At 47.7% G+C, this 121,896-nt stretch overlaps 2 protein-coding genes and 1 long non-coding RNA gene across 8 annotated transcripts; 1 reads left to right on the forward strand and 2 right to left on the reverse strand.

Moving 5' to 3' along the window:
• Positions 1–29,464: 29,464 nt before the first annotated feature.
• Positions 29,465–51,567, reverse strand: LOC134949419 (uncharacterized). Its single transcript, XR_010183157.1, has 3 exons — positions 51,376–51,567; positions 50,229–50,418; positions 29,465–29,660 (listed from the first exon to the last, which is right to left on the reverse strand). It is a non-coding gene; the product is annotated as an uncharacterized LOC134949419 (long non-coding RNA).
• On the forward strand, positions 46,148–121,262 carry ALKBH6 (alkB homolog 6). 6 transcript variants are annotated; one of them, XM_063937967.1, is made up of 8 exons: positions 82,718–82,779; positions 83,101–83,153; positions 85,880–85,987; positions 88,695–88,763; positions 90,998–91,058; positions 118,582–118,733; positions 119,935–120,051; positions 120,278–121,262. In XM_063937967.1, exons 3-8 carry the CDS (start codon positions 85,937–85,939, stop codon positions 120,542–120,544), a joined length of 717 nt encoding a protein of 238 aa, XP_063794037.1. In that variant the 5' UTR covers positions 82,718–82,779; positions 83,101–83,153; positions 85,880–85,936; the 3' UTR covers positions 120,545–121,262. The 6 variants fall into 6 exon arrangements, with proteins under 6 accessions (XP_063794042.1, XP_063794040.1, XP_063794037.1 ...); XM_063937972.1 differs by lacking the exons at positions 82,718–82,779; positions 83,101–83,153 and adding an exon at positions 46,148–46,163; XM_063937970.1 differs by lacking the exons at positions 82,718–82,779; positions 83,101–83,153 and adding an exon at positions 46,173–46,190.
• Positions 62,461–76,498, reverse strand: LOC134949414 (interferon lambda-3-like). Its single transcript, XM_063937973.1, has 7 exons — positions 76,399–76,498; positions 74,401–74,607; positions 70,319–70,508; positions 66,105–66,182; positions 64,454–64,597; positions 63,962–64,042; positions 62,461–62,935 (listed from the first exon to the last, which is right to left on the reverse strand). Exons 3-7 carry the CDS (start codon positions 70,457–70,459, stop codon positions 62,816–62,818), a joined length of 564 nt encoding a protein of 187 aa, XP_063794043.1. The 5' UTR covers positions 70,460–70,508; positions 74,401–74,607; positions 76,399–76,498; the 3' UTR covers positions 62,461–62,815.
• Positions 121,263–121,896: the final 634 nt, after the last annotated feature.

A 121,896-nucleotide genomic window follows, 5' to 3' on the forward strand; every position in this document is an offset into this window, starting at 1 on the left:
CAACCAAGATATGCGGTCAAACGCTTTTTCAGCGTCCAGCCCCATCGCCAGGGAGGGGATCTTAGAGGAGTCAGCAAAGTGCAGGGTATCGATCGCCCGCCTAATGTTGTCAAAGGCCTGTCTGCCAGGGATAAATCCGACCTGGTCCGGGTGGACCAGGGAAGAGATCATCCCCGCAAGACGGTTTGCAAGTATTTTCGCAAATAATTTCAGATCTGAATTTAGCAGCGATATTGGGCGATAGCTGCCACAGTCCGTGAGGTCGCGGCCAGGTTTAGGTATGACAACTATTTCAGCTCTAGTAGTGGAACCATCGAAGGGTGTACCTGCTAGAATCGCATTGAACAACACTGTCAGGGCCGGGGTCAGAGTTCCACTAAACTTCTTATAATATAGAGCCGGTAGACCATCTGGACCCGGAGCTGAGGCATTCCTCAATGATTTAATTGTAAGATCAATTTCCTCCGCAGTGATCTCTGCATTGAGCAAATCTATCTGTTGTTTAGAAAGTACCGGGAGGGGGCAGGAAGAAAGGAAGTTGTCTATGCGCTCCTGCAGACTAACAAAGTCGTCTGGAGTAGGCAGGTTATACAGGGATTGGTAATAGTCTTTGAAACAGTGGGCTATTTTCTGAGGGTCATAAGTCAGCTTGTGATGTTGGTCTTTTAGCGAGAGGATCCTGTTCCTCTGTTTGCGAGCGCGTAAGCGGGAGGCTAGAAGGGAGTCAGCTTTGTCCCCCTTAGAGTAGAACTTATGTTGTAACCATCGCATGGTCTTAGCGGCTTTAGCAGATAAGATTTGGTATAATTGGCCTTTGAGAGCCAGGAGTTTGCTATATAAAGAGCGTCTGGGCGTCTGTTGATGTTGGATCGTTAGCTCTTTGATTTGGTGCTCAAGATCCGCAACCGCCCGGCGATCCTTCAGTTTTTGGGCTTTAGCTAGAGAAATAAAGTGACCCCGAATGGAAGCCTTATGTGCCTCCCATACTATTGCGGGAGATATATCGTCCGTGGAATTCAAGGAGAAGAATTCCTCCAGGACTCCAGCAGTCTGGATGAGATATTCCTTTTTCAGAAGGAGAGTAGAGTTCAATCTCCAACGGAATGTCGTGGGAGGTGAAGGGGAGGAATCAACGGTCAATGATACCGCTAAATGACCTGACCACACCACAGGGGAGACCTAGGCCTTAATCAGGCCTTGTACAGTGGAAGAGTCTACTAGAAAAAGGTCAAGTCTGGAGTGAAGGTCATGTGGAATAGAGTAATGAGTGTACGTACGTTCACACGGGTACAATACCCTCCAAGCGTCGTAATATCCCGAGGACGTTATGTAGTCAGCTAATCGTCTGGATTCCCTAACTGTCGAAGGACTGGGGATACGAGATTGGGTACGGTCCCACACTAAATCTGGCACGGCATTGAAGTCCCCACCAATTATTACCTGTCCCTTTGTTAGTTTATCAAGTTGGGTGCGGAAATCGCTGTGGAAGGCACCCTGCTCCATATTAGGGGAGTAAATCGAGGCGACAGTCAGAAAGGAGTTCCCAAGCTGTAAGACAACAATATTGAAGCGACCCTTGGGATCTGAAAAAGAGTTCTCAATAGCGTAATGAAGTGAGGCATGAAGCAGGATAGCAGTACCCTTACGTTTTTGGGGGGTTGTAGAGTAGAAGGCCTGAGGGTAGGCTCTCGAGGCCAAGGAGGGATGTACAGTTTTAAAATGTGTTTCCTGCAAAAGAATTATGTCAGCTTTCTGTTTTTTAAAAAATTGGATGGCCATGGTTCGCTTTTGGGGGGAGTTGAGTCCGTTGACATTCAACGATACAATATTAAGAGTCATGGGGGGTTCCAGTGCAAGATTCGGCTCGAGGGAGGTCTGACCACCCAGAGTGTAGTGCAAAGCCGAGTAGGGGGGGTAGAAGTAGGACAGGGGAAGTTAGGGAAAAAAAATGAGGGGAACGGAGGCCGTATGGCCAACCGAGTATCTGGAAAAGGTCGCAGTCCAAAGGACACGACATACAACACCATCATAGGACCACATCCGTACAGGAGGAGATCCGGGTGTTGTGGGGGTGAGGCCGAGAGGAGAACAGAGGTGTGCCAGCTGTAAACCAGCCAAAATAACAATAAAACGTGGGGCATTAACATGGGCATGGGGGACGGAGGTCTGCAAGGCAAAGGGGGGGAACCCCAATAACTTGTGGATAGGGTCTGGACGAGCTCTAACTAGGGAGGGCCTATTCCAATAACGGGTAACCCCAGCAAAGGGACGAAAAATACCTTAGTGTGTCAGGATAAACTATCACAGTATAATATATGAACATAAAAGGACAAAAACATGTAGCAGTTAATAGAGATGGACAATTATCATCAACAAAGTCAACCGTAGTATCGCCGGACAGCGGCATGGGGCGACCCCGGGCCGCTCATATGATAGCATCACAAGGCCAGTGGAACAATGAGCTCGGGGAGGCAGGCCATGAAGGTGTAAAAGGGGAACCCCATGCCGCTGCTCAGGATGAAGGGGCAAAAGGCACAGATACCGTATAAACAAGAAAACAAACATCATCTCTGTAATATTAAGGCAGAAAAAGATATTCTACAAGTCCTTGTAACAAAAACCTGAAAGTCTTGAGAGCGTGTAGTGTAATCAGCGGGCGGTCGACCATTCGGCACGTGGGGGCGATCTCGACTTCGGGCCCTCAGGGGAATCTGAGGATGATGCAGGAGGAGAAGTCGAGAAGAGCCCCAATCGTCTGAGAGCCGACAAGCCATCTTCAGGGTTCTTCACATAATGATTCCGACCGTTGAAGGTGAACTGCAGGGCAAACGGAAATCCCCATCTGTATAGAATCTGGCGGTTGCGTAAGGCCTTAGTGACGGGTAACATTACCCTCCGTTTTTTGAGTGTGGAGGGGGCCAGATCTTGGAAAATGAGGAGGTGTGATCCTTTATATGGGATAGCAGGGGTGCCCCGGCAAGCATTGAGCACTTTTGTTTTGACGTGGAAGAAGTGCATGCGGAGGACAATGTCTCTCGGGGGTTGGTCCGGGGGTGGTTTTGCACGGAGAGCTCTATGCGCTCTATCCAGCAGAAACTGGTCCTCCGAGAGGTCCGGGAGTAGTTGCTGAAATAGGCCCAGGAGATACTCAGACAGCGCAGTTGTATCTATCGACTCTGGTACGTTGCGTATTCGCAAATTGTTTCTGCGCGAGCGATTCTCCAGGTCCTCAACTTGTTCGCGCATGATGTCAACTTCCGACCGCAATTCCGAGACTTCCTGAGTAACCACATCCTGATAATTGCAGATATCATCAGTCTTACGTTCTAAAGCGTCAGTACGAGAGCCCAGGGAGGATATCTCCGTTTTAAGTTCCTGGATGGCCGCACGTAGTTCAACTCTGAATGTGGTCGCAATCCTCTGTACTAGAGAGTCATAGGGATCCGCGTCAACAGTGAGAGCCGAGTCAGATCTGGACGGGGAGGACCCCGCATCCTGCAGAGTCCCAGGTGAGGCCGGGTGCTGATTCACATTTTTGCCCCGTTTAGGGCCAAAGAAAGATGAGGAGTCTCCAGGGGGAGCTTTACGGTTTCTGTTAGACATGACCACTATATTTCAGAGCGGCAATGTATAGATGTATAGAAAAAACTGTGAAGAAGATGGGGTAAGCCCAATGCCTTGCAGAGAAATAAAGGTGTTTCACATGGACATCACTGAGGAGCTACACAGGGAGAACTAGAGACCCGGCCAGCGGTGACTCCCATTCCCCAAAAGCCCAGGGATAATCGAAGCCCAGTAATCCCACGATGTGTGGAGGTATTGAAATAGGACAATCCACTGTATCCAGAGGGTCGTGAGGCCAAGCACTAAGCCAGCATTCTTGGAAATGCACTGGGCGGAATATGGTCATGAGGAGCCAGGCAGAGTGTTATTAGTCCCCACTACAGGCTTCCGTGATAAACAACAGGGTGCCTTCCCATATATTGGTTTTCAAGATGGCCGCCGCAAACAGGGAAATCAAGGCAGCTCACCTTATAGAAATCTCCGGGCCGCCGCAGCACTGGAAACCGGGCGCAGAGGGGTCCCTTTTCCTGATGGGAGCAGCCACAGGTGAGTTGCTGGGTCGGATGGGGCCTTTCGGGCTGTGCTACGTCTGTGATCGGTGCCGCGGGAGGGACGTGCCGGATGCCGTGGAAATCGAGTCCCCGGCTCTGGAGGGGGGGCTAGGCCTCAGCCCGTGGGAGCGCCCAAGCCGTCCCGCAGCTCAGGGACAGCGGTCTGCAGTGGAGTCTCAGGTGCGTGGAGGCACAGTACAAGTGCAGGAGCCACCGGGGGCCGGAGATTGAGCGGGGCAGAGTGTTTAAAGTGCGCCCGGCCGGAAGCTCACGGCGCGCACCGCAGAGAGAGATACTCCCTCTACCCACTGTTCCAGGCACAGGAGGGGAGCTGCAGGTACCTGAGGGTCTGGGGAGGGGTCTCCGCTGGTCAGAAGTCGTGTGGGGTGCCGGTAGGAGGTCCGCCGGGTCCCGTCGCGGCCGCGAACGGGTCCCGGAGCTCGTCGCCGGGATGCTTTCAAACTCGAGGCCCCGGCTTCTGGAAGTCCAGCAGGCCGCAATCTCGCAGCGGCGGAAATGACCTTTCAGCGCCGCGGGTCTCCTCTGCAGGTAGCCCACCGCTGTCAGCAGCACACCAGGTCACAGTAGGGGCTGATGGAAGTAATATTGGGCACTTTTCTCAGCGTTTAGGAGTCCTTGATTGCAGGAGCTCCAGCCCAAGATGTCTGAGCAGGACAACGTCCAAGCCACGCCCCCTAAATAAAACCTTTTTACTGCATTGCCTCTGGTACTAAGGCTGTTTATCTGAATGAAAGATAATTTTCTGTACAGAAAAACCAAAGTGTATTTGAGTGAACGAACGTGAGTGAGCAAACACAATAAAGGTTTTGTGGACCCAGGGAATTCAGGATCCCGTCGAGTGGTACATCAAGTGAGTGGAGACTTGGTGGCGTGAGGCAGCTGACTCACGTTAATATGGATTGAAGTACAAAGGAGCAAGGTAGCAGAGTACCGCAGCCCAGGAGGTTAGCGAGGTTTAGAGTACCGCAGCCCAGGGGGTTAGCGAAGGTTTACCCATTTAGTTTTTTTTTATACGCTCCGGCTGAGGTTTCGCAGCCTAAAAATCGATTCCAGTGGTCGTACGGCGGATAAATTAACAAGTACCTATACGCTGTGCGATTGGACCGCGCGTTCGTGGATGCAATATTTTGCGCAACGTGATACCCTTTTTACGAGCTTTGCGTAAAATCGCTGTATCATTAGCGCTGTATATAGCATACACAAGCGTGATTTGTGTATAATAAAGGTTTAGGGAGTTGTCACTGGTCTCTCTCAGGAAATCTCCAACAACTTATATTTACTGGAAAGGGTAAGTTATTCCCAGAAACTTCCAGTAAATAGAGGTTACATAGGGCCCTAAGTTGGGTACATTGCCTTCGCTATCGACAGTGTATGTTAGTACTGGCCAACGTGGGCGGTGAGCGGGTGAAGAGCGCTCAGAGAACTTTCACCGTTGCCTTATATTGAGTATTTTGTTTTTTTTTTGTGGGATTAGCCGAAAGGACAATACCTGCAAAAATATGGGGGCCAGTTGCTCAAGTAAGGGACGTTCAACCAGGGTTCAGGTTGACATACCGCGGCCCAGGGGGTCAGCGAGGTTCAAAATGTGTGAGAAGTATGGACCACACACAGAAGTTTTGTGCAATGAATGGGAACGTATGACTGCGGAAGATAGGGAACCATTCCCTAAGGTAGGCAGTTTTGAACCAGAGGTATTGCAGAATTTAAAGATTAGGATATGTCTGATAAAATCCCGAAAACAAAGGGTCAGACACACAAATTGTTTAAACTTATGGCAGGAAGAGGGCGATATGCAAAGAGAATTAGCTCACGCAGCAGGTACCAAACCTAGCAGGAAAATGATGGCAACCGCACTACCACCACCGTATATATTGTAGGGGAGAAAGTGGCTACAGACAATGGCATATTGGTATCCAATAAGAGTATAGTTGATAAATGTACTAACGCTAACCCTTACCAGTTGTATCCCATTTTAAATTTTCCCCAGGACTGCGAGCAAGAAGATGAGCCCAGCACAATATCGGCACTCTCTCTAGCAGTCACCATACAGAATACTCAGGTGGGCACTGCCCAACCAGTAAGATCAGTAGTAAGGCCCCCTAGCGGAGGGATAAGTGAGGTCGTGTCCACAGGTAAGTACGGTACCATACATTATGCAGAGACAATAGCACCTCAGATTGTGGAGTCAACTCAGAATGACGTAATTGAATTAAATCCTGTCAGGGTGATCGCAGTCCCCAATGGGAATACTGACGCTCAGGGAGTCACTCCCATCAGGAACACTGCTATGCATTGTCCCTGGTCCCGGACAGAATTGAGGACAATTATGTCTGAATTTCCCGATCCCAGAAAGGATCTAGTCGCATGCCAGGGGTTCATTAAAGAATTAGGTAACGCCACCGAACCCACAAACAAAGATTGGCGAACAGTGCTACGAGTATGTTTACCTTCCAATATTGACCCCGCAAAATTCATTACTGATTGTAAATTAGACGCAGAAGTACCTCTCACTGATGAGTACACTCAGGAGAATGTACGACAAATCAATCTGCAATTAGGAGTATATTTCCCTACTGTTGTCAAATGGAATAAAATCTTTTCCATAAGACAAAAAGAAGGTGAAATGGCATCTGAATATTTCCACCGAGCACTGCAGGAAATGGCTAGATACACTGGGATCGAGGACATTAAGGACAATGTACATCACAGGGAGGTAGCTGCGTCGGTATTAATGAACGGTTTAAAAGAGACATTAAGAACAAGGGTACAAACCACTCTACCTAACTGGAGAGGTATCTCGGTGGCTGCATTAAGAGAGTCCACTATCGAGCACCATCGGAACGTCATTAAGCACAGAGAGTCACAGGGGATAAGCTGATGACAGTAAGTATAAATGCTCTTACAACCAAACCGCATCAGCCAAAACCCCAGACCCCTGATGGTAAGTCACGTGTAGTAGTATGCTATAACTGTCAGAAGGAAGGACATTTTGCACGTAATTGTAGGTATACAAACACACATAAGGTATACCGACCCCCTAGACCAGGATATGAACCACACTATAATACACATAATAGGGATCAGGGATCGCATAGGAGAAGTTATGAGCCACATGCAGGGGAAACAAGGAGGTATCCACCTAGGAGGGACTGGCAGGCCTCCGAAAATTCTCAGTAACCCCCCTCACATATTGTAGCTGCCAGTGCGCTGCGGGAGGGTCACAATATACAATAGGGGTTGGGCCACACCTGTAGTCTGCAGCCAGTAAAGTTGATTGCTAGCCTTGGTAGTGAACCTGAGGTCACAGTTGATGTAGCTGGTAGATCATTACCTTTTCTTGTAGATACAGGGGCGGCCAGGTCAGTGTTAAATTCGACGGTAGGTATGAAAACCATGGGTAAAACAATTTCGTCAATGGGAGTAACAGGAGTAGTGCAACACTACCCTTTGAGTAGACCTGCGGAGATTACGATAGGGCCTTTGCAGACCAAGCATTCCTTTTTGTTAGCTGCATCGGCTCCGACTAATCTACTTGGGAGAGATCTATTGTGTAAAATGGGGTGTGTCATATATTGTACTCCTGAGGGTGTCTTCTTGGATATACCCGAGAATCACGTTCAGGAAGTGCAGGATATGTTAGACACCCCACAAAGGCTAATGTCACACTCTGCTGTTATAGACAGGTGTCCATCAAAGGTAGAGGAAATGATCTCATGAATAACGGGATCCCTCTGGACCAAAGATGGACAAGACACTGGATTGATGGCGAATGTAGCTCTCGTAGTAGTGCAAATAAAAGATGGTAGGATAGCTCCAAAAATCCCTCAGTATCCTCTGAAGCCAGAGGTGGAATTAGGAGTGTACCCAGTCATAGAGCGCTTGCTACAACAGGGCATCCTAGTCAGGACGTCCAGCACTGCCAATAGTCCCATCTTCCCTGTGAAAAAGAGTGGGGGGAGGGGTTACAGGCTAGTACAGGATCTAAGGGGGATAAACAAGATAGTTGAGAGCCAATTCCATGTAGTGCCAAATCCAGCTGTCATCCTCATGCAAATTCCCCCTACTGCAAAATTTTTCACTGTCATTGACCTCTTTTCTGCTTTCTTTTCTGTCCCTCTGCACCCTGACAGCCAATACCTGTTTGCATTAACATTCAGGGGAGTACAGACACCTGGACTCGCCTACCCCAAGGTTTCATTGACAGCCCAAGTATTTTCTCCCAGGCTTTGTATGACTGTTTACAATCCTTTCAACCTGAGAGCGGATCAGTATTAATACAGTATGTAGATGACTTACTGCTGTGTTCTGATTCACTCGAATCGTCCTTGAAAGACACGAAACAGCTTCTGTTTCACCTTTCTAATACGGGACACAAGGTTTCAAAGGATAAGTTGCAGCTGTGCCAGACCAGGGTAAAATATTTGGGACATTGCTTGACGCAAGGACTTAGACACCTCACCGCTGATAGAATACAGGCGATTCGCGACATGACTCTGCCACAAACCCAGCAACAGATCCGCACTTTTCTTGGAATGTGTGGGTACTGCCGAAACTGGATCCCAGGGTTCTCCGTACTGGCTTTACCTTTGCAAGAGATGGTCTCTTCGAACAAACCAGATCGGATCTCGCACACAGATGAGTCCGAACTAGCATTTGAGAGACTCAAACAGTGCCTATCACAGGCACCTGCATTAGGCATGCCAGAATATGGGAAACCCTTTGAATTGTACGGTACAGAGAGTGCTGGGTGTGCGGCAGGTGTTTTAACCCAGAGACATGGTGATGCCAGCAGGCCGGTAGCTTACTACAGTGCACAGTTGGACACCGTAGCGCGGTCTCTCCCCACATGCTTGCGAAGTGTTGCAGCGATAGCTTTGCTAGTAAGTAAAAGCGAAGATGTAGTGTTAGGACACAACCTGACAATCCATACACCTCATGCAGTGTCAGCCTTACTGAACTCCGCCCAAACCAGACATGTCTCATCGGCACGGTTTACAAAGTGGAATTTAGCACTAATGGCCCCTGTAAACATCACCATAAAGAGATGCAGCGCACTAAATCCTGCAACTTATCTGCCGGGTGTGCCTGGACAGGCACAAAGGGTGGAGGATGAGAATGATGGTGAAGGAGGATTTAGTGCAGACACTGACATGCATGATTGCATGGAATACCTGAACCAGACTTTCACTGCAAGACCCGACATTAGTGACAACCCACTGGAAGGCGTAGATGACGTCGGGAGACTTGTGTACTGGATACGCAGTCGTAGATGACCAAGGTTCCATAGAAGCAGAACCGCTAGGCCCACCTCACTCAGCACAAGTTGCTGAACTGGTTGCCCTAACCAGAGCATGTGAATTGGCTAAGGGTAAGTCAGCCAATATATACACAGATTCTAGGTATGCCTTTGGAGTAGTGCATGATTTCGGGGCCCTATGGCACCTCAGAAATTTCATGACGGAAGCTGGCACACCTGTAGCGCATGCATCCCACATAAAAAGGCTTCTAACAGCGATACAAGGACCAGACAGAGTGGCTGTTATCAAGTGCAAAGCACACACTTACAACCAAGATCCAATCTCACTTGGTAACAGCCGGGCAGACGAAGCTGCTAAATCAGCAGGCAGCACCCCCATACAAACAGATATCACATCACTGATGACATTCAACACAATCAACACACAAAAATTAATTGAAATGCAAAATGTGTGTTCTCCACGGGAAAAGGCGGTCTGGAGGTCAAAGGGGTATGGCCAGGAGTCTTCAGGACTCTGGACAGGTGGACAGGGTAAGCCAGTGGCCCCCAGAGCATATCTTCCAAGCTTAGCTGAGGCGGAACACGGTCTGACTCATCTGGATAAAGAGGGTATGTGTAAGCTCGTGAGAGCCTACTGGTGTGCGCCAGGATTCTCTTCTCATGCGGGTAAGAGAGCAATGACATGTCTTACTTGCTTGAGGAAGAATATTGGAAAGTCAATACCAACAGAACCATCCCATATCCCTCCGACAGACGGCCCTTTTCAGGTAATACAAATTGATTTCATACAGTTACCACCCTGTAGGAATTTAAAATATGTGTTAGTCTGTATTGATGTATTTTCCAATTGGGTAGAAGCGTTCCCTGCTGCCACAAATACTGCTACGTTCACTGCAAAGATAATTGTGCAGGAATTTGTGTGTAGATATGGTATCCCCAGGATAATTGAAAGCGATAGGGGTACCCATTTTACAGGTGAAGTCTTTCAGGTTATGTTCAAACTGATGGGAATTAATAGCAAGCTGCATACTCCGTACCGCCCACAGGCGAGTGCGAAGGTGGAGAGAGTGAACAGCACTATTAAGAACAAGCTGAGCAAAGCGATGGCTGAAACTGGATTGTTGTGGCCAGAAGCTTTGCCACTAGTATTGTACATCATCAGAACCACTCCCAGGTCCCCCCTTAACCTATCACCCTTTGAGATTCTTTTTGGCCGACAACCCCATGTAATGATAGACCCCCAGGATGATTTGAAATGCAATAACGAAGTGACTGTAAAATATTTGGTTAAGATGAGCCAGCAGCTGAGGAATCAAAACAGAAATCTAAAGCTGGTGATTCCTGACCTACCGAACAGTAATTGTCATGACATTGAACCTGGGGATTATGTAATGATTCAAAATTTTCTACGCTCAGGTTGCCTCATTGACAGGTGGGAAGGACCGTACCAAGTCTTACTATCCAGCACGACAGCATTAAAGGTTGCCGAAAGAGAGACTTGGGTCCACTTGTCCCACTGTAAGAAGGTCGCTGACCCAGAGAGAACCCGTGACAAAGAGCAGAGTGTAGAGAACATCGTATCACTGGAGTGTCTGTTCCGGGAAGGTTGAGAGGCAGGACTGTTGTCACGGCACCTGAGCGCGGAGAACAACAAGACCAGAAGCGGTTGTCGCACCAGTTTTTCTTTTTTTTATTATTTTCTCCATCTCCCACTACCCTCCTTCTCTCCTTCCCTTTCTCCCCCTTCTTGTTTCCCTTCTCTTCCTTTAACAAGATGGACTTACCCCAAGAGACTGCGTTCTGGGTTTTCCTGTTAATCCTGTTGTTGGCCAGGACAGTCTGTTTCGATTAGGGTCCCAGAGAGGTCGAGAAAGGATCTGGAATGGGTTCTGATGGCGAGGATGGATTTGTAGAATCTCAAGAGCAAAACATCACTCGAGCAAAGGCGAGTATCAGAAAACGATCTGGTAGTCAGGGAGCTCAGAGGCACTGTGAAGGGTTACTGTCTGAGGAAAATTGCATTTGTAGGAATTGTGAGAACATAGTCGAGGATGGGTGCATCCAGAGATGTCAGTCCAGCCTTAATATCAACATGGACCGTCATCCATTGAGTGATTACCACTCGCTAGTGGGTAAGGTCTTAAACCAGACAGAATGCTGGGTGTGCTCACAAGTACCTCAAGGTCAGAGCAAGTCAGGATTAGTACCGTACCCTTTAGCAATAGATGAGGTGCTCGAATTACGGGGTGGGAGACCGGTGGACAAGAAATGTAATCTTTCTAGGCCCCCTAGTTTGAAGCTCCACCAGTATCATGTAGATAGATCCTTAGTGTGTTTCAACATTTCCAATTACCGAAAACCAGGAAATTGGGAGGTGACATGGAATAACCAGACCATGGCCTTTTCGCACAGAGCTTATAGGATACCCATAGACTCTGAACTTGTACACCAAATAGCCAACAGTGGAAGGTATTTCCGGTATAGGTATACTCAAGGAAGCAAGACCATGAGGGTTGGAGAAGAATCACCAGGGTACTGTGCTCATATCATCCAGCCTGATACTTGTACTGAGCAGATGGGAGAACTAGGGATTGGGTTTTTCACTTGGAAAGGTTGTAATATGGTAATGTCATATTCTGTCCCATATGTTCTCCCCGATGATGCCTATTTCATATGTGGGAGGAAGGCGTATAAGTGGCTTGCCCCGAACTCAGAGGGATTGTGTTATGTTGGAAGAGTGTTGCCAGAGGTCATGACCATAACCCATGATAAGATGAAAGATGTTCACCGCAGTGCTCAGGCTCCTTATACTCATACTCACTATGAACACATCGTCAAGAGACACCTCATAGATAGGACAGAGTACGTAGCCTCTGATTTGATCCACGAATCCACCGGGATTCAATTCCTTCTCGCATTAGACATCACCCGTACTGCCAGAGGAATTATAAATTATAGGTATATCCATGCGCTAGCGAACTTGATAGATAATATCACTGAGATGTATGACGACACCTTCAGGTATACGGGTAGGGAGTTGCAAGCTTACAAGACAGAACTGATCCAGCACAGGATGGTCCTCATTTACATCACAGCCGTGACAGGTGGGTACTGTGTCACTTTGGCAACTCAATATGGTGTGAAGTGCTGCACGTATATTACAAACAGCACTGACGACCCCATAGAGATTATCGATCAAAAGATGGATGATATATTGCAGTTGAAGTGGGAGTTCCGGAGGAGACACAACCTTACCCTGACCGCTGTGGGTAATGAACTGACCGGCTGGGTCTCATGGTTGAACCCATGAAATTGGTTCTCAGGATTAGGAGAGTGGGCTCAAAATGTTATTATGAGTGTAGGAAAGTTTCTCCTTTGTATCATGGGAGTCGTCATAATTATTGGCTTGATATTTAGGTGTGTTCGAATTCTAACGCGGCGCAAGCACAGCACAAATTTGATGAGTTTAAGGAGCGGGGGCATTGTTACAGCAGCAGATTTAATTTACGACCCATCCATAGAGACAGTGTTATGATAAGGATTGCAAATTAATTCCATGGCCTGTTTCTTTCACCCGTTTTTCATTTGTCTCCCCCTCTGCCCAGATACACCGATCCGGAAAAGACATCGACTACACCCAAGAATGATTACGAAAATGTTATGTGAATGTATTTTAGATATGTGTCTTATCTTCATCTCTACAACCTTCAGTTAATGACACACATAGTCCACAGGTGATATCCACATATACTAGCACTCACATATGTTCCCCCTCCATGTATCATCAACTAAATGTGCACCCCATTTGTTGGAACAAGAAGCTGAAAAGAGCTCGGTAGTGTTTGTTGGCCCACTTACAGACCCTTAATACGGGATAAGAAGGATTTAATGTATACTTCGCAATACCTCGAAGCTTATCTAGAACATATACGGCACGATGATACATGCCCCTCAGACATGGATTCATACATACATGCTTTTTACTATCATACTAGGTCATACATTTCCCGCCTACAACTCTCCTCCTACCATCCAATCATCTGTAGATATTGTATTGATATTTTTCTGTTTAGTGTTTAGATAGTGGCAGTTATTGTTGACTGCCAAAGAGTGGACTGTCAAACTCGAAAAATATTACAGAACACACAGCACGTATAAAATACACACACATGCCCACTGCGCGTGCACTTGTTCCGTCGTGCGTGCACATATCCGCAATTTGCGTATGGTCGCTCCCGCAGTCCTGCGCATGGTATGGGTATTTACGGCGGAGTTTGTGAACGCATGGAGGGCTATCAAAACATTACATATTTAATCCAAATAGTGCACATTGTACACATAGTCCCCCTGCACCACATCAGCAAGTATCAACAGTCTAAATGATTCCAGAACAAAGGGATTCACCTTTGCATGATATGAGGGGACAGACTAAGGTTATAAGGTGGTGTCTGGTATCCAGCTGTAGGGTATTTTAAGGGTAACATTCCGGTGTTGGTTTGCGGAAGATCGCATGTTCCTGTGGATAGTTATGTGCAGAAGCAGAATATAGATATAAACTGTATTTGCTGTATATTATGTATGCGGCGGGAATCCAGAGGAGACCACCCACAAGAGCAGTTGAGAAAGACATCGCCCACCTTTTCAAATCAACCTATGACCTCTCCTGTACTGTAAAGATGCATCCCTGTGTCCAATGGACAAAGGGATTACAGTATCCATTGTATTGCTTTTGGAAGTATTGTATAAAAAGCCTGTTGCTGCCTGGCCGGTCAGAAGACTCTCAACGCTATCTACCTGATTAGCGGAGGACTGGACCAGGAAGGGCATGCGAATATTCTCACGTATGTACATTGACTGTAGCCATTTACTCTGTTGTATTGTACTTAGTACCCCCAGCGCAGCGTTTGTACGCAGAGTCCGTACACGGTACGGGACTCGTTACGCAAATAGCGTAAAAGGTACATAGAGTGCATATTAAGTTTAGCGGCCGTAGCGGCTCCATGGTAAAGGTGTGTTTAAAGGTATAGCTTTATGGTTTAAGATAATATCGACGTTATCAGGCCTCATGTTCTAGGTCTCACCGGACAGATTTCTTACAGCCCAACAGCTCACATCTTCTACCCTTAGTGAGATGAGGCCGAGTAACACAGCGTCCTGGACACATGCTGGAGATGCCTATATAGAAGGATAAAGCTATTAGTAAATACAGTAACCAGAATGCACATAACATTGTCTAATTGCTTTATTACTTATTATATGGTGTCATGTGTACAAATCCTGCTTCTAAGGCCACTTCTTCTTCACTTTTGTAATATGTCTGATCATTCCAGTTCTGTACTGGTGCCCATGCCTCATCCATCCCTAAGTACATCCTTCCTTATGGTACTGTATCTGACATTCAGTGTATCTCCTTTCAGACTGGTGTCACACAGGAATTATTCTCCCCTAACACTGTTCTATGGATGCCGTCCTATTTACATGAATAGTATGTTCCTGGAGAGTGTCATGCTACAGAGCTTCTTCCCATAACTGTTCTCCTGCAGAGAGGAGGCTCTGGTGTCACATCGTTCCTATGGTGCTTTGTCCATCCCTACTGTGACCCCTCCACCCTTCCTGTGCTTCCTTCAGTCCTCAGTCATTGCCCCTGGCTATTCTCCATCACTCTACAGTTTCCATTGTACTCTGCTCTTTTCTCACCTCATGTTCAGTCCCTTCTAATATAGTCACCAATGAGTACAATCAGGACCGCCATCAGGGGGGTGCTGGGGGCACAACTGTCCCAGACCCGGTCGCTCTGACAAAGTGGAGGGCCCCTGCTGCATGCTGCCTGCAGTCCTCTGCCGCCCGGCGATGCTCGCAACTAAGAGGGCCCCTCCTTCAAGTATTGAAAATGTCCCTCCCGATGGACTTCCGGTGGGCGGAGCATCGCGATGGCCGCATTTTAATCTCAGCTCCGTCTCCCCTTTACAAAATCTAAACCCATCTTCCATTAAAACTGCCTATAAACAGGTAATAATCATATTGATTTATAAAGGAAGACCAGCCCTACACATCAAGCTGAATATTGGGGACGACGAGGCGGTATTTCCACCGGAATCCAGCTTGCAAAATTTGAGGCCTGTGGTGTGAGAAGCCGCCATTGCTGGCCTTGAACATACCCCAGCACTGACTCTAATTCCCGAGGGACCTCGGAAGTACTGTCGGAGACATAAGGGACCCATCAGGTTTACCTCCCAACACCCAATTAGGTGTGAACCTGCCGCTGGGAGAGCGGAGATTGAAACCCCGCTAACTTACTGCGGGTGTCGGATGGATCTGGGGTAAGCTGTGCTCTGACCCGGCCCTCTGGGAACTATCGATTACCCGCCGGCGGTCTTCGGGGATCTGGACGGAGAGGGAGCTGCGACCTTACCTGCCGCTGTCGAGGACTTCGGAGGCGGCCCCGGATGATACACGGCTCGTTGGTGTGAATTGCCGCTGGGTTCTGCCGCGCTGCCCTCCTGGGAACACTCCTGCTTTTCTTGTTGGCGCCTCGTTCCACACGGCTCTCGTTGGGGTCGGTGCTACTTACCCGGTACGTCAGGCGGGGAGGGACGCCGGTGTAGACACTGGGACACTGTGAAGTGCGGAGCTCGCTGCCGGGACCAAGACTTACTCCTGCAGTGATGAGTACATTCACCAGGAACTGTGGAGCTGGGAGCTGAACATCCTGAACGGCTGTGACCCTGAGGATGAGGGATTGGTGCTGCCGGAGCAGATATCGGGACGTTGCTGCAGAACTTGATTTCTTACCTGCCTTCATTCTCTCTGAGAGACTTATGCTGTGACCCACGGGGTTTTTTTTCGGACAGTGTTCCTGACGGCTTGTGGATCGGCTTGGGTTGGAGAGACTCTATGTGAAACACGCTGCTTTCCCTTCTTGGTAACCATGTCTTGTCATTCTCCCTGCTAATAACCCTTCCCTTCCCACCTCGTGTTCTCCCTCCTTTTCTTTACCACTTTCCCCTCTCCTGATACCTTATCTGCTCTGCCCTTTCTTGTTGGGGGGAGGACAGTATCCCCTTGGAGAAACAGAATCTTCTCGGTGTATACGCTAATCAGGCAAGAGCCTTTCATACAGCCTGACTCTGACTTAATAACTTGTTATTTGCTGTGACTGTGGGGTTATTGAGGGTGCTTGCCTTCCTGCGGCAGGTAATGAGGAGAGAGTAGATTCAGCTCCTTTTATGTCGTCTAGTTAATTTCTCATAATTCACTGTTTTACAATTGTTATCACTTCAGGTGGTCCTGTATTAGCAGGCAAACAGTGCCATCTTGTGGCATCTGATTGTAGGGACCAGGAGTTTTCCATGCAACCTACCTTAAGTAAAAAAAGCCTGCTAATACCAGTGACGGTAGAGGTACTGTTTGTTACTGCTTTTTACTATTGCCCATATACTTCTGCATTTAATATAAAATTCATATACAGAATGTAATAGCCGGGGAAGACGAATCCTAGTCAAATCCTACAATATAGGTTTATGCTGTAAGATTCCTTTACTATTGCCTATATATTTCTGTATTTAATGAAAAAATCATATACAAGGTGCAACAGCCAAAGTAGGTGAATCCTGGTCAAATTTCACGCTTTGTATAACATCCTTCACAGGGTTACTTCACTATTGCCTATATACTCCTGTATTTAGTGTGAGATTCACATACAAAGTGTGATAGCTAAGGTAGGAGACTCCTAATCAAATCCTACATCTCAATAAGCATAACTTACTTTTTACAGACCAGTGGTTGAACCCAACCTTTATCCTTTGGAACCACCCCCCCCCCCCCCCTTTTTTTTCCTTTTCCTTCTTCTCTCTTCTTTAGCTATGTAGTTGTCTCAAAGACTCCTATCCATAGGTGGTACAGAATCTCTAGCTAAACTGGTCATTGCCCCATAGTATGGATAAATTTGTGGATAAATATCCAACTGATACCATGGTCAGAAACGGGAAACCTCAGTCTAAAAATCCCTCTAATAGGGAAAAGGTGAATACACCCCAGCCCAGTCGCTCACTCCCCTCTACATCTCAAGATCTTTCTTCCTCCCCTGTGATACCTTCCCTTTCCGTGGAAGGCTAATTGCCTTTAAACCCAACCATGGAAAAAAAGCTGGATGCAATCCAAACGACTATAAATACGGTCCTGTCCCATTTAGAATCACATACCAAACGGTTAGTGGAGGTAGAACAACGTGTTAGTACGGCGGAAGATGCTATTGTATCTCTGCAAAATTCTGATGACTCCCACTTTCAACAAATAGCCTTCTTGACCTCAAAGATTGATGACCTTGAAAATAGAGATATGCGGAGCAATCTTAGATTTATAGGCATCCCAGAATCAATATCAGGTTCGGATCTTTTTGATTTATTAAGTGTTGACATAATTCAAATCCTCAATGTTCCTAGTACCTCGGGAACAGTGCTGATCGAAAGGGCGCATCGTATTGGCCCTGATAGAGGTCCCCCCTCATCCCAAATACGCCCTCGCCCTGTGATTGCCAAATTTCTTAATTTTAGAGATAAAGAAAACATACTCATGGCATACAGGAAAAGGCGCACTCTTGAAGTGCGGAACTTTAAAGTGCTGATATTTCAGGACTTTTCGGCCTCTGTGGCTCAAAGGAGGAAAGAATTCACCCCAATTTGCAAACATTTATTCACTGAGAATGTTAAATTTGCCCTTCTGTACCCAGCTAAACTGCGGGTCTTCACTGATGGGAGAACCCTTAATTTTGACACTCCTGACCAAGCTAGAGATCACCTAAAGATTCCGTTGCAAGGTTCCTCTAAAAATCCACCTCCAAATGGATGAGTTGATGGTTTACCATCTTGAATATTTACACTTTATCCTAATTTCCTAAGGGAAAAAAGGGAAAAAGAGAGAAATAGTAGCTTCCTACCTCTCTTGTGACGGAGGGGTTGACCTCCCATAGATAGACTGTTGGAATTATCATAATAATTACATGCTTACTATTGTTGTGATGTGTTACAATTTGTTTACGTATCATTTTTGGTACTCTTTCTTCTTGACTTCTTTTTCTTTTCTTCTTCTTCTTTCTTCTTTTCTCCTGGATCGCCTGTGGCCCCTCTCCACTCTCCCCTTGCAGTTATTATTCCTTATTGATATTCGGAACGCCGGTCTCACTCGCTGGGATGTGACGGGCACTCTAATCAAAGATACCCTATCTACAATCTCCATTGGTAAGTGTGGAATTGGATGACAACCCATACTGACTCTTCTACTTTAGCCCCCCAACTGACGTCGAACGCTCTCCGAATTTTGTCATGGAACGTAGCTGGGTTGAATTCCGCATGCAAGCGAAGAAGGGTATTGTCTCATCTCAAACGATTAGCCCCTGATATTATTTTATTGCAGGAGACGCACTGGTTGCATGGTCCCCATGCGACCCTTAAAGCAACATGGATTCAGGAATGTGTCTCAGCCTCCCTTGATAAAAAGAAACGCGGTGTGGCAATTTTACTTAGTAAACATCTTCAATATACCATTGATAATGTAGTAGCTGATAGGGAGGGGCGGTTTTTGTTGGTACATCTTACAGTCCACGGTGAGAAATTCACTATTTTAAATATCTATGCTCCTAACACACCTAGTTTGGCCTTTTATAAAAAACTATCAAATCTTCTTATGAAGCATGATACCCCTAATCTGATAATTGGCGGGGACTTTAATTGTTTACATAATCCTCTATTGGATCACTCAGCCTCTACCTCTCCTACCTCTTCAAACCGTGTGAACGGGGTTGACTTTCTCTGTTCCAACCATGATGTGGTTGATCAATGGAGACTACATAACCCTTCTTGCAAGGATTTCACGTTTCATTCTAAGGTCCATGATGTGTTTACCAGAATAGATTACATTTTGGTAGCGGATACGTTATTCCAACGAGTCTGCAATACCATAATAGACCCTATCATTATATCGGATCATGCCCCTATACTTTTCGACTTAACTAGGTCTACTCCCTGGCATTCCTCACGCCTTTGGCGCTTCCCTTCCTTCCTTTCCCAGAATGATGATTTTCAATTATATTTGAAAACTAAATGGAGGGAATATGTAGACGATAACTTAGAACATTGGAATGACCCTGTTCTATTTTGGGAGGCCTCAAAGGCAGTGATGAGAGGGCATGTGATTTCTTACATAGCTAAGCGCAACCGGACTCACAGGAAGACATTGCATTCTTTAAAAAACAGACTGAAAGAAGCATACAGCCATTATTTATGATTTGCCACAGCGGATAATAAATCTAATTATCTACATCAAAAACAAATTATGGAATCTTTCCTTATGAAAGAGGCTCAAACCAAATTAGATTACTCTAAAATACTTATTACCGCTGGGGTGGCAAGTCGGGGAAAGTTTTAGCTTACATGGCAAGTCGACAACGGAAGAAAAAATTTATTATGAAAATTTTAGATCCAAACCTTAATGTAATGGCTGCCAAACCTGCTGACATTAACAACATATTCCATTCATATTTTACTTCTCTTTACGAGGAATCTTCAGTTGACCCCCTCTTATCAGACTCCTTTCTTAAAGAAGCCAATTTACCATACCTAACAGCTCAAGAGAAAGAGGTCCTCTCTAGTGATATAACCGAGGAGGAGATTGGGTTTGCCATTGATAGCCTACATCTTAACAAATCACCGGGTCCTGACGGATGTAATGGAAACTACTATAAGATGCTAAGAGACGATATAATCCCCTCCCTGATTCATGTTTACAAACAGATTCAAGAGGGAAATCTTAAATATCCTACATTTAATGATTCTTATACTATACTATTATTGAAACCCAATAAAAATCCTGATTTAGTAGCCTCGTATAGACCCATTACTCTCCTGAATCAGGATTACAAAATTCTTTCCAAGATTCTGGCTACTCGCTTGCAAACAATCCTTCCTTCTCTCCTGACATCTCACCAAGCTGGTTTCACTCATGGCAGGAACATGGTTCGCAACGTTCGCTTGGCGGTGGCGGCTTTATATTCTTCAACAACTCAGGACCGTTCCAATAATATTTTGTTAAGTTTGGATGCCGAAAAGGCATTCGATAAAGTTTTATGGCCCCATTTATATGCTATACTACAACAACGAGGGTTTGATTCTTCCTTTATTAATTTAATTAAATATCTATATAGCTCCCCCAAGACGAAATTGTTAATTAATGGCCTTTTAGGTGATCCTATTCAATTGTTCAGGGGAACTCGACAGGGATGCCCTTTATCCCCCTTACTTTTCAATCTCGCATTAGATCCTTTGTTAAGAATTCTCCAATCCTGGCCCCTTTTCCGAGGAATGTCCTATGGCAATACAGAAATTAAGGTAGCTGCCTTTGCGGATGACCTTCTTCTTTTTATTTCTAACCCACACTAATGTTTAATGCCCCTTCTTTCTAAATTAGAAGATTTTGGTACGATATCAGGGTTCACTATAAATCACTCTAAATCTACCATTATGGCCCTAAACGCTTCCTTTCGTAAAAGTACATTACAGGTTGGTAATTTGAAATGGGCAGTGAAGGGTATGTACGTTGTCTTTATAAACCTTTGTTAACCATATAATAAAGCAGAGTGAATCTTAACTACTTGGTGTCGTGTGTTACGTATAGAGTTAAGCTTCGCTCTCACGGGTACCTAAGGGGTTATTAAATCGAGGTGGTTCAGAGATATAATCCTTTCAGCTGGGGGCTCGTCCGGGATCTAGGTGATCGTCCCCTGCCCGGTAAGATAGAGAATTTTATTGTCTGTCTTTTCCGTTCAGGGATTGCGATTACTACTAGATTTGAACTCATTCCGTGTTCCGGGAACACGTGACCAAAAATACAATCCAAGTCTGGGACTTGGCAGAAAAGAAACTTGTTTTCTTAAAGGCGCCGGGCGCCACATACAGGTATCAGGGATACCAGGACCAGGGGTCCACGAAATCTTTAAAAGGCACAGGTATCTGGGATACCATAAGATGGACGAGAAGTCCAAATAACAACGCCTCCTCGATTTGATCACCTAAATGTTTGTATGTTTGTCTTATAAGTACTTATATTGTAATTTTTTCTATTAAGGACACTCAGTGAACGGGTGGTAAGTGCACGGGCGCTGAGTCTCAGAGGGCATTGTTGTTTACAGTGATTTTAAGTACATTTGAAAGTTGATTTATAACAAATAACATTGTCCACGATTGCAGAGATATTAATTGTACGGGTTGTAAGTGTACGTACATTTGGTATCACAAGTTGTGCTGTTATTCCTTATCTTTTGTACTCACCCTCCTCCCTCATGTGCTTACCCTTTTCTTACTTTAATAATCTTCAGCTGCACCAAATCCAGCAGCTTTCTGCCACCTGATACTTATTCCAGTGTCATCTGCTGATGTAGCTATGTTTATTTACCCTGTACTTGTCCTATATTGTAGCCAACTGTAAGTTGCTGTTTTCTTGTTTGATTATTTGCTTATGTACTCTGTAATTGGGCGCTGCGGAACCCTTGTGGCGCCATATAAATAATAATAATAATAATCTTCTCTGTTCTGTCTCTGGTAGTTTATGTAGGAATGTGTAATCCCACGTTACCAATGATTTATGATCAGATCAGCCGAATGCATACATAGACTTGTTCCCCTTCCCTGTTATTTGTGAATTCTTTTAGAAATATATTGCGTGGGTGGGCAAGTATGGTGTACACGCATTATATGACACTGTGTTTGGAACAATCTATGTTTTGTTTTTTTTATGATAAAGATTGTTATTAATTCAGTTTAGACACGTTAGTTACTTGTTGATAATATGAGATTAGATCAGAGTAAAGAGACTGAATACCCCCCTCCCCTCCCCTCCCGGGGGAGACCTGCAAAGAATGTGCTGCTCTGTCCCAGCAGCAGCAGTAGCTTGCAAACAGAAACCTAGTGAATCAGTAACAGAATTCTGGAAGTGATTTAAAAGTGTTGGTCAGAGGAGGCAGGTCTCACCCTAGTTAATACCACAACTTACTCATTTCTACATTTATAAACAACTTGTTGCCAACAGTGTCATTAACTGTAAAACAGAGTGTTTCCAGTTGGATTTCTGATAATTTTAAAGATTTTGAAAAACATTTATATGAGAAAGAAAGCAGCAGGTTGTTTTGAAATGAGGAAATCTGTCAGTACAGGAACCCTCACCGCCAGCGGGACACCCCACAGAATAGGGGGCCCCCTGCACCTCCGAGCAGATGACATACATCCTGCTTTAATTGCGGCAAGGATGGACATTGGGCTAGGGACTGTCCTTAACCCTTAGCATACTTAAACAACCACTGCTGCCTGAACCTGCCCACACTAACAATACTCCCAGAGACGCCCCAAGGTTCCAAATTGACTGACAGGGACAGCCCCGCTGACGGGGCCCGGAGGAGAGTGTCCCGACTTTCATGCAGCTCACTGGTTACTGGAAGGACAGTGGAGCCACCACCAGTGTCCTGTGTAGGGACCAGTACCATGAATCCTTAAAAAAGTCCGCTCCTTCAATGGGAATTAATGGGATACCCACAAAAGCCTATATTACCGACGCCATCAGTATAGAAACTTTGAAGGGCGTTTATATGGGAAGACACAACTTTACTGTAATACCTGAATGCCCAATAAACCTACTGGGAAGAGATCTTCTCAGCCGTCTTGAAATCACAATTAGTCCCTCTGCCTCAAGTAGCGGCATGGATGTTGTATCACCTCATTTACCTGTGTGGGTAAACCTTAACACACCACCTGAGTTAGAGACTGTAAACCCCCAGGTATGGTCAGAGGGGCCCTATGACACTGGCCTAATATCTTGTACCCCCTACAAGGCCACACTGAAACCTGATGTACACCCCTTTACCAGAAACAATATTCATTGTCTAAAAGAAAAAATAGAAGGTCTTAGACCTATGGTACAGCAATTTTTAGAGCAAGGCATTCTTAGACATGTAGTATCCCCATACTGCACACCAGTTAACCCTGTAGCAAAAGTAGATGGGACTATAAGGTTTGTGCAAGATCTTAGAGCAATTAATCAGCTAATTGTTCCCATTGCACCAATTGTACCTGATGTAAACTCACTCCTCTCAGCCATCCCTGTAGATGCTGCATTTTTTTCAGTGATTAATTTAAAAAATGCATTTTTCAGCATACCAGTGGACCCCCAAACACAGTTACTTTTTGCTTTTTCTTTTGAGGGCAAGCAGTTAACATGGTGCAGATTACCACAGGTATGTTTATTCACCTGTTGTGTATAGCATTGTACTCCAAGCCACATTGGCTCCCTGGCACCCCCCCTATGGTTCTGTCCTGCTACAGTATGCAGATGATCTGCTTCTCTGTAGTCAAACTGTTAAACTGGCTCTGTGAATGTGGACACAAGGTGTCTAAAAACTAAAATGCAATGGTGTAAAAAGCATGTCGATTATTTGGGTTTTGTACTCACAGAGGGAGAAAGGAAAATCAGTCCACAACGCATTCAGTCTGTATTGGGCCTGGTCACCCCAACTACTCAGAAGGAAATGTTATCCTTTCTGGGCATGATTAATTATTGCAGACAGTGGATATCTGATTGTTCCTAATATGACAATATCTTGAGACAAGCTACTCTCAATAACAAACCTAAACAGATTCAATGGTCACAAGAAATGTTAACTGCATATGAAAGTCTAAAATGTATGTTGGTAAAAAGTCCGACACTGAGCCTCCCAAACTGTACTGCCGTTTCATTTATATGCAAGGGACAACTGTAAAACCATGGCGGGGGTACTAACTCACATGGAGGCAAACTGCGCCCTGTGGTATTCCTGTGTCGGTCCAAGGTATGCCTGCCTGCCTCAGAGCACTGGCAGCTTGTGCAATGGTGGCTGAGATGGCAACTACACTCACCTTAGGTCACACAACAATTCTACACACAACACATGATGTCGTAGCAATACTTAACGGCTTGCATACACAGCATATGTCAACCCAACGCCTTAGTGGGTATGAAGTCCTATTGCAAAGCAGCCCATCCCTCATCATCAAATATGCAAACACGTCATCAGGCCCAGCACCCATTCTTAATGCACTCCTAGGGCTAAAGGGTCCCCAAGATGACATACCTGACAACCATGACTGCTCAGCATCAATAGAATCAGAGACCTCCCCGAGATTAGACATGTCCCCTGTACCCATACCCGGTTCGGACAATGTCTTTGTTGATGGCTCCTGTAGCAGACCAAATGACTCCACATACCAAGCAGGTTATGCCGTTGTGCGCCTGCCCAATGACATTCTTGAAGCAAAGCCCATACCTTACCAGTCGGCACAGGCTGCAGAGCTCATAGACCAAAACAAACCCGTTACAATTTACACAGACTCCAAATATGCCCATGGCGTTGTCCACGACCATGAAGTTATTTGGGCAAGAAGAGGCTTTGTAGGAGCCGATGGAAAAGGCATTTCCCATGCACAACTTATCACAAACCTCCTCCATGCCATCACACTGCCCTCTGACATTGCAATTTTGCACTGTAGGGCCCATACTGGTGGCAAGGACGACATATCAGAAGGAAATGCCCTTGCTGACAGAACTGCCAAAGAAGCAGCTCTACAACCCATTGCCCAGTCCCATATGACTGTCATGCCCCCCCTGCCATTAATGATCAATATCTTATCACGGAACTACAGGCCACAGCCTCCAACAAGGATTTGGATGACTGGATATATCCTGTATTGCAGAAAAATCCCAAATCAGGATTAATCTGCAAAGAGGGGAAACCTTGTATACCCCAAACAAGTGCCCCTTTGTACATTGCTCACTACCATGGGGTAGGACAAACTTAGGAAGGCCACAGGAGGTACCTTCCACAAATGGAAACAGGTCCTTCCCATTATCTTAGCAGAAATCAGAATGACCCCACAAAAGACCCTAGGTTACTCACCCTTTGAAATACTTATGGGTAGGCCCTTCCCTACACCCTGGGCTAAGAAACCATTAGTAGTACAGGAAGGAGACTTAGAGCTCATAAGGGAAGAATATGTCAGGTCCCTCATAACAAAACTAGATGAAATTGAACACAAAATTGTTTGTAAAAATCCTTTTAATCCACAGGAACCGACACATCCTTTTCAAGTCGGAGACAAAGTCGTTGTAAAAGTGCTCCCGAGGAATAAAGGTCCAGGAGATTTCACCTATGGTCCAGAGACGGAAGTCGTGGCAGTGACCAGGACGGCTGTCCTTACTGAAGACGGGCCCACGTGGATACACGCATCCCGAGTAAAGAAGATACCCAGCCCAAACCGCGAAGCAAGTCCAGGAGAGGTACTAACGGGGGCAGACAGCCCTGACCTCCAACAGGAGAGGTACTAACGGGGGCAGACAGCCCTGACCTCCAACCAAGATGACCTCACACATGGAGAAGATGATTGTGAACCACGGACCCCGCTGGGCATGTGTTATCCTAACCCTCATCACAGTCCTAACACTTCCCTGTAAGAACTGAGGTTAACATCTCACAAAAGGAAGGGGTGACCACCTTATGGTATAACTCCTCCAACACACACGTAGCCACCTATGTCTTAGATTACTTTATGTTCTCCAAGCTTGCTGAAGCAAAACACTCTATACACAAAAAAAAGAAAATCAGGAATATCTGAGACAGTTTATATTTGTGTTACTGATTCATGGTGGGGAACAGGGTACTATAGCGAAAGGCAATTCTTTCATTTATGGGACATGTTTAACAATCCAGCGTATCAGTCTAAGGCTATCCCTCAAGGTAAACCCCTAAGGCCTCATATAGCTACCTTCAAGGATATGATAGCCATTAACAATCCCACCTTTGAAGACATCCTAGCTATTGAAACTGGTTTCTCTGACATCAATTTCTGGTTAGAATGGATGAAATATAGCGCCAATAAACATAATAAAAGTAACTGCTATGTTTGTGGCAGATCTAGGCCTCACCTAGGCACAGTGCCCCTTAATATACCCCTAGAGCAGGAAAGTTGTTTTTTCAGCCTTTACAACGGCACCAAAAACCAATGACAGCCAATGTGAAATGTGGAAAAAGAAATATCCCATATTGTCAAAAGATCCCAACCCAGGTAATACTATAACCATATACCCTGGGAACTACACTTGTTATGTATCCAATATGTGGAGACATGAAACTTAGAACCAAGATAGACACACCTTGGAAAGGTGAATGTGCTTTGGCCATAATCATAATGCCACTTCACATTCTCCCAGACAGTCAACCCAAACATTCCCCTAATGTTCCCACTAACAGAAAGAAGCGGGAGCTTCCAGGAGGTAGTTTTGATCCACATGTATACATTGATACCATAGGGGTCCCAAGAGGGGTCCCAGATGAATTTAAAGCCAGAGATGAAGTGGCTGCAGGTTTTGAATCATTAATCCCTATAATTACTGTGAACAAAAATGTAGCTTGGATTAACTATATCTACTATAATCAGCAGAGATTCGTTAATGACACCAAGGATGCTCTTAAAGGAATAGCTGAGCAACTAGAAGCCACTTCCCAGATGACATTCCAAAATAGAATGGCCCTTGATATGATGCTTGCAGAAAAAGGTGGTACCTGTGTTTATATTAATAAAATAGAGGGCTGTTGCACCTACATTCCTGATAACACAGGCCCTAATGGTAAAGTCACCTTAGCCATCAGCAAACTAGAAACTTTGTCCATAGAACTCAAAAAGAACTCAGGTATAGATAACCCATGGAGCCAATACTTTGGTTGGTTTGAAAATTGGAAACAGGGTCTTGTTCAACTAGGAATCTACATATTGATTGTGATAGTAATTTTTTGTGTTGTTTTCTTTTGCATTATACCCTGCTGCAGAAAACTCGCCACAAAAGGTATTGAAAACTCGCTTATGTATGAAGCCGTCCTTACAATCCCTCCTAACTCCCCTGCAGCTTATAAGCAATACCTAACTGAATATAGAAATAAAAAGCTCTGTGTAAAGAATCATGTTATATAAATATATGATTCTAAGAGGGGATTGAAGGGTTAAACATGCTATATGAATTGTTATGTGTTTGAATAGACAAGTACGCACTCTCTACAAGATGCCCTTGTCTGTTCATATAATATAAGGCTTGTGTGTGTCTTATCTTCAAGGACAATTACATACCAGATCAAAACTGTTACTTCTGTGTGTTACTAATTATCCTGCATGTAATGTCGTATGCTACTTCTATTTATCCAATCATATGCTTGCACATATTGTATACACCCATGTACGTTGTCTTTATAAACCTTTGTTAACCATATAATAAAGCAGAGTGAATCTTAACTACTTGGTGTCGTGTGTTACGTATAGAGTTAAGCTTCGCTCTCACGGGTACCTAAGGGGTTATTAAATCGAGGTGGTTCAGAGATATAATCCTTTCAGGCAGATACTTATATCTCTTACTTAGGGATTCGCCTCCCTAGAAATATCTATGATTTATATACCATTAATATAAAAAGTACTATTGATACAGTCCTTAAAGAGTTGGATGACTGGCAGCATTTACAGTTATCTTACCTGGGAAGAGCAAACCTTATAAAGATGATTACCTTACCGAAGCTGCTGTACCCTATTCAGGTTCTGCCACTTGTGTTTACCAAGACAGATCTTAAACGAATAGATGCGGCTTTCCGACAATTTATTTGGAAAAAACCAAAACCTCGCCTCAGTCTACGGTTGTTACAAAGAACTAAATCTGAGGGAGGTATTAATTTTCCAAATATGGAAATCTACAACTATGCTGCTGTATGTAGACATATTAAAGATTGGATTTCACATTCTGAATTATATTCCAATTATTTAGTAGAACAATCCTTCCTTACCAATATAGATTTGGTCTATTTTCTACATTTTCATAAATCTGACATCCCAACAGAAATATTGGACAACCCTCTCTTAATGTCAGCATGGTCAGTTTGGCATACGATCCGCAATAAATGGAGACTTAACGCTTCATACTCTTTGTTTCTTCCTTGGCTTGGCAATATGAACTTTCAACACGGTTTGGCTTCTGCTCCCTTTACTCTATGGGCCCAACAGGGGCTTACTACAATTCGTCAGCTTACTGATGCAACCACAAAACATACTCTTACTTTTTCTCAGGCTCAATATAAATTTTCCTTTTTACAAATCCACAATTTTGCCTTTATGCAAGCACAACACTATGTCTCCAAAGTGACTTCTTATCTTTCTCCCGTGGACTGGGTGAACCAGTTGGATATCGCCTTTCAATCTTTATTTAACGCTAGAGGAGCTATCTCTATGTTTTATAAAATACTACGAACACCGTATTATGAAGGCCACTACGACACAGGCATTACTAGATGGCAGAGACACTTTCCTAATCTGAGTGAAACAACCTTTCTAAAAGCGCTTTTATATTCTAATCGTACCCTCCCAACTATTATGTACCAGGAAATGTTCTTTAAAATTTTCTATAGGGGATACATATCACCTTCTCGCTGTCAGTTGATGGGGTTGTCTCCCGATTCGGCATGTTCAAAGTGCAATCGACCAGAGGCTACTCTTTTTCACTGTTTATGGGATTGTACCCATATTAAAAAAATCTGGCTTCAAATAAAACAATTTGCTATTTCAGATTTGGTTAATTTTCTAACTTTATCCCCTGAATGGGCCATTTTTGGCATACTGACAACCACTTCTAGAATATCTCCAGGTTGTCGTAAGCTATTGTTAATTATATCAGCTGTGGCGAAAAAATGTATCTTACAGCAATGGATACATTCATCTCCTCCTTCCTTACAAATGTTTAAAGATAAACTTTTTCACGTGTTTAAAATGGATTGGATGGAGACTTCACTACATAAAGAACAACGCATTGAGAAATTTTTTGAGATATGGGAATCCTTTATTGATACTCTAAACATTTCAACAAAGACTCAGATTCATAATTGTTTTCGTACAACTTTATGGTATGAAACTGCAGTGTTTCTATCTGAACCCCCCATTCGATTGAGTTAACATCACCCCCCCCCCCCCTTTTTGTTTTTTTGTTGTGGGGCTACGGGCGACCTCTTTCCTCTTCTCTTTTCTTTACATCATATGTCCTTTCTTTCTCCTTGGCCTGCTCTTCCATACCTTTCTCTTCTCTTCTTTTCTCCTCTGTCTTTATTCTCTCTTCTTGGAAGATTACTTTCTTCCTGATTGATAATACACCGTCTTGATACTTTATAGATTCTATAAATTGGATGGAACAATTTGTACTACAGTTATTTTCTAATATATTGGTTATTTACTCATTATTCCATGAATTTCTGATGGCAGCCCTGAGTACAATAGATATATATGATCTATGCAGGATACTTACTGTTTCCTTAAAGCGTTGGAGATGGTGCAGCCAGGGCCTCAGCCGCTGGGAGGCAGCTTCTCTGTATTCTGGTGACTCCCTCTGTATAGGAGAATAAGGAGGCGAGGAAGCTGTGTCCTGTGTATCCCTGCCCCATACTGTCACCTGTCTATACCATGATAGATGTGACTGACACACACAAGGAACATGAGAACTTACACAGATCATCAGGTCATCTCTCAGTGTGAGGAAAGCCATAAGTGACTGTGACACAGCGTCAGACAGAGCAGATGAGGACCAGAGGCGGAACTACCGCCAGTGCAACCAGTGGGTTGCACTGGGGCCCGCCACTGTCCAGGGGCCCAAAGCATGTAATGAGTCAAACTGACTCATTACATGCCGATGTGTGCTGCGGGCAACCGCTGCCCGCAGCACACAGCCGCCCGGACAGGAGAGGAGAGCAGCGCAGGCAGCGGACACAGGGGAAGGAGGAGGAGGGAGGTGGAGGAAGGAGCCGCAGCAGCGCTGTGTTATAGGTTCAGGCGCTGCTGCTGCTGTCCCTCTCACTGGCGCACGCGTACCCAGAAACCCCCCCTGATTAACTGAAAAGATTTGTTTTTGAACGCGGGTCACAATCGTAGCTCTGCCCACTCGTGGCATTAGGCTCCGCCCACTTGCGGCATTTTACCCGCGATTCGCGTGCCTGTGGGGAGGGGATGTCATCATTCCAGCCAGGATCCCTAGTGCTGGAGAGAAGATTCAACGGGCTTCCTAGCCCTGCCAATAAGAGCCATAAAAGCAGGTGAATTAATCCATCAAGGCAGCAGTGTACACTGTGGTTGCTAACGTGTGTGTGTGTGTGTGTGTGTGTGTGTGTGTGTGTGTGTGTCATACTTGCCTACCCTCCCGGAATGGCCGGGAGGCTCCCGAAAATCGGGTGACCCTCCCAGCCCCCGGGAAAAGCAGGCAAGTCTCCCGATTACAGGGGTCCCCCCCTGCCCGGCTGCCCACTTAGCGAGTGAAGTGGGCGGTCCGGGCAGGCGATGACGCGATTCTTGTTGAATCGCGTCATGCAAGCCACGCCCCCCACTGTATAATGCTGGTAATTGCGGCATTACACAGTGGGGGCGTGGCTTGCATGACGCGATCCAGCAGCCACGCCCCCATCCCTCCTCTGGCCCGCCCCCGGCCCGCCCCCCCTCTTCACATCAGCTCACTGCCCGCCCCCCTGCTGAGCCGACTGGCTGCTCTCTGTCCGCCGTAAGGTGTAAAAGGGTCTCTACCTGGTGTAGTGGTGCTACTGTGCGGCGTAATTTGAATAATGGAGACTACTGTGCACCGTTTTATGAATTGGTATTATTTTGTGGCCACACCCCTTCCCCATGAAGCCACGCCCCTATGTATTTTTTTCGCGCGCCTACAACACGCACTGCCCCTGTTTTGCATGCAGGGATGGGGCTCTGATGCTGTTTCTTGCACACGGTGCTAAAACGTCTAATTACGGCACTGTTGCTAGGTATCCATTTCTCTGGCCCTGAGCAGTTCCCCCTCCTCACCAGATCCTCTCCAGGGATGAGGGGGTGGACTTGGATGGGATGAGGGGGGGGGGGGGGGCCCAAAGCATTTTGTCGCACCTGGGCCCACCGCTCACTAGTTCCGCCACTGATGAGGACATACTGGTCAGTACATCAGCAGCTAGTGACACTCGCTCCAAGGTCAGGATCAGGCGGTCACTGGGCTGTAGGACAGAAGTAACACGGTGTGAGTGGATATATGACTATAGACATATGAGGGGAGATGACAGGGCTTGTGTATTACTGTGTGTACAGAGAGAGACCCCATACAGTGTGTGTGGGGGAGATACGTGATGTATACAGTGATACACACATTATCCTCACCTCTAGGTCACATACAGACGGCTTGTGTTTCATCATTCTCCTGTAACATCTCGTTGCATTGCTGGACATGTCCTTCTCCTGTGGGGGGGGGGTCAGACGTTTTATCAGTATAATGTGTAATGTGTTTCTGTAACTAGTACATTATTCTATGTACAGTGTTCTGTCCACAGCTCAGCTGTTCCCATGTCTAGGTTTTTACTAAGGTCACATAGGCCTCAGCCACAGACGCCAGTGGTCTAAGGGTGGTATGGGTGGTCTATGGGTGGTATGGTGAGTGGTGCTGAGAGGGGGAGCAGGTACTATTTACCCAGGCTCAGGACTGATGGAGAGGCTCAGCAGGGGCCCAAGTCTCCCTCCTCTTAACTGTCAGCAGGAGCTCTTTCCTCTAGTCCAGCATACGCTGCTGCTGTGTGCTGGGCTGCAGTGTGGCCAGGTAGGCACTAAAAGTACCTTTTTCTCATACGTCCTAGGGGATGCTGGGGTCACATTCAGAACCATGGGGTAGAGACGGGATCCGCAGGAGACATGGGCACTTTAAGACTTTCAAAGGGTGTGAACTGGCTCCTCCCTGTATGCCCCTCCTCCAGACTCCAGTTTTAGAATTGTGCCCAGTGAGACTGGACGCACTACAGGGAGCTCTACTGAGTTTCTCTGAAAAAGACTTTTGTTAGGTTTTTTATGTTCAGGGAGGCTGCTGGCAACAGTCTCCCTGCTTCGTGGGACTGAGGGGAGAGAAGTATGACCCACTTCCAGTGAGTTCAAGGGCTCTGCTTCTGGCTACAGGACACCATTAGCTCCTGAGGGTTTGATCGCTGGGTACGCCTAGATGCTCACTCCCGCAGCCTGCCGTCACCCCCTTACAGAGCCAGAAGTCAGAAGACAGGTGAGTAGCAGAAGAAAAGAAGACTTCAGTGACGACATTATGAGGTACCGTGCGGCCCGTTTCACAGGCACTGCAGGGTGCAGGTCGCACGGGGGGTCGGGAGCGCCCTGGGCAGCATGTATATTTCCTCCTTTTTGGCTGGCAGAAGGGGACATTAGTGCCTAGGCACTGTCCTACCCCCGCCAGAGACATTAATTATTTATTTAAGAGCAGGAAGAAGCGCACCATTACGGGGGCGGGACTTCTTCCTCACTCGGCCAGCACAGCTCAGCGCCTTTTTCTCCTACATGCTGCGGAGACGCTGGTCCTCCCTCACTGCTGACACAGGTCTCAGAGTGCAAAAAAAAAGGGGGGGGGGGGCACACTGTAATTTGGGCAGTGTTTTTCAGATAAAAGCGCTGCAAGTCTGTTATCATGAGTCTATTCACAGGCTTTGTATGATTGCGCTGAGTTGTGAGCTGGTAAAAATCCTCTCTGTGTCCATCTGACAGTCTTACTGTGGGTCTGTCTCATATAAGCCGTTGTGTCTGTTGGTGTTTGATACACGTGTGTCGACATGTCTGAGGCTGAGTGCTCTTCCCAGGAGGAAGCTATATTAGGTACACAGACGTATGAGGGGGTGACCGTGTCGGCACCGCCGACTCCTGACTGGGTGAATGTCTTGAATGCAAATATGGAGCATATCAGTTAGAGATTAGAAATGTTACATACTGATTCCAACACGGACACGGATTCAAGTGTCGACTATAGTGATTCCACTTTAGATCCAAAATTGGAAAAGAGCATTCAGTACATGATTAACATATTCAGTACATGTATAACATAAAATGTTATTTTGCCCAGTTGCTACTCCCTGATACCGACACGGATACTGATTCCTGTGTCGACCAGATTGTTTCCTGATTAGATCCAATATTGTGCAGTACAATTAATGACGTATTAACGTCACAGAGAACCCTGCTGTTCCTGACGGAGGGTTTATATATGTATGTGGATTAATATATGTTTAAATGTATATAGTATGTATATGTATGTATAGATATATACGGATAGCTAATCTCATGTACCGAGCACTCTGTTTGAGAAAGAATCCTGGTGGCTTCCGATGATTATTCGTTCCCGCCGCGGACAGAATAAAGTGTGAGTCACTCCCTGCTCTGCATGGGACCATGTCACATATCCAGTGGATCGTATACAGGAAGCGACGCTATATCCTAGCTATGTAACCACGGGTACCTTACTTAGACCTGCCATGGCAGGCGCATGGGTGAGTAGGTTCCGGTATGAATGGTCGACCATGTTATGGTCGACAGTCATTAGGTCGACCACTATTGGTCGACATTGACATGGTCGACATGGACACATGGTCGACACATGAAAATGGTTGACACATGAAAGGTCGACATATGAAAAGGTCGACATGAGTCTTTTTACTTTTTTGGTGTCGTTTTTTGCGTAAAGTGACTGGGAACCCCAATTAGTGCACCGCGTCCCCTCGCATGGCTCGCTTCGCCCCGCGTCTAACAAAAAACAAAAAAAAACTCTTCAGTCAGTTCTGGATTCATTCGGAAAACTGGCAGTTTTCGAGACGCTTCCCCTCAACGATTTTTCAAATCGGCCTTACCAGTTCTCCTCCAAACGGGGAGGTAGTATGCGACGCAATACAAAAATTGTGTCTGAATCATGTCATTGTCCTGGTTCCCCCGTCACAACAGGGAGAAGCCGTTTAATCAAGCCTTTTCGTGGTCCTGAGACCGGACAGAGGCCAATCCTAAACGGAAATCCCTCGATTTCTACCAAAAGAAACTCGAATTCAAGATGGAATCTCTCAGGACAGTGATTTCCAGTCTGGTGGAAAGAGGTTTCATTGTTTCGGTAGACATAAAGGATGCCTACTTACAGATTTCCATTTTCCTCTGCGTCACTGAGGTTTGCAATTCAGAATTGTCATTACCAGTTTCAGACGTTGCCGTTTGGTCTATCCACGGCTCCGAGGATTTTCACCGACATAATGGCGGAAATGATGGTTCTCCTTCAAAAGCATGGAGTCACGATTATCCCGTACTTGGACGATCTCCTGATAATGGTGAGATCCAGGGACCAGTTGGTGTAAAACATTGCACTATCCCTGACAGTTCTTCAACAACATGGTTGGCTCCTAAACTTGCCAAAAGCAGAGTTAATTCCAACAACGCGGCTGTCGTTTTTTGGGAAGGATACTGTACACAGAACTACAGAGTCTTTCTTCCAGGGAAAAAGGCTCTGGAACTTCAGAGCCTGGTCAAACATGTTCTGAAACCAGCAAAAGTGTCAATCTATCAATGCATTCGGTTGCTGGGAAAGATGGTTGCGGCCTACGAGGCCATTCAGTTGGCAGATTTCATGCCAGAGTGTTCCAGTGGGACCTGTTGGACAAGTGGTCCGGATCCCACCTACACATGCACCGAAAGATTATCCTGTCTTCTGAGACCAGAATCTCACTCTTGTGGTGGCTACACAGCTCTCATCTCCTAGAGGGGTGCAGGTTCGGGATCCAGGACTGGATCTTGGTAGCCACGGATGCAAGCCTCCGAGGCTGGGGTGCAGTCACACGGAGGAAAATCTTCCAAGGAAGATGGTCAAGTCAAGAAACTTGTCTCCACATAAACGTTCTGGAGTTAAGGGCCATTTACAATGGCCTTCTGCAAGCGGAACATCTTCTTCGCGATCTGCCCGTATTGATCCAGTCGGACGATGTAACAGCAGTAGCATACATAAACCGCCAAGGCAGAACAAAATGAACGTTATGGTAAGAACTTACCGTTGATAACGTGATTTCTCTTATGTCCACAGGTATCCACAGGATAACATTGGGATATTGTCGAGCGACAGCGAAAATGGCACCAACACGGTCACGAGCTTTCTGGCCTCCCAGGATGCATTGGGGCCTCCACTATATAGTCCCGCCCACTGACTCAGTCAGATCAGTTCTTTCCACAGCGATTTTAGGCAGGAACATTAGGTAGAGACCTGTACAGGCGATAAGAACACACATGCACACCCTTCCATACAAGAAGGAAGAGGTTTTAGTGATTGTCTAGATCCTCAAATCAGATGCGTCAGGGTGGGATCCCTGTGGATACCTGTGGACATAAGAGAAACCACGTTATCAACGGTAAGTTCTTACCATAACGTTCATTTCTCTGGCTGGGTCCACAGGATTATCCACAGGATAACATTGGGATTCCCAAAGCCATTTTAGTGGTGGGGACGCTCCTGATTGCACAGGAGGACCTTTCGCCCGAAGTCTGCGTCATGAGAGGCAAAAGTATCCAAGGCATAATGTCTGATGAATGTGTTTATGGAAGACCATGTGGCTGCCCTACATATCTGTTCTGCTGATGCACCCTGTTGTGCTGCCCAAGAAGGACCTACCTTACGTGTAGAGTGTGCAGAGACATTAGCCGGAATAGGGAGATCTGCATGAGAATAAGATTCAGATATTACCATTCGGAGCCATCTCGCCAGCATCTGTTTACTAGCAGGCCATCCTCTTCTATGGAATCCGTAGAGGATGAAGAGGGAATCTGTTTTCCTGATGGCACTAGTACGATCTATGTAGATTTTTAAAGCCCGGACCACGTCCAGCGACGCTTCTCCCGCAGATAGTCCCGATACCTGAAAGGCTGGGACTACAATCTCTTCATTCAGGTGAAACTTTGATACCACCTTTGGAAGATAACTAGATCTCGTTCTGAGAACTGCTCTGTCTGGAAAAAAACTTAGGAAAGGAGACTTACATGATAATGCTCCTAAATCTGACACTCTTGTGGCTGACACCATTGCCAGTAAAAAAAAGAACTTTAACCGTTAACCACTTAAGATCTGTTCTCTCAAGTGGTTCAAATAAAGGACCCTGGAGAAATTTAAGAACTAAATTCAAATCCCAGGGAGCTGCAGGAGGAACAAATGGAGGTTGAATATGTACTACTCCTTGGAAAAACGTACGTACATCCTGTAGGTCAGCAATCTTCTGCTGGAACCATATAGTCAACGCTGAGACTTGCACCCTCAAGGAAGCAACCTTCAACCCTTTATCCAATCCTGCCTGCAGGAAATCCAAAATTCTAGCTACTTTAAACGATCTCGGATTGTAATTTTTTCCAGAACACCAATGAATATAGGCTTGCCATATTCTATGATATACACGGGCCGAAGAAGGCTTTCTTGCTCTAAGCATGGTTTGGATTACTTGCTTTGAAAATCCTTTAGCCTCTAAGATAGAGGTTTCAACAGCCACGCCGTCAAAGACAGGCGATCCAGATGACTGTGACAACAAGGACCCTGCATTAATAGATCTGAACGTTGAGGGAGCAGTATCGGTGCTTCCACGGACATTCTCAACAGATCTGTGTACCAATGCCTTCTTGGCCAAGCTGGCGCTATTAGAATGATTGCTCCTTTTGCCCGTTTTATCTTTCTCACTACTCTGGGTAACAGAGATATTGGAGGGAACAGATATGCCAGATGAAACCTCCATTCTACTGACAGTGCGTCTACCAGGACCGCTCCTGGGTCCCTTGTTCTTGATCCGTACCTCGGAACTTTGTTGTTTAGACGAGACGCCATAAGGTCTACCTATGGTAGACCCCATCTGTTCACCAGTGTCTGAAACACTTCTGGGTGTAGTGCCCATTCGGTTTCCTGAATAGTGTGCCGACTGAGAAAATCCGCTTCCCAATTTAGTACACCCGGGACAAATACTGCTGACAATGCCGGGAGATGGAGTTCCGCCCATTTTAGAATGGGAGTTACTTCCTCCATCAGACTCTTGCTGTGAGTTCCTCCTTGATGATTGAGGTATGCTACTGCCGTCGCATTGTCTGAGCGGATCTGGACTGGTCTTCCTTGTAGATTGTCCTTTGCCTGAACTAGGGCCAAGTAAATGGCTCTTATTTCTAACAGATTTATCGGCAGGCGACTTTCCCTTGCGGTCCATTTTCCCTGGAACCATAGGCTTCCGAGTACCACCCCCAGCCTTGCAGGCTGGCATCTGTCGTCAGGACTTGCCACTCTTTTATCCAAAAGGGTCTCCCCTTGTTTAAATGGTCTGTCTGTAGCCACCATGCTAGAGACCTTTTTACATTCACTGGAATCTTTATCATCTGCTTCTTTATTGTTTGATGATTTCCGTTCCATTTGGTCAAAATGAGATGCTGCAACAGTCTGGAGTGGAATTGCGCATATTCCACCATGTCGAACGTTGATACCATCAGACCCAACAGTCGCATTGCTGCATGGACTGACATTGTCTGGGCTTGCAACGCTTCCTGAGCCATGACCTGCACCTTGACTATTTTATTCTCTGGTAAGAGAACTCTCTGTAGGTCTGAATCCAATATGGCTCCCAAATGAACCATCCGCTGTGACGGATTCAGGGACGACTTCTCCCAATTTATGAGCCACCCGTGTCTCTGTAAACAAACTATCGTCTGTTGGAGATGGCTCAACAGTAAATCTTGCGACTGTGCTAAGATTAATAGGTCGTCTAGGTATGGGAATATTCTTATCCCTTGTTTGCGCAGACAAGCTGCCATAACCACCATGATCTTGGTAAACACCCTGGGTGCTGTAGCTAGCCCGAAGGGCAGAGCTTGGAACTGGAAGTGTTCCTTGAGGATGGCAAACCTGAGGTTTCACTGATGTGATAGTGCTATAGGCACATGTAGGTAAGCATCCCGTACATCCAGAGATACCATATAGTCTCCCGGTTCCATAGCCAACATTATGGAGCGTAACGTCTCCATGTGGAACTTCGGGATCCAAATGTAGTTGTTCAACATCTTCAGATTTAGAATTGGTCGATATGACCCATTTGGTTTCTGGATTAGAAACAGATTGGAGTAATACCCCTGTCCCCTTTGTGATGGAGGTACTGGGACAATCACACCTGACTGCAGTAATTTTTGGACTGCTTCTTGCAGGGCATTGGCCTTCGACTCTATACGATACGGGCTGGTGCAAAAAAATCTTTGAGGAGGCTGCCTCCTGAATGGGAACCCATACCCCTGAGATACTACCTTCTGCACCCAGGCATCTGCTGTTGACTGTTGCCATATGTGTGCAAATTGCAGGAGTCGGCCCCCAACCCTGGAATCCTCCAGGCGGAGGCCCGTCTCTTCAGGCTGAGGGTTTCTGTTCAGGTTTGGAAGCTGGCTTTTTGCTAGCCCACTGCTTCCTACCCCTGGATTTAAACTGGGGTTGTTTAGGCTCCTCTTTAGCTTTCGCTTTGCTTTGCCAACGAAATGAGCAAAATTTTAAACCCTTGGACTTAGAGTTATAGGTAGCCGGAAATCTGACCTTTTTCGATTCAGCCTCTGATTCTAGGATATCCGATAAAGGTTTTCCAAATAATATATTACCCACGAAAGGCAATGCTTCCAATTCTTTCTTGGACTCCGCATCTGCCTTCCAGGTCCGTAGCCAAACTGCTCTGCGAGTGACTACTGCCAGGGCTGAAGCTTTAGAAGCAACAGTGCCTACATCAATAGCTGCTTCTTCTACATACTGGGCAGATTGTCTTAAACGGCAAAGACGATCCTCTTGCTCCCTAGTAGGAGAGGGGATGTCATTCTCTAGTTCCTCAATCCATTCGCCCATTGCCTTTGCTACTCAGGCCGAAGCCATAGCAGGTCTTACCACTGCACCTACAAGAGAAAAAATATTTTTCAATAGGCTCTCTACCCTTCTGTCTGTGACATCATTCAAAGAGGTAGATGACAGTGGTAAAGCAGATTTATGCACGAGTCGCAGAACATGTGCATCTACTTTTGGAGGAACTTCTCTCTTTGAACAATCTCCAGCAGGAAATGGATAATAAGAATCCCATCTCTTAGGAATCTTATACTTTTTACTGGGCGCTGCCCAAGACTCATCCATCATTTCCGTCAACTCATCTGACGCTGGAAATTCAGCTTTCACTGACTTTGTTCGTTTGAATACAGGTGCTTTTGCTTTTAACGCTGTCTTGGCTGGTTCTTCCAGAGAAAGCACAGCCTTCACTGCATTAATGAGTTCAGCTACATCTTCTGAACTAAAGCTCTGCGACTGATCATCATACGGAGTTGAATCTATTGTTTCCGCATCATCATCCGATGTATCATCTTGTGTAGTCTGCCATACAGACGTATCTGTCTTAGTCTTACCTGCCCCTTGGTTGCTTGTAGAAGCTACTGGAACCAAACCATAGGAAGGGAGCTGCATGTATGGGTTCATAGTGTAACCTAACCCTTGAGGTGGTGCTACCGGAGCTAACCTGTCCGCTATTGAAGACAGAGTCTTTGCGAACATATTCCATGGAGGCTCTACTGGAGGTTGAACTAACTCCTGTTTTTTACTTCGCTGAAAAGCGAAACAGTTTGCACACAAACCCTCATAAGTGACCAATTGATTCATATCAATTACCCCTGACTTACAAGATAAGCATGTTAGGGCTATGGGAGTGCTTGACAAATTCTCCTCATCACTTTTGCCGCTCACAGACATTTTATCTGATATTGACTACACAATTTTGTGACTGAAAAACACCCTATAATCAGTATATAGAGGTGAAATTAATCTGACCACAGTGCACCTGATTTGAGGGTCAGAACAGGACTGACATTACACAGAAAAGTCAGCACACATACTAGCAGTCAGTCTCATGTTAAAGCATTAGACATTGTCATATGAGAATACAACCTCCATAACAACTTACACATAAGTAGGAAAATTGTACTTCTGTTTTAACTGGTTCTAATTTCAACATAACATGCAGAAAACACAGTAATATACAGGTCTCATATGCAATAGGTACTAAAAAATTAACAATGCATACTAAGAAGTAGAGAGAATTTTTAGTACTGTATACCCTGCCTCCAGAGAGCGGGATACAGGGAGACTCAACACACTTCCATATCCAAGCAAATACGCTCGTAAGACGCTGAGTGGATTCAGACGCTACTGGTGTACACTGCCGCTCTTGGTAACTGATAACGGACACGGACGGTCACCAACGGACACGGACGCTGAGCGACTCCACGTGCATGCAGACGCTAAAGGCCTGCGACTCGGTCTGGGCGGGTTTATATCCAGTGTACACAACCGCAGCGTCTAAGCTGCGACCGAGTACCCTCGTGTTAGCGTCTGAGCCGGAAGTGAGGTCATTCAGTTCATGAAACGAGAGACACGCGGGAACTGGCCATGAACTCGGAGGAGGAACGGCCAGGAGAGCGTCTGAAAAAAACCCCTGTTGACTTAAACTCCCAGGATCGCGGCCTCTACCTAGTTCTGGCGCCTATGATCCCCGGAGCGTAGCGCTGTCACACTCGAGATGTTCGGCGCATCAACACACTGTTTGTAGTCTCCACCAAATCAGTGTAGCTGTGTCCTGACCCCTCTAGTAAGAGGAAGTCCATAGACTCACCGTCTCCCCATGCTTCGGCCACAGCCTGGTTACGTCTGCTGGACCTGCTAGAACATTCGACACAGACGCCCGTCGAGACAGCACTGTATTGCGGAGGTAAGCGTTGTTGCGACCCGGTGGGGAGTTGTTGGAGCGACTCTTTCTAATATGCGTTTAAGACGCTGTTAAGAGAAGTCGCTCTAAAAAACATTATAGTAAGTCTATAAAAATAAAGTAATGAAAACTTGAGGCTGCTTTCACAGCAGCCCTGTGACCATGCAGCTTCCTGCCGCACCAAGCAAAAAACTGATCTGACTGAGTCAGTGGGCGGGACTATATAGTGGAGGCCCCAATGCATCCTGGGAGGCCAGAAAGCTTGTGACCGTGTTGGTGCCATTTTCGCTGTCGCTCGACAATATCCCAATGTTATCCTGTGGATAATCCTGTGGACCCAGCCAGAGAAAAGCAAAGCGGCGATGGCAGAAGCCACAAAGGTCCTCCGCGGGGCGGAAAGACATACAAATGCTCGGTCAGCAATCTTCATTCCAGGGACTTCTTCAGCAGACACGATCTCCATCCAGGAGAGTGGGGCCTCCACCAAGAGGTCTTCGCTGAGGTGACAAGTTGTTGGGGAGTTTCCTCAAGTAGACATGATAGCATCTCGTCTCAACAAGAAGCTTCAGAGATATTGTCCCAGGTCGAGAGACCCTCAAGCAACAGCAGTGGATGCACTGGTGACACCGTGGGTGTTTCAGTCGGTGTATGGATTTTCTCCATTTCCTCTCACTCCAAAAGTTCTAAAAATCATAAGAAGAACAAAGATTTGAGTAATCCTCATGGTCCCAGAATGGCCAAGGAGGGCTTGATATCCAGATCTTCTGGAATTACTCATAGGAGATCCCTGACCTCTTCCTCTGCGCGAGGACCTACTACGGTAGGGGCCGTGCGTGTATCAAGGCTTACCGTGGCTATGTTTGACGGCTTGGCTTTTGAGCACAAAATCCTAGCCATGAGGGTATTCCCAGTGAAGTCATTACCACACTTATTCAAGCCAGAAAAAGGGTAACGTCTAAACATTACCACCGTAGTTGGAGAAAATATGTTCTTGGTGTGAATCCAAGAAGGCTCCTACGGAAGAGTTTCAGCTAGGATGTTTTCTCCATTTTCTACGAGCAGGTGTGGATGAGGGCCTAAAATTGGGCTCAATTAAGGTACAGATTTCAGCCTTATCGGTTTCTTTCAGAAACAATTGGCCTCCCTTCCAGAAGTTCAGACTTTTGGGAAAGGCATGTTGAACATCCAACCTCCATTTGTGTCTCCTGTGGCACCGTGGGATCTTAATATGGTGTTGCAGTTCCTTCAATCACATTGGTGTGCAGTGGCGTGCGGTGAGGTCAGTGGCTGGTGAGGCTCTGTAGCCATAATCTCTGTGGAGTCCCGACGATGTCATCTTCTGCCGCCGTGCCAATGCCCACTACTGCCGCCACTAATGGGTGCCGACCCTGCCAATGGCCTACAAAATCGCCGGCATCAACTGCCTGACCCCCAGCCGCTAATCTGCATCTCATTCTGATGCCGCCAGTGCCTGCAGCCTTCCTGCTCATCAAACTTGTGATGAGCAGGTGGCTAATACATTGTCAATTTTTATAAATTTATGGGAGACAGAGAGGTGGAATATGGGGAGATGGGAGAGAGAAGAGAAATATGAAGACAGGAGGGATAGACAAGAGAGTAGGCACAGGGGAAGATGGCAGAGAGAGAGGAATAGGGTGAGAAGGAAGAGAGACGGAATAGGGGGCAGAAGGAAGATAGAGAAGGAATAGAGAAGATGGCAAAGAGAGAGGAGAAATAGGGGTATACGGGAAAGAGGAGAGTGAGAGGAATAGAGGGAGATGACAGAGAGAGAGAGAGAGAGAGGAGCAGGAGCAGGCTGGCAGACTGGGGGTAATAGTGTTGGAGAGCAGGGGGCAGGATTGGAGTAACAGTAGTGCAGAATAGGGGGACAGGCAGGGAGTAATAGAAGGGGGACAGGATGGGAGTAGTGGTGGGAAAAAGTGGGCAGTATGGGATCTCACCTCCTCTTATGCAGCTCCCGGGTCCCAGCCACTGTTACTCCTTCCATGCAAGCTCACACAGGACGGACATACAGCCTCAGTAGAAGTTATGGGTTCCGCTCCTCTGGTGTTCTCCGCATAGTCCAGGGGAGCATGGGCGTGGCCTGCAATCAGGTTGGGAGTGGGGCAGGGCTGCACCTCTGCACCAGGTGTACATAAGGCTCTTTGTTTTCTGGCTGCCCGCAGCTGTGCCCTCCTCATCACTGGAGCTGTCTGTCCAGGCTCTCTTTGTGACAGTCCAGGGGCAAATGCAGGATTTTTAGGGGGGAGGGGGTTCCAGATGTGAGAGAGAGGGAGAGAGATAGAAATAGAAGAGAGTGCACATATATGGAAACCTCCAAGCCGTGTGTGTGTGTGTGTGTGTGTGTGTGTGTGTGTGTGTGTGTGTGTGTGTGTGTGTGTATAAACACAGAGCCAAGGAGACATGGGGAGGGAGAGACAGACAGACATGGGGAGAGAGGGGGACATGGGGGGGAGGAAGAAAGAGGGAGTGAGACACAGACATGTTGAGAGAGAGACATACAAGCTGAGAGACAGTTCTGGAAAGAGAGTAACTTGGGTGGTAGAAAGACAGGGACAAAGAGACACAAACATGGAAAAAGAAATGGACATGGGGAGTGAGAGACAGACATGAGGTGGGATAGAGACACACATGGAGAGAAACAGACACAGGGAAAGAGAGACAGACACAAGGAGGGATAAGACATGGAGAAAGAGACAGACATGGGGAGGGAGAGGGAGTGAAACACACACACATGGGGAGGGAGCAGACATGGAGAGAGAGAGACACACAGGGAGAGATATACAGAGACGTGGAGACAGACACATGGAGAGAGAGACAGACATACGGAGAGAGAGAGACGAACAGAGAACGGACGAAAGAGAGGAGTGACATGGGGGGGGGAGATATGGAGAGACAGACAGTGACCAAGAGAGACAGACATGGGCAGGTAGAGATACAGGAAGAGAGAGAGACACACACACACATTGGGAGGTAGGAGGAGACATGGAGAGAGATACAGACACAAGGAGAGAGAGAGGGACAGACAGACATGGGGAGAAAGAGACCGAGACAGGGAGAGAAAGACACAAGTAGGGAGAGACTGAGGAAATTGGTATGTTAACCCAGTGGTTCTCAAACTGTCATCAGGACCCCACACGGTTCACGTTTTGCATGTCACCCAGCAGATGCACTGTGTGTCACCAACTGTCACATTTTAAAAATCTACAGGTGACCTGCAAAACATGAACCGTGTGGGGTCCTGAGGACCGAGTATAAGAACCTGTGCCCCTATTCCAGGTGCTACAAGGGCAGCGTTTCCACAGCAGCTGTTAATACGTAGAGGTTAGTTACGCCTGAAACAAAATACATGATGAAACAGCGCTCAACAGAATAATATAATATAAAAGAGATGGCATGGTTAATATATTAAAACACTTTAATATGGCAAATATCCCATGTATATCACAGAAATAGTAAAGTGACTATTGCAATTAGCATTAAAATCACATATGTTTAAAAAGGGCATGAAGTAATATGTAACAGTTTATGCCCCTGTTCCAATAATACAGAATACATTTCAATATACCTGTTCCTAGTATAGGCTCTCATTCCGAGTTGTTCGCTCGCTAGCCGCTTTTCGCAGCAGTGCACACGCTAAGCCGCCGCCCTCTGGGAGTGAATCTTAGCTTAGCAGAATTGCGAACGAAGTATTCGCAATATTGCGAAAAGGTTTTTCTTTGCAGTTTCTGAGTAGCTCGAGACTTACTCTTCCAGTGCAATCAGTTCAGTGCTTGTCGTTCCTGGTTTGACGTCACAAACACTCCCAGCGTTCGCCCAGACACTCCCCCGTTTCTCCAGCCACTCCCGCGTTTTTCCCAGAAACGGTAGCGTTTTTTCACACACTCCCATAAAACGGCCAGTTTCCGCCCAGAAACACCCACTTCCTGTCAATTACACTACGATCAGCAGATCGAAGAAAAAACATTGTAATGCCGTGAGTAAAATACCAAACTTCTTAGCAAATTTACTTGGCGCAGCCGCAGTGCGAACATTGCGCATGCGCAGTTAGCGGAAAATCGCACCGATGCGAAGGCAAATAACGAGCGAACAACTCGGAATGAGGGCCATAGTCCCTGAGGGGTGATAGGCAATCTATTGATGAGCACAAAATCAACAGCAGTGAATAATTACCGCAGCTGATGGTAGGGTCACAATGGACAAGGTCGCATTCTGGCGGCCGGGATCCCGACGTCGGTATGCTGACTGCCAGGATCCCAGCTGCCAGTCAACCATACCCAATGCATTTGAATGACTACTTCTACCTGGTGTAGGATTGTGACCCTACCATCAGCTGCGGCAACTATTCAATGCTGCTGATTTTGTGCTCATCAATAGACTGCCTATCACCCCCCAGGGACTATACTAAGAACAGGTATACTGAAATGTATTCTGTATTATTGGAACAGCGGCATAAACTGTAACATATTACCTCATGTACTTTTTAAACATATGTGATTTTAGCTCAGATTGCAAGCTGATTGTCACTTCACTATTTCTGTGATATACATGAGATTATTATTTGCCAAATTAAAGTGTTTTAATATATTAACCATGCCAACTTTTATATTATTATATGTTATTCCAGTGCTGGATTAAGAGGGGACCCAGGGGGTAAGTACCCCGGGCCCCCCAGGTCTAAGCTGCTGTCCACTGACAATTCTACTGTCTACAGGCTCCACCGCCAGCAGCAGCAGCAGCTGCTGGGAGAGCTGTGCCCGTGTCGGAGCCTGGAGAGAAATAGAATAATCCCCTACGGCTACACCCTTGATGTTTCTACTGGAGGGCGGGTGACACGTGGAAACGCCCGGGATGCCCGCTGCCAGCAGCAGCAATACAGTCCCTTACAAGGCTGCGTGCCGTAGCCGGTGTCTAAGCCCCTGTCCCAGTACACAGGATTCATTAGAGTGGAGGAGGAGGCGAGGATTGACAAAAGTGCGCCCGCCTCCTCACTGCCCTGCGATCTGTCTCTGTCCCAAACTCCCGTCGCAGCATCAGCTCCAGCTCGTGGTGTTAGGTGAGGAACTCTGAAGAGCAACAGCAGGTTAGATTAAAGTGGACTGATGGGGGAGAGTGCTGGGCACAGGCTGTACTGCACACACCCAGCTCAGACACTAACAAGTGCTTTGTTTAGTGTTTGGGACACTGGCTGAAATCTGCCAATGTGGCTGTGTGCATATGTGAACGTGGCTGTGTGCATTTGCGTGTGTGTGCATATGTGAACGTGGCTGTGTGCATTTGCGTGTGTGTGCATATGTGAATGTGGATGTGTGCATATGCGTGTGTGTGCATATGTGAATGTGGATGTGTATTTGCGTGTGTGTGCATATGTGAATGTGGCTGTGTATTTGCGTGTGTGTGCATATGTGAATGTGGCTGTGTATTTGCGTGTGTGTGCATATGTGAATGTGGCTGTGTATTTGCGTGTGTGTGCATATGTGAATGTGGCTGTGTGTGCATTTGCGTGTGTGTGCATATGTGAATGTGGATGTGTATTTGCGTGTGTGTGCATATGTGAATGTGGATGTGTATTTGCGTGTGTGTGCATATGTGAATGTGGATGTGTATTTGCGTGTGTGTGCATATGTGAATGTGGATGTGTATTTGCGTGTGTGTGCATATGTGAATGTGGATGTGTGTGGCTACGTTCTTTGCAGTTGGACACACCTCTTTGTTGGTATACTACATTTTCCAGCTATCTAAGGGGGGGTTACTGTTGGCACTGGGTATGTCTCGTAACAGCCCTGCCCCTGAGTCTGTGCCCACAGGCTTGATCGTCTCCCCTCCGTCTGCAGCGTTAGTGTCGAGTAGACGCGCTGCACAAAAGACAACTGGGGGTGGAGACATCCTCCAAGAAGGCACTGAGGAGCGGGACTCTGAAGGAGAATCATTAAACATATTTTCTGAGGTGGGGGTGAGAGGTGGTTATTAAATCCTGACATCAGGGAAGGGGGCCCCCCTGTTTTCAGTGCCCCAGGACCCCAGAAGGCTTAATCCATTTATTCTATTGTGTGCTCTTTCATCATTTTTGGTAGGGGAGAGAGATAGAGAGAGATAGAGACTGACATATGGAGGGAGAGAGGCATGGAGAGACAGACACCAGGAGAGACAGACACCAGGAGAGACAGAAACAGGGAGAGACAGACATGCAGAGAGACATGAAGAGAGTGATATGGGAAGGGAGAGGGAGACTGGTTTGGGAAGGGACTCAGAGAGAGGGACACACAGAGAAAGAGAGAGACAGCTACACACGGAGAGAGAGAGAGAAAAACAGGCATGAGGAGAGAAGACAGGGACAACTTACCCGATCAGCCGGCCAGCCAGCCTCCTCCAGCATGGTTGGTTCTATATCGGAGTGGGAGAAGGGACCTTGTGACGTACCTAGGGGAGGAGCTACGGCCGAACAGGGTACCCGAAAAGTACGCTCGCCACGCTTCGCTTGCCACGCTTCGGTAATTGTTGGTGACGGGGATAGTAGAGCAACTGTCCCGTTGGCCTAGCTCCTCCCCCTTGTGTTGTGGCTCCTCCCCCTGATGGAAAAGGTCCCTTATGCCACTTGGATCTAGCCTCAACCCTCCAGCATGCCAGTCACGGACCTGCTGCAGAGTCACTTCCTCACCCGACCTCTGAACTCTCAAAGGCCCATAGGAACTGCCTGAGAGGAGCTGGCCGGGTGAAGTGACTCTGCAGCTCCCCCTACAGTTCAGTCAGCCCAGCCTCCACATAAGTATAATGAGGCTGTGCTGCAGCTGCGTGCACATTACAGACAGAGTGAGCCTGCCCTGCTGCCTTGAAGTCCTCCGTCTCCGGTAAACTTCGGGGGGGGGGGTCACAATCGGCAGCCCGTGGTGTAAACTCGGGTGGGGGGTGGACATTGTTTGCGGCAGTCAGCCCGGGAAAGGGGGTGGATTGGTATTCTGACAGTACAATCCACCCCTGCTGCCACTGCCCAATCATTCAGTGACAGGGGCGTGCTCTCATATCTGAAAGCACGCCCCTTGTCAAAGCGGCACTCCTAGAGGTGCCGCTTGCAGGGCTTTTTGTAATGGGCTTTTACTGCCCGATGCCTGGCCCCGCCCACCGCTATCGGCCCTCTCACATAGCCAGCGGGAGGCACCGAAAGCGGTGCCTCCGATTCATAAGTAAAACTGTTTTTTTTTACATAAAAAGATGATTAAAATATAAAGTCTAAGCACATACTTATGACACATCATATGTGTCATAAGTATCTTCTTTCTATTATTTTAATCATTTATGACAGGGGAGGCACTGCCTCCCCTGACTGCACGTCCCTGTTGGTTTGCACCTTTACAGAAGGTGGAGTTGAAGTTCCCCACTTGAAAAGTGGTCATCCTGTTGGCCTTGGCTTCTGCAAGGCGAGTGTCTGAGTTAGCAGCCTTGTCTCACAAGAGCCCTTATTTGATCTTCCATGAAGATAGAGCAGAATTGAGGACACGTCAACAATTTCTGCCGAAGGTGGTTTCATCTTTCCACATGAACCAACCTATTGTGGTGCCTGTGGCCACTGATGCCTTCGTTGAGTCAAAGTTTCAAGATAGTCAGAGCTTTGAAGATTTATGTCGTCAGACCGGCTCAGATTAGGAAAACAGAGGCTCTGTTTGTCCGGTTTGCTCCCAACAAGATGGGGTGCCCTGCTTCCAAGCAGACTATTGCACGCTGGATCTATGGTACGATTCAGCATGCTCATTCCACGGCTGGATTGCCGTTACCGAAACGGTGAGGGCCCACTCTACTAGAAAGGTGGGCTTGTCCTGGGCGGCTGCCGGAGGGGTCTCGGCATTGCAACTTTGCCGAGCAGCTACTTGGCAAACACTTTTGCTAAGTTTTACAAGTTTGGTACTTTGGCCGATGATGACCTCAAGTTTGGTCATTCGGTACTGCAGAGTCTTTCGCACGCTCCCGCCCGTTCTAGAGCTTTGGTATAACTCCATGGTTCTGAATGTGACCCCAGCATCCTCTAGGATGTATGAGAAAATAGGATTTTAATACCTACCGGTAAATCCTTTTCTCTTAGTCCGTAGAGGATGCTGGGCGCCCGTCCCAGTGCGTACTGTATCTGCAGTTATTACTTATGGCTACACACATGTTGTGTTACGGTTCTTGTCAGCATGTTGCTGCAATCGTTCATGCCGTTGGCTTTTATTCTGTTGAATGCCACGTTCTGTGGCATGCTTGAGGTGTGAGCTGGTAAGAGGCTCACCGTGGTTTAACAATAAATCCTTTCCTCGAAATGTCCATCTCCCTGGGCACAGTTCCTATAACTGGAGTCTGGAGGAGGGGCATAGAGGGAGGAGCCAGTTCACACCCTTTGAAAGTCTTAAAGTGCCCATGTCTCCTGCGGATCCCATCTATACCCCATGGTTCTGAATGTGACCCCAGCATCCTCTACGGACTAAGAGAAAAGGATTTACCGGTAGGTATTAAAATCCTATTTTTTTCTGTATTTTTTCTAAGGGTGCAGGGCCACGGCTTACATGATTAGGACACGCCCTGCGAAAAGTAACTTGGCCCAGCCAGGCTTCCTACTGCCCTGGGTATGGTGGGTGGTACTCTGCTCACTTTACACTTCATTTTTTGTGGTATTTTTTTACCTTATATTATACACATGGATATATAGTCTAATATTAGTGAGTTATTTCCATATGTGCACCTAGAGGGCCTGCAATAAGGGCTGGTTACAATAGCAGAGATGCCAATGGGAAGAAGCTGTTATGGGATAGATAGAAGGACACGACATGGATTACTGGACCTACCACGTACCTAAATGTAATAGCCTCCGAGTTCCAGAGCTGAGGTAGTTTTGTGCGAGAGTGCCCATTTTTGTTTAAAGCAGCAATCATTCACATGGCAAAACCATCTTGGTTTTGCCTTGTAAATGATTGCTGCTTTAAAAAACAGGCAGTCACACAAAATTCCCGCACCTCTGGAACGCGGAGGCTATTGCATTTAGCCGATGGAGTTAGTAGTTACAATTGGTTGAGAGTGTATATCCCCTGTAATAAATACATATAAAACAGCTTCTATTTCCCATTGATGAGGATAAATTATGCGTCACACTTACAGATACACCTTGCAGCTGTCTCAGCGCTGTGATATCAGTGGGAGACATGGATAAATATCGGGACACGTGGCAGTGACTTCCATGTGGAGATCCACTCACTGCCACAGCTAGTACGATGACGGCCACCAGTCTGACGTTCATGGCTTATGTGCTGCTCTGGGTGCAGGGATCTTCTGTTGCTCCTGGAAACCTGTGTATATGACCTGAGTTAGTGTCTGTACCTAGTATACATATATTACATACACAGATGTGTAAGAGCTGCCTGACACATAACCAGTAGTGGCATATTATTCCCTGTACATGTATACAGAGACACACTGCACTCCCAGTATACTATATATACACTGCAGTGACTATACACAGGTAATATGCATTACTGTATATTGCTACATAATATTCCCTGTACACGTATATGCTCCCAGTATACTATATCCACCGCAGTGACTATACACAGGTAATATGCATTACTCTAGTATTCCCTGTACATGCATATGCTCCCAGTATACTATATCCACCACAGTGACTATACACAGGTAATATGCATTACTCTAGTATTCCCTATACATGTATACGCTCCCAGTATGCTATATATACACAGCAGTGACTATACACAGGTAATATGCATTACTGTATATAACTACATAGTATTCCCTGTACATGTATACGCTCCCAGTATACTATATATACACAGCAGTGACTATACACAGGTAATATGCATTACTGTATATTGCTACATAGTATTCCCTGTACATGTATACGCTCCCAGTATACTATATATACACACAGCAGTGACTATACACAGGTAATATGCATTACTGTATATTGCTGCATAGTATTCCCTGTACATGTATACGCTCCCAGGATACTATATACACACACAGCAGTGACTATACACAGGTTATATGCATTACTGTATATTGCTCCATAGTATTCCCTATACATCAGGCATGTCCAAACTGCGGCCCTCCAGCTGTTGAAAAACTACACATCCCAGCATGCCCTGACACAGCTTCTCTGACAGCAAAACCGTGTCAGGGCATGCTGGGATATGTAGTTTCACAACAGCTGGAGGGCCGCAGTTTGGACATGCCTGCTATACATGTATACGCTCCCAGTATACTATATACACACAGAATAAGATCCTCACCTGCCGGGTTATACAGCGTCTCTCCAGTGCTGGTCTCAGATGTAGCCACAGTCTTGCCATGATTCGTCCTTTATATTTCAGTCTCCAGGAGGAAAATGTCTTAATTTTCATGATAAGATTTCTTCTTGCGTCCAGAATACGAGTGACAGGAGAGAGGTGACAGCGGCCGCTGGGAATCCTGCACTACTTTCACTTTCCTTCCTATAGAGCTATCTGGGATGATTCTTCCTCCTGTCACACAACAAGGACCTCCCCCTGTTACAGGTAAAAGCTATGTACAGAGCAAGGATTCCCCATATGATGCATATATTACTGTAGCCTCCATATTGTTACATCTGTCTGCATTATGTGGCTGGCAGTGTTTGCTACGGAATATGTTAGATATAGTAATAGGCCCTGCACACTGGCCAATACCACTGAAAGATATGAACGATCTCGTTCATTAATGAACCAGATATCGTTTTTATCTTTCAGTGTGTATGCACCAACGATGAACGTTGCGTGGCCCCGCGCTCGTTCATCATTGGTGCCGACCAGGGGTTAAAGTGAGCCGGAACGGGGCGGAACTGCGTTCCGTCAGTTCCACCAGGAGACGGAACGCAGTTCCGCCTCCCCCCGGCTCACCTAACCCGATGTCCCGGGCGGCGCTGCAGGGAGATGCCGGGCGCCCGCTGAGATCGCGTTACCAGCGGGCGCCCGTCTCCCTCTCCGCATCGGCAGCCGGAGCTCAGTACTGAGCTCCGGCTTCCGGCTCTGTCAGTGCGCGCTATGGGAGAGACGTCATGACGTCTCTCCCATAGTGCCGAGGAGCGGGCGGCGAGAGAGGACTGCGGCGGGAGCGGGGCTTGGTAAGTATGGTGCTCCCCCCCCTCCCTCCTATATGTGTACCACTAGCTGCGTTTCTACTGGGAGCTAGTTACTGGGGGGCTTTTACTACTGGGGGGCTTTACTACTGGGGCAAACTACAGAGGGGCAAAACTACTGGGGGGGCTTTACTACTGGGGCAAACTACAGAGGGGCAAACTACTGGGGGGCTTTAGTACTGGGGGCAAACTACTGGGGGCTTTACTGCTGGGGCAAACTACAAGGGGCAAACTACTGGGGGCATTACTACAAGGGGCAAGCTACAAAGGGGCAAACTACTGGCAGCATTACTACTGGGGGCTAAACTACAAGGGGGCATAATTACAGGAGCTAAACTACTGGGGGGTATAACTACAAGGGGGCAAACTACTGGGGACATTACTAACTTTGGCAAACTACATGGGGGCTAAACTACAGGGGCTAAACAACTGGGGGCACAACTGCAGGGGACATTACCACTGGGGGATAAACTACATGGGGCAAACTACATGAGGGCTAAACAACTGGGGGCACAACTGCAGGGGACATTACCACTGGGGGATAAACTACATGGGGCAAACTACATGAGGGCAAAACTACTGGGGGCATTACCACTCAGAGGCTAAACTAAAGGGGGGGGGGGGAGTAAATTGCTGGGGTCATAACTGCAGGGGCATTACCAGTATGGGCATGACTACTGGGGCTAAACTACAGGGGCTAAACGACTAGGGGCAATACTACACAGGGGCATTACCATTAAGGGCATTACTGATGGGGTGCACAGCTAATGAGGGCATTGTAAAGGGGGCACTACTGTTGGGGGCATTGCATAAGGGGCACTACTACTGTGGGCATTGTATAAGGGGTGCTACTGCTGGGGGCATTACTGTATGGACCGACAAAGAAGCTGCGTTCCCGGTCCGCCCTCCGTCGCTCCACCCCTACCATCGCCGCCGCACTGGAAGCCCAGGTTCCAGACTCCCAGCTGCAGCGGATCTGGGACCAGGCCGGCTTTATTATCCCTGCCGCTGCATCGAGCTCCTGTGACCGCGGCGCTACTAGTTCAAATCTGTCGCTGATTGGCTGCCGGTCCGCAGCAGTTTTGAATTATTAGCGCCGTGGTTACAGGAGCTCGATGCGGCGGCAGGGATAATAAAGCCAGCCTGGTTCCAGATCCACTGCAGCCGCCCTCAGCCTCTTCTGCCGCCCCGCCCTCAGACCTCTGCGCACCCACAGCCTCCTCCTCCGCACTATCTCCGAGGCCCACAGCCTCCTCCACGTCACGCCTACCACAGCCTACTCATCCACAGCACCGCAGACCACCGCCGCTGCTAAACAGGTAATCTAACCTGCTGCCTTTCTCTCTCCCTAGTCCCTACTGTATTCCCTTGCTGTCACTTTCCATGTCCCTGCTGTCACTTTCCATGTCCCTGCTGTCACTCTCCCTGTCACTCTGTCACTCTATAATGTGAATTTCGGCTCATACCGTGTGCTATAATGTGAATTTCGGCTCATACTGTGTGGTGTAATGTGAATTTCGGCTCATACCGTGTGGTGTAATGTGAATTTGGCTCATACTGTGTGGTGTAATGTGAATGTGGCTCATACTGTGTGGTGTAATATGAATGTGGCTCATACTGTGTGGTATAAATGTGAATTTCGGCTCATACTGTGAGGTATAATGTGAAAGGGGTCCTACTATTGTGGTGCATAATGTGTATAAGGGGTATATGGTGTGCTAAACTACACTGAAGGGCACACCCCCTTTGCGTGGCCACGCCCCCTTGTCAGGAGTGCGCACGCCTTTGGCGCGCACATAATTGCACCCTTCACTTTTCCATACCCCCACTTCAAAATTTCCACTTGGGTACTACTACTGTGGGCATTATTACTATTGTGTGACCACGCCCCTTTCTTTTTGAGGCCACACCCCCTTTTTGCTGCGCGCAATACCTTTATTACATGGGCACCGTGGGGAGGGGGGTGAGTTCCACCACCTCTCTAGGACCACTTTAAGCACTGGTGCCGACTCGTTTAAACATGCAAGCCAATATGGACAATCTTGTCCATATTAGCATGCAGTGCTATGAGGCCGGATGTTGGGGGGAGTGAAGAAACTTCACTCTCCCATCACCCCCCCTTGCCCGCCGTATCGGCCGCTGGGCACCTCGGCGGCACGCCGCACTGTTTATAGGGTCAATTATGGCATCACTGTGCTGTGTGTTATGGACAATGGGGAGTTCTCTGTAATTCATGGCTAGCAAATGTCAGGGGGATTTTCTATGTGACGTACATCGCTGGCAATGGGTAAAGGGATGTAATTAGACATTTTAGTGTAAGAAAATATAATTAATTTGTGCAAAACCCAGCGCTTGCATAAACCACCAAAAATCTGTTGAATAGTTACTAAATACCAATTTCTTGCAGCTCCCACCAGTGGTACTGTTCCACCAATCAACTAATATAAACACAGTGATAACCAAATCTATCAAGGGAGCGTTAGAAATCAGATAAATTTATTTAAAACACATTCAGTTTATTTATACTCCACATATAAAACAACATTTTAAAAATAATTAATAAGTATATATACACGTGCAATTTTTCTCAATCAAATGCCCTTATCTCCATTCAATATATAATATTGTCCATCTGGACTCCCCTTTTAACCGTCCACTAAGTTATTTGTATGCAAGTTGTATCCAGATTCTTTTTGAGCAGGAATGTTAAGTGTTAAAGTCTCTCATGTTTCCGCTTGTAACAGTTTGTGCTAGCAGGGGGAGAGCGCTGTGTTGACCGAATGTTCACAGCAGTATGCTACAACCCCTGTTAGTAGCAGCCGCAATTAGTAATGCCAGATACTCACGGCCGTCTCGGCTTCTGATGCACGGGGTGCGGACCTCCTTTGCCAGGTCTCGCATCAGCCTTGTCCCCTGTTCTACGGCTCGCCGGCACTTTGTGTGATAGCGGAATTGGTAGTGGAGAATCTCCGGGCAGCAAGGTCCAAATGGTGGTGCCCCTCTTATGCGTTTCTCCGCCAGTAGGGCAAGCGGTTTCGTCAGAGGATATTCACAGCAGTATCACAGGTTCCATTTTAAGCCAGAACAGACCAATCGTAATGCTAATTAAGTTAATTGCACACAAGTGTTGCTTGTTCATATATAACTCGTTCGTATATATACTAAACATGAGGAGTATATTATCACAATTTAAAACAATAAAACATGAATCCATTCCAACAGTTTTTGGTGGTATATCAAAAACACTCAATGGTGTCATTTAACTAATATAAAACCATCTATATTCTAATCGATAGAAGTAAAAGAAAGGTGTATATCTGACCGGGAGACTAATGAAACCAATCCATATATAGCAAAAAAATCCCTATACATTCAAAAGGAGCTCTTATAGCTCAGAGGATTTTCAACGTGCAATCACTACCCGAAGTCTCGGGTTTGAATCCATCATAGATCCAGTTTTGCAACCACAACACCATTATATAGATATTTTATATATAATCAATTTGCATTCTCAGGGCGGGATGTACTAAAGGAAAAATGCGGTAAAACCCCCCAAAACGGGGGTTTTACCGCATTTTCAAATTTACTAAGATTCTACCGCCGCGTTTTCGCCATCCAGGGTATCGCCATCTTTGGATGGCAATACCCTATAGAAGCCTATGGGCTTCTTATCGCTGACTGCCGCAACCCGCTGTCTCAGCCGCAGACGCCGACCCCCCTCCCCCCGGCATACCTTCCTCCAGGCAGCCCTGGACCCGGAAGGTAATCTCCTCCTCCCCCTAGCAACGCAGCCGGAGGTCCTTCCGGCTGCAGGGAGGAGGAGGAGGCGCCGGGGGCAGCCTGCTGCTGCTTCCCGGCATCTAGGCAGTGTAAAGATCCCGGGGAGGTGACGGAGACCCCCTGCAGACCACCTCTCAGGTATCGCGGGGGTCCTCCGTCACCGCATTGCGATATTGATCGCATATGTTAGTACATATGCGATCAACATCGCTGCGGTAAGCGGCGAGGGGCGGCGATGTATCTTAATACATCCCAACCACAATCTTAATTATAAATATATATTTAAAAATATATATATATTAATACCACTGCTTTATTATTACCACACCTTTTGTTGTCAATATAGTGGTTATACCCTTAAGGACATTCTAAATATTCATTTGTGTCATAATTACACATATCGACTGAATTTATGGTATATCCAAAACAATAATAATACATAAATCAGAACTCATATATAATAAAAAATATAATATAAACTTCTGAAAATATTGACTTATACTATAGTAAACTTCCCAAGATTAATTTTAATGTTATTTAATTTATTTGCTGTTCCTCTAATAACTTAGAGCAACACTTAACAATTCTCAGTGAATGATGTTATTTTGCGCCAGAAACAACTGCAGCTGAGGTCTCCTCTCAAGGGTACCAACACTTGAATAAATTTAGAACAACAGAAAAAAATGGAGTCGACCACCAGCGCTGTTAATGTCGAGTAAATGTGCGAATATCTCTCAACTGATGTTACTCCTCAGTCAACCATCAGGGAATGTTTTCAATCAAATGTTCCTTGTTTGATGTACCTCACTCACCGCCGTACAATGAAATTTCCTCTTATAAAGGTATCTTTTCCTTGTACGATTGGAGTCGGCAAACCATTAACTCTTATACCTTGTAAATAATTTAGGGAGAATAACTGATAATTTGATATACCTTACTCACCGACGTACGGTGAGGTTTCCTCATATAAAGGTATCTTTTCCTATAGTTTAAAAACCAGCATCAAAAGGGCATATGGTAATGAACTCACCATTGGTCTAGGCCCTATGTTCATCCAAAGGTTTCTTTATAACTGCAGCATAGGTCACTTCAAAAAACCGGATGGTTTTTCCTTAAAATATGGATAGGAATACTGGATACTTCGTAAAAGAAATTTTTAATTCATAAAAAAATTGTCCATACATAAAATGTTTTAAAAAGCAGGGATTACATCACTCCACTCCATAAGGACCTCAAACATCAACCGGTCTGCCAATCAAGTCCCCAAAGGCAGCACAAAAAGGGGGGGAAAAAGGTTAATCTTGAGAAAGACAGATCTTACTCCTTATATGGATGGGGATGTTTCCTCCCTGTAGTTCATATCACCAACGCGTTTCGGAAATGTTTCCTTCCTCAGGGTGTAGAGTGTGTAAGCCTGGTACACATATTTATACCAAATGAAACTAACCATGTGATTTCTACCCAATCACTGTGCAGCATTCCTATCCATACAATAAAATCATCTTTGTAACGATATTCCTCACATTAATTACATATCATGCCATTCAAAATTAATAAATTTACATCTCTCTTCAAAAAGATTTATGTAAAAACCAAGATTAATATCTATAAATCTAAAATACTCTTAATCACAATGTAACAAAGATACGGATTAAATCAATATTTTCTTTGTATATTTAACATTGGACTCCATTCCACATTTTAGATCTGGCCTGTGTTTCCACAAACTACCCAATCATATATCCCTTCCCAGAGTTCTCCTCGACATCCCATGTCGATGATTGGTGTAAAACGGGCGCCAACCGGTTGTCTAGGAGACAGCTTGTGTTCCATGTGAATCCGGAAACAGGAGCATAGTTAGAAAAAATCCTCTCAGTCCTTTTCATGTATACTTTGTTTCCGCTGTTCGCGGCGGGTCACGTCATGACGTCAAACGTATTGCCGTCGACCGGAAGTAAGCACCGCTGACTTCCGCTTTCTCGTGGAACGCAAATAGGAAGTGGTAGTCATATTCTCTTCTCAGTGGAACGCAGATCGGGACAATCTTGGACATGGAACATTTAAGTGCTCATAGCGCATTGCAACCAAACAAAAGAAAAAAGAAGAATATTTTCATTTAGTATTACATCCGTTTTTTGGAACAACAGTTCCGTGCTAAAGGATATAGAGAAGATATGATTAGTGAAGCCTCAAAGAGAGCCCTAAATATGATTTAGATTTATAGATATTAATCTTGGTTTTTACATAAATCTTTTTGAAGAGAGATGTAAATTTATTAATTTTGAATGGCATGATATGTAATTAATGTGAGGAATATCGTTACAAAGATGATTTTATTGTATGGATAGGAATGCTGCACAGTGATTGGGTAGAAATCACATGGTTAGTTTCATTTGGTATAAATATGTGTACCAGGCTTACACACTCTACACCCTGAGGAAGGAAACATTTCCGAAACGCGTTGGTGATATGAACTACAGGGAGGAAACATCCCCATCCATATAAGGAGTAAGATCTGTCTTTCTCAAGATTAACCTTTTTCCCCCCCTTTTTGTGCTGCCTTTGGGGACTTGATTGGCAGACCGGTTGATGTTTGAGGTCCTTATGGAGTGGAGTGATGTAATCCCTGCTTTTTAAAACATTTTATGTATGGACAATTTTTTTATGAATTAAAAATTTCTTTTACGAAGTATCCAGTATTCCTATCCATATTTTAAGGAAAAACCATCCGGTTTTTTGAAGTGACCTATGCTGCAGTTATAAAGAAACCTTTGGATGAACATAGGGCCTAGACCAATGGTGAGTTCATTACCATATGCCCTTTTGATGCTGGTTTTTAAACTATAGGAAAAGATACCTTTATATGAGGAAACCTCACCGTACGTCGGTGAGTAAGGTATATCAAATTATCAGTTATTCTCCCTAAATTATTTACAAGGTATAAGAGTTAATGGTTTGCCGACTCCAATCGTACAAGGAAAAGATACCTTTATAAGAGGAAATTTCATTGTACGGCGGTGAGTGAGGTACATCAAACAAGGAACATTTGATTGAAAACATTCCCTGATGGTTGACTGAGGAGTAACATCAGTTGAGAGATATTCGCACATTTACTCGACATTAACAGCGCTGGTGGTCGACTCCATTTTTTTCTGTTAGAGCAACACTTACTCTATACGGAATTTAGAACGGGAGGGGGGGGGGGAGAAAGAAGAAAGCTTGTCAGACACATAAAGGGGGGAGTTAAAGTGAAGGAACAAGAGTCTTCCAATTAAAAATTATATATCAAGGCAGGGGAAGAAATAATGGACTAACAACCTCCAATACGAGAAAGGAGAGAAAATATGAGAAGAGAAAACAGAAAAAGTGAGTATGAAGATACTAGTTTTTTTAACGGCTTTTTTAACATTTAATTGAAAGAAATATGGTCCTGACGAGTTATTCCTTCAGTCGATGTGATGATGAGAGATTGGCCACCTGCATTTCCATTCTGGGAAATGTCCCAGGAGGGAGGAAAAAAGTAGGCAATCATGCCCTACTCCAGTGATTGTTGGTACATGGACGTGCTCCTCCTCTTTTACTGGGAACTCGGTGGCCTTGGCCCATGTTCACCAGTAGATGGTTTGGCAGTGCTCTGCGATCATGTGACTTTACTGCAATGAATCATGGTAGGACTGCCTGACTCATTATGGTAACAGTATCATATACATTCACACAAAGATAAAAAAATAAATACTTCTTCAATAGTGATGCACATCGAATTCACAGTGTACTGTATACAGTGAAGACTTGCTGTATATCTGTATTCAAATGAAGGTGAAAGAACTGAGATTTACAAATGGTCTTTCTAGAACTAAAAGACCTGCCACCAGGCTGCCAGTCTTCTCTACTAACTACTGATTTCTTTCATCCAACCCAGGGGAGAATTTATCAAGAAATGATTTAATGAAATCTTTGGTCCAGCGGCCTTTTGGGGGCAGGAGCAATGACGTTGAGCGTTATCAAAAATGAGTGTGTGTCGGCATGCCTAGGCCAGTATCTGCATCTACTGACACAGCTTCACCGGCACCTGCTGTGTGAAGACACCGTCCATTCTGGGTTACGTGGGGGTTATACAGATGACCGCTGTTCACGTAGAGTGATCCGATGCTGCGGTTTCAGATGCAACATCACAGAAGCCTGCATGACGCATCTATTTACACAAGACGCCTCAGTCCATCTCTGAATCAGTCTCATGGTGTGCAAATTGCCTTAATTATCACAGGCCACCCATAAAACTACAGATTATGAGCATTTGATATGGGGGGGGGTCATTCCGAGTTGATCGCTCGCTAGCTATTTTTAGTAGCTGTGCAAACGCATAGTCGCCGCACACTGGGGAGTGTATTTTAGCTTTGCAGAAGTGCAAACGCTTGTGCAGCAGAGCGCCTACAAAATCATTTTGTGCAAAACAAGACCAGCCCTGTAGTTACTCTTCGTGTGCGTTGATTCTAACGATGGAGGGACGGCTTTAGACGTCACACACCTGCCCAGCGTTTGCCCAGCCACGCCTGCGTTTTCCCCCGACACGCCTGCGTTTTTCTAAGCACTCCCTGAAAACGGTCGGTTGACACCCAGAAACGCCCACTTCATGTCAATCTTCCTGCATTTAGCCGTGCGACTGAAAGCTTCGCTAGAACCTGTGCAAAACCACAAAGAACTTTGCACCCGTACGTCATGCGTGCGCATTGCGGTGCATACGCATGCACAGAAATGCAGATTTTAAGCCTGATCGCTGCGCAGCGAATAACGGCAGCTATCGATCAACTCGGGATGACCCCCATTGTCTTATAATATATCTTATATCCCAATCGTTCCGATTTCATTAACACATTTGTGGGCTGAGGGCTCTGACCTGCTGTCAGTTTCGATACTGTATTGTTCCGTTAGCCAGGCAGTTGGGGAGATATATCATTTCACTGCTCATCTACATGTACAAGGCAATGAAAGGGTTACAAGAGGGGGCAATAGTGGGATGGTGTACCTAGATTATATATACGATGCTGCCTGTTATTGTATAGTAAGAGTTGGATAAAGGGTATCATTTAAGGTTGATTGCAAAACAATATTTTCCTCTAATGGGCAAAACCATGGCCCTCATTCCGAGTTGATCGCTCGCAAGGCGATTTTAGCAGAGTTACACACGCTAAGCCGCCGCCTACTGGGAGTGAATCTTAGCTTCTTAAAATTGCGACCGATGTATTCGCAATATTGCGATTACAAACTACTTAGCAGTTTCAGAGTAGCTTCAGACTTACTCGGCATCTGCGATCAGTTCAGTGCTTGTCGTTCCTGGTTTGACGTCATAAACACACCCAGCGTTCGCCCAGACACTCCTCCGTTTCTCCGGCCACTCCTGCGTTTTTTCCGGAAACGGTAGCGTTTTTAACCACACGCCCCTGAAACGCCGTGTTTCCGCCCAGTAACACCCATTTCCTGTCAATCACATTACGATCGCCGGAGCGAAGAAAAAGCCGTGAGTAAAAATACTATCTTCATTGTTAAATTACTTGGCGCAGTCGCAGTGCGAATATTGCGCATGCGTACTAAGCGGAATTTTACCGCGATGCGATGAAATATACCGAGCGAACGACTCGGAATGAGGGCCCATGTGCAGTGCAGGTGGGGCAGATATAACATGTGCAGATAGAGTTAGATTTGGGTGGGGTGTGTTCAAAACTGCATATAGATTTGCGCACGCAATGTGTGACCAATAACGGCCAGCCAGTGTCCAACACTAAGTAAAAGACAATATTTGTTTAGGCGCTGACAAAATAAAATCCCGCAGCCACTTGAATCAAGACTGCCGCTTCAATATGGAGGTCACTGAACCTCCTATAATATATGGCATAAAATAGAAAGGGGGAAAAAATTGAAGCACTGTCCGATTCAATATAACAATTAAAAAACATTTATTACAAACAATACATACACATATTACAATACAATAACACACAGCCGGTGATTCTCATTAATCAATGCAATGTATAAAATTCATATATACTGACGCAGTCACTCAGTGGTTAATTAAATGTCCATGGAGTTAGCAACAGGTTAATAATGCAATGTACCACTGTTATATCCGTCAACTAGAATTGATTAATGAGAAACATGTGTTATTGTATTGTAATATATGTATTTATTGTTTGTAATAAAAATTCTTTAATTGTTACTGTATATTGAATCAGACAGCGCTTCAATTTTTTCCCTTTCTATTGAGTGTCCAACACTGCCAGGGCCGACAGTTTTCCCCTTGGTCAAATTACATTTTCCATAAATTGGGAATCCATAATTCTGCTAAATAGATGAAACACTATTGAAACACTATTTACAAATCTTTGTAATAGTCGTAATTGTTCATATGGCAAAGTTTTTATTTTAAGTAAAAAATGACATTCATAAAAACAAAAATACAACTCCTCAATTCTCAGCACATCCACCAGGCGGCCTGGGTGTATGTAAATGAAAACCAAGGTATAACATCACTTAGCAAAGGTTTCATAAATTAAATTATAAAAATAATTAAATAAATTAAGATGAGTATAAAAAATTAAATAGTGGTTTTGTAACAGACGGATTGATCTTTCATCGTTTGGATGAGCATGAAGGTCCATCAAAGATGATTGGCAGAAGAACCACTTTGTAGGATGTGCAAGGAAGTCCATTAATGACAATTCGTATGTATTGTCCAAGTCATTGCTGAATAATGACCGCCAATGGCAGAAGAGCAGACATTGTGATTTCTCGGTGAGAGAGGTCTAACGTTCTCCTTTTCTGTGTTTTAAAGACATGTTTCTTATAGCCCAACAACTCACATCTTCTACCCTTAGTGAGAGCAGGCTGAGTAACACAGCATTCCGGACACATGCTTGAGATGCCTGTATTATTGACGTATAAAGTACATTGTAAGTTACCTGTTTGTACATAACATTTTCCACTAATTTTATAACTCCATAATTATGGCTTTCACCAGGGACTGGGGCAGTAATTTGGCACTTAGGCTTTTGATATTGTCTTATAATATAGCATATATCCCAACCGTTCCGATTTCATTAACACATTTGTGGGCTCTGACCTGCTGTCACGTCTGATACTGTATCGTTCCGATAGTCAGGCAGTTGGGGATATATATCATTTCATGAAGCAGTGAAAAGTGTGGAGAAGTGGGCCAGTGGAAAAGTTGCCCATGGCAACCAATCAGCACTGAAGAAACATTGATAATTTGTATAGTATAAAATGATACAGAGCAGCTGATTTGTTGCCATAGGCAACTTCTCCATTAGCTCACTTCTCCACTCCTTTCACTGCTTCATAAATAGACCACTTAATGAGCACGCGTGTGGCCACGCCTCAGGGGACCTTGCCACACCTCACAAAGGCGTGCTGCGAGTCACGGGCGAGTGGTCTTGCGGAACACCTGTCTTTCTGCAGGCCGGCTGAGCAGAATATCTGGAGGTGCGGCTGGTCGGCCAGGCTTTCGGATGGCCAGACAGCCCATCGGCCCATTGGCCCTGCTGATATTTGCCAGATGGCCAAGCTGGTTCTGGTTTTTGCAGTCTATTATTTCTTCTACACCTGTCACATGAGCGATGAAGTAGTCTTTACAATGCGGCTGAGACACAATGTAGAGCTTTCTTACAGATTTTCATCTTCTTCCTGTAACTTCCTACAGGATAGAACGTTCCTGTGATACAGGTCTTATGGCCCCTGGTGCATCCCTAATGTAATCCCTCCACTTTCCCTGTGTTTTCTTCATTACTCACTTCATTACAACAATTATACATCTCTCTCGTCACACCACAGTGTCCCCCGTGTTCTATTCATTTCTCAGTTTGTTTAACAATTAAGTCCCTTCTAATATAGTCAACAGTAAGTACAATGTATGGTCTGTGCAGGACACTTACGGCTTTCTTAAAGCGTTGGAGACGTTGCAGCCAGGGCCTCAGCCGCTTGGAGGCAGGTTCTCTGTATTCTGGTGACTCCCTCTGTGAAGAAGAATTAGGAGGTGAGAAAGTTGTGTAATATATCTCTGTCCTATACATCAGGGCCGTAGTGAGATGGAGGCTGTTGCCCAGGGCGCAGGGCCCGGGGAGTGGCACTGTCGCTGTACCTCAGCCCCTGCACCTGGCTAGTAGGGTGCCTGGAACTTCACCCTGTAGCCGGTAACACTGCTCTGGACACTCGGAGGATGCACCCTGCAGTGCATAGACAGTTTCAAGCATCCGGGCAGCTCTACTTTATGTACTGTTGGCGGCCCCATCCACTCCCATGGTGACACAGGTTCGGGATGGGGCATGCACAGGGACACAGGGAGCTCTACTCCGCTGCTGCCATAGATTCACCTTTCCACACCATGATAGATGTGACTGACACACACAAGTAACATGAGAACTTACACAGATCATCAGGTCATCTCTCAGTGTGAGGAAAGCCATAAGCGACTGTGATACAGCGTCAGACAGAGCAGATGAAGACATACTGGTCAGTACATCAGCAGCTAGTGATACTCGCTCCAAGGTCAGGATCAGGCGGTCACTGGGCTGTAGGACAGAAGGAACACGGTGTGAGTGGATATATGACTATAGACATATGAGGGGAGATGACAGGGCTTGTGTATTACTGTGTGCACAGAGAGAGACCCCTTACAGTGTGTGTGGGGGAGATGCACAGTGGCGGAATTACCGCCAGTGCAAGCAGTGCCTTGCACTGGGGCCCGCCACTGTCCAGGGGCCCAAAGCAGCGTGGGATGTAATGAGTCAAACTGACTCATTACATGCCGCTGTGTGCTGCGGGCAGCCGCCGCCCGCAGCACACAGTTGCCGCCAAGGAGAGGAGCGCATTGGCCACAGGGGGAGAAGGAGGAGAGAGGTGGAGGAGGGAGCCGCAGCAGCGCTGTGTAATTGGTGGAGGTGCTGCTGCTGTCCCTTTCCTTCACCATAAGCTGTTCTCCGACGCTGTGAATGCTGGGAAGCGCAGCATTCACAGCGGCAGAGAACAGCCTAAGGTGAAGGACAGGGACAGCTGCAGCAGCGCCTCCACCAATTACACAGCGCTGCTGCCGCTCCCTCCTCTCCCTCCCTCCTCCTCCTTCTCTCCTGCCCGGAATCTCTGCCAGAAGCTGCACCGAGGAGCCTGACTGCCAGCGGAGAGAGTAAGTATAATTCTTTCTTTCTTTCTTTCTTTCTTTCTTTCTTTCTTTCTTTCTTTCTTTTCTGTCTGCCGTAATGTGTAAAAAGGGGGACGCTGTCTGACATAATGTGTAAAAAGGGGACGCTGTCTGCCTTAATGTGTAAAAAAGGGGGAATGGCTGCCGTAATGTGTAAAAAGAGGACGCTGTCTGCAGTAATGTGTAAAAAGGGGGATGCTGTCTGCCGTTATGTGTAAAAAGGGGACGCTGTCTGCCGTAATGTGTAAAAAGGGGGACGCTGTCTGCCGTAATGTGTAAAAAGGGGGACGCTGTCTGCCGTAATGTGTAAAAAGGGGGACGCTGTCTGCCGTAATGTGTAAAAAGGGGGACGCTGTCTGCCGTAATGTGTAAAAAGGGGGACGCTGTCTGCCGTAATGTGTAAAAAGGGAACGCTGTCTGCCGTAATGTGTAAAAAGGGGAATCTGTCCGCCGTAAGGTGTAAAAGGGTCTCTACCTGTGTAGTGGTGCTACTGTGCGGCGTAATTTGAATAATGGAGACTACTGTGCACCGTTTTATGAATTGGTATTATTTTGTGGCCACACCCCTTCCCAACGAAGCCACACCCCTATATTTTTTGCGCGCGCCTACAGCGCGCACTGCTCCTGTTTTGCATGCAGGGGTGGGGCTCCGATGCCGTTTCTTGCACACAGTGCTAAAATGTCTAGTTATGGCACTGTTGCTAGGTATCCATTCCTCTGGCCCTGGGCAGGTCCCCCTCACCAGATCCTCTCCAGGGGTGAGGGGGTGGACTTGGATGGGATGAGGGGGGGGGGGGGGGAAGCATATTGTCGAACCTGGGCCCAACCGCACGCTAGTTCTGCCACTGGAGATACGTGATGTATACACACATTATCCTCACCTCTAGGTCACATACAGACGGCTTGTGTTTCATCATTCTCCTGTAGCATCTCATTGCTTTGCTGGACAAGTCCTTCTCCTGTGGAGGGGTCAGACGTTTTATCAGTATAATGTGTTTCTGTAACTAGTACATTATTCTGTCTATGGTGGTCTTATAATGTCCATAGCTCAAGTAAGTATATATAACTAGGTGATTCATCGCACCCTACGGGCATTCTTCACACCCTTGCACACCCTTGTGGTGTGCAATATTTGTATTCTATGGAGTATTACCTCCAATCATAATTGTGTGAGTGGTTAAATATTGCATGGACAAAGGGCGTGCGATGGTTAAGGGGTCGTAGCCCCTTGCAACGGCATAAACAGCGCATGTAGGGCCTGATGAATCGCCTAGTAGGTGCTGTGGTTGGTGGAGTGGAGGGTGCGGGGGAGATGCGGATGGGGGAGGGGGTGCCGCGTGTGGGAGAGGGGGTGCCGCGGTTGGGGGAGGGGCAGTTGCGGGGGTGCCCCGGGTGGGGAAGGGGCTGGTGTGGTGGTGCCGGGTGCATGGGGTCCGTAGCCACCGCGGGTGGGGGAGAAGCGGTTGCGGGGGTGCCGCGGGTGGGGGAGGGGTGGGTACGGTGATGCTGTGAGTGGGCGTGGGGGAGGGGGTCCGGAGCTACCACAGGTGGTGGAAGGGGGTGTGTGGGGGTGCCGCAGATGGGACCCGGAGGTACTGTGAGTGGGGGAGGGGCGGGTAATGCTTCTCCTGCTTCTCCTCCTGAAAGCAGCTAAGCTGCTGTCCTCCCTTTGGCAGTGGCTCTCCCGGAGACTCGCACAGCAGCCAACCAGTCACTATTGTTAGCGCGGGTGTCCCAACGTGCCGCATTACATGGAAGAAGATGCACTCAATAAACTACAGCTCCCAGCAGGCCTTAGCGCCGAAATGCTTTGCGCTAAGGGCTGCAATGAGCTATAGTTTATTTAGTGCATCTACTTCCCTGTAATGCGGCGCGTGGGGACACCGGCGCTAACAATAGTGACGGCTGAAAGCAGTAGCGGTTCTTGTCACGGGCAAGCAGGATTTTTGCCCGGGGTGCAGCTGTCCCGAGGGCGCCGCCGTCGTGGCAAGATCCGGTGCAGGTGCCGCACGGTGCGCGATGATGATGTCATCGCGCACCGCACGGCATTGTGGGAGCGGCCGTAGACACTAGAGGTCATAATTGACCTCTAGTGTCTGTGCGGTGCTATGGGAGAGACGTCATGATGTCTCTCCCATAGATCGGAGGAGCGGCGCCAGCGGCCAGAGACGGAGGACAGCAGCGGTCGGGAAGCAGGAGCGGGGATGGTATTTTTTTTTGGGGGGGGGGTAATCGGGGGCATAGTACTGGGGTAACAGCTACAGGGGCCACAGTACTGGGGGCACAGCTACTAGGGGCATAACTGTGACCATGCCCCTTCCACAGTACTGGGGGCACAGCTACAGGGGGCACAGCTACTGGGGGCACAGCTACAGGGGGCACAACACTGGGGGCACAGCTACAGGGGGCACAGTACTGGGGGCACAGCTACTGGAGGCACAGCTACAGGGGGCATAACTGTGACTACCACAGCCCTTTCCCATGAAGCCACGCCCATTTTATGCCGGCGAACCTATGACGCGCACTAAACCTGTCTGGGGGGGGGGGGGGGAGGTGCCAAAGGAAATTTGCAGTGTACAGCACTGTCACCTTTTACATTGAATCAGCGTCCAGACATTAACCTCTGCGATATCACCCACTTTATCCATTACATTAGCCATCTCGGGGCTTCCAGACCGGCAGCCCAGGTGCCGTGTTGCGAAGTCAGGGCCTCTGGGGATCTGGACGCGGCTGTGGCGCAGAGGAGGCTTTGGGGCTCAGAGAATATGCAGCGCGAGGAGGGCCTTCCGCTGCGCCGCTTTCATACACATCTATGCCGGTGGCTGCAGCAGCTTTGTTCCACCTGCGCTGCGGCTAGGGAGTGGGGAATGGTGATGCCGGAGGGGGCAGGCAGACTGGCAGCAGGACATAGGAAGCTGCAGTTAAAAGATCCCCCCCCCCCCCTATCTACAGCACAGAGACTTGCTGCAGATGCAGTGGCATACCCTCCGACTGTACCTTTTTCGCAGCTCTGAACCGATTTTTGACTCTCCAAACTTTCATTGAAAGTATAGGAAAATGGGCGTGGCCAGGCCTCTCTATCCATGACCACACCCCCTTTTTCGAATTTGTAGCGATTTTTATGTGTGAATTGTTGGAGGGTATGTTGCTGCAGATGCAGTGGGCCTATTTTGGAGTGTGGACCGGGAGCTGCAGCTCCATCAGCCCCATTGTTAATCCTGCTCTGGGAACACACAACAGCCAAAGGGCAGAGCCTCCCATTGGATGTAAACTGTGTGGGAGGGCGTTTCTCGCCCAATCAGCTGTAGACTGGGTGTGATAGACCTGCTGCTAACCCAATGAGAGCTCCTAGCCATGCCCAGCGTTATACACACAGTCACAGAGTGACAGATCTGGGCTATTATATAGGAGATAAGTATTACATTCTACTCATGCATTTACGCCCCCAGCCAACACATAATTCAATGCTTAGATATCTGTCTGCACTTTTCTTTCCCCACCTCATATGTGCCTGAGCCTGGATTTGTGAAAATGCCACATAGGAATTGGGCCTTGTCACGTGGCCTATGGGTGATACTCCGCTCACTTTACACGTCAATGTTTTATTTTTTACATATTATGCGCATGAAATTGTTGGGTTAAATATAATTGCGTTGTTTGCCTAGTCATATCTGGCGTTAGTCTATAGAATGCGTTCCCCTGGGTCAGCAGTAGCAATGCAGCCCCAGCGGAAACTGCGGCCCTGCCTAGACGTTCTGTTACCTGGCACTAAGGGGTCTATTCATGAAGCAGTGAAAAGTGTGCAGGAGTGAGCCTGTGGAGAAGTTGCCCATGGCAACCATTCAGCTGCTCCGTACAATTGTATAGTATGCAAATTATAAATGTTACTTCAGTGCTGATTGGTTACCATGGGCAACTTCTCCGCTGGCTCATTTCTCCACACTTTTCACTGCTTCATGAACAGACCCCTGAGAGAGCCATGTGCTCACACAAGTGCGACCCATGCAGACCTGCAAATATACACAAGTGCGCTGTGTCCTATGATCCTGCTATAGGCAGATACAAGTATGCTCTGATGACTTACCGGGAAATAGCGACATATGCTGTCTGTACAGACATGTGTGCGGCTTGGGCCTGATTCTAATTTGCTCGGGAACGCCTGCAGTGAGCAGAATTCAAATGCAACTGTATGTCCGCATTCTAAGTCGTACTCACTGCTGCAATGGCTCTGCCCCCAGAGCTCCACCCGCGAGGGTAGCCATCACCAATTTCACACTGACCCCATGCTGGTGCATGAGACACAACTGAGTGAGGCGTGCACTGTGCAGACGATGTAGCGGATGTTGTCCTATGTGGTGGATTGGACCAACATATCGTTCATATTGGCGCTTTTTGGGCAGTGTGTGTGCCCAATATGTGCGCCCCCGCAGTTGTTAAAGATGTCTTCTAGTTGGCCCTGCTGTAGGGCCGACAGAAGACATCGCTAGCGATGCCATGCATCCGGCGTCGCTCTGTCGCCCCCCTTGCAACGGCAAGTGTGTATGCATTTGCCAATGCAGGGTCCCATCGCCCGTCGGATCGGCTGGGTATACACGTTGTCTAGTGTGCACCCAGCTTTACCAGTCAATAGGGATGGCCATCGATGATTTCAAATCAATAATGTTTTTTTGCCGATGATGAATACTTTTGCCATCGATGGCAAAGAATCAAATAGATGGTTCTGAGGGTTTTTTTCTACAAGGTGCCGGGACAGAGCATAGATCCGCCCCCTGACACCTGTAAAGTTCCACCCTTCAGGTGCTGATTGGCCCATGCGCCAGTGAGTGAAAGAACAGGGATGACCATCAGTTGGTAAAACCATTGATTGGCATTCATTATATAGTTTGCAACCATCGATGGCCGCTTGTCATTACACTATCGATGTTAAAAACAGCAATGGCCATCCCTACCTGTGAACACCCCATTCCTGCCCTGTTGCTGCCCAGTAATGCCCATTCAGAGATCCCATTTTACTTCTAACTTTGCCCTCTGTATATCTAGCTTGGAAGCTGCTATCCGTGGCCATTGATGAGGATAAATTGTGCGTCACACTTACAGATACACCTTGCAGCTGTCTCAGTGCTGTGATATCCGTGGGTGACACGGATAAATATCGGGACACGTGGCAGCGTCTTCCATGTGGAGATCCACTCACTGCCACAGCTAGTACGGTGACGGCCACCAGTCTGACGTCCATGGCTTATGTGCTGCTCTGGGTGCAGGGATTTTCTGTTGCTCCTGGAAACCTGTGTATATGACCTGAGTTAATATCTATACATATAACCAGTAATGAGAGATACAGACAGAAGACTTCTGTGGACTCAGCCAATACCCAATAAGAATTCTGGGATCATTCTGAGTATATATTTGGGACTAGTATTAAAAGTAGAGCAGATTCCAATTAGCCGCTAACTTTGGTAATGCAGCTTTTTATTGCAGTTAAAACCCGCAGCAATTCGCTATTAAATAGGAAAAAGTGTGGCTTTTAGTTGGGTGTAGTATGTGATGCCGGCGGTCGGGCTCCCGGCGACCAGCATACCGGCGCCGGAATCCCGAACGCCGGCATACCGACAGCTAGGTGGGCGCAAATGAGCCCCTTGCGGGCTCCCTGCGCTCGCCACACTGCGGGCACGGTGGCGAGCTACGCGTGACACGCTATCTATTCTCCCTCCAGGGGGGTCGTGGACCCCCAAGAGGGAGAGAAGATGTCAGTATGCCGGCGGTCGGGATTCCGGCGCCTGTATGGTGGTCGTCGGGAGCCCGGCCGCTGGCAACCTGAAGACCACCCCTTTTAGCTGCCAGGACATAGGGACTGATTCAGGTTGGATCGCAATAAGCGATCCAACCGCAAAAATTACAAAAAGGATGCGGGCTCATGCGCAGCACCCACCCTGGGCATGCACCCGCAGAAAATGTGAATGCCTCTGCCTGTCAATCGGAGGGGGCGTCATCAAAATGGGTGGGCGTGGCGTGGTTGTGATTGCGGCGGCTGAGTGACGTCACGCGCAGCTGCCGGGATCAGAAAGATGGCAAAAGGCAATCCTAATTTCTGCTTGATCAAATTGGGGGAGGGGGGGGGGGGGGGGGGGGGAAGAGGCATCGGTCAGCATCCTGGGCGGCCTTGCCCTGGGATGAGCGCCTACCAGCATGCAATCACAAGGATTGGAAATTCTGCTCCTTAGCAGAATTTGCAATCCTTACTGAATCAGGCCCTTAGTGCAATACCCCTGGGCGCCCCTCCCAATTAATAATGATGTATTTAGAGGTGGTCAAATAGTAAACTATCAGCAATTAAGACAAGTTATGTTTTATGTCATTTTCTCTAGAAAGCATAGACATAGGATTGATGATGTGGGCGATATATGCTGAGGGGTTGTATAGATGGGAAAGGGATTCGTAAAGTTGGAGATGGGCGTTGCAAGTGTTTTTTTTCACAATATTTTACAAATTTGTATTTAAACACTTAATAATCACTATCCATAGACTACCCCAAAATAATCGACACTTTTATTTGTTGACATTCAATTGTTGGAAATAATTTTTCATTCATTTATAGAAGTTGTAAAAATCAAACATTTTAACAGCCGCCAATCAGTGGTGCCGAGAGAGGGGGGGAGAGGGTACAAATTACCTGGACCCAGGTCTGATGGAAGGGCCAGTGAGGGTCCAGTAGGGGCCTGGGCCCCCTCCCCCTTACCTGGTAGCAGCAGCTGCAGCTCTTCTCCTCAGCCCATCACACACCGCTGTGTACTGGGCTGCAGTGTGGCCACGGAGCTGCTTAAAATACTTATATTAAAATACTTATAATATATTTTTTCCCCAGTATTTTTTTCTAAGGGTACATGACCACACCTCTTGTAATTATGCCACGCCCCTCAAAAAGTAACTGGGCCCAGCCCAGCTCTCGACTGCCCTGCTGCCAATACACTGCGTATGGCCACTGACAGCCTCCGACACTGTTCTGCAATCTTATCTGACAATTTTGGGGGGTTTAGGATGATCTCCCCACACTTCCACGCACTTCACATACTTTTCACACTGCCAAGTTAATTTGCCATTCCTTATTGCATTGCGAGAGCTTTTTGAAATGTTCAGAATTCTTGGGCCACAAATATCCCACAAAATTAACGCAGGGTTTTCGGCTAATCTGCCTCAGTTTGTGCACATCGGGCTCCCAAGTTTGAACACACAAAGGGGGTCATTCATATCCGTACGCAGCGGCTGCATTCGAGTGGTCTGCGCACACGTACCAGCCACAGCTGCCAGGGGTCAACCTTAATTCGATGTAGTGTAGTTGCGGAAGCATAGGGAGGCAGCGCCAAAGCTGCTGGGCGGCCTTGCCCTGTGCTGGGCGGCCCCCCCAGCATGTGAGGAGATGGACGCAGATCTGGCTTCATACACAGCAATCTGCGTCTATCTCTGAATAAGGCCCTAAGGGGGTCATTCAGACCCCCGATCGCACGCTGCCTTTTTTTTTTGCATCTGTGCGATCGAGTCTGAACAGCGCATGCGTGCTGTCGGCAATGCGCAGGCGCGTCACTGGCTGGCGCCGGGGGTCGCCGGGCAGCAATGAATCTAACGAAAAAAGCGATCGCACCGGCGATTGCAAGAAGATTGACAGGCAGAAGGCGTTAGTGGGCGGCAACTCACCGTTTTCTGGGAGTGTCCAGGAAAAAGCAGGCGCGCCCGGCCGTTTCCAGGGATGGTTCCTGACGTCAGCTCCGTCCGGGATCATCGCAGCGGCTGAGTAAGTCATGGGCTGTGCACAAACTGCACAAACTTTTGTTTGTACAGCTCACTGCACAGCCGATCGCACCCCTGCACAGCGATTACCCCCTCCCCTGTAAGCGGCTATTACCTGGTCGCAGCAGTGCAAAAAAAAGCCTGCGTGCGACCAGGTCTGAATTAGGCTCTAAGTGCATTCTCTCTATGAATAACCTTTCCCTGTGCAATGTAAACATATAGGTGGTCATTCCGAGTTGATCGCTAGCTGCATTCGTTCGCTGTGCAGCAATGAGGCAAAAAATCGGCACTTCTGCGCATGCGGCGCAATGCGCACACGCAACGTTCTATTACAACGAACGATGTAGTTTCACACAGGGTCTAGCGAAGCTTTTCAGTCGCACTGCTGGCCGCAGAGTGATTGCCATGAAGTGGGCGTTTCTGGGTGTCAACTGACCGTTTTCAGGGAGTGTTGAAAAAACGCAGGCGTGCCAGGAAAAACGCAGGCGTGGCTGGGCGAATGCAGGGCGTGTTTGTGACGTCAAAACAGGAACTGAACAGTCTGATGTGATTGCAAGCGCTGAGTAGGTTTTGAGCTACTCTATAGGGGAAATTCCAAGTTGATCGCAGCAGGATTTTTTTTAGCAGTTGGGCAAAACCATGTGCACTGCAGGGGAGGCAGATATAACATGTGCAGAAAGAGTTAGATTTGGGTGGGTTATTTTGTTTCTGTGCAGGGTAAATACTGGCTGCTTTATTTTTACACTGCAAATTAGATTGCAGATTGAACACACCACACCCAAATCTAAAGGGCCCTACACACTGGCCGATCCGCCGCCGATCTGCCCGACGGGTGGATACGGCCGACGAGCGACCCGGCGGCAGGAGGGCAGTGACGAGGGAGTGCGCGGCTCCATTGAAGTGCAGGCAAATATGGACGAGATCGTCCATATTGGCCTGCATGCACAGCCGGCGGGGCCGCGCATCGTTCATCGCTGGAGCCTCCACACTGAAAGATATGAACGAGTTCTCGTTCATTTATGAACGAGATCGTTCATATCTTTCAAACAAATCGGCATGTGTGTAGGGCCTATAACTCTCTCTGCACATGTTAAATCTGCCTCCCCTGCAGTGCACATGGTTTTGCCCAACTGCTAAAAAAAATCCTGCTGCGATCAACTTGGAATTACCCCTATAACTGCACGAAAAAACTTTGTAGCCGCTCTGTGATCCTTTCGTTCGCACTTCTGCTAAGCTAAAATACACTCCCAGTGGGCGGCGGCATAGCGTTTGCACGGCTGCTAAAAACAGCTAGCGAGCGATCAACTCGGAATGACCACCATAAAGCAGTCAATATACACAGGTAATTAGATTACACTCCCAGTATTCTATGTACACACAGAATAAGATCCTCACCTGCAGGGTTATACGATGTCTCTCCAGTGCTGGTCTCAGATGTAGCCACAGTCCTGCCATGTTTCGTCCTTTAAATTCCCGTCTCCAGGAGAAAATTATCTTCGTTTTCATGATGTTAGGATTTCTTCTTTTTTTCGTCCCGAAATACGAGTGACAGGAGAGAGGTGACAACAGCCGCTGGGAATTTCTGTACAGCTTTCCCTTTCCCTATACAGGTGAGACACTGACGTTAGGTAACTGGGACACACAGCAGCACCTCCCTCCTGTTACAGGTCAGACTCCTGCAATGATTACTCACAGCAGCGACTACCTCCTGTTACAGGCCCGTCCTCTATACATAGTCAGGATTCCCTCTGTCACACAGCAAAAATGACCTCATGTTCTAAGCCAAAATACTGTACACAGCATGGATTTCTGACACCCAACAAGTGATATCATCTTGTTCATGTCAGACGTCATGGGTGCCTCCTGTCACATGCAATCACCTCCATTTTGTTACATCTCCATGGGCAATATGTTGCAGAAATGAGGGCATTACTGAGCAATGTATAATTTACAGGGATTGTATCACTGCATTTTATGGTGGTAAAATGTTAGGGGGGCTATGTATTTGTACCATGCATTCCATCAGGGCTGATACAAGGGGCGGCACCAACGCTGTCCCACAGCACCTGCATATGGCTTGCAAGGTGCCTGGAATGGCATCCTGCCTCCAGAAGCACTACTGCAGAACCTCCTGAGAGACCCAGGCAGGAACGCTATGGTCACCTACAGCCTGTGGATCTGCTACGGAGCATCCAAGGGAGTGGGACTCTCTAGCAGTGACGTGCGGTGGGGTGAGGCAGGTGAGGCAGAGCCTTTCCTATAATACTTACGTTTGTGTCAGAGTTTTGACTGTGTAAAGTGTATGATAAATACAAAGAATATATGTGAAATATCTTCTTTGCATTATTCTAATAATTTTTATAGCCAAAACTCTGGAGTAAAAAATCTATGGCAGGTGAGGCAGTGCCTCCCCACCCCCCACCTACACAGTGCCTCACCTGCTTATCTTTTCCACTCATCTCTGATCAAAACTCACCAAATTTCCAGGAGTTTATAATACTGCACCTGTGTATAATGCCCAGATGTACCCTTTGACTCATATATTGTGCGTACATCTGGCTCTGGGGTCATCTAGTGCCTCCTGAGCCATTTAGCTCACCTCACGTCCCTGCACTCTAGTCAGTGCTCTACTTACCAGAGACGGAGTGCTCTACTGCTACTTTACTGTGCTCTATGCAATAAACCCTGTGTGTATACTGTGCCGTCTAGTATATATATATTCCTTATAGGGCCTGTTCTGAGTTGGACACAGTTGCAGCCTTCTTACGTCTTTTGTTGCAGTTGTGTCTGTGACTTTATACTACTGCTGCTACTATGTACTTCCCTGGTGTACAATCATGAGTCCTAATGTGCAAGGACTGAGACTGGCCTCGCCAGCTGTCCCTTTAAACACTTGCTGTGATGCACTGGAAGCAGAAAAGCCATCCTGGGATTATCCTGCCCGTCCAGACAGTGTCAGACTGGGTATTGAAGGGCCCACCGGGAAAATGCGGTGGTAGGGGCCCATGCTTAGAGGTGTGGCCAGTAACCAAAGGGGTGTGGCCAGCCACCACCTAGGTTGGCTAACCATTAGAGAGTGCATGGGCCGTGCCCCTAGATAAATATATACAGTAAATAATGCTAGTGCATGTATGATAATGTACCAGGTTAATAACAGCAATGCACTGTAGAGAATACACCATAATCCTGTGCAGTATAAGGTAACATATGTATAATGTATAATTCAAGTGGCCAGTGTGAAACCTAATCCCTGGAGAAGGTGGACACCATGAATAGCTGCTGGCGACTAATAAATTACAGGGTTGGCGGGTATGTCTAAGTAGTTGAGAGAGGTATCACAGGTGTTGGGTGGCTATTTGACAGACCTTTCCCTTGAAATGTTCTTCCCCATACCTTGTTCTGTAGTACCTTGCGCAGAGACGTAGGAGAGATCGATACGACACAGGAGTGAATCCGCAGTTTCAACAGGATGTCTTTTTATTAAGCCGCATTGAACTCTGGATTGAGGATGATGATTTGTTAATTGGCAAACATATTAAATAATCACAAGAAGAATAGGGCTATGAAAAACGATAAAGAGAGGACAACTGACTACAGTTCACATCACACTGGGTCATTAAAAAATGCAAAAGACAATTAATTGAATCACAGATATTGGCACATTATAATCACAATCTATAATGTGGTAATGAGAAGAGAAATGAAATACACATTTTTCGATAACCGTTGCCAAATTTCTAGCTTTCCCTAACCAAATTATAAAAATCGTCACCAGCAAATAACGTTGAAGCTCTTTTAAATCCTGTGGTGCCACAGCATTGCAATGTGTGTGTGTGTGTGTGTGGGGGGGGGGGGGGGGGGGGGGGGAGAGGGTGATTGGCGCACATGTACACAAATGATCCAGGGGTGGAAAAATGTCACTGTGTCTCAGCCTCATTCTAACGAGGATGTAGCTAGCAAAGGGATCGTAGTGTCTCTTGACAAATGTAGTTTATTCAGTAATAAGGGTTTCTCAGGCAAATAAACTCAGTCTCTGTCTCTAGATAAAGTAACTCACTTTCAAAACGTGACAAATTGGATACTTGGGCTGGGTACTTGGTTGGCTCGTGGTTCGTGACAATAGCAGTCTCTGTGTACTCCCTCAGAACTCTGTAGTAGAGGTGTTCACTATCTGGGCCTGTTTCAGCTATTCCTCACTGCACAAGATGGCCGCAGCGCCCAGCGCCTTTCACTAGGCCTGGCGGTATCCGGTCTCCGGCTGTGGATGTGAAGTGATAAAATCGCCGAAATCCGCACTGCGATAATTGATTACATCGCACGGATTTATCAATTATCACAAGCAGGGAGCCCGATCTCCTGCTGTGCATGCGCCTCCACTGCCGACATCTCCGTTACCGCCACTGTTGGGTCGACCTCCCACATAGTGCCTTTGTTTTACTTTTTTTTTACCAGTGATCAGCTGGTGTGTCCATAGGACATTAATATGCTGTTGCTCCGTATGTGCACATTAATATATATATATATATATATATATATATTTATCTTGGGGGGGGGCTGACTATTTTGTCAGTCCCGGGCCCCACAATTTCTTATGGCAGCCCTGGGAGGATGTTAGGGTTAGGCTGCGGAAAGGGAAGGGTTGGGGAGAGGGGAGACCAGTCTTACCCCCCCCCCCCCCCGTCGGGATTTAAACTATTGGGATGCCGTCGTTGATATTCTAACCGCCGGCATCCCGTTAGCCGGATATCATTCTGAATCCCTCAGTTTACCCAGCAGTTCCCCAAGTGCTGGACTAGATCCCATCATGATGACGATGTGGGTGTGACACGCTCACTTGTGGTTGCGCATACAGTCTGCAATGGGTGACACTAACCCGTGACGCCACTGTCGCTAAGTAATTTGATTACATCACCTAGAATCTATAGTGCGAACACAATAGTTGTAAGAGTAGAACAGAGAAGGATGTCTTACAATTATACTGAATTCCGTGGTAATTGTGTATAGCAATGTATTATATCTGATCAACATGTGTATCTCTTATCCAATTACAAATGTCTGAACTTCAGGTACTGAAGCCAGTTCTTTCTGGAAGAAAATCGACAGGGCCGAAATTTGAACCTTAATGGACCCTAATTTTAGGCCCATAGACAGTCCTGTCTGCAGGAAATGGAGGAAACGACCTAGTTGAAATTCCTCTGTAGGGGCCTTCTTGGCCTCACATCACGCAACATATTTTCGCCAAATGCGGTGATAATGTTTTGCGCTTACATCCTTCCTGGCTTTGACCAGGGTAGGGATAACTTCATCTGGAATGCCTTTTTCCTTCAGGATCCGGCGTTCAACCGCCATGCCGACAAACGCAGCCGCGGTAAGTCTTGGAACAGACAAGGCCCCTGCTGGAGCAGGTCCTTTCTTAGAGGTAGAGGCCACGGGTCTTCCGTGAGCATCTCTTGAAGTTCCGGGTACCAAGTCCTTCTTGGCCAATCCGGAACCACGAGTATCGTTCTTACTCCTCTCCTTCTTATGATTCTCAGTACTTTTGGTATGAGAGGCAGAGGAGGGAACACATACACTGACTGGTACACCCACGGTGTCACCAGAGCGTCCACCGCTATTGCCTGAGGGTCCCTTGACCTTGCGCAATATCTGTCCAGTTTCTTGTTAAGACGGGACGCCATCATGTCCACCTTTGGTTTTTCCCAACGATTTACAATCAGTTGGAAGACTTCTAGGTGAAGTCCCCACTCCCCCGGGTGGAGGTCGTGTCTGCTGAGGAAGTCTGCTTCCCAGTTGTCCACTCCCGGAATGAACACTGCTGACAGTGCTATCACATGATTTTCCGCCCAGCAGAGAATCCTTGCAGCTTCTGCCATTGCCCTCCTGCTTCTTGTGCCGCCCTGTCTGTTTACGTGGGCGACAGCCGTGATGTTGTCCGACTGGATCAATACCGGTTGACCCTGAAGCAGAGGTTTTGCTTGACTTAGGGCATTGTAAATGGCCCTTAGTTCCAGGATATTTTTGTCTCCAGGCTTGACCATAAGCCCTGGATATTTCTTCCCTGTGTGACTGCTCCCCAGCCTCGCAGGCTGGCATCCGTGGTCACCAGGACCCAGTCCTGAATGCCGAATCTGCGGCCCTCTAGAAGATGAGCACTCTGCAACCACCACAGGAGGGACACCCTTGTCCTTGGTGACAGGGTTATCCGCTGATGCATCTGAAGATGCGACCTGGACCATTTGTCCAGTAGGTTCCACTGGAAAGTTCTTGTGTGGAATCTGCCGAATGGGATTGCTTCGTAGGAAGCCACCATTTTTACCCAGAACCCTTGTGCATTGATGCACTGAAACTTGGTTCGGTTTTAGGAGGTTCCTGACTAGCTCGGATAACTCCCTGGCTTTCTCCTCCGGGAGAAACACCTTCTTTCTGGACTGTGTCCAGGATCATCCCTAGGAACAGAAGACAAGTCGTCGGAACCAGCTGCGATTTTGGAATATTGAGAATCCACTCGTGCTGCCGCAACACTACCTGCGATAGTGCTACACCGACCTCCGACTGTTCTCTGGATCTTACCCTTATCAGGGAATCGTCCAAGTAAAGGATAACTAAAATTCCCTTCCTTCGAAGGAATATCATCATTTCGGTCATTACTTCAGTAAAGACCCGGGGTGCCGTGGACCATCCCTACGGCAGCGTCTGAACTGATAGTGACAGTTCTGTACCATAACCTGAGATACCTTTGGTGAGAAGGGTAAATTTTGACATGAAGGTAAGCATCCTTGATGTCCCGAGACATCATGTAGTCCCCTTCTTCCAGGTTTGCAATCACTGCTCTGAGTGACTCAATTTTGAATTTGAACCTCTGTATGTAAGTGTTCAAAGATTTTAGATTTTAAAATCGGTCTCACCGAGCCGTCTGGCTTCGGTACCACAATAGTGTGGAATAATACCCCGTTCCCTGTTGCAGGAGGGGTACCTTAATTATCACCTGCTGGGAATACAGCTTGTGAATGGCTTCCAAAACTGCCTCCCTGACAGCGGGAGACGTCGGTAAAACAGACTTTTTGGAAACGGCGAGGGGAATACGTCTCGAATTCCAATTTGTACCCCTGAAATATTAACTGAAGGATCCAGGGGTCTACTTGCGAGTGAGCCCACTGCGCACTGAAATTCACTGAGAACGGGCCCCCACCGTGCCTGAACTTGTAAAGCCCTAGCGTCATACTGAGGGCTTGGCAGCGGCGGAAAAGGGTTTCTGTTCCTGGGAACTGGCTGATCTCTGCAGCCATTTTCCTCTCCCTCTGTCACGAGCAGAAAAGAGGAACCCTTTTGTCCGCTTGCCAACCAGGACTGCGCCTGATAATACGGCGTCTTAATTTGAGAGGCGACCTAGGGTACATCTCCTTTTTTAAGGCAATTCCAAATGCCGTTTGGAATCCCTGACCACTTTACTGGTAGATACAAAGCACTTATACTTGATGCCAGTCGGCAAATATTCCGCTGTGCATCATGCATATATAGAAAAGCATCTTTTAATTGCTCTATAGGCAATAATATACTGTCCTTATCTAGGATATCAATATTTCCAGTCAGGGAATCCGACCACGCCACCCAGCACTGCACATCCAGGCTGAGGCGATTGCTGGTCGCAGTATAACACCAGTATGTGTGTAAATACATTTTAGGATACCCTCCTGCTTTTTATCAGCAGGATCCTTAAGGGCGGCCATCTCAAGAGAGGGTAGAGCCCTTGTTCTTACAATCGTGTGAGCGCCTTATCCCCTGTAGGGGGTGTTTCCCAACGCACCCTAACCACTGGCGGGAAAAGGTATACTGCCAATAACTTTTTAGAATTATCAATTGTTATCGGAGGAAAACCCACGCATCATCACACACCTCATTTTATTTTTCAGATTCAGGAAAACTATAGGAAGTTTCTCCTCACCAAACATAATACCCCTTTTTTGGTGGTATTCATATTATCAGAAAAGTGTAAACATTTTCCATTGCCTCAATCATGCAATGTGTGGCCCTATTGGAAATCACGGTTGTCTCTTCACGTCGACACAGGAGCCAGTATCCGTGTCGGCGTCTGTATCTGAGGTAACGGGCGCTTTAGAGCCCCTGTATGAGACATCTGGACATGCACAAGCTGAGTAGCCGGCTGTCTCATGTCAACCACTGTCTTTTATACAAAGCTGACACTGTCACGCAATTTCAACAGTACATCCACTCAGGTGTCGACCCCCTAGGGGGTGACAACACTATTACAGACACTCTACTCCGTCTCCACATCATTTTTCTCCTCATACATGTCGACACAAAAGTACCGACACACAGCACACACACAGGGAATGCTCTGATAGAGGACAGGACCCACTAGCCCTTTGGGGAGACAGAGGGAGAGTTTGCCAGCACACACCAGAGCGCTATATATATACAGGGATAACCTTAAATAAGTGTTTTTCCCTTTATAGCTGCTGTATTGTTTATACTGCGCCTAATTTGTGCCCCCCTCTCTTTTTTAACCCCTTTCTGTAGTGTAGTGACTGCAGGGGAGAGCCAGGGAGCTTCCCTCCAACTGAGCTGTGAGGGAAAATGGCGCCAGTGTGCTGAGGAGATAGGCTCCGCCCCTTTCTCGGCGTCCTTATCATCCGTTTTTCTATATGTTTTGGCAGGGGTTAAATGCATCCATATAGCCCAGGAGTTATATGTGATGCATTTATTTTAGCCATATAAGGTTTTATCGATTTATTGCGTCTCAGGGCGCTGCCCCCCCAGCGCCCTGCACCCTCAGTGACCGGAGTGTGAAGTGTGCTGAGAGCAATGGCGCACAGCTGCGGTGCTGTGCGCTACCTTATCTGAAGACAGGATCGTCTTCTGCCGCCGATTTCACAGGACCTCTTCGCTCTTCTGGCTCTGTAAGGGGGCCGGCGGCGCGGCTCCGGGACCCATCCAGGCTGAACCTGTGATCGTCCCTCTGGAGCTAATGTCCAGTAGCCTAAGAAACCCAATCCACTCTGCACGCAGGTGAGTCCGTTTCTTCTCCCCTTAGTCCCACGATGCAGTGAGCCTGTTGCCAGCAGGTCTCACTGAAAATAATAAACCTAAACTAAAACTTTCACAAAGAGCTCAGGAGAGCCCCTAGTGTGCACCCTTCTCGTCGGGCACAGAAATCTAACTGAGGCTTGGAGGAGGGTCATAGGGGGAGGAGCCAGTGCACACCAGCTAGTCCTAAAGCTTTCTTTAGATGTGCCCAGTCTCCTGCGGAGCCGCTATTCCCCATGGTCCTTACGGAGTTCCCAGCATCCACTAGGACGTCAGAGAAAAAGACTATTTCAGCTGCAGAATAGCTAAATGTAGGTAATACATCGCCTGGATATAGTTGTGGTTTTTTTTTTTTTTTTTAAACCAACAAATGGAATTTTATTTAAATGAAAAGTTTATTCATGCTGGTACTACTTGTACATTTCCGTGGACGTCATTTTTCTATAGATAACACTCACAGCCTAAACACACAGATGTATAAAGCTCTGTCACATGTATGTGATTACAGAGGAATCTCTACCAGCATCCATACTCTCCAGTCCCCTCTCTGTAATATGCGGCTGCGCTGCACTGATTTGTGCCCAGGGCTCGTAATTCCCGCCCCTCCCTTTGCTCCCTGTAATCTCATTAGTGCAGCGCGAAAGGTCCTTCACTTTCTCAGATCCGATTGGTTCCATCATCTGTCACTCGGGGAGCCTGCAATCCCGGAAGTGCTCGTCCATGTGAGAGGCAGAGAGGGTAGATGCTAGAATCAAGTGGGCTAAGGGACCTTTTCCGTAAGGGGGAGGAGTTACGACGCAAGGGGGAGGAGCTAGGCCAGCGGGATAGTTCCTCTACTATCCACGCAACCAACTATTACCTTTAGTAATTAGGTGGTGAGCGAAGCGGAGCGGAGCGAGCCACCGTGCCCGAAGCGTGGCGAGCGAAGCGAGCCCGCGAGGGTACTTTTCGGGTACCCTGTTCGCCCGTAGCTCCTCCCCCTGGTGACGTAGCTCCTCCCCTCAATACGTCACAAGGTCCCTTCAGCCCCTCCGATATAGAACCAACCAGGCAGAGAGCAGAGGAGGATCGATTGCGGATTGTTATTAGTGAGCTATGCTGCTGTGAGTGACTGCTGAATACTAGTGAGCTATGCTGCTGTGAGTGACTGCTTGTTAGTGAGCTGTACTGCTGTGAGTGACTGCTGAATGCTAGTGAGCTATGCTGCTGTGAGTGACTGCTTGTTAGTGAGATGTGCTGCTGTGAGTGACTGCTGAATACTAGTGAGCTATGCTGCTGTGAGTGACTGCTTGTTAGTGAGCTGTGCTGCTGTGAGTGACTGTTAGTGAGCTATGCTGCTGTGAGTGACTGCTGAATACTAGTGAGCTGTGCTGCTGTGAGTGACTGCTTGTTAGTGAGCTGTGCTGCTGTGAGTGACTGCTGAATACTAGTGAGCTATGCTGCTGTGAGTGACTGCTTGTTAGTGAGCTGTGCTGCTGTGAGTGACTGTTAGTGAGCTGTGCTGCTGTGAGTGACTGCTGAATACTAGTGAGGTGTGCTGCTGTGAGTGACTGCTTGTTAGTGAGCTGTGCTGCTGTGAGTGACTGCTGAGTACTAGTGAGCTATGCTGCTGTGAGTGACTGCTTGTTAGTGAGCTGTGCTGCTGTGAGTGACTGCTTGTTAATGAGCTGTGCTGCTGTGAGTGACTAGGGCTGTAACACACTGGCCGGTTTCTCCCGAATGGCAAAAAGCCGGACAACCTTTGTCCGGCTTTTTGCCATTCGGGAGAAACCGGCAGAGTCTGTCACACAGGACGGCTTTGAGCCGTGTGTGATGCTGTGCGCATGCGCAGCATTAGACACGGCTTGGGAAAAAAACCGTTGTGTGTGTGTGTGAAAGCTCCCCTTCACACACACGGTTTACTGGCTGCAAAGACGGCCCGGCACCCGCCCGGCAGCCGGACCTTCCAGTGGTGAGACCCGGCTGCAACCCGGCAGCTGGGCCGGGGCCGTGCAGTGTGTAAGGACACTAGTCCTCACACTGTTAATTACAATGCCGGCAAAAGCCGGGTAGTATGTCTTAGCCCTTGGTGAGCTGTGGTGCTGTGAGTGACTGTTAGTGAGCTGTGCTGCTGTGAGTGACTGCTGAATACTAATGAGCTGTGCTGCTGTAAGGGACTACTTGTTAGTGAGCTGTGCTGCTGTGAGGGACTGCTTGTTAGTGAGCTGTGCTTCTGTGAGTGACTGCTTGTTAGTGAGCTGTGCTGCTGCGCGTGACTGTTAGCTGTGCTGCTGCGCGTGACTGGTTGTTAGTGAGCTGTGTTGCTGTGAGTGACTACTGAATACTAATGAGCTATGCTGCTGTGAGGGACTGCTTGTTAGTGAGCTGTGCTGCTGTGAGGGACTGCTTGTTAGTGAGCTGTGCTGCTGCGAGTGACTGTTCGCTGTGCTGCTGCGCGTGACTGCTTGTTAGTGAGCTGTGCTGCTGTGAGTGACTGCTGACTACTAGTGAGCTATGCTGCTGTGAGTGACTGCTTGTTAGTGAGCTTTGCTGGCTGCGAGTGACTTGCTGGTGAGCTGTGCTGCTGTTAGTGACTGCATGCAGCTCACATTGTAAATGACACTGTTCCTTGTGCATGTACTACGGACCTGCTGTTTACTGCTGCTGTGCTTACATACATGTTATGTTGCTGTCTATTAGGAAAGAGGGATTGGGTAATGTTAATAATATACAGGAACACTTTGATCATAGGGCATGTTCTGGACACATTATTGCCTGTGCTGAGGTTGGGGGAATTCTGTTTAGACTTGTTACATAAATATAAAAAAAATGAGGGTGTAGTGGTGACCCACTGTCTGAAATAGTCCTGACAGCAGACTTGGGTCAGATGGTGGATGCACACAAATGCATGGCTATGTGGTTTCGGGTGGGGGGGGCGTGTTCTAGGGGGGGGGGGGGGGTGTAACACAGGGTCGACCGCTTAGGTTGACAGTGTCTAGGTGTTTTAAATAATTTTGGTGTCGTCTTCTTCGTTGAGTGACCGGAAACCCCAATTAGTGCACCGTGCCCCCTCGCTATGCTTCGGGCAAGGTGCCTCGCTCCGCTACTGTTGCGCTCGGCACAAGTTACCGTTCCCAATTGTAGTCCACGTGGATCGTAAAGTATGAAAAAAGAAAACAAATTTTTTTTTTTTTAAACCTCAAGTCGACCTAGTGACCATGTCGACCTAGAGACCGGATACCGTGGTTTCCTGGCTGTTAGATTTACATGCTTGTCTGCAATCAATTTGTTTGCTTAACTTGAGTTGTGTTTTATTATCATCATCATTATTATTATTATTATCATTATTATTATTATTATTATTTGGCCTGCGATGAGTAACGTGGCTGTCGTAGCTCGTTGCATATTGGGGGTAATTCAGAGTTGATCACAGCAGCAAATTTGTTAGTAGATGGGCAAAACCATGTGCACTGCAGGGGGGGGCAGATGTAACATGCAGAGAGAATTAGATTTGGGTGGGTTATTTTGTTTCTGTGCAGGGTAAATACTGGCTGCTTTATTTTTACACTGCAATTTAGATTTCAGTTTGAACACACCCCACCCAAATCTAACTCTCTCTGCACATGTTACATCTGCCCCTCCTGCAGTGCACATGGTTTTGCCCAACTGCTAACAAATTTGCTGCTGCGATCAGATCTGAATTAGGCCCATTGTCCTACCTGGCAGGCTGGCAATTGCTACAGGGGCTGATTGATCTGTGCATGATAGATGACACAGCCAGGGTAATCAGTGACTGCTCTGCACACACCTTCTCCCTGTCTGCTGTGTAACAGACATGTCTGTTTTCCAGGTGCAGCTGTATGTAATCTGTAGTGTTGCCTGCTGTGTCTATAAGGAGATTGGGGAGATGCAGGACAGCATCACTGCGGCTGACTTGGAGACCTTCCTAGTAGATAAGGTACAAACACATTCTCTATCCAGCAGAGCACAAGATTTCTATATAAGACTGTGGACTTGGGGGTAAATTTACTGAGAGGGGAGTTCTATTTAAAATGTGATGTTGCCCATAGCAACCACTCAGATTCCAAGTATTATCTTCTAGAAGGTGCTAGATAAATGAGAAGTAGAATCTGATTGGTTGCTATGGGCAACATCCCATCTTAAATAGAACTCCCATCTTAGTAAATTTACCCCTTGATGTCAATGAAAAGAATAGAGAAGTTGCCCATAGCAACCAATCAGTATTGAGGAAGCATATAACAAGCACATTCTATAAACTGATAGGTAGATGCTGATTGGTTGGTTGCTATGGGCAACTTGTCCACTTCTCCACTCTTTGCTTTAAACATCAACCCCCATATGCTGTTATCTCTCTGCACCCAATCTGCATGTCTGCCAATCTGAGTGATACCCAGTAGCGGCTTTCTAAAGCTGGCATGACTTCATGGTGACAGGTTACTGGATAGGGCGCTCATTCAGTCCTTGGTAAATATACTGGGCCTAAATCTGAGGTGCACGCAGCAGCAGCGGCTATTGTCGGTCGTCCGTCTGCGGGTATATGCAAGGGGCACTACAAACTCTCTTTTGTGTACATAGGTGCGGCCCAATGTGCGCTGAGACACCCACTTTTACCACCAGTGCACGCTGTAATACCGATTTATTACACACCACAATCGAAAATTGCAGCAGCCCTACAGCAGGTGCAGTGTCTCCGTCCGACCACGACATTCTATGCCTGCGGCTCTGCGTCTGAGAACGCAGCAGATTGCATTGACATGTCTACAACACTACCATAACATGCCCACTGAGCGGACCATTGCATGCACTACTGCCCAGTCGCTGCCCGTCACTTGCCCATGACCATCACTTTTCCGCCACCTTTCTGCTAACATCTGAACCGATCACAACAGCACCTTCTGTATAACGCATGCGCCATGTAGGTTTTCAGAAATGTTCATACATGCGCAGCCGCAGATAACCCCGGAACTATCTGCATTGAGCGCAGATTACGTGCCGCACCATTATGTTGTGTTTTGTCACTTCAGATGCACATCTGGGGCCGGATGTAAGGCTGCCCGAATTCGGCGGCCATGCGGGATGCCGGCCGAACTCTGACGTTTTCTTTGAAAGGGACAATTGAATAAAAGGCATGGTTTTGCCTTATAAGTGATTGCTCCTTTGAAAAAAAAAAAATGTTCGAGTTCGGCATTAATGGGCAAAGGGGGTAATTCAGACCTGATCACTCGCTAGCAGTTTTTTGCAGCGCTGCGATCAGATAGTCGCCACCTACAGGGAAGTGTATTTTAACTGTGCAAGTGTGCGATCGCATGTGCAGCCGAGCGCTACAAAAAAGTTTTGTGCAATTACTGAGTTGCCCAGAACTTACTCAGCCGCTGCGATCACTTCAGCCTGTCCGGTCCCGGAATTGACGTCGGACACCCGCCCTGCAAACGTTTGGACACGCCTGCATTTTTTCAACCACTCCCTGAAAATGGTCAGTTGCCACCCACAAACGCCTTCTTCCTGTCAACCTCCTTGCGATCGGCTGTGCGAATGGATTCTTCGTAAAACCCATCGCACAGCAACGATCAGCTTTGTACCCGTGCGACGCGCCTGCGCATTGTGCTGCATGCGCAGTTCTGACCTGATCTCAGCGCTGCAAAAAACGATAGCGAGCGATCAGGTGAATGACCCCCATAGTTATTACGTGCAGCTTACTACAGCTGCGTCCTGTAATCTGGGCTGACTTGCCTGTAGGTTACATACCGACAAGGTGTTTAAGTGGTGTTCTTTCTCTGACAGGCAGTAATTGGCAGAGTATTTAGTAAAGGGCGATTGTGCAGTAACCCATAGCAACCTATTATTTCTCATCTAGTGTTACTTACTAACATCGTTTACAGATGAGAACCACATCTGTCCGAGGCTGGCTGGTTAAGCACGGATGTTTCCGTTTTGGGTGGGGCAACAAACAAAAAGCGTGTTTTAGAAAGTAAAGGGGCAGTAATGAAATGAGAGAGTAAACAGTCTTTATGGGCCCTACATACTCGCCGCCGAGCTGCCTGGCGGTGGGGATGATGGGGGGAGTGAAGATTTTTGTGTAATTTTACGCAACTTTTAAAAAAATTGTCAAAATGATTATATAGCCTGAGAGTAACTAGCCGAGTCTGCCTGAAACAGCTGAGTGGTCACCCTGCGTGTTTTATTGAGCGCCGTATCTCACTCTTTTTGCTGCTGCACTTCCTGTCTGTTCCTGGCTGGTCGCTATTTTTTCATTTCACACTTGTTTTATAGGTTGTTTTTTTTCCCCCACTGAATTAATGTGTGCATTTGACGAGTTCGGGTTTGCTTCTAGGGTAAGCGATGGTGGACCTGAGGCTTCTCTCCTCCTCCTTGCCATCCCGACGTCTCTACATTTTCGGGGACCTGATGATTCTGGGCCGCTGGTTAGGCTTCAGGCAGATCACAGGCTAAAGGGTCTCTGCTAACTTTTCCTCATTGCAGCTTTCCAGCCCTGGGAGCCGGCGCTTAATGGGCCCATCCTCTCTACTGAATGACTACATGCATTGCGGAGTTGTTATATTTATACCAGCAAAAGTGATTTTGTCTTATTGGTTAACAGCCCATGGATGATGCTTCTCATTGTTGTGTCACCTCTCTCCTCCCAGGCTCCCCGTGCTGCGTATTACATCCCTGACTATGTCTCTGTGGCTGAAGAAGAGTACTTGCTGCGTCAGGTATGATGTCATCAGCATAACACTGATGATTAAAGCATCAACTGTGTATTGCTATTGTACAGTATGCATCTTTAAAAAAAAAAAAAGAACAGATTTTACTGTAATGCTGGGTACACGCTAGGATGATGGATTGGCCATTCGGCCGTTCCACATTCCTGTCTGACAATTAGTAATGCATACACACTTACCAATCATTGGCCTGATATGTGATATCTGACATCACAACTGGGCGGGCATTTACATGTGCCCGCCCAGTTGTGATGTCAGTCACTGGCCGCATCTGCAGCAAGTGTACGGGCACGCTGCAGTTATACCTGCCATAGGCTGTGCTGCAGTAACGCTGGTACACACCCGCCGACACTCCCACTATATATCGGGCAGTTCATTGAACAGCTGATGTATCGGCAAGTGTGTATAACCCCGTACACACGGGGGAGAAGTTTGCTGAGCGATCTAGCACAGACCGCTCAGCACACATCTCTCCCCCCGCTCAGCACACAGCACAATCTGTGCTGAGCGAAGCTGGGGGAGAAGGGGGCGTGCTCATGTCACCCAGTGGTGAAATGAGCGATCTAACTAGATTGGGCATGCGACCGCGCATTGCTATCGCTGTGGGCATACACACGGAGAGATCCGTGCTTAATTTCTAAGCAATCTGGTGTGATTGCTTAGAATTTAAGCACGGATATCTCCGTGTGTACCTCCCTTAACCAGCAAGCTCTTAAATCTTGTTTGTGATTTTGGAATTACACCCCTATCCAGGGCAGTACAGATGGAACGAGGTTCTCCCAGACAAGCGTCTTGCTCCGGCACTTGTCCAATTTACATAATGTGTTATGTGTGTGCGGTATGGCTAGAGACAGTCATGCGATCTCTTGTCTAAAACTGCTCCATATGTAGATTATTTTAAAAATAAATAAAAATAGAATTGCAACGTGTTTTACTCACACTTTCAGGGGTATTGAAGGAAAGTGATGCACATGAGAAAAGTAATGTCACCCACACACCCATAGCAACCGGTCATTTTTCTTGTAGTGTTCAGAGAATGTAAGCATACTTTTAGAAACAACCCTAATTGTAGCTCCCTAATTATAGCTTTTATTAATGAACTGGCAGAAGTCAGGCTCAGCCTGACATCACGGTGCGATTCTGCCTAAAGGCCGGTTTTGACTTTGCGATTTCCCTTGAACTCCCCAGAGTCCAGAACCGGGTGGTCTTCTGTTTGCCGGCGGCCGGGCTCCCAGCGCTCAGTATACCGGCGCCGGGAGCCCGACAGCCGGCATACCGACACTTATTTTCCCTCGTGGGGGTCCACGACCCCCATAGAGGGAGAATAAAATAGTGTGGCGCGCGTAGCGCGCCACCGTGCCCGTAGCGTGGCGAGCCCGCAAGGGGCTCATTTGCGCTCGCCAAGCTGTCGGTAAGCCGGCGGTCGGGCTCCCGGCGCCGGGATGCTGGTCGCCGGGAGCCCGACCGCCGGCCAGCCGTAGTGAACCCTCCAGAACCACCGATATGGAATATACACACGGTGCAATTTTGGCTATGTACAATTTTGGCTATGTACAATTTTGGCTATGTACAATTTTGACTATACTAAAAACTAAATTGTACACTTTCTAGTCAAAATTTACCTGCCTGCACAGTCTATTTGTACTTGCGATACCGACCCCGCGGGAGCGTACATCGGCATCGCAAGCTGTGTATACACTGCAATATGTGCTATGTTTTATATCGGTATTGACCATATAGTCCATATGAGTAGTTTATATCGCACCGTGTGTATGCGGCTTAAGGCTCAGTGATGTTAGTGAGGGACGTCATAACCAGAACGCATGAAGGTCCCTGGGAATCTGAGGATAGAATCTTCTTAATTATTAGCTCCGCCCACAGAACTGGGCTGAGCAGTGCGGTCTTTACAAATAGAACCACAAACCAGCATTAAGTGTATCCTACATCTCCACCCAGTATACATTCAGCGTACACTGTTAGGATTATTCTGTATGGAATGCCAACATACAGTATTCAGCAGCACTGTACAATCAGAGAGTGTTTGGACTCTCGGATCCCTGTGCCAATGGTTTACAATCTAAGTTCCCAATCACAGACACACAAAGTATGCTGATAACACACTGAATGCTGTCCCCCAGCACTGTCACACCATGCCGCACTATGATCTCACCAGATAACTGTTCGGAATACAAGAACCCTGATCACTGTACCCTCCTCTCCTATAGGTGTACAATGCTCCAAAACCCAAATGGACTCAGCTGTCTGGGAGGAAGTTACAGAACTGGGGTTAGTGATATTATTCCTGACTGTCCGACTGCGGCATATCCTATCTTGGTGCCTCGCTATGTTTATTAGTGTTAGCAAATTGTACTTCTGCAATAGGAATTCCTGTATACTGTATATTCCATACATTACATATAGGATCATCCTAATCTTTTATGTAAAAGAGAATTAGATAGAACCCTACAAATGTATTATAGTTATATATATATATATATATATATATATATATATTTCTCTGACGTCCTAAGTGGATGCTGGGGACTCCGTCAGGACCATGGGGATTAGCGGCTCCGCAGGAGACAGGGCACAAAAGTAAAAGCTTTAGGATCAGGTGGTGTGCACTGGCTCCTCCCCCTATGACCCTCCTCCAAGCCTCAGTTAGATTTTTGTGCCCGGCCGAGAAGGGTGCAATCTAGGTGGCTCTCCTAAAGAGCTGCTTAGAGTAAAAGTTTTGTTAGGTTTTTTATTTTCAGTGAGTCCTGCTGGCAACAGGCTCACTGCATCGAGGGACTTAGGGGAGAGTAGTGAACTCACCTGCGTGCAGGATGGATTGGCTTCTTAGGCTACTGGACACCATTAGCTCCAGAGGGAGTCGGAACACAGGTCTCACCCTGGGGTTCGTCCCGGAGCCGCGCCGCCGACCCCCTTGCAGATGCCGAAAAGTGAAGAGGTCCAGAAACCGGCGGCAGAAGACTTTTCAGTCTTCATAAGGTAGCGCACAGCACTGCAGCTGTGCGCCATTGTTGTCAGCACACTTCATAGCAGCGGTCACTGAGGGTGCAGGGCGCTGGGGGGGGCGCCCTGGGCAGCAATGATAGTACCTTATTCTGGCTAAAAATACATCACATATAGCCCCTGGGGGCTATATGGATGTATTTAACCCCTGCCAGGTCTCAGAAAAACGGGAGAAGAAGCCCGCCGAAAAGGGGGCGGGGCCTATTCTCCTCAGCACACAGCGCCATTTTCCCTCACAGAAATGCTGGTGGGAAGGCTCCCAGGCTCTCCCCTGCACTGCACTACAGAAACAGGGTTAAAACAGAGAGGGGGGGCACTTATTTGGCGATATGACTATATATATTTCTCTATCGTCCTAGTGGATGCTGGGGTTCCTGAAAGGACCATGGGGAATAGCGGCTCCGCAGGAGACAGGGCACAAAAAGTAAAGCTTTAGGATCAGGTGGTGTGCACTGGCTCCTCCCCCTATGACCCTCCTCCAAGCCTCAGTTAGATTTTTGTGCCCGGCCGAGAAGGGTGCAATCTAGGTGGCTCTCCTAAAGAGCTGCTTAGAAAAGTTTAGCTTAGGTTTTTTATTTTACAGTGAGTCCTGCTGGCAACAGGATCACTGCAACGAGGGACTTAGGGGAGAAGAAGTGAACTCTCCTGCGTGCAGGATGGATTGGTTTCTTGGCTACTGGACATTAGCTCCAGAGGGACGATCACAGGTACAGCCTGGATGGTCACCGGAGCCTCGCCGCCGGCCCCCTTGCAGATGCTGAAACGAGAAGAGGTCCAGAATCGGCGGCAGAAGACTCCTCAGTCTTCTTAAGGTAGCGCACAGCACTGCAGCTGTGCGCCATTTTCCTCTCAGCACACTTCACACGGCAGTCACTGAGGGTGCAGGGCGCTGGGAGGGGGGCGCCCTGGGAGGCAAATGAAAACCTTTTTTGGCTAAAAATACCTCACATATAGCCTCCGGGGGCTATATGGAGATATTTAACCCCTGCCAGAATCCGTTAAGAGCGGGAGACGAGGCCACCGAAAAAGGGGCGGGGCCTATCTCCTCAGCACACAGCGCCATTTTCCCTCACAGAAAGGCTGGAGGGAAGGCTCCCAGGCTCTCCCCTGCACTGCACTACAGAAACAGGGTTAAAACAGAGAGGGGGGGCACTAATTTGGCGTTAGAAATATATAAAAAAGATGCTATAAGGGAAAACACTTATATAAGGTTGTCCCTATATAATTATAGCGTTTTTGGTGTGTGCTGGCAAACTCTCCCTCTGTCTCTCCAAAGGGCTAGTAGGTCCTGTCCTCTATCAGAGCATTCCCTGTGTGTGTGCTGTGTGTCGGTACGTGTGTGTCGACATGTATGAGGACGATGTTGGTGAGGAGGCGGAGCAATTGCCTGTAATGGTGATGTCACTCTCTAGGGAGTCGACACCGGAATGGATGGCTTATTTAGGGAATTACGTGATAATGTCAACACGCGCCAAGGTCGGTTGACGACATGAGACGGCCGACAAACAATTAGTACCGGTCCAGACGTCTCAAAAACACCGTCAGGGGTTTTAAAACGCCCGTTTACTTTAGTCGGTCGACACGGACACAGACAGGGACACTGAATCCAGTGTCGACGGTGAATAAACAAACGTATTCCTTATTAGGGCCACACGTTAAGGGCAATGAAGGAGGTGTTACATATTTCTGATACTACAAGTACCACAAAAGAGGGTATTATGTGGGATGTGAAAAAACTACCGTAGTTTTTCCTGAATCAGATAAATTAAATGAAGTGTGTGATGATGCGTGGGTTCCCCCCGATAGAAAATATGGGCGGTATACCCTTTCCCGCCAGAAGTTAGGGCGCGTTGGGAAACACCCCTTAGGGTGGATAAGGCGCTCACACGCTTATCAGAACAAGTGGCGGTACCGTCTATAGATAGGGCCGTCCTCAAGAAGCCAGCTGACAGGAGGCTGGAAAAATATCATAAAAAGTATATACACACATACTGGTGTTATACTGCGACCAGCGATCGCCTCAGCCTGGATGTGCAGAGCTGGGGTGGCTTGGTCGGATTCCCTGACTAAAAATATTGATACCCTTGACAGGGACAGTATTTTATTGACTATAGAGCATTTAAAGGATGTATTTCTATATATGCGAGATGCACAGAGGGATATTTGCACTCTGGCATCAAGAGTAAGTGCGATGTCCATATCTGCCAGAAGATGTTTATGGACACGACAGTGGTCAGGTGATGCAGATTCCAAACGGCACAAAGGTGTATTGCCGTATAAAGGAAGAGGAGTTATTTGGGGTCGGTCCATCGGACCTGGTGGCCACGGCAACTGCTGGAAAATCCACCGTTTTTACCCTAAGTCACATCTCTGCAGAAAAAGACACCGTCTTTTCAGCTTCAGTCCTTTCGTCCCTATAAGAGTCATATCTGCCCAGGGATAGAGGAAAGGGAAGAAGACTGCAGCAGGCAGCCCATTCCCAGGAACAGAAGCGTTCCACCGCTTCTGACAAGCTCTCAGCATGACGCTGAGACCGTACAGGACCCCTGGATCCTACAAGTAGTATCCCAGGGGTACAGTTTGGAATGTCGAGACGTTTCCCCTGCGCAGGCTCCTGAAGTCTGCTTTACCAAGGTCTCCCTCCGACAAGGAGGCAGTATGGGAAAAAATTCACGAGCTGTATTCCCAGCAGGTGATAATTAAATTACCCCTCCTACAACAAGAAAAGGGGGTATTATTCCACACTATATTGTGGTACTGAAGCCAGAAGGCTAGGTGAGACCTATTCTAAATCTAAAAAAATTTGAACACTTACAAAGGTTCAAATCAAGATGGAGTCACTCAGAGCAGTGATAACGAACCGGGAAGAAGGGGACTATCTGGTGTCCCGAGACATCAGGAATGCTTACCTCCATGTCCCAAATTTGCCCTTATCACTAAGGGTACCTCAGGTTCGTGGTACAGAACTGTCACTATCAGTTTCAGACGCTGCCGTTTGGATTGTCTACGGCACCCCGGGTCTTTACCAAGGTAATGGCCGAAATGATGGTTCTTCTTCGAAGAAAAGGCGTCTTAATTATCCCTTACTTGGACGATCTCCTGATAAGGGCAAAGTCCAGGGAACAGTTGGAGGTCGGAGTAGCACTATCTCGGATACTGTTACAACAGCAGGGGTGGATTCTAAATATTCCAAAATCGCAGCTGATCCCGACAACAAGTCTCCTGTGCTTAGGGATGATTCTGGACACAGTCCAGAAAAAGGTGTTTCTCCCGGAAGAGAAAGCCAGGGAGTTATCCGAGCTAGTCAGGAACCTCCTAAAATCAGTGCATCATTGCACAAGGGCCATGGTAAAAAAATGGTGACTTCCTTCGAAGCAATTCCAGTCGGCAGATTTCATGCAAGAACTTTTCAGTGGGATCTGCTGGACAAATGGTCCGGATCGCATCTTCAGATGCATCAGCGGATAACCCTATATCCAAGGACAAGGGTGTCTCTCCTGTGGTGGTTACAGAGTGCTCATCTTCTAGAGGGCCGCAGATTCGGCATTCAGTTTTGGATGTTGGTGACCACGGAGGCCAGCCCGAGAGGCTGGGGAGCAGTCACACAAGGAAAAAATTTCCAGGGAGTGTGATCAAGTCTGGAGATTTTTCTCCACATAAATATAGCTAAGGGTAAATTTATAATGCTCTAAGCTTAGCAAGACCCCTGCTTCAAGGTCAGCCGGTATTGATCCAGTGGGATAAAACATCACGGCAGTCGCCCACGTAAATAGACAGGGCGGCACAAGAAGCAGGAGGGCAGTGGCAAAAACTGCAAGGACTTTTCGCTGGGCGGAAAATCATGTGATAGCACTGTCAGCAGTGTTTCATTCCGGGAATGGAAACTGGGAAGCAGACTTCCTCAGTAGGCACGACCTCCACCCGGCAGAGTGGGAACTTCATGGGGAAGTTTTCCACATAATTGTAAACCGTTGGGAATTACCAAAGGTGGACATGATGGCGTCCCGTCTGAACAAAAAACGGGACAGGTATTGCGCCAGGTTAAGAGACCCTCAGGCAATAGCTGTGGACGTTCTGGTAACACCGTGGGTGTACCAGTCGGGTATGTGTTCCATCCTCTGCTTTTCATACCTAAGGTACTGAGAATTATAAGACGTAGAGGAGTAAGAACTATACTCATGGCTCCGGATTGGCCAAGAAGGACTTGGTACCCGGAACTTCAAGAGATGCTCACAGAGGACTTATGGCCTCTGCCGCTAAGAAGGGACTTGTTTCAGCAAGTACCATGTCTGTTCCAAGACTTACCGCAGCTGCGTTTGACGGCATGGCGGTGGAACGCCGGATCCTAAGGGAAAAGGCATTCAGGAAGAGGTCATTCCTACCCTGGTCAAAGCCAGAAAGGAGGTGACCGCACAACATTATCACCACATGTGGCGAAAATATGTTGCGTGGTGTGAGGCCAGGAAGGCCCCACGAAGAAATTTCAACTCGGTCGAATCCTGCATTTCTTGCAAACAGGAGTGTCTATGGGCCTCAAATTGGGGTCCATTAAGGTTCAAATTTCGGCCCTGTCGATTTTTCTTCCAGAAAGAATTGGCTTCAGTTCCTGAAGTCCAGAAGTTTGTCAAGGGAGTATTGCATATACAACCCCCTTTTGTGCCTCCAGTGGCACTGTGGGATCTCAACGTAGTTCTGGGATTCCTCAAAACACATTGGTTTAAAACCAGTCAAATCTGTGGATTTGAAGCATCTCACATGAAAAGTGAACATGCTCTTGGACCTGGCCTGGACCAGGCGAGTGTCAAATTGGTGGTTTTTTTCTCAAAAAAGCCCATATCTGTTTGTCCATTCGGACAGGGCAGAGCTGCGGACTCGTCCCCAGTTCTCTCCCTAAGGTGGTGTCAGTGTTTCACCTGAACCAGCTTATTGTGGTGTCTTGCGCCTACTAGGGACTTGGAGGACTCCAAGTTGCTAGATGTGGTCAGGGCCCTGGAAAATATAGGTTCCAGGACGGCTGGAGTCAGGAAAACTGACTTGCTGTTATCCTGTATGCACCCAACAAACTGGGTGCTCTTGCTTTTAAGCAGACTTTTGCTAGTTGGATGTGTAATACAATTCAGCTTGCACATTCTGTGGCAGGCCTGCCACAGCCAAAATATGTAAATGCCCATTCCACAAGGAAGGTGGGCTCATCTTGGGCGGCTGCCCGAGGGGTCTCGGCTTTACAACTTTGCCGAGCGGCTATTTAGTCAGGGGCAAACACGTTTGTAAAATCCTACAAATTTGATACCCTGGCTAAGGAGGACCTGGAGTTCTCTCATTCGGTGCTGCAGAGTCATCCGCACTCTCCCGCCCGTTTGGGAGCTTTGGTATAATCCCCATGGTCCTTTCAGGAACCCCAGCATCCACTAGGACGTCAGAGAAAATAAGAATTTACTTACCGATAATTCTATTTCTCGGAGTCCGTAGTGGATGCTGGGCGCCCATCCCAAGTGCGGATTATCTGCATTACTTGTACATAGTTACAAAAATCGGGTTATTATTGTTGTGAGCCATCTTTTCAGAGGCTCCGCTGTTATCATACTGTTAACTGGGTTCAGATCACAGGTTGTACAGTGTGATTGGTGTGGCTGGTATGAGTCTTACCCGGGATTCATAAATCCTTCCTTATTGTGTACGCTCGTCCGGGCACAGTACCTAACTGAGGCTTGGAGGAGGGTCATAGGGGGAGGAGCCAGTGCACACCACCTGATCCTAAAGCTTTACTTTTTGTGCCCTGTCTCCTGCGGAGCCGCTATTCCCCATGGTCCTTTCAGGAACCCCAGCATCCACTACGGACTCCGAGAAATAGAATTATCGGTAAGTAAATTCTTATTTAAAATGCTATAAGGGAAAAACACTTATATAAAGGTTGTCCCTGTATAATTATAGCGTTTTTGGTGTGTGCTGGCAAACTCTCCCTCTGTCTCCCCAAAGGGCTAGTGGGGTCCTGTCCTCTATCAGAGCATTCCCTGTGTGTGTGCTGTGTGTCGGTACGTGTGTGTCGACATGTATGAGGACGATGTTGGTGAGGAGGCGGAGCAATTGCCTGTAATGGTGATGTCACTCTCTAGGGAGTCGACACCGGAATGGATGGCTTATTCAAGGAATTACGTGATAATGTCAACAGAGACGGCCGGCAAACAAAATAGTACCTGTCCAGGCGTCTCAAACACCGTCAGGGGCTTTAAAACGCCAATTTACCTCAGTCGGTCGACACAGACACGGACACTGATTTCAGTGTCGACGGTGAAGAAACAAACGTATTTTCCTTTAGGGCCACACGTTACTTGTTAAGGGCAATGAAGGAGGTGTTACATATTTCTGATACTACAAGTACCACAAAAAAGGGTATTATGTGGGGTGTGAAAAAACTACCTGTAGTTTTTCCTGAATCAGATAAATTAAATGAAGTGTGTGATGATGCGTGGGTTTCCCCCGATAGAAAATTATTGGCGGTATACCCTTTCCCGCCAGAAGTTAGGGCGCGTTGGGAAACACCCCTTAGGGTGGATAAGGCGCTCACACGCTTATCAAAACAAGTGGCGGTACCGTCTCCAGATAGGGCCGTCCTCAAGGAAAATATCCTAAGAAGTGTATATACACACATACTGGTGTTATACTGCGACCAGCGATCGCCTCAGCCTGGATGTGCAGAGCTGGGGTGGCTTGGTCGGATTCCCTGACTAAAATTATTGATACCCTTGACAGGGACAGTATTTTATTGACTATAGAGCATTTAAAGAATGCATTTCTATATATGCGAGATGCACAGAGGGATATTTGCACTCTGGCATCAAGAGTAAGTGCGATGTCCATATCTGCCAGAAGATGTTTATGGACACGACAGTGGTCAGGTGATGCAGATTCCAAACGGCACAAAGAAGTATTGCCGTATAAAGGGGAGGAGTTATTTGGGGTCGGTCCATCGGACCTGGTGGCCACGGCAACTGCTGGAAAATCCACCGTTTTTACCCTAAGTCACATCTCTGCAGAAAAAGACACCGTCTTTTCAGCCTCAGTCCTTTCGTCCCCATAAGAGTCATATCTGCCCAGGGATAGAGGAAAGGGAAGAAGACTGCAGCAGGCAGCCCATTCCCAGGAACAGAAGCCCTCCACCGCTTCTGCCAAGTTTCTCAGCATGACGCTGGGGTCGTACAGGACCCCTGGATCCTACAAGTAGTATCCCAGGGGTACAGATTGGAAAGTCGAGACGTTTCCCCCTCGCAGGTTCCTGAAGTCTGCTTTACCAACGTCTCCCTCCGACAGGGAGGCAGTATTGGAAACAATTCACAAGCTGTATTCCCAGCAGGTGATAATCAAAGTACCCCTCCTACAACAAGGAAAGGGGTATTATTCCACACTATGTTGTGGTACTGAAGCCAGAAGGCTCGGTGAGACCTATTCTAAATCTGAAATATTTGAACACTTACAAAGGTTCAAATCAAGATGGAGTCACTCAGAGCAGTGATAGCGAACCAGGAAGAAGGGGACTATAGGGTGTCCCGGGACATCAGGGATACTTACATCCATGTCCCAATTTGCCCTTCTCACCAAGGGTACCTCAGGTTCGTGGTACAGAACTGTCACTATCAGTTTCAGACGCTGCCGTTTGGATTGTCCACGGCACCCCGGGTCTTTACCAAGGTAATGGCCGAAATGATGATTCTTCTTCAAAGAAAATGGACGACCTCCTGATAAGAGCAAGGTCCAGAGAACAGTTGGAGGTCGGAGTAGCACTATCTCAAGTAGTTCTACGACAGCATGGGTGGATTCTAAATATTCCAAAACCGCAGTTGTTTCCGACGACACATCGGCTGTTCCTAGGGATGATTCTGGACACAGTCCAGAAAAGGGTGTTTCTCCCGGAGAAGAAAGCCAGGGAGTTATCCGAGCTAGTCAGGAACCTCCTAAAACCAGGAAAAGTGTCAGTGCATCATTGCACAAGGGTCCTGGGAAAAATGGTGGCTTCTTACGAAGCGATTCCATTCGGCAGTTTTCACGCAAGAACTTTTCAGTGGGATCTGCTGGAAAAATGGTCCGGATCGCATCTTCAGATGCATCAGCGGATAACCCTGTCTCCAAGGACAAGGGTGTTTCTTCTGCGGTGGCTGCAAAGTACTCATCTACTAATGGGCCGCAGATTCGGCATTCAGGAAGGGTCCTGGTGACCAGGGATGCCAGCCTGAGAGGCTGGGGAGCAGTCACACAGGGAAAAAATTTCCAGGGAGTGTGATCAAGTCTGGAGAATTCTCTCCACATAAATATACTGGAGCTAAGGGCAAGTTACAATGCTCTAAGCTTAGCAAGACCTCTGCTTCAAGGTCAGCCGGTATTGATCCAGTGGGACAACATCACGGCAGTCGCCCACGTAAACAGACAGGGCGGCACAAGAAGCAGAAGGGCAATAGCAGAAACTGCAAGGATTCTTCGCTGGACGGAAAATCAGGTGATAGCACTGTCAGCAGTGTTCATTCCGACGCCCGGGAGAGTGGGGACTTCATCGGGAAGTCTTCCACATGATTGTGAACCATTGGGAAAGACCAAAGGTGGACATGATGGCGTCCCGCCTGAACAAAAAACTGGTCAGGTATTGCGCCAGGTCAAGAGACCCTCAGGCAATAGCTGTGGACGCTCTGGTCACACCGTGGGTGTACCAGTCAGTGTATGTGTTCCCTCCTCTGCCTCTCATACACAAGGTACTGAGAATTATAAGACGGAGAGGAGTAAGAACTATACTCGTGGCTCTGGATTGGCCAAGAAGGACTTGGTACCCGGAACTTCAAGAGATGCTCACAGAGGACTCATGGCCTCTGCCGCTAAGAAGGGACCTGCTTCAGCAGGGACCCTGTCTGTTCCAAGACTTACCGCGGCTGCGTTTGACGGCATGGCGGTTGAACGCCGGATCCTGAAGGAAAAGGCATTCCGGAGGAAGTCATTCCTATCCTGATCAAAGCCAGGAAGGAGGGGACCGCACAACATTATCACCGTATTTGGCGAAAAATTGTTGCGTGGTGTGAGGCCAGGAGGGCCCCCACGGAGGAATTTTAACTCGGTCGATTCCTGCATTTCCTGAAGACAGGAGTGTCTATGGGCCTCAAATTGGGGTCCATTAAGGTTCAGATTTCGGCCCTGTCGATTTTCTTCCAGAAAGAATTGGCTTCAGTTCCTGAAGTCCAGACGTTTGTTAAGGGAGTATTGCATATACAGCCCCTTTTGTGCCTCCAGTGGCACCGTGGGATCTCAACGTAGTGTTGGGATTCCTCAAATCACATTGGTTTGAACCGCTCAAATCTGTGGATTTTAAATATCTCACATGGAAAGTGACCATGCGGTTGGCCCTGGCCTCGGCCAGGCGAGTGTCAGAATTGGTGGCTTTGTCTTACAAAAGCCCATATCTGATTTTCCATTCGGACAGGGCAGAACTGCGGACTCGTCCCCAGTTTCTTCCTAAGGAGGTGTCAGCGTTTCACCTGAACCAACCTATTGTGGTACCTGCGGATACTAGGGACTTGGAGGACTCCAAGTTGCTAGACGTTGTCAGGGCCCTGAAAATATATGTTCCAGGACGGCTGGAGTCAGAAAGTCTGACTCGCTGTTTATACTTTATGCACCCAACAAGCTGGGTGCTCCTGCTTCTAAGCAGACGATTGCTCGTTGAATTTGTAGTACAATTCAGCTCGCACATTCTGTGGCAGGCCTGCCACAGCCAAAATCTGTAAATGCCCAATCCACAAGGAAGGTGGGCTCATCTTGGGCGGCTGCCCGAGGGGTCTCGGCTTTACAACTTTGCCGAGCTGCTACTTGGTCAGGGGCAAACACGTTTGCAAAATTCTACAAATTTGATACCCTGGCTGAGGAGGACCTGGAGTTCTCTCGTTCGGTGCTGCAGAGTCATCCGCACTCTCCCGCCCGTTTGGGAGCTTTGGTATAATCCCCATGGTCCTGACGGAGTCCCCAGCATCCACTTAGGACGTCAGAGAAAATAAGAATTTACTTACCGATAATTCTATTTCTCGTAGTCCGTAGTGGATGCTGGGCGCCCATCCCAAGTGCGGATTGTCTGCAATACTTGTACATAGTTATTGTTACAAAAATCGGGTTATTATTGTTGTGAGCCATCTTTTCAGAGGCTCCGCTGTTATCATGCTGTTAACTGGGTTCAGATCACAGGTTGTACAGTGTGATTGGTGTGGCTGGTATGAGTCTTACCCGGGATTCAAAATCCTTCCTTATTGTGTACGCTCGTCCGGGCACAGTATCCTAACTGAGGCTTGGAGGAGGGTCATAGGGGGAGGAGCCAGTGCACACCACCTGATCCTAAAGCTTTTACTTTTGTGCCCTGTCTCCTGCGGAGCCGCTAATCCCCATGGTCCTGACGGAGTCCCCAGCATCCACTACGGACTATGAGAAATAGAATTATCGGTAAGTAAATTCTTATTATTTCTCTTACGTCCTAGAAGATGCTGGGGACTCCGTAAGGACCATGGGGTATAGACGGGCTCCGCAGGAGACATGGGCACTATAAAGAACTTTAGAATGGGTGTGCACTGGCTCCTCCCTCTATGCCCCTCCTCCAGACCTCAGTTAGATCCTGTGCCCAGAGGAGACTGGGTGCATTACATGGGAGCTCTCCTGAGTTTCTCTGAAAAAAGAATTTTGTTAGGTTTTTTATTTTCAGGGAGCACTGCTGGCAACAGGCTCCCTGCATCGTGGGACTGAGGAGAGAGAAGCAGACCTACTTAAGTGATAGGCTCTGCTTCTTAGGCTACTGGACACCATTAGCTCCAGAGGGTCGGAACGCAGGTCTCACCCTAGCCGTCCGTCCCTGAGCCGCGCCGCCGTCCTCCTTGCAGAGCCGGAAGATAGAAGCCGGGTGAGTATTAGAAGAAACTTCAAAGGCGGCAGAAGACTTCAGTTCTTCTCTGAGGTAACCATTGCCATTGCTCCCACACACAACACACACTGCAGGCACGGATGGGCGCAGGGGGGCATACTCTCTCACTGTCTCCCCAAAGGGCTGTGTGGGGTCCTGTCCTCAGTCAGAGCATTCCCTGTGTGTGTGCGGTGTGTCGGTACGGCTGTGTCGACACGTTTGATGAGGCTTATGTGATGGCAGAGCAGATGCCGATAAATGTGATGTCGCCCCCTGTGGGGCCGACACCAGAGTGGATGGATAGGTGGAAGGTATAAACCGACAGTGTCAACTCCTTACATAAAAGGCTGGATGACGCTTCAGCTATGGGACAGCCGGCTTCTCCGCCCACGCCTGCCCAGGCGTCTCAAAGGCCATCAGGGGCTCAAAAACGCCCGCTCCCTCAGATGGCAGACACAGATGTCGACACGGAGTCTGACTCCAGTGTCGACGAGGTTGAGACATATACACAATCCACTAGGAACATCCGTTACATGATCCCGGCAATAAAAAATGTGTTACACATTTCTGACATTAACCCAAGTACCACTAAAAAAGGGTTTTATGTTTGGGGAGAAAAAGCAGGCAGTGTTTTGTTCCCCCATCAAATGAGTGAATGAAGTGTGAAAAAGCGTGGGTTCCCCCGATAGGAAACTGGTAATTTCTAAAAAGTTACTGATGGCGTACCCTTTCCCGCCAGAGGATAAGTTACGCTGGGAGATATCCCCTAGGGTGGATAAGGCGCTCACACGTTTGTCAAAAAAGGTGGCACTGCCGTCTTAGGATATGGCCACTTTGAAGGTACCTGCTGATAAAAAGCAGGAGGCTATCCTGAAGTCTGTATTTACACACTCAGGTACTAGACTAAGACCTGCAGATAGTGCTGCTGCAGCGTGGTCTGTAACCCTGTCAAACAGGGATACTATTTGGCGAACATAAGACGTCGTCTTATATATGAGGGATGCACAGAGGGATATTTTGCCGGCTGGCATCCAGAATTAATGCAATGTCCATTCTGTCAGGAGGGTATTAGAGACCCGACACTGGACAGGTGATGCTGACTTTAAAAGGCACATAGAGCCTTATAAGGGTGAGGAATTGTTTGGGGATGGTCTCTGGGACCTCGTATCCACAGCAGCAGCTGGGAAGAAATTTTTTTTACCTCAGGTTTCCTCACAGCCTAAGAAAGCACTGTATTATCAGGTACAGTCCTTTCGGCTTCAGAAAAGCAAGCGGGTCAAAGGCGCTTCCTTTCTGCACAGAGACGAGGGAAGAGGGAAAAAGCTGCACCAGTCAGCCAGTTCCCAGAATCAAAATTCTTCCCCCGCTTCCTCTGAGTCCACCGCATGACGCGGGGGCTCCACAGGCGTAGCCAGGTACGGTGGGGGGCCGCCTCAAAAATTTCAGCGATCAGTGTGCTCGCTCACAGGTGGATCCCTGGATCCTTCAAGTAGTATCTCAGGGGTACAAGCTGGAATTCGAGGCGTCTCCCCCCCGCCGTTTCCTCAAATCTGCCTTGCCGACAACTCCCTCAGGCAGGGAGGCTGTGCTAGAGGCAATTCACAAGCTGTATTCCCAGCAGGTGATAGTCAAGGTGCCCCAACTTCAACAAGGACGGGGTTACTATTCCACACTGTTTGTGGTACCGAAACCGGACGGTTCGGCGAGACCCATTTTAAATTTGGAATCCTTGAACACATACATAAAAAATTCAAGTTCAAGATGGAATCGCTTAGGGCGGTTATTGCAAGCCTGGAGGAGGGGGATTACATGGTATCCCTGGACATCAAGGATGCTTACCTACATGTCCCCATTTACCATCCTCACCAGGAGTACCTCAGATTTGTGGTACAGGATTGCCATTACCAATTCCAAACACTGCCGTTTGGACTGTCCACGGCACCGAGGGTCTTTACCAAGGTAATGGCAGAAATGATGATACTCCTTCGAAAAAAGGGAGTTTTAATTATCCCGTACTTGGACGATCTCCTTATACAGGCGAGGTCCAAGGAGTAGTTGTTGGTCGGAGTAGCACTATCTCGGGAAGTGCTACAACAGCACGGATGGATTCTATACATTCCAAAGTCACAGCTGGTTCCTACCACACGCCTACTGTTCCTGGGGATGGTTCTGGACACAGAACAGAAAAAAGTGTTTCTCCCACAGGAGAAAGCCAAGGAGCTGTCATCTCTAGTCAGAGACCTCCTGAAACCAAAAACAGGTATCGGTGCATCACTGCACACTAGTCCTGGGAAAAATGGTAGCTTCTTACGAAGCAAAATTCCATTCGGCAGGTTCCATGCAAGAACCTTTCAGTGGGACCTCTTGGACAAGTGGTCGGGATCGCATCTTCAGATGCATCGGCTGATAACCCTGTCTCCAAGGACCAGGGTATCTCTACTGTGGTGGCTGCAGAGTGCTCATCTTCAAGAGGGCCGCAGATTCGGCATACAGGACTGGGTCCTGGTAACCACGGATGCCAGCCTTCGAGGCTGGGGGGCAGTCACACAGGGAAGAAAATTCCAAGGACTTTGGTCAAGTCAGGAGTCGTCCCTACACATAAATATTCTGGAACTGAGGGCCATTTACAATGCCCTAAGTCTGGCAAGGCCTCTGCTTCAAAACCAGCCGGTACTGATCCAATCAGACAACATCACGGCAGTCGCCCATGTAAACCGACAGGGCGGCACAAGAAGCAGGATGGCGATGGCAGAAGCCACAAGGATTCTCCGATGGGCGGAAAATCACGTCTTAACACTGTCAGCAGTGTTCATTCCGGGAGTGGACAACTGGGAAGCAGACTTCCTCAGCAGACACGACCTACATCCGGGAGAGTGGGGACTTCATCCAGAAGTCTTCCAACTGTTGGTAAACCGTTGGGAAAGGCCACAGGTGGACATGATGGTGTCCCGCCTAAACAAAAAACTAGATATTGCGCCAGGTCAAGGGACCCTCAGGCAATAGCTGTGGACGCTTTAGTGACACCGTGGGTGTACCAGTCGGTTTATGTATTCCCTCCTCTGCCTCTCATACCAAAGGTACTGAGAATAATAGGAAAACGAGGAGTAAGAACGATACTCGTGGTTCCGGATGGGCCAAGAAGAGCTTGGTACCCAGAACTTCAAGAAATGATATCAGAGGACCCATGGCCTCTACCGCTCAGACAGGATCTGCTACAGCAGGGGCCCTGTCTGTTCCAAGACTTACCGCGGCTGCGTTTGACGGCATGGCGGTTGAATTCCGGATCCTAAAGGAAAAGGGCATTCCGGAGGAAGTCATCCCTACGCTGATAAAAGCCAGGAAAGAAGTAACCGCAAACCATTATCACCGTATTTGGCGAAAATATGTTGCGTGGTGTGAGGCCAGGAAGGCCCCAACAGAGGAATTTCAGTTGGGTCGTTTTCTGCACTTCCTACAGTCAGGAGTGACTATGGGCCTAAACTTGGGTTCCATTAAGGTCCAGATTTCGGCTCTGTCGATTTTCTTCCAGAAAGAACTGGCTTCACTGCCTGGAGTTCAGACATTTGTAAAGGGAGTGCTACATATTCAGCCCCCTTTTGTGCCTCCTGTGGCACCTTGGGATCTCAACGTGGTGTTGAGTTTCTTAAAATCACATTGGTTTGAGCCACTTAAAACTGTGGATTTGAAATATCTCACGTGGAAAGTGGTCATGTTATTGGCCTTGGCTTCGGCCAGGCGTGTGTCAGAATTGGCGGCTTTGTCATGTAAAAGCCCTTATCTGATTTTCCATATGGATAGGGCAGAATTGAGGACTCGTCCCCACTTTCTCCCTAAGGTGGTATCAGCTTTTCACTTGAACCAACCTATTGTAGTGCCTGCGGCTACTAGGGACTTGGAAGATTCCAAGTTACTGGACGTAGTCAGGGCCTTAAAAATTTATATTTCCAGGACGGCTGGAGTCAGGAACACCTGACTCGCTTTTTATCCTGTAGGCACCCAACAAAATAGGTGCTCCTGCTTCTAAGCAGACTATTGCTCGCTGAATTTGTAGCACAATTCAGCTGGAGCATTCTGCGGTTGGATTGCCGCATCCTAAATCAGTAAAAGCCCATTCCACGAGGAAAGTGGGCTCATCTTGGGCGGCTGCCCGAGGGGTCTCGGCTTTACAACTTTGCCGAGCTGCAACTTGGTCAGGGGCAAACACGTTTGCTAAACTCTACAAATTTGATACCCTGGCTGAGGAGGACCTTGAGTTCTCACATTCGGTGCTGCAGAGTCATCCGCACTCTCCCGCCCGTTTGGGAGCTTTGGTATAATCCCCATGGTCCTTACGGAGTTCCCAGCATCCACTAGGACGTCAGAGAAAATAAGATTTTACTCACCGGTAAATCTATTTCTCGTAGTCCGTAGTGGATGCTGGGCGCCCATCCCAAGTGCGGATTGTCTGCAATACTTATATGTAGTTATTGCCTAACTAAGGGTTATTGTTGAGCCATCTGTTGAGAGGCTCAGTTATATTTCATACTGTTAACTGGGTATAGTATCACGAGTTATACGGTGTGATTGGTGTGGCTGGTATGAGTCTTACCCGGGATTCAAAATCCTTCCTTATTGTGTCAGCTCTTCCGGGCACAGTATCCTTACTGAGGTCTGGAGGAGGGTCATAGTGGGAGGAGCCAGTGCACACCAGATAGTACCTAATCTTTCTTTTAGAGTGCCCAGTCTCCTGCGGAGCCCGTCTATTCCCCATGGTCCTTACGGAGTTCCCAGCATCCACTACGGACTACGAGAAATAGATTTACCGGTGAGTAAAATCTTATTTTCCTCACAGCAAAAGAAAACGCCACAATATCAGATGCAGTCCTTTCGGTCGCATAAGTCCAGAAGAGGTCGGGGATCTTCCTTTCTCGCCAGAGGTAAAGGTAGAGGGAAAAAACTGCCGGCTACGGCTAGTTCCCAGGAGCAGAAGTCCGCCCCGGCTTCTACTAAATCCACCGCATGACGCTGGGGCTCCACTGAGGGAGTCCGCCCCGGTGGGGGCACATCTTCGACTCTTCAGCCACGTCTGGGTTCAATCAGAGGTGGATCCCTGGGCAATGGAAATTGTATCCCAGGGTTACAAGCTGGAGTTCGAAGACGTGCCTCCTCGCCGGTTTTTCAAATCGGCCTTACCAGCTTCTTCCCCAGAAAGGGAGGTAGTTTTAGCTGCAATTCAAAAACTGTGTCATCAACAAGTGGTTGTCAAGGTTCCCCTACTTCAACAGGGGAAGGGGTACTATTCAACCCTGTTTGTGGTTCTGAAACCGGATGGCTCGGTCAGACCCATTCTGAATTTAAAATCCCTAAACCTGTACTTGAAAAGGTTAAAATTCAAGATGGAATCGCTCAGGGCGGTTATCGCCAGCCTGGAAGGGGGGGATTTTATGGTATCCCTGGACATAAAGGATGCATACCTTCATGTCCCCATATATCCGCCTCATCAGGCGTACCTGAGATTCGCTGTACAGGACTGTCATTACCAGTTTCAGACGTTGCCGTTTGGGCTTTCCACGGCCCCGAGGATTTTCACCAAGGTAATGGCGGAAATGATGGTGCTCCTGCGCAAGCAGGGAGTCACAATTATCCCGTACTTGGACGATCTCCTGATAAAAGCGAGATCGAGAGAACAATTGCTGAAAAGCGTGTCGCTCTCCCTAAGCGTGCTGCCGCAACACGGCTGGATTCAAAGTCACAGTTGGTTCAAACAACCCCGTTGACTTTCTTGGGCATGATTCTAGACACGGAACAAAAGAGGGGTTTTGTCCCGGTGGAAAAAGCCCAGGAACTCCAGAACTTGGTCAGGGACCTGTTGAAACCGAAAAGTGTGTCGGTCCATCACTGCACGCGAGTTCTGGGGAAAATGGTGGTGTCTTACGAGGCCATTCCCTTCGGCAGGTTCCATGCGAGGACCTTCCAATGGGACCTACTGGACAAGTGGTCCAGGGTCACATCTACAGATTCATTGGTTGATCACCCTGTCCCCCAGGGCCAGGGTGTCTCTCCTGTGGTGGCTGCAGAGTGCTCACCTTCTAGAGGGTCGCAGGTTCGGCATTCAGGACTGGGTTCTGGTGACCACGGACGCGAGCCTCCGAGGATGGGGAGCAGTCACACAAGGAAGAAACTTCCAGGGACTATGGTCAAGCCAGGAGGCTTGTCTACACATCAACGTACTGGAATTGAGGGCCATATACAACGGCCTGCGTCAGGCGGAGAATCTTCTTCGCGACCTACCGGTTCTGATTCAGTCAGACAACGTCACAGCCGTGGCTCATGTAAACCGCCAAGGCGGAACAAGAAGCAGAGTGGCAATGGCGGAAGCCACCAGGATTCTTCAATGGGCGGAAAATCATGTAAGCGATTTGACAGCAGTCTTCATTCCGGGAGTGGACAACTGGGAAGCAGATTTCCCAGCAGACACGATCTCCATCCAGGGGAGTGGGGACTTCATCAAGAAGTCTTTGCAGAGATAACAAGTTTGTGGGGGCTTCCGCAAATAGACATGATGGCGTCACGTCTCAACAAAAAGCTGCGGAGGTATTGTGCCAGGTCAAGGGACCCTCAGGCAGTAGCAGTGGACGCCCTGGTGACACCGTGGGTGTTTCAGTCGGTCTATGTGTTCCCTCCTCTTCCACTCATCTCAAAGATATTGAGAATCATAAGAAGAAAAAGAGTGCAGACAATACTCCTTGTTCCAGATTGGCCTCGAAGGGCCTGGTATTCAGATCTTCAGGAAATGCTCACAGAAGATCCGTGGCCTCTTCCTCTCAGAGAGGACCTGTTGCAACAGGGGCCCTGTCTGTTCCAAGACTTACCGCGGCTGCGTTTGACGGCATGGCGGTTGAACGCCGAATCCTAGCTGGGAAGGGCATTCCGGAAGAAGTCATCCCTACTCTGATAAGGGCTAGGAAGGAGGTGATGGCGAAGCATTATCACCGTATCTGGAGGAAGTACGTATCTTGGTGTGAAACCAAGAATGCTCCTGTGGAAGTTTTCCATCTGGGCCGTTTCCTCCACTTTCTGCAGACAGGAGTGGATATGGGCCTAAAATTAGGCTCCATTAAGGTACAGATTTCGACCCTATCAATTTTTTTTCAGAAGGAATTGGCTTCTCTCCCAGAAGTCCAGACTTTTGTAAAGGGAGTGCTGCACATACAGCCTCCTTTTGTGCCTCCAGTGGCACCATGGGACCTTAACGTGGTGTTACAGTTCCTGAAATCTCACTGGTTTGAGCCACTTCAAATGGTGGAATTAAAATTTCTCACTTGGAAGGTGGTCATGTTGGCCTTGGCATCTCTAAGGCGGGTGTCTGAGTTGGCGGCTTTGTCTCACAAAAGCCCCTATCTGATTTTTCATGTGGATAGAGGAGAATTGCGGACTCGTCCTCAATTTTTGCCTAAGGTGGTTTCATCGTTAAATATGAACCAACCTATTGTGGTGCCTGTGGCTACGGGGGACTTGGAGGATTTCCAAGTCCCTTGATGTAGTCAGGGCCTTGAAAATTTATGTAGCCAGGACGGCTCGGGTTAGGAAAACAGAGGCTCTGTTTGTCCTGTATGCAGCCAACAAGGTTGGCGCTCCTGCTTCTAAGCAGACTATTGCTCACTGGATCTGTAACACGATTCAGCAGGCTCATTCTACGGCTGGATTGCCGTTACCAAATTCAGTAAAGGCCCATTCCACTAGGAAGGTGGGCTCTTCTTGGGCGGCTGCCCGAGGCGTCTCGGCATTACAGCTTTGCCGAGCAGCTACTTGGTCGGGTTCAAACACTTTTGCGAAATTCCACAAGTTTGATACCCTGGCTGATAAGGACCTACTGTTTGCTCAATCGGTGCTGCAGAGTCATCGGCACTCTCCCGCCCGGTCTGGAGCTTTGGTATAGTCCCCATGGTCCTTACGGAGTCCCAAGCATCCTCTAGGACGTAAGAGAAAATAAGATTTTAAACCTACCGGTAAATCTTTTTCTCCTAGTCCGTAGAGGATGCTGGGCGCCCGTCCCAGTGCGGACTAAATTCTGCAAGACTTGTATATAGTTATTGCTTACATAAGGGTTACGTTACAGTTTTGATCAGTCTTTGACTGATGCTGTTTGTTTCATACTGTTGACTGGTTCGTATATTCCAGGTTATACGGTGTGGATGGTGTGGGCTGGTATGAATCTTGTCCTTGGATTAACAAAATCCTATCCTCGTACTGTCCGTCTCCTCTGGGCACAGTTTCTCTAACTGAGGTCTGGAGGAGGGGCATAGTGGGAGGAGCCAGTACACACCCATTCTAAAGTTCATTATAGTGCCCGTCTCACCTGCGGAGCCCGTCTATACCCCATGGTCCTTACGGAGTCCCCAGCATCCACTACGGACTACGAGAAATAGAATTATCGGTAAGTAAATTCTTATTTTCTCTAACGTCCTAAGTGGATGCTGGGGACTCCGTAAGGACCATGGGGATTATACCAAAGCTCCCAAACGGGCGGGAGAGTGCGGATGACTCTGCAGCACCAAATGAGAGAACTCCAGGTCCTCCTCAGCCAGGGTATCAATTTTGTAGAATTTTACAAACGTATATGCTCCTGACCAAGTAGCTGCTCGGCAAAGTTGTAAAGCCGAGACCCCTCGGGCAGCCGCCCAAGATGAGCCCATCTTCCTTGTGGAGTGGGCATTTACAGATTTTTGGCTGTGGCAGGCCTGCCACAGAATGTGCAAGCTGAATTGTACTACAAATCCAACGAGCAATAGTCTGCTTAGAAGCAGGAGCACCCAGCTTGTTGGGTGCATACAGGATAAACAGCGAGTCAGATTTTCTGACTCCAGCCGTCCTGGAAACATATATTTTCAGGGCCCTGATAACGTCTAGCAACTTGGAGTCCTCCAAGTCCCTAGTAGCCGCAGGCACCACAATAGGTTGGCTCAGGTGAAACGCTGAAACCACCTTAGGGAGAAACTGAGGACGAGTCCTCAATTCCGCCCTGTTCGAATGGAAAATCAGATAAGGGCTTTTACAGGATAAAGCCGCCAATTCTGACACGCGCCTGGCCCAGGCCAAGGCCAACAGCATGACCACTTTCCATGTGAGATATTTTAACTCCACAGATTTAAGTGGTTCAAACCAATGTGACTTTTGGAACCCAAAAACTACATTGAGATCTCAAGGTGCCACTGGAGGCACAAAAGGAGGCTGTATATGCAGTACCCCTTTTTACAACGTCTGAACTTCAGGGACTGAAGCTAGTTCTTTTTGGAAGAAAATTGACAGGGCCGAAATTTGAACCTTAATGGACCCCAATTTCAGGCCCATAGACACTCCTGTTTGCAGGAAATGTAGGAATCGACCCAGTTGAATTTCCTCCGTCGGGCCTTACTGGCCTCGCACCACGCAACATATTTTCGCCAAATGCGGTGATAATGTTTTTCGGTTACATCCTTCCTGGCTTTGATCAGGATAGGGATGACTTCATCCGGAATGCCTTTTTTCCTTCAGGATCCGGCGTGCAACCGCCATGCCGTCAAACGCAGCCGCGGTAAGTCTTGGAACAGACAGGGTCCTTGCTGGAGCAGGTCCCTTCTTAGAGGTAGAGGCCACGGATCCTCCGTGAGCATTTCTTGAAGTCCTTCTTGGCCAATCCGGAGCCACGAATATAGTGCTTACTCCTCTCCATCTTATCAATCTCAGTACCTTGGGTATGAGAGGCAGATGAGGGAACACATACACTGACTGGTACACCCACGGTGTTACCAGAGCGTCTACAGCTATTGCCTGAGGGTCCCTTGACCTGGCGCAATACCTGTCGAGTTTTTCCCAACGGTTTATAATCATGTGGAAGACTTCTGGGTGAAGTCCCCACTCTCCCGGGTGGAGGTCGTGCTGAGGAAGTCTGCTTCCCAGTTGTCCACTCCCGGAATTGCTGACAGTGCTATCACATGATTTTCCGCCCAGCGAAGAATCCTTGCAGCTTCTGCCATTGCCCTCCTGCTTCTTGTGCCACCCTGTCTGTTGACGTGGGTGACTGCCGTGATGTTGTCCGACTGGATCAACACCGGCTGACCTTGAAGCAGAGGTCTTGCTAAGCTTAGAGCATTGTAAATGGCCCTTAGCTTCAGGATATTTATGTGAAGTGATGTCTCCAGGCTTGACCATAAGCCCTGGATATTCCTTCCCTGTGTGACTGCTCCCCAGCCTCGCAGGCTGGCATCCGTGGTCACCAGGACCCAGTCCTGAATGCCGAATCTGCGGCCCTCTAGAAGATGAACACTCTGCAACCAACACAGGAGGGACACCCTTGTTCTTGGTGACAGGGTTATCCGCTGATGCATCTGAAGATGCGATCCGGACCATTTGTCCAGCAGGTCCCACTGGAAAGTTCTTGCGTGGAATCTGCCGAATGGGATTGCTTCGTAGGAAGCCACCATTTTACCCAGAACCCTTGTGCATTGATGCACTGAGACTTGGCTCGGTTTTAGGAGGTTCCTGACTAGTTCGGATAACTCCCTGGCTTTCTCCTCCGGGAGAAACACCTTTTTCTGGACTGTGTCCAGGATCATCCCTAGGAACAGAAGACGAGTCGTCGGAACCAGCTGCGATTTTGGAATATTGAGAATCCAATCGTGCTGCCGCAACACTACCTGAGATAGTGCTACACCGACCTCCAACTGTTCCCTGGATCTTACCCTTATCAGGGAATCGTCCAAGTAAGGGATAACTAAAATTCCCTTCCTTCGAAGGAATATCATCATTTCGGCCATTACCTTGATAAAGACCCGGGGTGCCGTGGACCATCCATACGGCAGCGTCTGAACTGATAGTGACAGTTCTGTACCATAAACCTGAGGTACCCTTGGTGAGAAGGGTAAATTTGGACATGAAGGTAAGCATCCTCGATGTCCCGAGACATCATGTAGTCCCCTTCTTCCAGGTTCGCAATCACTGCTCTGAGTGACTCAATCTTGAATTTGAACCTCTGTATGTAAGTGTTCAAAGATTTTAGATTTAGAATCGGTCTCACCGAGCCGTCCGGCTTCGGTACCACAACAGTGTGGAATAATACCCCGTTCCCTGTTGCAGGAGGGGTACCTTGATTATCACCTGCTGGGAATACAGCTTGTGAATGGCTTCCAAAACTGTCTCCCTGTCAGAAGGAGACATCGGTAAAGCCGACTTTAGGAAACGGCGAGGGGGAGACGTCTCGAATTTCAATTTGTACCCCTGAGATATCACCTGAAGGATCCAGGGGTCTACTTGCGAGTGAGCCCACTGCGCGCTGAAATTCATTGAGACGGGCCCCCCACCGTGCCTGATTCTGCTTGTAAAGCCCCAGCGTCATACTGAGGGCTTGGCAGAGGCGGGAGAGGGTTTCTGTTCCTGGGAACTGGCTGATTTCTGCAGCCTTTTTCCTCTCCCTCTGTCACGGGGCAGAAATGAGGAACCTTTTGCCCGCTTGTCCACGAAAAGACTGCGCCTGATAATACGGCGTCTTCTCATGTTGCTTCCAAATGCCGTTTGAAAACCGCATCACCTGACCACTGTCGTGTCCATAACCCTCTACTGGTAGAAATGGACAACGCACTTAGACTTGATGCCAGTCGGCATATATTCCGCTGTGCATCACGCATATATAGAAATGCATCTTTTAAATGCTCTATAGGCAAAAATATACTGTCCCTATCTAGGGTATCAATATTTTCAGTCAGGGAATCCGACCACGCCAACCCAGCACTGCACATCCAGGCTGAGGCGATTGCTGGTCGCAGTATAACACCAGTATGTGTGTAAATACATTTTAGGATACCCTCCTGCTTTCTATCAGCAGGATCCTTAAGGGCGGCCATCTCAGGAGAGGGTAGAGCCCTTACAAGCGTGTGAGCGCTTTATCCACCCTAGGGGGTGTTTCCCAACGCACCCTAACCTCTGGCGGGAAAGGATATAATGCCAATAACATTTTAGAAATTATCAGTTGTTATCGGGGGAAACCCACGCATCATCACACACCTCATTTAATTTCTCAGATTCAGGAAAACTACAGGTAGTTTTTCCTCACCGAACATAATACCCCTTTTTGGTGGTACTCGTATTATCAGAAATGTGTAAAACATTTTTCATTGCCTCCATCATGTAACGTGTGGACCTACTGGAAGTCACATTTGTCTCTTCACCGTCGACACTGGAGTCAGTATCCGTGTCGGCGTCTATATCTGCCATCTGAGGTAACGGGCGCTTTAGAGCCCCTGACGGCCTATGAGACGTCTGGACAGGCACAAGCTGAGTAGCCGGCTGTCTCATGTCAACCACTGTCTTTTATACAGAGCTGACACTGTCACGTAATTCCTTCCAACAGTTCATCCACTCAGGTGTCGACCCCCTAGGGGGTGACATCACTATTACAGGCAATCTGCTCCGTCTCCACATCATTTTTCTCCTCATACATGTCGACACAAACGTACCGACATACAGCACACACACAGGGAATGCTCTGATAGAGGACAGGACCCCACTAGCCCTTTGGGGAGACAGAGGGAGAGTTTGCCAGCACACACCAGAGCGCTATATATATATATACAGGGATAACCTTATATAAGTGTTTTTCCCCTTATAGCTGCTGTATCTTTAATACTGCGCGTAATTAGTGCCCCCCCCCTCTCTTTTTTTTAACCCTTTCTGTAGTGTAGTGACTGCAGGGGAGAGCCAGGGAGCTTCCCTCCAACGGAGCTGTGAGGGAAAATGGCGCCAGTGTGCTGAGGAGATAGGCTCCGCCCCCTTATCGGCGGCCTTATCTCCCGTTTTTCTATGTATTCTGGCAGGGGTTAAATGCATCCATATAGCCCAGGAGCTATATGTGATGCATTTTTTGCCATCCAAGGTGTTTTTATTGCGTCTCAGGGCGCCCCCCCCCCAGCGCCCTGCACCCTCAGTGACCGGAGTGTGAAGTGTGCTGAGAGCAATGGCGCACAGCTGCAGTGCTGTGCGCTACCTTGTTGAAGACAGGACGTCTTCTGCCGCCGATTTTCCGGACCTCTTCTGTCTTCTGGCTCTGTAAGGGGGCCGGCGGCGCGGCTCTGGGACCCATCCATGGCTGGGCCTGTGATCGTCCCTCTGGAGCTAATGTCCAGTAGCCTAAGAAGCCCAATCCACTCTGCACGCAGGTAAATTCGCTTCTTCTCCCCTTAGTCCCTCAATGCAGTGAGCCTGTTGCCAGCAGGTCTCACTGAAAATAAAAAACCTAAAACTAAACTTTTCACTAAGCAGCTCAGGAGAGCCACCTAGTGTGCACCCTTCTCGTTCGGGCACAAAATCTTAACTGAGGCTTGGAGGAGGGTCATAGGGGGAGGAGCCAGTGCACATCAGGTAGTTCTAAAGCTTTACTTTTGTGCCCAGTCTCCTGCGGAGCCGCTATTCCCCATGGTCCTTACGGAGTCCCCAGCATCCACTTAGGACGTTAGAGAAATATATACCGTATTTGCCGGCGTATAAGACGACTGGGCGTATAAGACGACCCCCCAACATTTCCACTCAAAACATAGTTTGTTATGTACTCACCATATAAGACTACCCCTGCTGTCTCCGTGTCACTAGCAGCTGTCTGGTCCGCCCTTGAATCCATATTATGGATACCTGTAGTACCAGTATTAACCCACCACATAAAGTTGTAAGCCCCCCTCACCTGCAGCTTCCCTGCAGTGCTGCCGCTGTCCCCCCTGCCTAAGCCGCTGCCCCCCCCCCCCCTTCTTATGCATACCTTGATACTCCAAATCTCTTATACTGTAAGAGACATGTCAGTGCTGCAGCTGTCCGCTGTCCTCCCTGCCTAACCGCCTGTCACTGCTGAATGTCGGCTCCTGCTCAGTGACATGAGCCGGGTGCTGCACTGTAACAATACCTGCAGCACCTGGCTCCTGTCCCTGTGTAGGAGCCGGACTTCACACAGCTTCACCCGCCGGCAGCGCCGTACACTCACCGTACACTCACACAGGTGAGATAGAGGCACTTCACGGGGGAAGTGGGGGGGCAGCCAACATCATCTTCTTAACCCCCTGGATTGCTGAAAACGGGGGTCCGCCCGTGAGGCCACGCCCCCTTATGCTAGGCCACGCCCCTGTTTCGCGACTTCCCGCAGCGGGTGTATAAGACGACTTCCCGCCCGGCGTATAAGACGACCCCCGGCGTATAAGACGACCCCACGCTTGGAGGCATGTTTTTCAGGGGGAAAAAGTCGTCTTATACGCCGGCAAATACGGTATATATGTGTGTATGTATGTATGTATATATATATATATATATATATATATATATATATATATTATTATAATAAAAATATTTAGGGGATAAGTGGTAATCGCATTGTTATTTCACAGGTAAGTGCAGTACTAGTGCGGAGTATCTGTATGCTGATAAATATAAAAATCAATCTTTCTAGGATGACATTTTTGCTTGGTTATAAGAGCTGTGCATCGGTAGACTCCGAATAGTCCATCCCATTAGTTCCACCACATTTTTAAATGAAAAATATACTAAAATGTGTCCCTGCGCACAGGCATTACATGTGCTTAGTAATAACTTGTAGTTGGCACCGGAGTATGTAACGCCGACTCCAGGATGTTGACATGTTATGTTGACATGTCTACATAGTCATAAAGTCAACAATGTGTATGTCATTGTAGCGTTTTCCCAGTGTTAGAACCCTACCCTATTTGCAGCCTAGCTTAAACCCAATACTGACATATACTGTCAACATTATGAAAGTTTACATGTGTATTAGTGTTCACTCTAGGCTGTTTTAGCAGGGCGCCGCGCCCAATTTTTTTAAGGGCAAAACCCGCCATGCCCTTTCTGCGGCGCCCTGCTAAAACAGCCGCGGCATCCATTCACGCTGTCAAAGAGCTTGGGGGAAGCCCAGCACCTCCATAGGTGCTGGGCACGCCCCCAACAGTGACGGCGCCGGCCGCCCCCTTCCCCGTGGACTGAACCGCCCACTTGCATTACGTGCAAGTGGGCACGCCCCCTATTTGCATAGCCAAGACCCCTTTTGGCGCGCGCGCTTGTGCTCCTGACGGACCCGCGCCCTGCCCATCCGCTGGAGTGAACACTATTTACTGTCAACATTTTGACGTTCTGAATGCTGACATAATGACTACATACCCTCTGTATTAGAACAGACTGTGTTGTAGGGCCACTTAGAGATTAACACAGAAATATGTACATAGGAGCAGAGGTATGGAGGCTTGGTAGGGACATAAAGCTCCTGTGAGCCAGTGCCTGGGACTAGTTAAATCACTTGGGGGTCTATTCATGAAGCAGTGAAAAGAGTGGAGATGTGAGCCTATGGAGAAGTTGCCCATGGTAACCAATCAGCTGCTCCGTACAATTGTATAGTATACAAATTCTAAACGCTACTTCAATGCTGATTGGTTGTCATGGGCAACTTCTCCACACTTTTCACTGGTTCATGAATAGACTCCTTGGTATATAGTGGGGGCACAAGACGTACACAGCACAGATTACACATAACAGGAGATTTGAATGACAAACCTGTGTGACCTAAAGTTTTCTTATGCCATAGCATCCATTCCAGTCCCACTATTTGGTTCCATATGAGGTAAATTTATCCTAATACTACATATTGTGAGTGATTAATTTTGGGTGACAAAATAAGGGTCTGTCCAGGAAAATTGGGAGCTCAACAATAACTGTAGGTGGATTGATAGGCTGCGTTGCCATGAATAGTTCAATGCACAAAATGTCCGCCGCCTTCGTGTTTATGTATAGGGTGCAGTACAGCTTGTGGAGTTAGTGGCCAACAGAAATTATAAAGGGCGCATTGTCACACCAAGCCGCCTTGTCTCCTTGTTGCAGGTGGTCTCCCTCACCCCCGGGGCATGGTGCCAGAGCGGCTTCCCCCCTGGCTACTCACATACACAAACAAGATTTCCTCGCTGGACGTGTTTGGAGGGAACTGTGCAAACCACGTGCTGGTGAATGAGTACAAGCCTGGTGAGGGGATAATGGTGAGTGTGCACATGATTTGGACATACAGCGCACAGAGGGCCTGTTTCAGATGCGGTGCCAACTTCGACGGTGTCGCAACCGAGCAATTATCGGTAGACTGCACATGTATCGCGATCGCAGTGCGCACTCACCAAGGTACCTTTGCGATGTCGCTCCCAGCGGGGAAACAGCCACAGAATGATTGACAGGAAGAGATGGTTTGGGGGAAATAACGGGAAGTGTCTGCAAAAATGCAGGCGTGTTGTGATGGTTTTTGTGGTGTGTCTCGCTGTGTGACTGCGACCTCGTACACATAAAACATGGCGCCAACATCGCAGCTCGCGGCTATTCTGTGCGGCTATGGAGGTACTCAGGGAGTTACTGTTCCTCACAACTGTGTTGCGGTTGTGATGGAGTATGCATTTACTGAGAATGTTGTGATGGCTCCGGTGAGTGTATCTGTTCACTTGTGGGTGACTGCTACACTTGCGATGCCTTGCAGTTCTGTCACTGAAAAGGAACGCTGCTGCGCCAGAATTGTGACTGCATCTGAACCAGGCCCAGAGATGTATAGAGTGTGTTGGTGTGTGTAGATAGATTGTATATCGTTATTATGGTGGTGCACAGAGATGTGTTGGTAGATTGCACAGTGAGTATATAGTGGTGGAGCACAGATATGTGTAGGTTGTACAGTGAGTATATAGTGGTGGTACACAGATATGTGTAGATTGCACAGTGAGTATATAGTGGTGGAGCACAGAGATGTGTTGGTAGATTGCACAGTGAGTATGTATATAGTGGTGGTGGACAGATGTGTAGGTAGATTGTACAGTGAGTATATAGTGGTGGTGCACAGAGATATGTAGATTGTACAGTGAGTATATAGTGGTGGTGCACAGAGTTGTGTAGATTGCATAGTGAGTATATAGTGGGGGTGCACAGAGATACGTAGGTAGATTGTACAGGGAGTATATAGTGGTGGTGCACAGAGATATGTAGGTAGATTGTACAGTGAGTATATAGTGGTGGTGCACAGAGATGTGTAGATAGCATAGTGAATAAGTATATAGTGGTGGTGCACAGAGATACGTAGGTAGATTGTACAGTGAGTATACAGTGGTGGTGCACAGATGTGCAGAGTCTAAGTATATGACAGAAATTGCACAGTGCCCTCCTTTATGTCTATATGTGTTTCCTGATTGCTTAGCCCCTGTCTTACAGCCTCATGAAGACGGGCCCTTATACTATCCTACTGTCACCACCATCAGCCTGGGGTCGCACACAGTGCTAGATTTCTATCTACCGCTCAGTCAAGGGTTATCTGAGGAAAACGACAAGGTAAATATCTAAACATTTTCAAACCATCACAGCTTTTCATCACGCTGACCTAGGACTATTGGTCATCCTGATCTCAAAGGACAAACCTTGTACTATACTATTCCACTATATATTAGTTTGTATAACTGGGACAATTGGAATGTTAGAATCACGTGGGATAGGAGGGGTGTCCTATCTCCCTGATTGCTAGATGGTGTTCCTTTATGCTGGCCGTTCTGTGTTTTAGGTCTCCAAGACAGAGGATCAGCGCCATGTCTTCTCCCTGCTGCTAGAGCCTCGCAGTCTTCTCGTTTTGCGCGAGGACTTATATGTAAATTACCTCCATGGAATCCATCCACTGACACAGGACACACTAAGCCACAGAGTGGCCAATCTGGACAGGTGTGCGGCACACGCAGAGGAGACGTTGACGAGGAGGACACGAGTCTCACTGACCATCAGATTTGTTCCCAAAGTTCTCAAAACTGCTCTGTTCCTAGGGAAAAGCAAATAAGAGGTGTGTGTCTCTGAAGGGTATCAAGGGATGGACTCTGTTATCTCCTTTTTCTGAGTGTCAGTTCAGCACAGTCTACTCAGAAAATATGATGTTGCTGACTTTACATTGCCATAATTCTATGAGAGTCCATGATACAATCTAAATGGCTGAATTATGGGCAGTTAAATGTTGCACCTGGCCTCTACCTCTCTACATATGATACTATCAGACAAGGGAAAAACTCTTCTGTTATAGAACTTTTTTTGCCCTGAAAACACAGAACTGTCCAGTTTCCGGTGACATGGCGAGGCTGTGATTATAGAACTGCTGTAAGTCTGTGTAATATCTCTTTTACATATGTACAATTAACTGTATTGTTGTATCTATTCATACTTCACAGGGAAGGTGCCATACTGCTGCATCTAACGGCTTTCTGCGATCGCTGGCCCTATACAGATGGAGCCTCGCTCATATAGCCGCCTCTGCTGCACCTAGGTGCACCAAGGTTTATTAGCATAAGCCTTTCATCTATTGTTCTGGGCTGCAATACAATACAGAGAGAACAATAGAGCAGAGGATTAAGTCATTACAGCAGGGGATTAACGGGGTCATTCCGACCCGATCGCTCACTGCAGTTTATCGCAGCGATCGAGTCGGATCTGCGCCGGCGCATGCTGGGCGGCCGAAGGCCGTTGTATTGTAGCGATTGCCTCTGCCTGATTGACAGGCAGAGGCGGCCGCTGGGCGGGAGGGGGCTGGACGGCGGCGTTAAGCCGCCATTTAGGGGGCGCGGTCCGGCCAACGCAGGTGTGGCCGGACCGTTTGGGGGGGCGGGCTGCGGCGGCTGCGTGACGTCACTCGCAGCCGCTGCGACCCGGGCCTGCGAGGAGGTTCTCCCCGTCAGCCGTAGGAGCTGCGCTGGCCGGGAGTTGCTCCTCAAATGCAAAAGCATCGCCGCTGTGTGATGCTTTTGCATTTCTGCGGGGGAGGGCCGGCACTGACATGCGGGGCGGACTAGCCTTGTGCTGGGTGTCGTCCCCCCCCCCCCCCCACATGTCTGAGTGCCTGATCGTAGCTGTGCTAAATTTAGCACAGCTACGATCAACTCGGAATGACCCCCTAAGTCCGACAGCACTGGCTCAATTACTCCTATTAAAGGGATAGATGAGCAGGGCTCCATCTGTATATGTCTGATGCTGCACTTTGTATGAGACGGATATTTACATGATCATTATCTCCCCTTCATGGGTTTGCCCCACTCAATCTAAAATCAAGTATTTGGTAACCTGCCCTAGAATCCTGCATTTCCCTCTGCCCCGATATCCGACCAGCCCCAATCACGCATGATCTGCTCAGAACATGCCCATACT

Source organism: Pseudophryne corroboree, chromosome 8, assembly GCF_028390025.1.
Source record: "Pseudophryne corroboree isolate aPseCor3 chromosome 8, aPseCor3.hap2, whole genome shotgun sequence".
Taxonomy (NCBI): Eukaryota; Metazoa; Chordata; class Amphibia; order Anura; family Myobatrachidae; genus Pseudophryne; species Pseudophryne corroboree.

Bases quoted from the DNA above. Each gene is read 5' to 3' on its own strand.
- LOC134949414 (XM_063937973.1), bottom strand. From the start codon at position 70,459: ATGGACGTCAGACTGGTGGCCGTCACCGTACTAGCTGTGGCAGTGAGT. The intron at 66,183-70,318 runs GTAAGTGTGACG...ACCCCTCCACAG, and splicing joins GACAGCTGCAAGGTGTATCT to GAGAAGGACTTGTCCAGCAA. The intron at 64,043-64,453 runs GTAAGTTCTCAT...TCTTCTTCACAG, and splicing joins GAGATGACCTGATGATCTGT to AGGGAGTCACCAGAATACAG.
- ALKBH6 (XM_063937972.1), top strand. From the start codon at position 85,937: ATGCAGGACAGCATCACTGCGGCTGACTTGGAGACCTTCCTAGTAGAT. The intron at 85,988-88,694 runs GTACAAACACAT...CTCTCCTCCCAG, and splicing joins AGACCTTCCTAGTAGATAAG to GCTCCCCGTGCTGCGTATTA. The intron at 91,059-118,581 runs GTTAGTGATATT...TCCTTGTTGCAG, and splicing joins GAGGAAGTTACAGAACTGGG to GTGGTCTCCCTCACCCCCGG.